The following is a 144179-nucleotide window of genomic DNA, read 5'->3' on the forward strand; positions in this document are numbered from 1 at the left end:
TAACGCTACCCTATGAGACATTTTCGGTAGTGAAAAAAAATGGTAAGTCAAATTTCAATTAATTAATATATTACAAATTAGATTACATCGTTTCAGAATAAACATTTAAATAATCTTCTTTAAATGCTCCATTTTTATATTACACGAGCTAGAGGTTCGGATAGAAAATCCGTAAATATCCGTGGTTCATGGGCACTTTTTCGTTTTCATGTGTCCTTTTTTAATATTGTTCTGATCACTGTTTACATAAGTTTTAATTTCTTTGTTTTTTTCTATTAGTTTTGTAAATAACTATATGTCTTATGTATTTTTGCACCTCTAGCGCTCACCTTATCTATTTTATGTTTCTCACAGTGGTGGCCCGGAAGAGATCGCTCAAAAGCGTCAGGCCGTCATTATGTCAATTGTATTATGTTAATTAATTATATTATGCACGTTGAAGTCTGTCATATACTAAACTATGCACTGTTAAAATCTGATGTAACGACATCAAAGGGACTACTCATATTTGGTCGTAAACAGCGAAATCACGCGTATTGATTGTAAGAGCCTTTAACAATGTTCTTGCATTTTGCATCTTGTTTAAAAGAAATGGGAGCCAATAACATGTATACGCAATCGAAATCGTTTTCGATTATTAATTTGAGAGTAGAAGTAGAAGGCTTGTGTCCGCATACACTATCTACAATATATACCCACTGTCTGAAATATATTAGTCAAACAGCTCTTGGATTCAAACCAAAGCGACAAATGCTCCATAACTATTAACTACCAATTCTAAAGTATTGATTATATTTATTATTTTGAATTTTAATGATGGTATTAATATTAATTAATATGATATTAATTATTTTCTAACATTTTCAGTGGCTCGGTGTGGTTACAGCTCTAGCTCTACTGACTCTAGCACATGGGAATAATCAAAAGGTATTTTATTTATTTAATTTTAATTAACATTAAATTCCACCCGTATCACCTCGACGTCTGTCGTACTGCGGCTGAGAGTTTTTTAAGACAGTTATTGCCGCGCACCACCACTATGTGGAACCAGCTGCCCACTGAACCATTTCTGAGCCAATACGACTTAGGGTCCTTCCAGAAAAGAGCGTACCAATTAAAGGCCGGCAACGCATTTGCGAGCCTTCTGGAAATGTGAGTGTCCACGGGCGGTATCACTTTATATAAAATCGGCCTCCTGCCCGTTTGTGCCCTAATGATAATGAAACAGATACAGAAATCGGAGGCCCAGACCTAAATAGGCTGTAGAACTGATTTATTTTTATTCTTTTGTGAAGTACCAGAAGGCAAGGTAAATCCGACGTAAAATAAAACATAAATATGTATCTAAACCAAGGATGCATACCATTTTTTACTTAACACTGATGCTGCAATGATGCAACATACCTATTATCTAAACAACGCAAAGAAATTAATTGTTCAACAAATTAATGACACGGTTTCTAAATGAAATACTAAATGAACACCATTCTTTTGATGATTGATGTAAGCTATTGTTTAAGAGGCAGGAAATGTAACATGTACGTATTGTGTATAGAATAAGCTATAATATATAAAGATATATATGTAAACCATCGGATCCGACAGACGATGTCCTCTACACATGTCTTACATACAAAAACATTTAAAACTGTAAATCATTCTGGACTCCTCTTGAACAATCCAAAAGATTTCATCAGCCTGTTCAGCCGTTTAGGAGTTTAATAACGAACACATGCACAGAAGATTTATATATGTATATAAGTTGTTTATTTGCTGTAACAATAAATAAACTAGATACCTGCTGCAGCACCATATGCCGGGCTGATTTGTGAATCTAAACCAGGAAGCGTCGGGTGAGATGTGTTCTATAACTACGAGTCGCACAAATATACGAATATTCCATGAATGTATTTTACATTTAAAAATGTAAACGAGTTAATCTGTCTGGTTTTGTCTTCGTGATCGCGCTGTCAGCTTAGCTATCATTGAACACATTCCTATATCGGATATAAATCATCTATTGTTATTGTATAATCCCTTCCGAATTATATAACTTGCAAATAGTCTTTGTTTATAGTTTTATTCATATCTTATTTTTGTATCTTTTTCATGTATTATTTTTCGCATTTACACGCATTTGTCTGACACACATTGACGTTGGGATATGATGACGAAAATGAATTGAAACATACGAGAGTCATAGTCAAGTCACAACTGTAAATCTTTCCCTTAGAAATATCGGTGTTGCTGTCACTGTTAAACGTGGTCACATCCTATTTATTTATTTATTAAAGTGCACTACAATATATATAATGCATAGTCTTCAGTATTTGTTACGATCTATTATCAAATACGTGACAATTATGGTGTAAAATTACAAAAACTAAATAAAATTACACTTCCAATTTTAGGTTTTAATAGTATTTTTACCAGATAGGCGCTTAACAATGGTAACAAAAATATAAGTAAGAAAAGTCACAATAAACATTCCTTTCTAGGACTGAGTCCAGATTGGCCTTTCGCAATCCTTAATGTAAGAACAAAATACTTGAATCATTTAATCATGCTACATACGGATAAAATCATAACCTGCAAATTAATTATTAAAAAGAAACTTAAAACAAATTTAAATAGTAATCCCTATGGCAGTGTACCTTTAAATGTATGTATTGCGATACTTATTCGTTGAGCGAGGAAGGCACCAGCCAACTTAAATCTTTAATAAGCTCCTGTGCTCTTGAACCCCACGGCCCAACAGTTTCTACTCTAAAGATAAACAACAAACTTAAATTTATAAATTAACAGTACAATGCATAAGCTAACACTATGAAATTAATAAAATTTAAAAATTCATAGAACTTATTTAACTTAAGAACTGTGTTAGTATTTTTTAGTAATTTCATGAATTCATTAAATATATGGCATGGAAAATATTTTGTATATTAATTATTGGTAAATAATTTAACGATTTTTTAAATAAAACCCAAATGATTGTTAAGTTATTGTTGATTTTTTATTAGTTAATTCGAGTTTAATTCTTAAACGTATATATATAAATGTCATACAATAGATCTACTTTTACTTTTAATTTATATGACTAGTCCAAACTGGTTTAAGTGGCCCTTAGGAACTGTATAGGTGTATATTATTTATAAACTTCAAAAAATAAACTATATTCTATCAATGTCCCGGAGTTTCTGATCGTCGTGGTATCAATAATTTGAAGATTAGCATTATAATATATTTAGATGTCGTTAGAAAACGGAACGATACAAAAACATCTTTGTTTTATTAAGAATCTAGATTTCTCTCTTCAGTCGATAACTCATGTCTTAGCGTCGTGGTCAGCGAGGAAATTTGAGCGGACTATCTGTTTCCACCAGTTTCTGTTCAGCGCATCCCTTATTACCTCGTACAGTTTTGAGGACATTTCATCAGTCCTTCTGGTTGATGAACGGCCACGTAATCTCTTTAAGAAACTGTCTACATACTTCTATTTTCCATAAAACTCTAGAGATCGCTTGTAACCGATACTATGCTTAATTTTTCATATATCAGCCTTTTGAATTGTTTCCCGTCTTATGGAGAATAGTTATCTGTGATCAAAGAAACTTTACGTGGAATTATGTTTGTGTTTCGTTGTATTTGGTATTTTAAACTATTTAAAAAATATACTACGACGCACTAACATTAACAGAATCTCACGATATAGGTAGTCTTAAAACATATGAGTAGTAATAAGAATTGAATTACAGGAAGTTTAATAAGACAGCTTACATAAAGCTCGGTAAAGCTCAAGTGAAAGTTTCGACGTTTTATGGAGCTGGTACACTTAAATAATAAAGGGCATTTATTTGATTAGATCGTATCTTAAAACAACATCGTTCTTTAGATTAATCAATATAATTTAGATAGTCAAGCGTCCACATTTGTTGATTAAAAAACCTTTTACTTTCGTAGGAAAGTATTATTTAAGGGGAATTGAAATGTGATTTTATTGAAGTCTCATAACAAAAGGCCGTTAACAAATTCTGCCCGAATAGGTTTTAGTTAAATTAATTTATCACATCACATTTATGGACTACGCTCTATTTATTTCAAAAATCCACAACAACATTTTTTTAATTTTATATATAGATGCGATTTTGCATAGAATAGATGTCCATTATATTTATATCGTACTTACGAATATATTATTATTAAGCCTTTATTGGTGACACACAGTATAATAGATATAAAGATATGTTTTATTTACATTTACTAACTTAAAAAACACAGCAGATGTTCCGGTTTCGGCGATCAGCGTATGCTGTAACACATAGGCCTCTTTCAGCTCCTTCCATTATTTCTATTGATAGATAGCTTGTCGAAATCGTGTATCCTATTATTTTTATATAGTCTGCCCATCTCTTGGTCTACGAACATATAGTCATATCTTAATAAATGATTCAGTAGCAACAAATATTGCAGGAAGTTGGCTCTTATACGAACGGAGTCAGTAAAAGTGGTCTAACATTACGAAAGTTACATTCCGCAACTTGTTATTACGTGATTTACTTTTCTTATTCTTAAAAATTCAAGTATTTATAATTATTTTATTTAGAAACAAATTTATATATTTAGGTCTAAAAAGCTGTGAGGCGTGAGGTGCTTGAAAGATGAAGATGAAAATTATTAGTCAACTTTATTTTATAAGTAAAATATTATGCGCGTTATCTATTGAATCTCTCTTAACAGTGACGACTACAGACTATATACCTATTTTTTCAAAATTTATCAAAATTTTAAAACTCTGATTCGCGGATTTTATCAATATTTGCCTAATGTGCATGTTAATAACGCAAATGTATAAAAAAGGGACACAACTGGATACACAAGCATTAACTCAAGGTAAATAACCTAACCTAATAAAATAAAACACTGTTTGCAGCTGTAACAACTGACTTTAATGGTTTAAAACATCAGCTTAAAACTAAGATAACATTACGCGTAGTGAGGTTGCGAAGCTAGATTAACAATAATCTAACTTGACTTATTGAAGAGCTCATAATCTTGTGACACCTATGTTAATGGATATTATAGGAAACGGGAATGTTAAAGTACAATGTATAAGTATGATAAAATTAAAGCGTTCAATATTGGCTTCAGGTAGAATAGAATCATTTCGTTTACGCTTCTAATTATATATTCAATTAAAAAAGAACTACGAGACATAGCTAAAATATATTTGTATTTTTAAAAAGTAGAAACATAGGAATTTTAAGGCTTAAAAATAGTGCTGTCCAAATGACTTCCCTCGGCTGCTTTGCACTCTAGGAACCAAGGTCGCAAGTTTTGGAAAACTTGTTGAATAGTTGTTCTCGGTATTTTGTTACTTTCCCGAATATTTTCCCACTACCGATTTGAGGTAGTCTCATAGAAAATAATCGCATGGAGAGAGATCGGGACTACGTGGTGGCCATTCGATATCCCCCCTTTTCGAAATGAGTATTCCGGGAAACACATTTTTCAGCAGCTATATACCCTTGCCGTATGACATGTGGCCCCATCCTGTTGAAACCACATCCTCGAGGTATTGCCTTGAAGTTCTTGCAAAGCTGGTACCAGAAAGTCATGTTGCAATTATTGTTAGCTCTAACCGTCATCGCTGGCCTTCTTTCGTCCTCAAAAAAGTATGGCCCAATAATAACGACGATATCCCAGCCCTTAGGCTGTAAGGTGAAAATTGGCCTTATCACAAAACATTACGTTGTTGAACCGCTCAAGCATCAAATTGACAAAGTTAAGTCGGTTATTGGCATCATCTGGTTTTAATTCTTGGACTACCTGCATCTTTTAAGCCTTCAAATGCAAATCACGCTTCATAATTCGTCGTAAAGTCGTTCTGTTGATGTCCAAAGACTGGCTTCTCTTCTTCTTCTGACCTGTTGACTGTTGCGGGTTTCGCTGAACTGAAATATGAACTCGCTCCACAACGTCGGCTAATCTTGCAGAAACTGGGCGACCACGAGGCGTAATTGGTAGTGTTGAGCCGGTTGTTTCGAACATTCTGATCGATTTCCGTATCACATTGGCGCTTGGAACTTCACTTAAATCGCGTAAACCGTGTTTAAACGTCGTGCAGTTATCACCGATTTATTGTTTTCGTAATACGCTCGGACGCAAAATGATCGCTGCGCTCCCGTGTACGGCTCCATGGCGACTAAATTTCCAAGAAGCGGCGCAGCTAACAACACTACCCCCAGCCGTCCAGCGCCACGCGTTTCCGAGAAATTGAAGAATTAAATTGCCAACGCTCATATGGCCCACCCTGTATATATGCAACTTATTAGGTTACATAACTGGTGATTTAAGTGAAATATACTAGTACTATAGAACTATACTACTAGTGATTATAGAACGTCATTACTAATCATAATACTCGCGATTGATAAAATATACTCCACTAGAAATGAAAGGCATGGAACCAATTGATGAAATAAAAACATAATTATGGAATGTATTACATGTAACAATTTTGTGGAAGATTAATTGACGTGCTTTCGATGTTGCGTCATGTTAAATGAACTAGATAAAGCTTACATAATGCAGCTATCTAATTGTCTAGTCCACTTATTTGTTTACGAGATGTTTTGAGTTAGAGCTTATTGAATTTAAGACGTACATTTTATTGAGGTGATTCTTGCAACGATAAAGCTCACGTTAACGGGATATTAAGATTAATCCTTATTATTTGTGTAAAACCAAATTTGATGTTTTACACAACATCGCTGCTTATTTAACTACCATTTGAATCGTCAACAATTATTCCATTTCCAAGCGGCTTGATCCCTTGGGGTTGCGTAGATCACTCTGCATTTTCTACCGCTGTTTTTGTTTAGAGGAGTTGTTCGGATTAATACCAGAGTTTCAGCATCGGATGTCGAAGCAGAATACGAAATTCGACCACCACTATATGGAAGCAGCAACCCACTGATTTATATCCGAACCAATTCGACTTAGGGTCTTTCAAGATAAGTTTGCGAATTCAGCAAGACCACTTGCGAGCCCTCTGGTATTGTGTTATTTATGTTGTTATACTGTTATTTATAAGAAATTAATAACCAAGCTTATAGACTGTCGATTAAATTAATTTATTTTTGTAGACTTCAGACCGCAATGGAGTCGCAGAATGGGGCTGGCAAATGCGACAACAAGGCCCGGGTTCTGTTGGACATTACTATGTCAGACTTCCTCAGGTCAGTAAAACCCTTAACTATATCTATTACGAAAATTAGGTTTAATAACGGCATAATAACTAAGATTAAAATCTGAAAATCGGTATATATATTTGTTTTCTTTATAATTTTATTTAAATTTGAATGGGATCACATATCTTGTCACATTTGCAAGCTGTAATGCAATAAACTCAAGTAACAAACATAGAATTTATATTAATCAATTTAAAATAATTCGTTAATAAGTCTAATTAACGGTTTTAATAAAACAATCGATTATCTAAAGAAATATTGTCAGTATTGTATTTTGCCTTTGTAAACACTACTCTATTAATACACGCTGTATTAACAGAGTACCTAGTGTTTGCTTAGTCGTCCCCACGTGCGACTCTTATCCCTGAAGTTGTGGGTTCGATCCCCGATTGTGCTTTCTAGCTATATGTGCAGTTTACCCTTGCTTGTACGGTGACGGAAAACATCGTGAGGAAACCTTATATAGCCGATGGTGTGTGACAGGCAACAAATACAGTAATCTGAGGCCCAGACATAAAATGTAGCACCATTGATAAACATATTAGTGTTAACAGTGTCAGTTTCTGTTTATCGGTTAAATATTGGGAAATATTACTTCCTAAAGTAAAACTTTCAATCACGGAAAATGCATTAAAATTTATATACGCATCGCAACGGATCATTTACCAGAATACATACAATTAATACATACCGCACTGTCTACTTAATATTTACGACATTGGCGATGATTCAAGAACGAATGAAACTATGAAAACTTTTAATAGGATTAGTAATTTCATTTAATATATTTGAAGTTTTAGCAGCTGTAAATTAGTGTAAGTCTAGCGGACTTTATTTTTAAATTGGACAATTTTTTGTGAGCCCTAAAAGTTAATAAAAGAAGTATATATAGAAATGTTCCAACGCATGACGTAATCTCAAACATTATTAGTCACTATAATAAAGATGCCTATTTCAGTCCGAGCAACAAGTCCGCTATATAGCAGATGGAAGTGGTTACCACGGTGCGCTGGCGTTTAGCACGAAAGGCCCACAGCATAGCACTACGTCAAACTTCGCCCTAGGACGTCGAGCACTAGAGCTTGATTCTCAGGTTGGCTTAGCAAATATAGACTTCGAGTGGACGTACAAGTTCTGGCAAAAGCAGTATAATTAACATTTTCTATAATATAGTTCTTATATCTATTTACATTTTCAGATATCTTCTCAAGTGAGTCCCGGAATTCCAAATGAAATTCAAGAAGCAAGTGCCACCGCCGATTTGCGTGCGGTACAAAATCCTCTTGAACTTTTCCTTCTGCAAACTCATTACACGGCACCTCCTAACCAACCGCCACTATTTCATATAATTCCAGATCAAAATATTGTTCAATATAATCCAATACCTAATATATACTTTAACGATTTGCCCAAAGCTGAATATTACAACTACGTTCAACATAAAAACGGTGTTATGCCAGACCAGAACAACTTGATCTTATTGAATAATAATCAAAATGAAGGAACACTTCAATCATATAGTGAAAATGTTAACAAACCAAATGGTCAGATAGAAGTAGTACAAGTATTTAAGGCTTCTAACTGTTCAAACAATGATGAGAAACAGAAAAATAATATCGATAAAGAATCCGCTAAATTAGAGGTGTCAAATGGTTTGACTACAGTAGACGGACACTTCGGTGAAAAAGAAATAAAACCTCTAAATCGAGGTACAGTTAACTTTAAAGTTGAATCACCACGAAGTAATGCTAGAAATGAAAAAAAATACTATTCAAGTTCATCTGGATCCACTACACCTAATTCCGTAACATTTACTGAAGAAGAAGGTATATCACGGCTTGTAGCTTCCACGCAGGACTTAATATCAAATGAAGACTTGTTAAAAATTAATCACGCCGAAGAATCATCCGCCATATATACTCAAAACGATGATCTAATTAAAGCAAAACCAAGATTCAGTGTTAGATCTCAAGGTACCTTTGATTCACAGCGAACTGTCCCTCAAAGTCATGTCTCAGTCTCCACTAAGTATGGAAATATTGTAAATACTAAAACACAACATATAAAGAATGAAAGAAATAATAAACAATTAAATGAACACACATTTAAATCACCAATCATTGTCTCAGATGCAAATGAAAACAATTTTAAACAAAAGGTTGTTAACAATTTGATATCTACAATGGTTCCATACTTGGAAGATGGTTATGAACTGGTAAGAGTAAGAAATAGCTTAGATGAAGTCGGTGAAACTTCTGACGAAGATTTGGTTAACATCACTCCTCGACCCATCAGCCAGAACTATTTAACACCAATCACGGTAGCTCTAAGACTTTTGGAAGCAAATAATACCGATTATCAAGACCACGACATATCTGAAAGTGAAAACATCCCAGATACAGCCATGCCTGAACAGGAAAGAACAATAATAGAAATCCAACATTCAATACCTATTGAAATAACTCATATAAACGATGTTGAATATCATCGCGAGTATATGGATGAGGGTAGAAATTTTAATGGACCTTATAGTTATGGTAATGTCCAGCATAATCAATATATATTCTCAGAAACAAATAATGCTCAACCTAATCAAAATACAGACTATAACGATAGACAAAAGAAGAATTCTAATGATAATGAACAATCAGGCAATGCTTACAGTAAAGTTCATGTAAATCCAAACCAACAACAAGATAATAGAAATTATCATCATGAAATAGTTCAGCCAATTATAATTGAAAAAGAAGTTCCTGTTACCAAATTCGTCGACAGATATATTGAAAAGCAAGTGCCATACCCAGAACGAGTAGAAGTTGTAAAAGAGGTACCAGTAGATAGACCTGTACCTGTTCCTGTGAGATACGATAGAATTGTTGAAAAACCGGTAGAGATCACTCGATACGTCGATAAACCTTACCCTGTAGAGGTAATGAAGCCATACCCGGTTGAAGTGAGGGTTCCATATCCTGTCGAGCATAAAGTATACGTTGATAGGCCAGTTCACGTACCATATGCCGTTGAAAAGAATGTAATACATCCTGTAGCTATACCAACTCCTGTAGCGGTACCTTTTCCTGTAGAGCAAAAGGTGCTCTATCCAGTACCCGTTGAAAAACCAGTACCTGTAGAAAGAATAGTTCATAAAGAGGTTCCGGTGCCTTATCCAGTGGAAAAGAGAGTACCGTATCCCGTCCACCACGAAGTGAAAGTACCTGTGCCTTACCCAGTAGAGAGACGGATACCAGTGACAGTTGAAAAACCAGTTACAAAAATTGTCGAAAAGCACATTAAAGTACCTGTACCGCATCCGGTTCCTTATGAAATTCACGTGCCACAGCCGTATCCAGTTGACAGGATTGTTGAGAAAAAAGTGCCTTATCCAGTACACATTGACAGAATAGTCGAGAAAAAGGTACCAGTTCAGGTACCATACCCAGTAAATACTGTCGTTGAAAAAATTGTTGAAAAGCCTGTCGTAGTAACAAAATATGTTGATAAACCTTATCCTGTGGTAAAAAGGGTACCGTATCCGGTGGACAGAATTGTTGAAAGAAGAGTACCGTATCCGGTTGAAGTTAAGGTACCATACCAGCAAAAGCCAGACACGCCGTACGAATTTGAACAGATTGATCCAATTTACAATGGATATGGAAAGGGATACCAAAATCCAATACAGTACATTCCAAAAGTTTCCACTCTTCAGCAAAACCAACAGCTCCAAAATTATATGCAGATCCAAGCCGAGTCCCAGCGTAATTATCAAGTTCAAAAAGCTAGCGATGAGTATTTGAAAAGTTTGTACAAACAAAATATTCCCATTCATTCGACGCTGTGGGGAAACCAGTACGCCTCAACATACTCTTATATAAATTCCACAGATAAGAACTATTTCCCTTCAAACTATATAGAAAGTGAACAGAAATATTACGGTCCCCCGCCTACCAAAACATATAATTTTACTTGGGAGAAAAATCAGGACTCCGATAAACGAAGAACTGATAGAGCCCCTAAAAATTTAAGAATAGAGTATGGCGGATTCAAACCACCATTAATACCGAGTACGGAAGTCGATTTAGATGGAAATCCAATAAAGATACAGAATTAAGTAGCCCTAGGTTTATAATTTACACCCATTGTACAAAGTATTAGTTATAAAAACATGTCCAGGTTTAAAGCTTCGTAATTATTTTTGAACTTTTTCTGTTAATATTCTTAGAGCTTTAATCCTTTAGTAATAATAATTTTAAGTCTTTAGTAATTATATGTAGGAAATGTTTGTATTGTATTTTGCTTTACGCCGATAATAGTATCTTGCAATTCAAGTTATGTTCCATATTATACAGACATGTATTTTTATTATTGCATATTAATTTATTGTTTCTTTACGCATCGAAACAAATTAGTCTTAAGTGTAAAAGTATTACGTTAGAGACTGTATTGCTCAATTATTGAAAATAAATTGTTACAATATTTTGTGTGTATTTTATTTGGTTACGAGCACCACAATATTTCTGTCTTGACATTAACACTGCGTGAATAATAAGACCTACGGCAATCCCGTATCATATTGATGCCTGACGATACACTGCAACTGTCTCCTTTCCATCAGCTGTCTGCTTCCAGTCTCTTCGTAACCAATACGACTTAGGGTCTTTTAAGTAAACAATATTACGTTTAACGCATGCGCATGAAATCGCCTCGTAATTCAGCGATGGCGTTACCTAAATTTTTTTTTCAACATTCAAACCACGTATAATAACGGATAGGGTTAACAAAAACAATATTATGGAATTAAAAATAAAATTTATTTCCAGTTGAACTTTTCACAAACGCCACAGTCGACTGAGGCGCGGCCGACTCTACACTAAACAATATATAAACCAAAGCTATATAAATATACTACAGTATGTAATCATTATTATATTGTGGTTCCGCTTCGTACATCGCCACTTCATTTCAATTCTGAGCGAAAATCAATAAAAAAGTGTTAACAATTTTTAAAACTAATAAAGATTACCCTGTATTTTAAACATGTTTCAGCAATGGCACAAAACAATAATCTTTCATCAATTTATGGAATATTCGAGATAGTAAAAGATTTATAAAACTCGAAATGGCGATAAACGAAGCGAACAGGTCAGATTTGTGATTTTCATGTAAAAGTATAACACTACGCTTATTTAAGATTATTTAGAAAACGCGATCGCCATACATACATCCTATATTAATTTATGTCTAGTAAGTATGCATTTATCACACACAATATATCGACGAAAATTAACATAAAACAATAAATCCGAAAGCATCACACGATAGAAAAGGCTAAAACCCAGTTTGCGATTAACACAATACAATTATTGCTATATACGTTGTCTTTACCGGTCACAGTTCAAACATTTTAGAGTGAGAAAGGTGACTTTTTCTAATTCAGCCTTACATTAGAAAGAGACAACCGCGATCGCGCATAACCATATTCACACAGATTAACTATTGTAGAATTAAACTTGGCCGACGCTGGATATTCCTTTTATGAAGTTGACAGCTATATCAATTGTTAAATTCAATCGACATTAACAGCTGTCAGTTTCCCTTCTAAAAAACGAACGAAGCGCCAACCAATTGCGATTTACCTATTTAAAATTCGAACGTAAATGACATTGGCCATAGACTGAGCAATATTTGAAGCATAGACGCAGAAAACGCGATGACTGTCATTTACGATTGAATTCGATCTTTGTTTTGGCGTCACATCAGACAAAGTAAAAGTTCAGTATAATAAAATCAAAAAGAACGTAAATAAGGGTCGATAAATGTACTTCATAAATTAAATAGTATTAAAATGTTCTAAAGTGACGTCAAAAAGGAGAGTACATCTCAAGCGATACATAAATTCAGTAGCAAAAGTGTATTATAACATTAACCTAATTTCATCCGACAGCCATTTGCATTTCATTTTTGTATATACTCAATACATTGGAAAAAATTAACACTAAGCTTTAACTTGTATCTTGAGCGCGAACCCACTTTGTACATTATTACATTATTAATATAAGTAAATTAATAATTAAGCGATAGCACAAACCACGGTTCGAACGGCGAATACCAAAACGCAAATTTAGTTTAAACATCACGCGACATCTGAACTAAAATGGCGTCCGTGACATCACAGCTCGTCACTTATCTACATAAAATAATCACGTTTTCACGTTCATGGTATTTTACAACGGCGTTATATATGAGAGCGTATAAATAAACTAGATAAAATCATAAAATCGAATTAAAAAGACACCGGCCTTTGAAAGTCCATCTTGGCACATCGCAAATCACGCCATCATTAATATTAAGATTGAATTCTTGAAAACCTTTAAAAACGCAATTATGTAAAGATGAAATATCACGCGTTGAATATGTACATTTGAAAGTAAAAAAGGAATTATCACCTAGATTACACTTTGTCGATGATTATATTTACCATAGATTAATTAAACATAGAGTACTATAGCTATGGTTCTCTATGTGACATTGACAGTTTGCATCGCTTCTCTCAAGTGTATAACAATATTATTGCTAAAATTCGAAATAAAAACATAACTGTAACAATAATTGAAACATTTTTTGGCGTTCGATTTTTTGAAACACAAATTTCGAATTTGGTTTTTGTTTAACTCTGGTTGTTTCTTGTCTTGTGAGCTTAACTTATCTGTGACTTTTAAAGTCGAACGCCATTGAAACAAGAGAAAAATAAACAATTTTGATAGACTGTACTGCGCAGAATATTTGCATTACCTACTAATGCACGTAACCAGCCCAAGTATGAGATTAGAATAACTTTGGTTTCATAGTTCGTACGTTGTGTCGTATGTATGTCTTCGTACAAAAAGTAATCCAGTGTACATTTCAATTAGACACTTAGACGTGTTACTCAATTCATAAAAAAAAAAATAATTTAAAAAAAGCGTAGGTACAGACAACCATATTTATGATCATAAATTACAAACTAACACATCACACAGACCACAAAACCAAATCTCATACAAAGGATTAAAAAAAACAAATTTGAAATTTCAAAAATCGAACAGCTCCGGCGGCGGAATCGGCTCGGTCGGGAGGCAGTCGCACTCCGGCTCCGGCGGCGAGGGAGTACGGACGCGTCTCAGCGCGTGGGTGCTGGCCGCGTGTCGGATATCACACTCGCGTATCGGCTTGAAGTAGTCGCTCTTAGAAGGGCAGGTGGTAAGATAGTGGGCGAGGGTACCCGAGCTGGTCCGAAGCCCCGCATTGGCGACGAGCACCATGTCCTCGGTGGAGAGGCGCAAACTGTCGGCGCGGGGCGGGGGCTCCGGGGCGAAACGCCTCCGTCTCCGGCGGCCGTGACCGGGCAGTCACAGCTTGAGTTCGTTCGCGATCTTTGACGCAATGTTCTTGAAGCCGATGCTAGTGCCTGAAAGAAGAAAAGTTGATAACCTAAAATAATTGCACAACAGTAATAAAAATCTTCTGCATGGGATGAGTGAAAGATTCACTTACCGGATATCCTCTTAAAGCGGACGCCATTAAGGGACAATCGAGGCAGTTTGCAAACTTCAATCTCCCACTGAACTAACGAATCGGCATTCGGGTCTCCGTGTACGCACAAAAGGAGAAAACGCTCCCTTTGTTCGTAGTCACAATTGTTCGCGTCTAAAACCTAAAAAAATTAAATAAATTACAGATGCAATGTCCTTGTCAAATTAGCAAAACGAATTTGCTACCGATGTTAAGGAAATTCGAGACGAACATTAAAAGAAATACGATACGGTATATAAAGATAAAGTTTTTTCTCACTGAAGATAAAACTAAATTGGAACAGAACAACACAGAACATTTTTATAATACATTTTCTATGGTATACGTTACAAGCTATCTTTTCTAAAATACATGACACTAATGGTGAACATGAATTCTGTTTCCTGAACAATGTGGATTAGGTACCAGATAGGCACTTAACAATGCTTTTATTATTGATCAGCCTAATGTACCTAATTCCTAGGTTAACTTTTACAAACGTAATTCCGCTGATTCTGACCCTTGGGAATTAATAAGGGACAACAATTTTAATGTTCTGTATATGACCATTTTACAATTTGTATTGACGTAATTAATTAACGCTAATAGATTTACGATAAACTTGGCCAGCTCCCACCTAAGGACGCCGGAGAGGATTCAAATAGAGACGACCTGAAAAATTACTAGACACTAAAAGCCAAAGGACAATTTTACTTTGATTGATACATTATTCAATACCTTTCGTATTTCCGACATAATCTCATGTGGATCTCTCGATGACGTCGTCTTCATACTCCAAGTGAATCTCAGTACACGGGGTTTCACTTGTTCTTCGGTACCTTGTCTGTAAATACATAAATGTCTACGTTAATATACAAAGATCACGGAATTATCAATTGTGGGCTGAAATTGGCTGTGAGTTCACAATTTAGACATTCTTAACCGTGTCACTGATGTCCCTTGAAATTAAGGCACGAAAACAAAGAAGTGTCGTGATGAGCCTGCCGGAATATCACCACTAGCTTTTGTATATAAATAATCAGTATCTCTTTGCTATTCGAAACAAAGGATTTACAATGATTTATTTTAATAACGAAAAGCCTCATACTAAAACAAATTCAAACAAAATAGTTTTCGTTAATATGAATGCTAAATGGAATGAATGATTAAGCATATTAGATATTATGCACATTCTTTACGCCAAATACATGGCCGACATCAAGCGAGGTGGTTAGAAAGTTAGGAAACAGTCGCGTCTCTTAATTGTGATTGGTCCTTCCTGTCCCGTACCCTAATATATATAATAATTGCCAATATTCACGTACGACGCCGATGTGTGACTGATGTGATGACTATTATATTTATTAAGAGTACATAAGAGCTTGAAATCATGGACCAATAATTAAGCGACACATTTGTTTTTCAAGTTCTAACATATAGGCGGTTGTAAACGGGCTACGTAGTCGAGTGTTTATAATAATCACATTGACAAAGAGTCTCGGCTTAGAGTTTCAATTGTTATAACTTTCGACATGTTTTAATATCAAAATGGCGCTTCTTAGCCTCATGTTTCTGAATATGGCCTTTGATATCTGTGTCATAAAAGGCGTATAATGCCGATGTTTTCGTTTTCGTTTAAAACATGGACATAAAAAATATTGATTTTCACGATTTCAAGCGATTGTCTCCCTTCTGTAATACCTTAGGACTTAATATTACAGTAAATACAAACACTTCTAGTATATAATTTAGTTTTTAGCCTTTTTTATATTTTGTATTGTATTGTATGTACAATTTAAAATTACAATGATTGTTTTATAGAATTTTAAAAATTGTAGCTCGTTTACAAAGCCTAGTACAATACCCAAGAATACAGTGCATACTCTATTCTAGCTATAGACAATTACAGATTATATCCAAATTTCAAACTTAATAAAAAGTTGGCAACATATTTTACTTACCAATTACCTAAGAAATGATCATAAGCCAATTATTAAAAAAAAAACACGACATCTAAAGAAACATTCGAATTTTGAAATTTTGAAAATAAAACGCCCCCACAAATACTTTTATTAGAATTAACGATTTTGAAGCAATATTTTTCCATCCCAATATATCTATATAACGCTTAATCGGAAAAACACATTATAGGAATTCAAAAAACGAATAATAAAAATGCAGAAAACAAGTAAACTCATTGTGGCCACTATTTAAAAATTCAAAAAATAATTGAACATCGACAACGAATCGTTTTTTAACATACAAGATCTAGTGACGTCACAGTGTTAATGATGAAGCTAACTTGCGAGAAAAATGCTTCAAAAGCGTCAAGTACTTTGTGGGGGCCAATAAATAACATGGTTAATTACCCAAGCACGTTTTGTGGGCTAGCGCCTACCGCATGCTTCGGGGTGGTACCATCCATGGGCCTAAAAACAGAAAAACATAAAACTAACACTAGGGGGCGAGCGACGAGCGATAATGCAAATTTATATTAAGCTTAAATGAAAGCTTGATATAGATTCTATGAAAAATGATTTGCGGACAAGCGATCGGTCACAACATGCCTTACTTACCTGTCACCATGAACTCACAGATGTAACACTTAAATACCTTGTAATAGAATTCAATTCAATAAGTGCTGTGAGCTCATAGCTTCATAAATCCTCGCATAGCAGCTAAAGGATTACAACTTCTAAAGATGCAAGAGACTAACATAGCTTAAACGTTCAGGGCAATATTCAGAGTCGAGATTTCATGCAAAATATGACTCATATGGAGTCATGCTATGGGCGGGTCTCGTATCTGAACTTAACGAGCCAATAAGGGGCCATTCAAGTATTACGTAAGCACTATAGGGAGGGGGCAGAGATTTAATTGGTTGTCTTATTTGGTGATTACGTCGACAATTATTATATGTCTTGAAAACGAAATGCATTTTCAAGGATTCCTACAAAACATTAATACGTTTATACATAGACGTACATAGTACACTATTACTTTTGAGAGCTTTGCTTACAAGATGGGGGGAGGATAAATTGCAGTAAATCTGCTTTCGTAATACTTGGACGGCCCCTAAGCCAATATGTACTTTAGATAGCTATTAAGTTTCATTTTCATTTCATTAATATACAATATATTCTGCGTATATCATAACTTAAGTGTTTCCGGTTTTTTACTCTAAAATTGAATAAGAAAATAGGGTAGGTCATTTTAAAAGATTTCGTTGTTTAGGGCGGTATTTAGATATCTGTTTAAAAGTTAATAGAAAATACCAAAACTGATGAATGAACTTTATTTGGTTCAAATTTAGGAGCTGCTTCCGATGACTATTTTACCCCATATTTTTAATATAATTAGAATTTAGTTAACAATTTAATAAATCTTTGGTTAGAACAACTTTTAATATTAAATTTGGCATTTGTACTAGATTATTGAGTAGAATATTAAACTTAAATTAAGGTAATGTAAAATTGTTAAATTATAAAAATGCATGCAAAAAACATATCTCTTCTTAGACTCTCCCCCGAAAATAACGCACTCAAAAAAACCGAAAAATAATATATTTGTTTTCTAGCCGATATTCATAAACAGCTGAAAACGCTTTAAGATATGAATATAACAATAAAACAAATTTAAATTAATAATAAAAAAAATAGCAATTATATCACTGGTATGGTTACATACGTTGCCGTATTTATCAACTATATAACATACGAATCCCTAAATACAAATAGAGATTGTAAAATCGACTAGAAAACTATCAAATTATGGATTTAACTTATCAATATGCAATTCAATATGGTTCACTTGTGGCCTGTAGTAAAAAAAAACAACTACTTACAAAAATCGCTTGCAAACGTTCTACATTAACATGTTATAGAATTGATGCATTAATTAGTATTTGGGCTGGCAAAAAAAAGCATTATTTAAAAATCAGGTCCATTGTGTTCGCCACAAATGCCCCATACAGGGTTAGACAATATAAAAACTGTTAGAAATAAAAACAAAACACGATTCGCGTGTACCTCCGCTGTATATCCAGAGAGGAAAAAATTCGTGGTTTCTGACGTCCAGTTGAATCTCCCAACACCGACAGACTGGTGATTATATAACTTGTTTAATAGAATTAACAAAATTAATAGGACTTCACGTAACCCGTCAATAGCAGGAAAAGTTTGGAGAGGATACTCGTAAAATAAAACACATTTTATATTAAAAAAAAACTGATTATTCAGAACATTCACTCATATTATATTGCTTAACAAAACATTGATTTCACAGTCACACTAAAATTCAAAATTGTTAAAATTAAAGTCCAAGATGAAGGGTGAGGACTCAAAGTCGAGACCAAGCGCAAAATGACTCCGTACAAAATTTTGACATATGGATGTCATATTCCGCGCTGTCTTTGAATTACCCATAGACTAATCAAGATAAAAGTAGCAGCCACATCTTGAACAATCTATATTCCAGGTGTTAACAGCTCGCAAAAACTTTTGCGTGATTTCAATACAAATTCATATTTTTTTTGTAAACCAAATCAATTACTAAAATGACTTTATATTAAAACCCAATAAACTGTTTTCATTTTGATAAGCGCTGTTTAACACTTACAGGAAAAGGTAGAAAATTATCTCATTAAGTTTAACTTATTTAACAAATATGATTAACACGTATCATTTAGACATCGGTACTGATTCTGATATACTCTAGACAAAAACTAAAACAGTCTCATTACACTGATTTAACTAAAGTCTTTCGTAATGTCAAATTTTGTTTTACGAAAAGTGACTTTAGTTAAAAATATAAAACATATTAACGCCCAGTTTAAATACCAGAATACCCGAGTGTAAGCGGCAAACGATAAATATAAGAGTGTGATTCAGAGTCAAGACTGATAAGTGTGACTCCCAAATGTCAAAAATGTTAGTTGACATTTTGAAATCATACTTAAGACCGAATCAAATAAATTTTCAATCTATTTGAATAAAACAGTTTATCAGAATGAGCACTGTATACGAAATTAAATGCATTAAACCGGAAACAGTGACGCCAAATTGATAATTATAACACCATAATAGCGGACGGATAAAAATAATTTTGTTTAACAAAAAATATATTATTGATAAAACTTTAAGCTATTCATGTTTATGCATTACGTGTTTCATGTATCACAAATTAAAATTATACTGCAACCACAGTTTATATGAAGAAAAAAAACACACGCTATTTTGTTCTTAATTTAAATTAAGTATTTCTATGAATATATACACGAATGATCTTAACATAGATAATACAAAAAAAAATACGGTTCCCGTACATGTATGTACAACGCTCAAATCTCTATGGACTTTAAAGAGTTACTATTTTTAATTATATTCTAGTAAATAATGTCTTTAAAAAATTTCTAGTGATATTGTGATTAGTAAAAATACGACAATTTCGTCTTAATTTTTGATTGATGAATAAAAAAATAATTTATTGATAAACTAAGCCTCCAATATATAAACGTACTAATGATATTGTCAAAACACTTTCACTTAAATCATTACAACACGTTCCATTTTGGTTTAATGATAATTTTAATGAAATGATTCATTGGCCCATTCTAATAAGGAGATACGTATGCGGATATCATTAAGGTAACACCTACTGAGTATTTGTACCAATAACGGGCCGACTCTTAACTTACAACTACATACTATCTCACTCAAAACGTTTAGCTATAATATACATAATCTATTACGTAACAAATAATTTTTATATTGCTGAATTTAAACTGATATCGGAAAGGCATATTAATGATATTTTAATGAGATGTCAATTACACAAGTCAGTCACGAGTTACCCAAAAGGGTAGAAATGATTGTGCTTCTATTGTCAACCTTAACATAACCCTGGAATGTTAAAAATTCGTTATTAAAACTTCGAATCTCTTAAGAGCTACGACGAAATGCGAAACGCGACGGGACTAGTTTTCCGCTACATATTATATCATTAAAATCATTAATGACATTTTGGATGTATACTTTTTGTTACAGAGGATTTTCTAATAATATAAAATATAGGCAGAAATGTTGTCGCGACAAATAAAAATGATAAACGCAACTCTCACGGGTTAATCATACGTGAACTTACATCTAGATATAAAAAATGTTAACACTTTTAAGATTTTAATGATATTTTCGTTCAGCGTATCTTTTCAATCTCACTTTACTGCACTTCAAATTAACAATCACTTATCAGACCTGATGCCAATTCGCGCGCAAAAGACGCTTTTAATTGTCTATAATACTTTTTACAAGTACACATTTTTCTTTGTACCTGAACAGAATTGACACCAATACTATGTCGAGCCTTGTTTATAATTAAAAATCAAATGCTGCCTCATGAAGTGCGAAAGTGAAAAAAAAAACAACACCGTAGTAAAAAATAGTGAATCTCACGCATTGTATAAAAACACGAAACATTTTCCGTTTATTGCTCCAATAAAAGGTACGTTTCTAGTCCTATAACGAAATGAGTAAAAGAGCAATATTCAAAGACATAACTCAAGTCAAGTTTTGAGAGCCGAACACCTCCGAGTCACGTCTTCGAATACAGACGTTAAAATACGCTGAACTACAGTTAACTATTTTAAACTAAAAATAACAATTTCGCAAATATTTCCTCTATGTGAAATCTTCTCTCGCCGTTCGTCGGTCGCGCATCACGGGTTCTGATTCAACCTGCGTAGAACGGAACGGGTGAGCGAAAGGACCGAATCAAATCCAATCGCCGCCCTCTTCGCACTCCGGCTCGTTTCATTCACTCACTTGTCAGTTAAACGTCAAAAATCTCGCGCCGCAAAGATGCACAATACTAACTCCCTCGAGAAGCGCGGTACTGTTAAAGGGTTGTGGAAAACTAAGCTGTCGACTTCATCGCTAGAAGCGTACGGTTAGGATCGGTCGTCGCGAACGGGGATGCACGAGACGGAAATGACGCGACAATCCGTACACCTCCTGTCGAACGGGCCTTAGACTACACTACAACAATCAAAGCGGAGGCATCGGTCTACGTATGCCTTAGCGAATCGCAAAATAAAATTGAAAACAGCATTTCGAACTGGGTTTACGGCAATACAGCATGCTACGCTAACCGCTACTCGGGTCGCCAAGGCTACGATGGTGTCTGCAAGTGGCGTACGCAAACGTAGTGCGCACGTTAAGGGAGAAAATTAGCATCGTGCATCCCCTAATGACGCGAGACCAAATAAAACAGAACAAAAACGGAGCTCGGAATATTTAGAGGGAGACAATTCGAATGAAAATGTTTAAATTAAAAAAAAACACAAATGACGAATGGCAGAGACAAAACGTATGGTTAATCTTTGTGACGGTGACATACAGTGTTACGTTCCGTGTCGTTATTTACATAAGGAAAAGCGAGCTTCTTTGAATAAAGTCAAAGAAGCTCAACTATAAGTCTCTTTCCACAACCCTTTTTAAAACAAATCATAAAGGACATGCCCAACTGGCTTAAATACATAAGGAATTATTTACTTTGTTCGTGTGATACAGTGATAGTGCGAAAGCTTGCTAACATTGATGCCAGGCAATGAAAGGGGCTATTAATCATAAACAGAGCGGCTTTTATTTAAAATTTTCAAACAAATTTTTAACAACATAGCGTCAAATACAAAAGCCACTCTCTTTTAACTGAAGCGATTGTGAAAATTGTGATGAAACTTTCAGAAGAAATTAAAAAATGAAAATTGCATAAAAAATTGTAAGTGTGTCACACTAGTGTTGTCAGTAGCAATATTAGTGAGACAAGTGTGATATTGTATCAAATTTAAAAGATTATAATTATATACATTATTAACGAAAGTATCATAAATAGTAGATTTCTAATATTAAGAATAAGTCTTAAACACACTAAATTTTGTATATAAAAGGTATTGTCAATGGTTAATTGATAAAATTGTTATTCATTTTATTAATAAAGTGTCTGATAGAAGTGACAGAATGATAATATAATATGTACATGTGTGTGTTGATGTGACATTTATAATGGTAAAATGACTTACCGTTTCGAGAATCTCGAGGAGAGTTTCGAGAAAAAGGAAGGTCGAGCTTGGTGAGGGGAACCTCCGTCGCCGTAAGCGCCTCCCGCGCTTCCACCGCGAGATCGGGTTTGACCTGAAGAGTTCAATAAATCATTTATTCTATTTCCGTATGTTTTTAAATCAATTATTTTTTCAACACAAATGTGGTCTCCATTTTAGCATAAAGTTATACTTTTGTATATACAACACACATAAGAAGTGTAACTTCTTTATGACTTTATTTTTCTAAAAATGATCTGTTATATGCAGTTTTACAGAAATTGGTTAAATATGGTAATAGACATGAATACAAATTACAATTCATTTACTTTATTACTACTAAGATTATAACAGAATTTCATCAATTGTAATAGAATTATTACTATTATGTTATCATTATTATATATTTTATTAATGGCTTTGAATCTCTTCGAATCAACCGTGGTAGGGGCAAGAAAAAGATGGCGCGTAACCGAAAAATGTCAAGGTAATTTTTTTTCCAATGCCGATAAAGTTTTACGTCAAAAAAAAATCAATGGCGCTACAACCCTTTTAGGTCTGGGCCTCACATTTCTGTTTCTGTTACACGATCATTTGTCAATCTAATACGCAAGTAGGTGATCACACTCCTGTGCCTAACACAACACCGTCGACTTTTTGGGTCTAAGGCAAGCCTTGCGATATTTTCCTTCACCGTTCGAGCTTATGTTAAATGCGCACATAGACAGTACACTGGTGCCGAGAATCGAACCTTCGATCATTCTAGGTTAGTCATGCTAAATAATTGTATTTCTTTCTTTCTTACCCGAATGAAATGTGGATCTTGAGGGCACATTTCTAGGAAAAACCATTGGGTTAGGAAAATCTCGCCGCGCGCTTGCATTCGCAGCACCACCGGTTGCGCCCACCGTGGTCGTCATTGTAGAATTTATACTGAAATATACGTTATATATCTGTTAATTAGTTACATTATTGTATTTTTTAATCTGTGATTGTATTATAAAATAAATAAACATTAAAATTACGTATATAAGGTAATCATTGTTCTTGTACGTGTATATGAATATAGAAAATAATAGAATAAATATTTAAAAAAAAAAGAAATACGTGTAGTTATACAGTGTACTGAAAACTGTTTGTATAATGTAAAAATTACAGAGAGTTTAGTCGCACAGGGGTACAATTACTTAAATTTAACAAAAGGTCTCGATCCACAATTAACTTCGATAGAATTTCAATAAAAAGAGTAATCAATATGAATGCCGCAGCCAACTAGCTTAATGAGCCGGTATATTAACAGATTAGCGGTTTAACAAACGGCCTGAAATATATTCAAATATAGCGGCCTTTCTAACAACATTAAATAAACTGGCTGGCTAATGCTTAGGCCGTACGATAGTGACCATGTGGCAGAAATAAAAGAGATGATACATATTTCTTTAAAAATATGCTTTAAAAATTGCTTGAGTCAGTCACAGCTAAATTCACACACACACTCACACACATATATATATATATATACATGTCACTATACTTTTTCATTGTGCTTGTTGATTTTCATGAAACTTTGGAAAACACCATCAAAGTTGTGGTTTGCCGACGCCATATTGACCGTAAGTGTTTCGATTCGTGTTCGACAGTGGCAGAAAGTGAAACTAAATTTAAATTAGTCAACAGACTAGGCAAGTAATGAAACGACGATCCAAGTCATCTGCGTAGCTGTTTGATAAACTGGCTGAATATCTTTCAGGCCGCTAGTTCAACGGCTAGGTTGTTAATTGAACGGCTTATTAAGCTAGTTGGCTGAGACATTGATATCACAACTGGGTGATTCTTGCAGTAGCTGTATCCAGTAGTATCGTTGCTAAGATACTAGAATCGGAACATAATTATCTAAACTACACATGCCACACAAAACACAAAAAACTTGTTAAAACACTAAAATACAATTAGTAAAAGTTTTTCTATAAATAAAGATTTTTTACACATTTCACCTCTCGTTACATTTAAAATAATTCATATTTATCTACAAGAAAATACAACGAAATTACAAAATATCAAGCAAAATTTCTGCTTAAATCGGAACATAGAATTATCCATCTTGACAAGATCTTATTAAAAATCTAAGATAGAGATCACTATATCCTAAAACATCGCATTCTATTAAAAAACCATTACCGCTTAATATATTTAACTAACGTCTACAAATATTAACTGCAGCGAAATAGGGTTACAATGTGTGTAGAAAGAAAACCGAAGCGTGTGTGTTTGACACATTTGACAAAATCAAAAAAGCATAGTGCCGTTACAAAAGTGCTTAGAACAAAGCTAAGATATTTTACTAAACATGCACGGAAATATTTATTTGAAGATAATATATCTTCTATTAAGAAAATTGTTAAAATATAAATATTAAATAGCAAAGAAACTTCTCACTCCTCTAGTTCAGTATTTCCCAACTTTTTTTGCAGGAAACCTTAGCCTTTATTAAAATTCTCATGCCATATTCAACATACATAACTTTTATCGTTAAATTTAAGAAACAAATGACTATCATATTACTCCATTTTAGCAAGAAATTACTAGGAAATTGTTAACGATACACAGTAAATAAAACATAATAAAAACCGAAATTCTCTGTACAATTTTTAATAAATTTTTGAATTTCCAACATGTGGGGCGTAGACTGTACGTTGGGAAACACGTACACGCACGTGTAGGTAGTAAATATTTTTTTTTTTAATAAGTATAGAATTTGCTGTAAATTCGTCAAAGACCCATTTAGAGCATAAAATAATTAAGTTTTATTACTTTGCTTTTATTAATTCCGTGCAAGTTTCATAAAAAGTCTATATAAAATCAATCGCTTTCTTTCATCGTCGACAATATTCAAAGTAAAAAATAATAGAGATTTACATTAAAAACATAATTGCAAACAAACTAAAAATCGCGTGCATTTTTTCGCCTCTTTAAAATTAAGCTTGTTGCTCGAATAGAACTTGAATATACCATTTAGAAGTATGAAATACATTTTTACCTCAACAGTAAAATAAATAATTATTATACATAGGGATTATAACGAATGGTACATTCAACTAATATTGAGGGAAATATAATATAAAAGGACTACTCGTATATAATCTAGTCGATTAACTACTATTTATGTATAAATTATCTCTCCTCCGGTGTAATGAATTTTAAAAAAATGTTGGTATTGATAGTCGTCAGCAATTTTCAATCTTATATTGGGATTTGGGCCTACGATTACGGGCAAACGAGCTGGATATGGCTAATGAGATTCGTGAATGTAGTGCCGGCTTTGTTATTATTATATACACAAACTATACATAGTTCTGTCCACGGAACGAATGATAATGTTCACGCCACACAACGAAACAAAAATTGTGAGCTCTAAAGAACATTATAACCATACAATCGAAAAAATATTGACACAAGCAGCCGTGGGTGCGTTCGTATACGTTGACACGCATTAGCATTTCCAACGTTCATATTTTACGTACATTTGCTGCAGTTTACATATAAATAATATTATTTATATTTTATTTTATTTTATTATTATTTAGGTATTGTTGGTACTACACGCGCGGATAAAAATGTCTTGTATATCATACAAAACACCTGTTCGATCTCATCGTGAAATTTGTGAAGAGGCAAATAAAAACATTATAATAAATTTTGCGTGTTATTGAAATATTGTCTTAAAAAATCTGTCATATACGAGCACGTCCTATATATTATATTTCCTAAAGCATTTTCTCCTAATTTTACCTCGGCCTTGGCTGAGCTAAATCCCTGGCTGAGGCGTTTTGCGAGGTGTCAGCCGATAAGGGCGTTGCGCCGGTACTCGAAGATATAGAAGCGCTTTTAACGTGAGTTTTCGTCGCGGTCGTCTGCCCGTTAGTCGCGCCGTGTTTGCCGTCCGTTTGCGTCGCACTGTTTCAATGCATGCTGTTAGTACCTCACCCCCCCTGGCATGCTTTGGGTTACATACTACTTTGTTTAAATAAATATATACAAAATAATATTTTAAACAAAATACAAATTATAAAATACATAGGATAAAGTGTGTAGTGGTATATAATGTGCAAACAAAATGTATAAACAATAAATAAATTGGTTAAACAAATGTCAAAATTATACGGTTGGAAACACAACAGTGCATCAAATTTTCTAACGCTAGAGTTTTTATCATAAATCTTGTCTATTCCTCAAAATCTATCGATTCTATATGCTTATAATACTTTTCTTATTTAAATACAATGATAATCAATAAAATCATCCTACACAATAATATGCCTATACCTACATTAAATATCATTTTAATAAAAAGCTAACCTGGGCGTGTCCTGTGGAGGCGATAACTTGGCGGGCGTGTGCGTATGATCAAACTGCGTACGTCTCGTCTGTCCGGTTAACGTGCGCGAGCGCGCTTCTAACTTCGGCTGAGCAGACGTCGGCCGCGCCGTGTTCTGTACCTGACATTATGTACATTATTCACCGTTGAAAGAAAAACAAATATTTGGTTAAAATTAAGACAGAACAAAACTATCACCCAATCACGCTAAACAAAAATAGGCCTAAACTGATTTTTTGTGGGTCAGACAAAACTGAAGTGACAGTTCCACATGATATAGAAATATAAATATAAACAGTTAACAATAAAGAAAAGTACAAAGAACTTTTTTTATATTTATTATTATTTAAGCTTGTTAGTCAAATGATGTCATTCCAAATAAAAAGGATGAGAAACTCTAAAATACGACATTCAACGAAAGTAAGGCTATGAGAGTATAATGTTATAATAAAGGGCGTATCAAACAGAGTTGTGAAGTTATCTCGACATTGTTCGTTCTTCGAAACATAATTATCAAACTTTCTCTCCTCCTCAAAGAAGGCAGAATTAATAAAATATTTGTCATGAATTAGCAGAAAGTCAATATTACCTGCATCTGAGCTATACGAGCCGTGTTCTCTTTGATTGAAGCCGAGTCAATTGTGTTCTGAAAATTCATAATACTGTTTTAGTTTCTTGAGTAAAATATATCTGTAGGTACATTTACCACCGAAACGGAATTGAAAGGATCTATGCGAATAGAGCAAGAATGACTGGAAGAAAGTGAAAGTTATATAATAAAAATATCGAATACAGGAGAGCAGGAGTATGCCTTTTTAAATCTCAAACATATAATTTTATATCGATAAACTTACCTGTCTTTTGAAATTGGACGTGGTGGTGGTCGCCGTAGACGTAGTGTTGTTTGCTGAACTGGTGGTGGTACCCACTGAAAGCCAAACATTTAAATTACACACTACTCGTGTATATTCCTATAATCAACAAATAAACGATCGTTGCACATAAATTAATTACAAAAATTTCGTCAATTTTTTTTTAAAACTTATATTAATGTCCCTTTTATTGAAGTCATCAACGATCCGTTATTCGCAGTTATGTTATCAAACGCGACTTTTAAAAGCAAGGATACGTGTTAACACGCTATTTGTTCAGATGAGAATTTACATAAGACAAGTGGTCCTAGCCAATGAATACCAAGATTGAATTGCTTAATAATTTATCTATCATTTTAATTGTTATAAATTCTCAGAAAATCTATAATTCGATCCCAATGAACAGGTAGCGCAAAATTGTTAAATCACTAAGCAAATACATAGAATACCCTCTCAAAAGCATTTGTGATGTCTATATCGATTATTTCTATGAATTCCTATTCGCAAGAAGTGAATCCAGTTAGTATGAGTAAATATATCGATGTCTTTATCATCGGGTCCATCCGTCGAAATGTGACATGCTATGGATACTCCAACATGCATTCATGGTGACATTATAAGGTATGCTCAAGAGAGGGTATAGAACTCATGCAACATTTTAACGATACGAATAGGAAAGTGCTTAGTGAAGAAAAACATCTAAAGTGCAATAGTGTATACAGTTTATATTAAACATATTTGTTAATGCATTTTTATAATCTTTAACAATTAAAAGCCTTAATCCACATAGTAATCTAAATAATGTAACCATAGATTGGCAATTGGACAGTAAAAAGGGCGTATTATCCTATGCTTTCCGAAATCCGTAGCAAATTCGGAATATTAATTTTGTAGCTGCATTCATATGAATTATTCTTAAATAAAGAAAATATTTATATTATGTTTTGTAACTAAAATAATGTTTTGACAGTTTTCTTTGTCACGGCTTCGATAGTCGTATATTTCATTCCAATAGCAATGTTATGTAATAATTAAATTACTAACCAAGCATCCACAAATAAATGTCTAGGAAGCACAAGAAAAACGCTCAAAACATAAATGTACCCCACATATACAGACATGCAACGAAAAGCCACATAAACATGCATTATACATAGATAATAAAGGATCATTTGGGAACATGTAGATAATGTATTTGTAAAATGTAAATATATATCTATATATTACATCTATATAATACATACACATCTGTGTATGTATTCACGTAAATGTTTTATATAGTGTGGGCGTCTTAAATATTACATTATTTATAAAAATATCGCTTTTCAAACTATAATTTTTTAAAACTAAAAACGAAACTTTTAACTACTAATTACGTTTCAGTAAAATAACATTAGCTTATAATCATTCAAGTGTTTTATGATATTAGTGTATCTATAGTCAATACTTGTCAATGGGACTTTGGTCCTCAGCCGTGTTTCTCGAAATGGTATGTCAAGTGGCTAGTCGTAAGTAGTTCTAACTACATTAGCTACGGTTAGCGATGGTAAATCGTAAGTTATGGAAAATGGAAATAATGAAAAATACAAAGTGATAAGTGTGAAGTGGAGGGAGGTGGGCATTACCTTGCGCGCGCAAGACCTCCGCGCCGGAAGAGGCGCGGCGCGACGCGGCAGGCCTGGCGCTGGCCGAGATGCTGCGCTGCACCCCGCGGTGGGACGGAGACCCGCACGCCGCGCCTGTACCACACCACACTACAGACCGCGTACACCACAAGCCACGATACTCAACCAACTACAGGACGCCCTCATACAACACCACCGGCTGGACAATACAGCGATCTAACAACGAGTGTCCTAACAGAAGTCACACGTGACTGACTACCAACCCTGACGAGATACCGATAACGACATTCCTAATGCTCCAAAATGAACAAATCAGTCGACGATTAACGAATGACGTCTGGTTCACTTACGGTAACGAACCTATCAAAGACAGAAGGACCAATTCTCCTTAAGGTCTACACTGCAACAAGAATCCCTCTGAAATAGACCTAAAATAGGAAACTTCACATTTGTATTAACACAGGTAAGATATCGTAAACGACACACTACACATTGAGAAAATACTAATGATAAAACATTTCACACCCGTGCACTAAAGGATCAAAGTGAAAAAGGTTCCAAGACCATTCACAAACTCATTTCATATAAAGACACTTGGTAACGTGCGAAATCATAGATTATAAAAAAAATCTAATATTAAATCGATTTCACTAAATTTTGGTAGATAATTTAACGTTCCCATATAAAATCTCGAAATACTTCGTAAATACAGAATAGAAATAAGAACCGTCCCGACGACATTATCCCTAATTCACGATATTAGTTAAAATGGTAAAATCAAAGTTACAACGCACGACACAAGTTCTATGATGGGTGTACAGCACGTTTAAGCACACATAATATACACAGTAAAATAAAAAGCATAGACGCTAACAACCAATTGGATGTAATTAATCCATTTAATTGCTAGCCCAAAATTAACAAATGGACCTCAAATGATATCTAAACGCCTACGTCCAATATTCCATGACGATGACATCTGTCAAATGTCACTCGCATTTGACAGATGTCAGAGCACGTCACGGCATATAGTCAGCCCTGTTAGATAAGCTATAGCCCTGAAATAAAAAGCCCCAATTATTTGTATTTATTAACCCTGAAGCGAGTATACATGGCGCTATTTTGTGAGTATGTTATCTTTAAGGCGATTCTATTCGATAGCAAATAATCCAAATTCTTACAATGTTTCATATCATAAGGCTATCTTATGGTTATTTGTCCTTCCTCAGCTTTTAATTATTATCACGTGAGCAATGCCGCTTATATTGCGGGCTATTGCCATTTTCTTCTGACATTATTAAAAAAAATTGTCATACTAAAGGACATTTGAAGGAGTTTTAAAATTTTAAGTTTTTCACTCCACATTGTTCATTTACGTGTTTTTACCTGCATGTGCGTTCCCCGTTTGTTGTTGAGAGTTGGGCGGGGCTGCCGCATTCCGCAAAGACAAAGACGATCCCGATCGACTCCCATCCGATTCCGGCTGAAAATGAGGAAATACATAAATTATTTCATTTTTTCATAAAACTGTTTGATTCAAGCACGTTATTGATAGACAACCAAATTGTTAACATTTAAAAGTCTATAAAAATTAACTACACAAATAAAAAATGCACCTTAAAATAAATGTATCAATTCAGACAATTCGACAATTAAGGAAATTTCATTTCCTTTCAATAAACTTTCCTGTTTCAGTCACACACATCAAGGTGAAAGTCACGAAAATTATCTACTTTATTATCTTAATTTGAAATCCTAACTTATTTTTAGATAATCTATTAACCACTGATAACTCACATCTGTACTTTTTCTCCCCAAAAGCAGGTACGTAGCGAACACGTCGTCATATTTCGCTTCCGCCAACGAGTACTCGATTTCTTGCCTGTTGTAACCTAGCAACACTAGTGCCTCTGAAATGTATAGAACACAAATTAATTGAATTGAATCAACTTATAGTAACAATGAAATTATACTAATAGTTGAATTTTATGGCAACATTGGGACTAGAGACAGGACACTACTATAGTTCCAGAGGGTTGAATATTTATCTTATTTAAGAATCTATTGTTGCAGATAAATTTCTATTATTCCCTTGATAGGTTCAAGCTGGAACAGCTAAAGGCAAAAATCATGCATCTAATAAGCTAAAAAAATAACATAAAGCGAAAGTGTTTAGGCTAAAATAAAGAAACAACATTAAACTTCTGTCCTGTATCATTATCACTATAACATAAATAACTTTAAAATGAGCGTGTAAAACCTTTTTTTAATAAATGCCACACAATACCGAATCATTTATGCAAATTCTTAAATAAAAAAACAGCTAAAAACACATTATAAGTTATTTAGTTAATAGAAATAGAAGAACAAGACAGAATATCACGACCACGTATTTTATATGGAGATCGTGAACGTACCAACTTGCGCTGTGCCCGTATACGTTGCACGCATGAAATACAAGAAATATCATCAAATACATGTTTATATGCTTGTGTGGGAAATGTTCTAAAAAATCAACAAATCTCTTACAATCGTTCCAACAATTATGATAATGTAAGTATTTTAACTGAAGCTGAAGTGAGAATAAAATATATCGATAACTAGATTATTTTCAGTCAATAAATACAATATTTCACAGTGATTAAATTAAAAAAATAGTTAAGACCAGTTTTTCCCAACTTTTTGTAAGGTGGGGCATGGACCTTAGCCTTTCTAATATTCTTATGCCGCAACGTAATATACCTAAACTTTTAATATTAAAAACTTGAATTTAATTAAAAACCCACTAGGAAATTGTAAACAAAACACAGTAAGCAAATTTTCAAAACGTTGGGAAAACTGGTTTAGACATATGTCAATTTTAAATAACATTTTGCATAATTAGATTATAAAAAGTTTTGGAAATATTCTAAGAGTAATTTTTGGGTATTATTATTTTGAGTTTAGCCGAGCATAAACTACTTTATGTATCTTAGTGTAAAAGCGTTAGTGAAGCTTAAGGTAACGAAAAAGTGTGAATGAAATTAATCTCGCTTTTAGCATAGTATGTGTGTGAGTGAGCATAATTTAATAGATCAGGTGTAAATTACATAAATAATGAATTATTGTAAACTAATTTTATAAACATTGTATATTTATTGAAATGAATTAAACAAGTTGACTCAAATATAAACCTTTCAAACCGAAACCTTGATCGTTGGATAGAGGCAATCTCTTTTGCTAATACCTTCATAATATTTTTAGTAATACTTTCTGTAAAGGACGCAAAGCTCTGGGCAATTTGTTACTTTCAAATATAAAAAAGTGAACAATTTTTTCCATAGATTCTTAGCTTCGAAACCCCCATTAGATTGATAGATAAACATATAGAATATAGAAAATTATTTATGGTCCTGTCGTACAGATATTATAACTTCTTAAAACTTAATCTTTAGTGATTTTTAAATTTCATGTGTTTTTTTAAATAATGGTAAATATGTTTTGTGGTATTATAGAAACTGTAATATTTCTAATAAATAAATGTGATAAAACCATTATCACTGACCTATCCGTTTATGGTCCTTGAAGTCCTGCTGCGGTTCCACATAGGGCCTGAGCTCGTCTTCCTCGTAGCCCGTGTTCATCCACTTGTCCCGCATGATGCTCTCGAGGGAGGCTCGCTTCGCCGGGTTCAGCACGAGGAACTTCTTCAGCAGATTCTCGCAGTCGGTTGACATATAGAACGGTATTCTGGAAATCATTTCGTTTTAAGTCTGCGGCTCGGGACGTACATCTACAATTTCCCTTTAAGCAAAGCTTTCAAAAATGCATAGTAGTGCCTAGTTTCAACGGTTGAATTTTTTTTTATAGACAGACAATTCATCATATATTTATACCTGTCCTGTGATTAACCGAATATAGAAGTCTATATACAGATTAATGTCGATAAATGCCGAAAAAATCTCAGGGATTTCGAAGTAATAATTCATCTCCAATCACTAATACATATATAGCATACCTATATTTCCCTCGAAGCACTCTCTCTCTCAACTCTCTAAGCGTAGATCCGTCGAAGGGAAGAGAACCTGAGACCAGAGTGTACAAAATCACACCCAACGACCACACATCCACTTCCGGACCGTCGTATTTCTTTCCTGAAATATTGAAGAACTTTTATTTATTTAACTTTTAAAAACAATATATGTAATACAATAAATTTGGTAACCGGAGCTTTTCAACAAAACTTTTCGTTTCAGACAGTTTTCGATTAGGTTTAATCTGATTTTTGAATCTGATCTGGTTTAATGATTATGTCGTTTAATTAATAAAATAATAAGTAAAACTGTTTTTGACCCGCTCTTTATTGACTTTAAACAAATACTACGTTTGTACGTACGCAATTAGTTTGTAATAATTTGGACTTTGTAAATAAAGCTATCGATCATTATTGACATTACGTTTGAACGTTAGTCAGCATTCACAGTCATCAAAGTGACTGATAATAATTAGTTATTATGATTATGGCGCCATCTATTTTCGTAAATATTATGCTAGAATTTTTAAAACCTATGTTCTAACTTCTGTTCTTCAATGGTACATACAAGTACAATATCGAGCACAAAACAAACAAATATTAATATTAAGACGATAATAATTCTTTATATTGTCATTCATTTTCATTCTCAAGCTCTGAAATCAGCAAAATTTTCCAAATTCCGTCTGCAAAAAATAAACCCAGGCGTTCAGACACCTCTCTTTCGAATTCTTCGCGATTTTAACGAATTAAACAGTACTTATCCGGAGCTGGATATATTCGGTATTGGGCTGATCGGTTACAATCCCGAACCTAATTCACTGTTTTCCTGATATTTTTTTCTGCTAAACTAACATTTATGTTTATCTAAATTGATATTTAGATAAATGAGTTTGTGAGTTAAAACATATACCGTAGATATAGTATTATGTGGTGAACTTGAATAAATTAAAACATAAATAAACACTAAGTTTTAAAACTATAACATTTGTTAATATATAATATTTGTTTGACAAAACGTGTCAAATGCAATAATCTTATCAGAGTTTTTTTTTAGTTTATAGGCGGCAAACGGGCAGGAGGCCCACTAGATGTTAAGTGATACCGCTGCCCATGGACAGTCGCACTGCCAGAAGACTAGTAAGCGAGATGTCGGCCTTTTAAACATTATTACGCTCATTGGTCGTCAAAGTAGAATTGGTTCGGAAATACTTCAGTGAACAGCTGTTTCGACATAGTGGTGGTTCGCAGCAGAAATTGCCGATAAACTATTTACTAAACGATATAACAATACTCTTTAAAGGTAATTCTTACATATTGAGGACTTTATAAAAAATTGTTTTATTTAAGTGCATCATCTAATAAACAGTTCAAGTATAACACAACACGTTATTAAGTTTTCCCAAATTCAAAGTTTAGTCAGCTGTCCTCTGGGACTTAAAATAAAGTCCACTATAAACTTAAAGTTACAGACGTAGCTTAAAAAGTTTCTTGAGAGTTCAGCCTCGAACCGAAACAGTCGAAAATCTGAACTGAATGAAGGTACTTTATACTTTGTAAGTTTAAGTGGAAAATGAATTATTCTATTTAATGTTAAATACCTTGAAAAAGCTCTGGAGCAGCGTAGGGTGGTGATCCACAAAACGTGTCCAACTTCGCTCCGGGAGTGAACTCGTTCGAGAAACCGAAATCGGCTATTTTTATATTCATCTCGCCGTCTAACAGTAGGTTTTCCGCCTGAAATTCATTTTCATATTCTTTTAATTCTGCAAATTTTCTACCAGTTCAAATAGGTAGACCATTATAACCAAATTATTTTGAAAGAACATAGAGGAATTCATCTTTTCAAATCTTAATATTATATATGTAATTATACTGTACGTGTGTATGTCACTGAATTTTACTTAAGCGTCGGGACCGATTTGAATGAATTTTTTTGTATGCGTTTGGGTGGCGCCCTGGACGGTTTAGATTCACAAATCAGCCCGGCAGATGGCGCTGCAGTCTGTATAATATTCTGCGTGTGTATTCGTTCATGAGTTCGTAAGTAATGTCCTAAACGGCTGGGCAGATTTTGACGAATTTTGTGTGTTCTAATGGAGTCGAGCATGAAATACATTTTATAATGTATATAAAGACGTGTAAACAGGACAACTACTGTATTATATATACATATGTATATTCCAACGAGAGAACGGTCGATATTTTGATGAAATCGGGCTCAATAGTTTTTAATATATCAGCATCCACGCTTTTCTAAACCGGACATGTATAATAAAGATAAATACTACTTGAACTTGATGTCTGTTTAATATTAAACTACTTAAAAAAATACAATACCGTTTCATAAATAAAACGTAAACACTTGTAAATAATATAAAAGTGGAGTTACAACTCTTGGTCGTGGCCCCAGATATCAGTATCATGGGCAAATGGACAAAAGGTCCATTGGTACACAGCTGGATTATTAGAAAATATACCTTGAGATCCCTGTGAATGATCCGTTTCTGATGGCAGTACTGTACCGCGGAGACGATCTGTCTAAACTTAGCGCGAGCCTCCTTCTCCTTCATACGTCCGTGTAAGACTAAATAGTCAAACACCTGAAAAAATACAATAAAAAAAAATTATACATTTATCAATTTTATTATTAGTTTTGTGTCAATGAAAAATTTTACTGAACGGGACGTCTAAATTTAAAAACGTTACAAGTTTCAAATATTTGTTTTGATTAAATTACTATACTATATTAATAATCTAGCTTGTAAAATTCAATGCTCGGCGAGGCGTTAGGTTGTAGTCGAATTTTAAGCTGTAAAGCACGCGAAACGTCGGAAAAAAATTGATTTAAAATTATGTAAAATAATTATAAGTTTATAATAATACAAATAGCTTTAATACGGTTAAAAAAGTGTTTTCTTTCAATGTGTAAAAGCTATGTTAACAAAAGACAATACAACATAGTTCTTTATATCAGAATGAAATGTTTACAAAATAGGCCCTGTACATATATTTATTACTTACTTCACCACCGGATGCATATTCCATAACTAAATATAATGTCTTCTCCGTTTCGATGACTTGGAAAAGTTTCACTATATTTGGATGATCCAACATCTTCATTATCCGCACCTGAAATGTTATGTAACAAGATTAATAATGATAAAAAAAACTTTACAGTGACCGCCATAACACTTTATTAGGATAGGATAAATCGAGATTATTAATCGAAAGATGTGTTTATAATAATACCTCTCTGAATAACTTCTGTAGTGAGCCAGGATTGAGCTGAGTCTTGTCTATGATCTTGATGGCCACCTCTTTACCTGTCGGCACATGCTTCGCCAACTTCACCTTTGCGAAGTTGCCTTTCCCTATCGTCTTCAGGAGTTTGTACTTGCCTGAAAAATATCGAAAACAATTGTATCGTTCGAAAAGCAAAATATAATTTACTACTATAATTTTATTCTTTACGACTTAAACCTAGAACCTTTAGTTCACTGTTACTGAAAAATATAGTCTGGTCGAAAGATATCTATTTAAAACTTCGGACAACGGCGCTGTTTCTGTATTCAAAAGACGACTTGAATATAATATAAATAAGTATAAATTAAGCTCGGAATTTACTAACCGATGTGGGGCTCCTCTGACGTCCTGGACCGTGAAGACACCCGGGCGCTGCCCCCCGACGAGGCACCCCCAGCGCCCGCAGACGTCTCCGAAGCACTCTGTGATAAGTAAATCAATGATACATAATTATACAAAAACAAAAATACTTCAAAATATTATTGTAAAAGACGTCATAATTATCGATTTCAGCTATTAGATTTAAATATCCACGACACAATATAGCCTGTGTTCAAATTTTGAAAGCATTATTTGTGCTTAAAATAGTGTATTAATATTTGATAGGTAACAGTCAAACTCCGATCAATTGCTTTGATTGACTAGTATTGTTATTAGAAAATTGTTCTTTTATAACCTTTTTATTTTTTACACTAATAGTGAGAATCTTTTATATTAACAAATTTCAGTTACCAGGCGGTCATAAGTTCTATGGAGACAGTTCAAGAAACTTTATTACGCAGTTACGCAAGGTCAACGACCCTGAGCTTATCTAAGAAGTTACGGCCCTTTTGCGACAGGATTCTTGTTTTTCCTATTTGTGGAGATTTAGGCTAAGTACCGAAATCCATTGAAAGCTTCAATTTGACAAAATTTACTACGTCTATATGATTTTGTTGCTCGCTTAAGTAAAAGACAGCTGTAAGAGTAAGTTGTGTTTATAGAACAGTGATATAAAAATTTAAAACAGTATTTGGATATGAAAGCCCTGCGTCAAATAGCTGAATGCTTGGTTAGGTTAGGTTAGGTTACTCTAGAATAATAATCTAGAATACAATCAAATAGTTCAGTTTATTGTCCTTTGTTTTATTATATATATTAATAAAAATTATCAAATAGATCAGCTAGTTCACGGACTAAGATAAAAGTAAACAATAATCATAATTAATGTTAGAAGTACTAGTCTAGTTACAAACTTGGTGTGAAAATCGCGTAATTTTATTAATTCAGTTATATATTTATTTTCAAAATCTTTCTAACGCTCGGCACATTGATACATTTGTATGTATGAAAAAATAAATACAAAGCTCAATGTGACGAGCACATAGGATATTATAGGCAAACATAACAAACACGAAGAGAGACAAACAAATGCTTCGATTCTTCGAAAATTTATTTCTAAGTGTGAGCAACTATGGATATCCCTAGCTCGTTTATCATAATGCTCAATCTGGATATTGGTGAGTTTTGGTCAAACTGCGCTTTTCTGAAAGGGACAAGTTAGTTACCTGGGGTAACTAGAGGATACACGAAATTTCGACCTTTTGTACCTTCAAGTCGAAACAACTACAGTTTCTCCATCCAGGATTATACAAAATCAAGCGCTTGACCAAGCTACTCATAGGTTATGTAGGAGTATAGTTGAAATTTTTTTAACTGATGCCTTAACCACGAACTAAAACACGTTTCACGTTATTCAACCGAGCGATACATTCATAGTTCTACAGACAAAACCGTTTACGACGACATCGTTTAGAACTTACCAGTTATATTGACCAAAATCAAAGGTCCCGGCTGAATTCTATAGTATTTAGTATAACAACGTCATCGGCTGTTACGACTATCGATTTTTACGATCAAATATGAGTAGGCCCTACGATGTCGTTATAACAGATTTTAACTGTATTTAGCTCTCAGTAGGCCCACGGAGCTTGTAAATTTTTCCATAAATAAAAATAACTAAGAGCTTCTCTTGCTTTACATGCTACGGTCTCTGTAACTGTGTAATATCATAAACATACCCCATGTAATTTCTCAATGGCTTTCGCTCTGCGACGTCTCCTCCATAGTTTCGACAAGAACACGGGAGCCAACAGGGGTAGGACACGGTTTCTCATCGTTTGGGGATTTATTTTGACTGATTCAAGGCGCACTTAACAGTAATAGCTACCACGGAAGGCAGCAAAGTCGAAAAACTATATTACACTTATTTTCGTATTTCGGTTTGAGACTTTAAAATGTCATCAAGGTTTCAAACACTTCAGACTTTTGAATTTGGAACATACAAGTCGCTCAACACTTGCTATTTTTATAACTCGTCATTCACTACTTATCATTAGTTAAATAAAACTAAGCAAATCCAAATATCACTTCAATCGCGGATGTGTTTTTACTAATCTACTTAATAATTTCCTAAGAAGCTATCATTTAGTTCTGACCTCCTGTCTAAACTAATCTAATTTTACTAACTACTTAAAGTTTACGTCATGCTATTTGTCGGCGATATAGTCTTAATATGCAAAAACAAGGGAAACAAAACTTCACTGTATTCGTTTGCGATTTAATCCGAAAATTATTTCTTTATATATCTAGGAATATATTCTATCCAACCCAGCTTCGGACTAGTTGCTAACCGTGACCCGTATGAGGAAGGTTCATGAATTAAACTATTAAAATACTAATTTCCTATCAAAGGAACCTAACCTCATTAAATCGAATTGCTATTAGCTAAAATAATCCTCCGTCCTTGCACCAGGGCAACAGTAAATACCAATGGACAGCGACAAAACAATATTATAGTTAAAGCTAAAGGAGCGTTCAAGTATTACATAACGCATTTGGGGGGGGGGGGGGGGGGTTCCTTTTGTAAAACGTTACGATGCAGGGCGGGGATTGAAATACGCGTTATTGTTAATATTATTTTCTGATTTCCAGTACTTTACACCACATAATGGTAAGTTGTAGGTTTAAAGAGTCATTGCAGTTGGTCACCAAATGTTTTACTATTGGAAACAGAAACGTTACTCTTAAATGGGGGGGGGGTCAAGAATCTCCAAAAATTGCGTGACGTAATACTTGAACGCTCCCTACGTAACAGAATCCAATAAACCTGATTTAGTTTTAACCAAAACCCTATATTGGCATAATAATTAAGTTCTCATGAAAAAAAAAGTCATTTTGTTAATTTGAGTATAAAACACTAAATCCTTGTCTAACATCGATATTTCTATTACTAAGCAATGACGTCTAATGTATTATCAGAACAATAACACAAACACACTGAACTTTAACACAACACGTTATTATAGTACCGAATGTAAAATAACACTAATTTATTATTTAATTATATTATGTGATAACGCGATTGATTCAGTAAACATTCTGGTATATTTTAATATTAGAGCGCATGTATTATTAATACAGTGGAATCTCTATAACTCGATTGCCAAGGGAAATGTCAAAAAAGTTCGAGTTAACGCGTTTAAGACTTAACAAGAACTTCGAGATACATATGAAGCCCACTGAAGTATTTCCGAACCAATTCGACTTAGAGTCCTTCAAGAAAAGAGCGTACCAATTCTTTAAAGGCCGGCAACGCACTTGCGAGCCTTCTGACAATGTGAGTGTCCATGGGCGGCGGTATCGCTTAACATCAGGTAAGCCTCTTGGCCGTTTGCCTCCTATTACATAAAAAAAATTATTTAACACTTAAAATTTCGACTTACAGAGGTGAAATTTCTAAGTGTATTTTTCGATTTGTAGAGTCGAATTAGAATAACAATTCAACTTAAGCTTCGTTGTATATATTTTTTACATATTATTCTTTGAAATATATCTTTATATTCGGGGAATTCCAAGAAACACGTCATTATATTTACTACGACAACGATATTATATTACCACTGTAATAGACTCTTAATTCAGTGTAATTTGTCTGCGGTTTTTAGAAATCAGCTCTAAGGCTATGAGCGACCCTGTGCTGTGGTGCTGTCATGTGGAGTGGCTCCCATTGGAAGCATCTTCTCATCTGCTGCCTAGAGCTACTGCTGGTCTTCTAGCTCTAGAATATACGATTAAGTCGTCTCACACACTGTTCTATATTGGCGAGCAAGTTCATTCGGGTGACAGATTAACCGCTCTTTGTATTTAGCTGCCAGCCTTCAGATTTCTTCTTTGATAGTTCTCATTTCAAGGTGTTAATGAACTTATTCGTTGGTACTTCTGCAGTCTCTTAGGATCTTATTCTATTGTCGCTGGAGTATATTACTTTAATTTAAAGCTCCTTCTTTTAGGTATTTGTGTGCACTTTATTGGCAAGTCTTCCAAATCCCGCATTCCTGTGCACTGTGCCAAACTCTGAACCAGCTGCTGTTCACGCAATTTGATGTATCCACCTTCTAAGTTGTCCAAATTTCCACATTGTAAGATTGGGTCAAATATGAGCTTAGAAATGGTGTTTTGTGCAACTTCATGGCTTAGTAGGTAATTGCTTACTTGCTCTCTCACTAGGTTACTGGTTCAAATATTCCAGTGAAAGTTTTGTATACATACAAAACAAATGTTCCAAAATAATTTAAGGTGATGATATTTTAATCTATCATGTATCATATACCTCCACATATAAAACTACTCATGACTACGTCAAATACATTTTTGACATACGGGAGCCGTGAGTCTCGACTCCGAATCTCCCTAATTCTTTATAATTTTATTGTTAGACAGATGTTCTAGAATGGGAGTATTTTTCATAAGTATATCAAAAGGGCAATCCATTTTATCAGAAAACCGAAAGGATATAAATTTAATTGAAGATTAATATTCTAGATGTTGAAAGATGTCTCGGTGTCTAGACAGTGTCAGCTTAGTCTACAAAATATCCTCATCTAAAGTCAACACTCGTATAGGATACCTAATTACTATGAGTGTTCAGCGTAAATCATACTCATTTATAAAAGGTATACGTTATTTCCCCATAAAACCAATACGAGAAACATTTTTAAATAAGAAAATAGCCTAGTTCAATGGTTGTGGTCGCTAAAATCGGGTAACCCGACAATTTCGCCATGCAGTGTTCAGAGGAGTTGTTCGGACCAATACCTGCAACTGGGTTTCATTACCGGACGTCAAGGCACAATACAAAATACCATCCGTATCACCTTGACGTCCGTCGTCCCACAATTGAGCGTTTTTTACGGAAGTTTTTTGCCACGCACAACACAGTAGTATTTCCGAACCAATTTTTGTAAGGCCGGCAACGCACTTACGAGCCTTTTGGCAATGTGAGTATTAGTTTAGAAAGTTTAGGCGAGCCTCTAGTCCGTTTCTCTCCTATTACATAAAATAAAAAAACAAAAAGTCAAAGTTTATAATAAATTTCACGAAAAATTAACCTAGAAATGTTATCATACAGGAATTTAAAAAAATCTAATTACCTAAACCGAAATAACTTAATATAATCAGTACAAAAAAAAACTTTGTTTTCATAAAATACTGTAGGTATGAATCATAAACGCGATATTCAATGTTTTTATTATCAAAAACAGCTAAATGGCTAATGTATCATTAAACTCAGTTAACCTGACTGATTTTATTTAATTACATTTTTATTAATAAACCGAATTCCGTCAAATACGAATTCAAAGATATGTATGTGGTTTAAACCCTTACGGACCTTTGTTTAAGGCTGTTCACAACAAAATGTGATATGTATGTTATGTCATAATGATTATTTATATCTATGGTAGAAAACGGTTTTTATTTTTAATTAAGTTTTTAATTCGCCCAAAAATATTAATTTATCTAGTAGCTTTTGTAACAATTATTCTTATTTTAGTTTTTTATTTACTATATACTTTTACACACAAATCTTCCAAGACTTGTTTACTGACACTGTTAACTTTAATATTATTTACATTATATTTTTTTTTGCGTCTGAGGCACAAACACTGCTCCACAGCATAATGCTGAGCCAGGGCCAGTTACAACCACAACACACATTACGCGCTAAAAATGTACCTTATTTTTTTTTATTTTTTTATTAATATTATTTTGTGTGTTTCGTTAGTAATAAATGTTATGTCTATGTCATATGTAAATCATTATTTCTGTATAAAGACATATTTCACAGTATATTCAGGACGACATTGTGACTATATTATGGCCATTAGGATAAGATTTGTTTCCCAAGCTTTAGTGTTAAAGTAAAATTACGTCCTCTTTCGTAAATAATATGACCTTAGTAACGGTTCCTATTTACTTGTTGATGCTGTAACTCTTGAGATAATTCTTGATGAAACCTCTTGTACGAAACGTTGTTTGCGTTGATATAAATTATTTATTTATTACTTATGATCTTATTTATCCTCCTGAATTCATCCAATCTAAAACTGCTGCACAGCAAAATCCCCATCACTCCCACATACCACTTCAAGAGTAAGTGTTTTATAAACTAGCCGTATATAACTACTTTTTACTAAGGAGGCTGTCCTGTTCCTTCCACACACAAGCAGACGAAGGTACGTTTAAGCACCATCATAACAGAAAATGGTACATAGAGATACCTATCTAAAGATCAGCAATACTATGTCATTCTTCTACGTACACAATATATACACAAAACGTTAAGATATATTATTTATAATAATTGTAGACAGTTCACTTCGCTTACGAGCCTACGTAGAAACCTTCGATTCAAAATAGCCTAAATATAATATTCATTCCATTCGAAATCAATACTCCTATAGGTTACTAGTGGTATAAGGCCTGGATCGATTGCTATTTTGTTCGATAAGTATTAATATTAGGTCCTTACATATGAAATTGGCGAATTTCATACTGGCCACTTTAATCACGATGTTCTCCTCTTTGGTAAGGAATTCCAAATTCAAATTTGTACAACTATTTACTCATGTATTTGTGCTTCGATGGCCGTCATTCATTTGTTTTTTTCTGTTTGCGTCACTCATTTTACAAAATGGAAAACTTAAGATTACCATTTTTTTTCGATATTTGGACAACTTCTTGCAAAGGAAAAATTTAACTCTGATGGGGCAGTCCAAATCGCCTTCACAGATTTTATTGATTCCCGTCCGACTGTTTTTTTAAAGTAAAGGGATCAATGAACTACCTATGAGATGGCAAAAGTGCATAGAAAACAATGATTCATACTTTTATTAATTAAATATATTATATTTAAAAATATTCGACTTTTTGTTCCTCCCATACAAAACGCTAATTTCATATGTAAGGATCTAATATTATTTACTATCAAAACCCCCCATATTCATAAACTAAATAAATCTGACTTTACTCTTAACTAAAAGCGTTTCGCCTGTCATATTGATTGAATTGTAAAAAAATATTGGCGTACAAACTTATTTATATTTATGAACAGTTTAATTATAACACGTAAACTTTTGCAATAAATAAAAAAAAATATTTATACGTTCTAAAACAACATGCACGTTTAAAAACATTAATTATATTACAAGGATATTGCAAATAAAGAAAAAACGGAACATAAAATATTGGCAAAACAGCAAAAATAGAAGTTTCTTTACTCTGCGACGAAAAGAGACAGATTCGTACCAGATAAACGGTGCAATTAAACTGATTTAGTTTTCATGAAGTCTATAGGTAGGTATTGATTAAAACATTGACATGGTTTTACGTCATTTGATAGAATACAGATGTTTATGACTACAGAAATCGGCAATTTTTATAGGAAAACCTGCCAAAATTTTTGTTTTGTGTTGAGTAGGTCAGTCTCCTGGCTCACTTGATGTTAGGTGATATGCCCAAGGACACTGTACAAGTTGGACTGCTCGCGAGTGTTTTTCGGCCTTTTTTACGTTTGGCTAACCGATAAAATTGTTCAGGACATCGTATTGTTTTTATTATGAATTTTTTTCCTAATTAATTTCTAATAATTGTTTGTTGTTTCGTGTGTAAAATTCAGTCATTAGTTGTGCATTTTTGACAATTTAGGGTCACTTGTTAGGACCGGATTGTTTCTTATAAACAAATAAAAAAATGTGTATGTTAACGTTTATCGTCAATGATTTAGAAAATCTATTGGACCAAAAGCATAGTAATTAATGTGAAAATATATGATCGCGTCAAAATCGATGTTAAATACAGCTGTCCTCTATTTAGGACACCGGAGGTCAGAACCCAGGGCGAACAGATTCGGCTTTGAAATGTCAGTGACAGCTGTCTTATTGGAATACCGTGGTTGCTTATATATCATTTAGTCAGCTTTAATATTAAATTAATGTTTGATATACACAGATAAAGCATTTAAATTGAAAAATATAATTGCTATCACTTGCGCCTAAACAGATTAAAGAGTTGAATAAATTAAAATATGCGTTTCAAACACTTTACGGCTCTGTTTTACCGCGCGTTTTTTTTTTTTAATTTCAGGACACCCCGTTATAAAAGAGCACCGGCGGCAGACTGACCGACTGGGGTTGCTATTTCAAGCATCCTGTGCATTGGAGCACGAACAAGGCCTGTATACAATAGATATAGGGCGTGAAAAATTATCAACCGTTATAAATTATGCGCTCACATATTCACGCAGATTTTACTAACAATTAAATTAATCAAAAGGTATACTTTAAGGTAAAACCGTGAAAATCTTTAAGGATCTTCGTAAATCAAGCAAATTTTATAAAGAAAATATATTATGTAACCAAAAGAATCGCAGTTGTACGCACCACTCCAGACACAAGGCCAACATTGTTCTTTTACAGGGTACATTGTTAGGGTCGCATAACTTTAATAGTGTGATGTTTCATAACACATAAAATATCCTTATACATATCGAACGAATGACACTCCCATGTCAACACACGTTCAAGTCTAATGAGAAATAAACGACAAGCTACAAGATTACTGCACCTTTATGAGCTTCATATACATTTAACTTTATATTGGAGACATTTGAAAATTGCAAAGCTTTCGACTTAGTATATTACTGCTATACCTTAAATCCACGTTACCCAAATCCTACTGATACTGTCACGAGCTTACCTGAAAAAGACAATACGTATTGTTATTAAAATTACAAATTTACAATAAATATAAACAACAAAATTAATAAAAAAAAATTTACAAATTGCAAAAATACACAATTTTACTTTACGATCTAGCGTAACTCTAAAAAGTAATATCAAACTAATATATTTACTAGAAAGGATATTTAATATAAGAAAGTGTTCAATACCACTATTTATAACTACGCCAATTTAAAAAAAAGAAGTACGAGATTTGTAAAATAAATCATTCAACGAAATAGATCTTTTCCAAGATATTCTCTATAATAGAGAATAAAAACTCCAGCGCATTTTTTCTGTAACATAATACAGAACTCCAGTAATGAAGCATGGAGCGACCCACTCCGATAGTTTCCCGACGGGGACGGATGTCCGGAATCCGGATGGCGGTTCCTATCTCCTGCTACGGACGCAACGAAATTGCAAAGCGCGTGAAAAAGTTCCTAACATAAAAACATCACATCCTTACAATAAAGCAAACTTTACCACCGTCGGTTCTGTACTAACTACTAACTTAAAGGAGATATATATATGTGTATTTGATTGGTCTAAATCTTGACCACAGTATGCCGTAGATCCGCATTATCTTTGACCAATAGAAACATCAGCGTGGAAAAGCGAACAAAATTCTTATTTCGAATGATTTCATTTCTTCAAAATACACTTTTAAGTATTTCTCATCATGTTTACTAAAATAACAAATACCAGGACTCCATTCGGGCGTACCAACTTTTTCTCCAAAAAAATATTATAACTCCTGGTTCAAGCATCACAAAACACAAATATTATGACTTTTTACATAGATATTTCCAATTAAGGCGCGAAATTCTAAACCAAAAAGTATGTTATATCCTTTTTAATTTTACCCTAATGTAATAATACAATTTCCGACCCTACATAAAATTAACGCAGACATTGTACATAACAGTACCTACATACAGCATATACTATTATCGTCCGGGAACACTTCTAGTTTGAAGAGCATTTGGAGAGGAAAACTGGAAAAACGAACGGAACAATTAAAAGAAAAATGAACTGTATTTTTTAAACTATGGAATTTTCGCAAATTAATTTTACTTGAGTCGGTCATAATTACGAAATGCTTGTAAATACAAAAGAGTATGAGGATATTTAAGGTTATTTCTCAACTTTCGTATGTTTTTCATTAAAATTTCTTACCGTTTCCGGTTAATTTGAACCGGTGTTTTAAACTTTGATACTAAGCAACAAGTAGAAAAATAAAGGAACGGGAAAAAACATTAACATAAACAAAATCACTATATCGTTGTAATTAATAATTATCAATGGCACTACAACCTGTTTAGGTCTGGGCCCCAGATTCTGTATCTGTTTCATGATCATTTGTTAATCGAATAGGCAAGTAGGTGATCAACCTTCTGTGCCTGACGCACGCTGTCGACTTTTTGTATCTAAGACAAGCCGGTTTCCTCACGATGTTTTCCTTCACCGTTCGAGCTAATGCTAAATGCGCACATAGAAAGAAAATCCATTGGTGCACAGCCGGGGATCGAACCAACGACCTCAGGGATGAGAGTCGCATGCTGAAGCCACTAGGCCAACACTGCTCTATCTATATATTGTTTTAATTAAAATGTTAAAAAACTTCCATTCGTAAAGCAAATTTTTGAACGTGAAATGAGACGGATAATATAATTATTATACATTGTCATATATCGGGTATATGATATAAATGTTTGGTACGAATTGTAATAACAAATATTTTTTTACAAAATTCTTCTAGTTTTACTCGTAAACTTCACCGAACAATGAGATTTACATCGCCAGATATTATGCTTGACGCTTTTTACTTAACACGCATATCCTTCACAAGTAATTTAAAGACATAGCCCATTTATTCCATCCAATTTTACTGACGACTGCAGCTGTGCTTTATCGTCATAATATGTCTAGTCCCGCAAAACTAATGGGATATATGTTAAGCCCATTACTGTTTGATCCATATGTAAAATTGTTTTTATTTTTCGATAATAAAAACTCGTAAACAAACGCATGCAGAGATATCTCTTATAAGTTTAGTTAAATTTGTCAGAGCACTCCAAACTAATTGGTATGCTCAAAGCGGAACGCCATTAGGACAAACAGTGCTCCACTCTGTTAACAATGCACGAAAACAAGAGCATGTTACAACTAGAAGACTAATGTACTATAATTATTTATATATATATATTGCGTACAATTAATTATTCATATATAACATTGTATAACTTATAATTCATATTTATACCTACTGTACCACCAATGATACCCCAAACCATAGACGTTACACGTGTTAAACGCGGACAGTAGGTCTGTCAAACCAAATCACATTCGAAATTTAAAAATTCGCCCTTCCATCCGTTAACTTGTCGTAAATCCACAGACTAAACCTAGCCAGGAATGCACGTACAAAGGCTATGTTTGTGCTATGCGGGTACTCAGCTTGTAGGTCACCTGTCTCGGTGGCTTGTCTCAATGCTCTTGCGGTTAGCGGGTTTTAGGCCACTCTTTTGCTTGGTTAATTGAAACTGTATTCAGGCTACTCTACATCTATTTCCATAGTAGAAAGGCCAGTTTAAAACATCTGGGTTTACAGCCTTTCGCCGAGATCGTGTTGAAGTTACATTCATCCACAATCAGAGTCGTTCCTTAAAAGTTAAACATTATTTAAGCCAGTCAAGATTTTTTCAAGACCTCCCGATAGAATCATCGATCAATACTTCACGATAGAAAGCTTTAAAAAGTTATCTTAATTATCGTTATTAGGAATGAAATTTCACAGCAAACTTACAGTTTTGATATGAATATTTAATTTGAATATATAACTGCTGTTTACATAACAATGCCCAAACAGATTAATATTTCGTCCATTAATTCCGTAATTTTGATACTAAGTCTATGGTATCAAAGCCAACATAAATAAAACAAACAAATAACAATTCATAAAAAGGCACAGTAAAATGTTACGTATCAGATTGCGTGATATCTGCGAATTAATATTCCTCCGAGTAACCCAAGTACGTTTTCAACATTTCCATTTCGAATTTTTATTAAATTTATATTCACATTTATATGAAATGTTTGATGCTATGATAATGAAACAAAGTTTTGTAAAATTGAATATTCCGCGTATCGTATTATTCAAACGACTTCTTTTGTCCATGTATTTATGATATTTTCTGATTATATGTCTAAAATCTAAAAAGATTTGGAGTTTTTTGTCTTCTGATCGTGATCCGATGACGAAATCCTAGATTCTTAAATCAAATTACGTAGACACACTTGAATAATAAAATTAATATCATTAACAAACCTACAAGCTTGTTTTAAGTGCATTTGCGCAGAACTCTTAAGTCAAATAGCAACCTTGGCTCTTTGTTTTGACTTGTCGATACAAATACAACATCGCTATTGAACGAACTATATAAAAGCAGCATACGACAGCTATTTAGAGTGTTACAGAGTACCACCGCAGTAAGCGGGCTAAAGAGTAGTCGAGCTATTTGTATTGTGTTATATTTAATACACAACTATTACAGAAAATCATTATATTCTTTTGAATTCATGCATCTATTCCTGCAAGCATTTAATTATTGATACATTATATAAAAACTACAAAAAGTCATGCGTAAGTAGTTTTATCAACCGAATGAATGAATTAAGCTTAATACTGACTTTCGCAAATGTATGCAAGTTTTTCTAAATTTATTTATCAGAAACCCAAAGCTATTCAACAACGAACAGTCCAAGTTTTATCAAAATTGATTCAATAGTTTTAATATATCACCGAATTTCTGGACCAGACATGTAAAATATAGATATGTTGAAGCCCGTTTAATTTCACTACGACATTAGTTAACACTACTCCATGCAATCTACAAATGACTAGATTACCAGATATTTTCCCTTGACGCCCATAGTCACTAGTTCCACATACAAACACACGCACTACGCCATTAAAAAGTCGTTCCTTTCACAAACATTACAGTCTAGTACTCATTTCCAAGCCTGTGCAATTCTCCGTATTTAAAAGTTTTTAAGGTTTGGGGTCGATATAAATGATATTATAAAGAAAAAAATACCAAAATATATTTTTTTGATACAAGTGCTACAGGATTGCATTCTGTATGTTTTTGTTAATATTCACACTGAAATAAAAAAAAAAATATTTATAAAATAACCGGGACAGGCCAGCGGCCGGTAAATAATAAACGTCGAAATTGTAAATTATAATTAAAAGCTTTTAACAGTTTTGCCGTTGCCAATAAATAAAATACAAAATATTCTATAACAATTGTAGAATATATATTCTACCTATATTAAATAAAAAATTATAACGTTTTAATACACTTTTGTTTCCTGCGCCTTCTATATTTTTTCACTTCTCTTAGTTCTCTTCTAACACGGGTTGGAAGATCGCTCATAAGGGACATTAACGTTTAGATATTTCTCTCTCTGTTTTATTGTTGAAAGAACAAATAAGTCTACGTAAATATAATTTGACAATAATCAAATTCATCTCTCACACATCCACATACGAAGCTTCGTCTTTGTAGTTTGAGATAGACCAAGGCAGTCTTAAACTACCTTTTGACACTTCACCTTGACCATACGTCATCACGATAGAATCGATAACTTTGCTTACGTATCTTCTATTTCAAGTTGGTCAGCATTATTTTATCAAGTTATCAGTATAATCTTTGTACCCCGTGATTTATGTGTGCGTCCATTTGACGGGCTGATGCTAACCGAATACCTACTGCTTACTTATTCGTTGTAATCATGGTAAGTACGCTCTCGTTGTAACAGAGCAGCGGAAAGTGCTTATTACTGTCTTTTTTCCTAAGAGGAAGGGGACCACGAATCTCCTCTTGCTACGGTCCAGACATAGCTCTCTCGCTTTACCACTTTCAAGACATTCACAATGCACGTTGGTTGTGGTGACTTTTAACTTATCCCTTCTCTAGTACCTCCTGGATTTGGTCCAGGTATTTACAACAAGATCTACCCAACCCGACTTCACGATTGTCTTGTATATCCTACTTGTTATTCCCTTCTAATAAATCAGTTCTCAATGACCGAAGAGCCTAAGCATTTGCTTTCATGTCCTTATCATTGCTTCCTTTTTACCATACAGTGCCAGTCACTATTACTTATCCTATCACGCAATAACCACACACTCTTAAAGCTCTCATTTCCACTGTGTTCATTCTTTCTCTGCCACACCCAACATTCACTAGCACATGTTAACGGCGAGAGAAACACACAGACAGTATGTACGGTCAACTTTTGATAATAAAATTGTATTTTAGATAGTAAGCAAAATTTCTACATATATAGAAAGGTGTTGGCCTAGTGGCTTCAGCGTGCGACTCTCATCCCTGAGGTCGTAGGTTCGATCCCCGGCTGCACCAATGTATTTTCTTTCTATGTGCGCATTTAACATTAGCTCGGACGGTGAAGGAAAACATCATGAGGAAACCGGTTTGCCTCAAATCCAAAAAGTCAACAGCGTTCGTCAGGCACAGAAGGCTGATCACCTACTTGCCACCTACTTAACAAATGATCATGATCATGAAACAGATACAGAAATCTGAGGCCAAGACCTAAAAAGGTTGTAGCGCCATTGATTTATTTTATTGTTTTATCAAAATTTATACATTGTTTTTTTACATTATACGGCCAAGCTGTGCAGACAACCGCGCTGCACTATCGATCGCCACTGACTTACTGACCCACTAGAAGCTCCAACGGCATCAATATTTTGATAGATTTAACAAATTTCGAAACGCGAATATAAAATTCTGCATATGATATGCAATCGACTATAGTGTTAAAAATTCATTACAGTATGGAATGAACCAAACACTATAAGTGGATATATCTTTGGAAATGAGGTAAATTTCCAATACTTTACATTTTTAAACAATTATACGCCGAAAAACAAGGATTTCCACGCACTGGGCGGCAACAAAATGTATTTAGTTTCATTAAATAGGATAAAAGACAGTTCACGAAAAGAGGAAATAGGACGGATGAAGATTGCTTGGTGATCGACAGATTTTCGGAGCCTTTACAAAACCAACAATAGAATACTGGAAGCATTTCGTATGGAACAATAGGAAAAAATGATAGTTAAAAAACAAATAGGGTTAACTTCATGTTACATCAGCAAAGGCGATTATACGAAATGTAGATCGCGTTGTAACTTTCGTGTTTAAGACATTAGTACTGTACTTAAAACAACAAAAACTAGGTCAAAAGGTAGCCTCATTGCACTTCACTATAATGCACTACGAACATCAATTCACGCACACATTCATACAGAAGAAAAATAAATAATGGACATATTTTAGTGCTAATTTCGATTACTTTGGTATAAACCTACATATATCAAATTAGCCCGATTAATGACTTTAATAAAAAAAATTGTGAACCTATAGAATAACCGCAGTCCGAATTAAAAATTAAAATAATAGGGAAACCGTCTAGACATTACTATCCCGCTGCAGTGTAAAAACGCTTGCAAAAATTCAAGAGAGGTTTTTTGAACTCTGCTCAGAATATTATCAAAAAGTTTTTTAATTTAACTCGCGAACGAAAATTAATAAAAAGAAACTTTAAACAGAAATCAAATACGATTAAGATGGTTTAATAATAAAATATACGCATATGAGTTTGTCATATATATCAAAATATTTAAAATGTTCGAGTCGCACTGAATATACACTAGCAAAGTCCAGCCAAATTGGCTTACCCGTTTCTTAGCCATCACTACTCCATTATCACAAATCAAAAGACGTGCACTCCCCTTAAGCGCCAAAACGATACTGCGGAAGCAAGGGGGTTAAAACTTGCTGTGGAGGTTAAAACAGCTTTAGTACAAACACAAATATGTGAAAATACACTGCGATAGCAGATCGTAGAGTCGATTTTCATTTGATGTGAGACGGATTAAAAATCTCTTTCCATTGTTGGGAAAAAAGCTTGCAAAACGAAAATATACCGAACTTTTAGAAGCTTAGGGTTGACAATCCTTTGGATGACAGAGTTCATTGTAGTTGATAAGCCTCGCTGTATTTAATGCTGTATAGATTTTCAGTGCGCCAGACGTAAAATCTCTTACATGTGACGTATGCAAATTTTGATTTAGCAGATCAGTGACCTTTGATGATGTTGACATTTATGTTAAATTTATGGAGGGTGATTTTATCGACGTAATAATTTATCTCAAAAATTACATAATTATAAGTCAAATTTCCGGATACAATATTATATGATTTAAAGCATGGTTTATGTCTGTAAATTAATTAGAAAACTTGCACAAATTTTCCTTTTACACGCATATATAACGTGAGAATTTTGAATACACTAACATTTCAAGTGAGTAATTTCAATTTATCGGTTCCCTATATATCGTAACCACGATATCGAGAATAGTTATCAAAATTAGGTCGAATATAAGCATAAGTTAATCTTTTTAATTTTTCAATTATAAGTTTTTCTAAGTTGCAGCAAAGGCGTAGGCTTTCTCAAGATCAAAGCTATCACTAATAAGTAATAACTAAAAATTGCAACTTAAACAAGTTAAAGGGAGAAGCAAGAAATGTCAATATTTTAACAGGTTTACAGTTGGTACTCTCATGGGTACCATGAATACTATAATTATCAAAAATAACTTTCAATAGTGTTATTCAAACTTTTTTTCTATTATAATTACTATTCCTATAAAAAAGTTTACATATTAAAACGATACATACAGTTTGACCAGATTATATAATAATTGACCTTACATAAAAACTAGCAATTTTAATGTGTCAACCAAAAAACTAACACACAAATTCTATCAATGTCCATGACACACATTCACAACCTTACACAGTGTTTTGTGATTAAAACCCTGTTAAAAACAAAGTCTCACTTGTCAGACAAGCCATGACCATGCAAACTATCTGGTGCCATAGCCTAAAGGCTTACCAGACACGCACACGGGCAATTATTGCGCATGCGCGATATAAAAATGGCGGCTACCTGTTGCTGAAGTGTAAAAATCTGTAAAACAGGTTTACACAGGCAACTCATGGTCCTTGCACAGAAAAACACAACCTCCCATCACTTAACACTTGTCCGAGTAATATTTTCGCTTCGAGCCGAGTTATGTCTTCGTACATAATGCAATATCGGTGTAAAAGTTGTGACGCAAGAGAAGCCGTAGGGGAAACCAGCCAAGTTCAGATGTAAGGGTGTTGTTCGAGGCGTAATACCGCGTTGGTGATTACGATAATCTATTCATTGGTTTAAGTAATTGGTAGGATTACGTTTTTATTTACTATCATTGTAATGACAAGCTGTAGTACGCCGTATGCGGCATAAAGTGAACTTGTCATAAATATTTCTTAGTCTTAAATCATTATTATTTACATAGACAAGGAGATCAGACCTCTGTACCTGAGACATGTTGATTTTTGGGTCTAAGAAAGATCCTTTGATGCAAAGCCGTTATTCGAAAACACGACCTCGCGGTTGAGTGTCACACAACAACAGTAGACTACCGTTAAGCAAAATAAGTCATATGAATTAAGTTCAGTAAATGTCAACATATCGCATATCCAGTATTAAAGGTCAACGTTTAACTAAATATATAAAAATGTACTTGAGTCTGTGCGGAAGGCAAACCGTCGTGATTTCAGATCGCAATACAAAATCACTTTTTTGTTCTTGACAACGCTCTTACAAAGAATGAAGATGTATCAGCATGATTAATTATAATAACAATTAATCATCCTGATACATAATTCTTTCACACACCCTTACATATATGCACACACCTACAACCACTCATAGTATATAGTCATGTCATCGTATATTTTCTATTCGCGGTGGAAGCCTTCCACCAGAAGAAAAGAACGTGACCACAGGAACGCTATTCATATATATGGTCATATCATTACCACCAGGCTTACCATCACCCCGTAAACACTAAAAACCTTATTATTATGATGTGAAAATAATTTAATTTAATTTTTTTGTAAATAAATGTAAACGCGTAGCAAAGTAAGAATCACATTATCTCTCTTAGCTACCACGGCGATCTCTTTTTACAGTCTGTAATAACTAATTCAGTAAAAACGTTTAGTTTATATTACAGTTAAATCCGGTTATAAGTATTTATTTTTAGTAATTTATATTAAATCATTAGGCCAAATATACTATATTAAAAATACATATAAACCAAAGACCCAAGATGAAGGTAGCACATCTGAGCCGTCCCAGTGGTCGGACTGGGTACCATTGCCTCGACAGAGTGTAGAAAATCAGCAATTGGCGGGAGGTGGCAGGAAAGGCAGCGCTGATAATGTCTCGTTTCAGAGGCTATGACTCTTTTTGCAGAGCCAGCGGATCGAGTGTGTAAAAAAAACTTACTTTAATCGTTGTATCGTTGCAAGAGGCTTAAAGCTAATATTGCTTACCTGTGAAAGAAAAAATATATTAAAATCATTATACAAATAATTAAACATACTTGAGTAGTGTATTTACTTCTAGACTCGTGTTAACTAATTGTGAAATTACGATAATCTACTACGAGGTTTATGTAATTTGATAAATCGAACCGAAAAAAATGATCAATTTTTTTTTTATAATAGATAAATACATACTATTATTCTGTTAAAAGAATCTTCGACAAATAAAATTGTATATCTAGTAACAGTCAATTGTTTTATGATAAACGATGTAATTCTATTCTAGTTCTACGAGTAGAACTCGTAGATTTTTGAACCATTTTGTGTTTTTGGTACCCCATTCTTACGGGTCTTCATGTATCTTTGGCTTAATGAATTTCAAAATTAATATTAATCCTGCAATTTCAACATACAAGAGGGATAGAGATATTAAAAAGAAGATTACGTTTTCTCCATATTCGGAAATCTGATTTTTTAAAGCATTTGTAAGACGCGATATTTTACGGACACGATATAGAAGATATCTGTTTATTTGTTTTAGCGATTGAATACTGCCCGTATAACCTGATCAGCCGTCTTCGCTAATAATTATTAACCGCTAAGACACTGAGGCGGTTTAAAATTATGTAAGAAAAACTACAGATAAACTTATTGTTAGACAAAATAAAAATCTATTAAGAGCACAATCATTAAGACTCTCAGTTTATTTTATTACAAAAAAGAGACAAGCACGAAAGGAATCAATTAAAAATCTTCACAGCCACTAATGGGCGAATGGAAACACTTAAATCTATCAACGTGTCGGAAATCAAATCTTATGGGTTCTCACCCAATTAATTACATTTATTGCTGCAGGCTATCACGAACGACGGATAGCGATAGTTGCATTGCGATCGCTGGTCGCAGCTCTACCTCGACGACGGGAATACCAGAACGAATTACATATATTCACTTTGTAATAAAGAGCTGGGAACACTGACAGTGAGATGACAACTCTTCATACATTGTGTATATCTACTTATAATTAATAAACACATTTTTATTTATTTAATTCGGATTGATCCTTTCATACGTGTACGACATATTCTTATCAAAGACGCTAAATTTTATGAAAAAAAAAAATTTATACTGATCTATATGACTATAACTTTTTAATTAGTTTATGGGATTATGTTTTCTTTATCTGTTGTATGCTCATTTGTCAATCTAATCAAGTAGGTGAACAGTCACCTATGCCTGACACACGCCGTCGACTTTTTGGTTCTAAGGCAAGCCGGTGTCCACGCGGTGTTTTCCTTTACCGTTTGAGCGAATGTTAAATGCGCACATAGACAGAGAGTCCATTGGTGCACAGCCGGGAATCGAAGCCAATAAAGCTTTAAACTATAATTGTTTACAACAAAAATGTCAAAATGTTTATCGCTTTAACAATAATTGTACAATTGCGACTGCTAGTTATTGGAAATACTCCTTCGGAGCACTCCGTCGGTGCAATTGATCTGAGAGGGAATTTATCTCGTACTATTGATTCACTGGAGCGCACCAATAAAGTATCGAACATATTTATCAAACACCTTCACAGAGATATTGTGTGATGATATATTAAATTAAATTTATCATAATTGGATAGGTCCTTGACATAACACTTTTTGTGTTTTTAGTACTTTTAGTTATAATTTATTAAGCAATCATTAAAGTACATAAATTCCTTTTCAAAATACAGAACAGTTTAAAATTTATTTATTTTTATTTATTAACACTGCGTTGCATTCATAAGTATAATATTTATCCATGTACAAAAGAATTAAATATCCGATTTATGTAAGTTGGCTATATTCAGAATATATTGAACTATGTATACTGTTCTAGATTATAGTAGCGATTCTACGCATGCCTGTATAGGTCCCATAGCGGAAATACCGAAACTGAGCGACTCATTGAGCACATCCAAATGGCTACAGATTCCCTGCTCGAAGGGGTTCCTACCGCTGAAATCGTGATACTTGGCGATTTTAACGCTCACCATGCCGATTGGCTCGGTTCGGAAACCACCGATCACGCGGGAAGATCCTTTCACGACTTTGCTTTAGCTTACGACCTGTCACAAATGGTCCCTGCGATTACGCGAATACCAGATGTGGATGGTCATAAACCCTCTTTGTTGGACCTTCTGCTGACCTCACATCCGGAGACCTATCAAGTCTCTGTTGACCCGCCATTGGGTTCATCGGATCATTGTGTGGTCCGGAGTACTGTGCCTACTACGCGCCCTCCTCGGCCCCGTTTTTCGGGTTGTCGTCGTATTTGGCACTATCGGTCAGCAGATTGGGATGGGATGCGGTCTTTCTTTGCGTCCTACCCTTGGGGGCCTATGTGCTTTTCGTCGGAAGCTCCAGATTCCGTCGCTGCCTCTGTCGCCGAAGTGGTTCTGCAGGGCATGGAACTTTTTATTCCATTCTCTGCGGTGCCGATCGGTGGCAGGTCACAGCCCTGGTTTAAGCGTTCTTGCAAGGCGGCATCGCGTCGAAAGCGAGAATGCTTTAATGCATGGGTGGAAGCGGCGATATCTCGTGATGCCAATACCAGCGAACATAAAAAAGCATATAACTCAGCCTCCAGGTCCTTCAAACGGGAAATCGCTAAGGCAAAGTCAGAGCACATCGCCAGATTTGGCGAGAGATTGGCCCAACTCCCTTCTGGGACCCGAGCCTTCTGGTCTCTCGCCAAAGCTGTACAAGGGAATTTTTGTCAGCCATCGATACCACCGCTGCACAGAGAGGATGACTCGCTCGCCCACACTGCGAAGGAGAAGGCCGACCTCTTGGGCTGTCTCTTTGCGTCCAACTCGACTTTGGATGACCGGGGGAGATCACCACCGGCGATTTCGCGGTGTGATAACTCAATGCCGGAAATCACATTCCAGCAACGTGCTGTTCGCAGAGCACTATCTTCCTTGGACATTCATAAGTCGAGCGGGCCGGATGGTATCCCTCCAATTGTGCTGCGTACATGTGCTCCTGAGTTGGCTCCGGTCCTGACGCGCCTTTTCCGGTACCTGTACTCGCTCGGCACTGTCCCGAAGTGCTGGAAGACCGCTTCGATACATCCGATCCCTAAAAAAGGCGATCGCACTGATCCATCCAACTATCGCCCAATCGCAATAACCTCCTTGTTCTCCAAAATAATGGAATCCATTATTAATGGCCAGCTCTTGAGTTATCTAGAGGGCCACCAGCTGATTAGCGATTATCAGTACGGCTTTCGTCGTGGTCGTTCAGCTGGTGACCTTCTAGTATACCTTACTCATAGATGGGCAGAGGCAATTGAGTCCAAGGGGGAGGCACTAGCGGTTAGTTTGGACATAGCGAAAGCCTTCGATCGGGTGTGGCACAAAGCACTGCTCTCGAAGCTACCAGCCTACGGGCTTCCTGAGAAATTATGCGACTGGATCTCCAGCTTTCTAGCCGATCGGAGCATCAAGGTCGTCGTCGACGGAGCATGTTCCGACCTTAAACCCGTGAATGCTGGGGTCCCACAAGGCTGTGTTCTGTCCCCGACCCTGTTTCTTCTGCATATCAATGACATGTTGCAACTTAGCAACATTCATGGCTATGCGGACGACAGCACTGGGGATACTCTTTACACTGGCCGGGCAGGTATTTCTCGGGCAGTTGTCGATGAGTACCGGAACAAACTTGTGTCTGAAGTCGAAACTCTTTTACGTGGAGTCTCGGACTGGGGTAGACTAAACCTAGTCCAATTTAACCCCAAGAAGACACAAGTTTGCGCGTTTTCCGCGAAAAAAATACCCTTTGTCGCTACTCCTCTTTTCGAAAACACTCTTCTTGAAGCCACAGCCAGCATCGGAATACTTGGCGTTGACATATCGAACGACGTTCAGTTTCGCGGTCATTTGGAGGGAAAGGCTAAATTAGCCTCCAAAAAGCTTGGTGTGCTCAGCAAGGCGAGACGGTACTTCACTCCGGGCCACCGCTTGCAACTCTATAAAGCGCAAATACGGCCCCACATGGAATACTGTTCTCACCTCTGGGCGGGGGCTCCCCAGTACCAGCTCCTTCCACTTGACCGTATCCAACGAAGAGCGGTTCGAATCGTCGATGACCAATCCCTCTCCGAGCGGCTCGATCCTTTGGCGTTGCGTAGAGATGTGGGGTCACTCTGCATCTTCTACCGCATTTACCATGGAGAGTGTTCAGAGGAGTTGTTCGGATTAATACCTGCAGCTGAGTTTCAGCATCGGACGTCGAGGCAAAATACAAAATTCCACCCGTATCACCTCGACGTCCGACGTTCCACGACTGAGCGTTTCTCAAGGCAATTTTTGCCGCGCACCACCGCTATGTGGAACCAGCTGCCCACTGAAGTATTTCCGAACCAATTCGACTTAGGGTCCTTCAAGAAAAGAGCGTACAAATTCTTAAAAGGCCGGCAACGCACTCGCGAGCCCTCTGGCATTGAAAGTGTCCATGGGCGGCGGTATCACTTAACATCAGGTGAGCCTCCTGCCCGTTTGCCCCCTATTTTATAAAAAAAAAAAAAAAAAAAGATATTATATATACTATATTTTAATAACGACACACTAACTTAAAAATTTCTAAAGTATTTATTTTATGAAAAGCATAGTTTCAAAAAGGGATTCATATTCGTAGTAACATAAGATGGACAGACCAATTGCCTCCAGTAAAACATTCTTAATTATTAAAGGTACTGATATTTTTTAATAACTCAGAAAGTACCTACATCATGAAACAAGGAAACCGACTGCATAACAATAACATCAAACTTGACCTTGTAACTTATCACGATGACGCAAGAACATGATCTCGTAGTTATACAAATCCTCTAGTTCTTCTCAATGCAGGCCTGCTGTCATATAACATTCCTTCAGGATGTTTTCTATTAATTTTGAAATGTGAAAAATTCTACTGTAATAAAATTATTTTACGCACGAATATTGTATGTACTTTGCTTGAATTTTTGTTTTGTTGATAACCAGAAAATACGTAAATTTAATTTGGTAATGCAAGTCTGAATTATTTACTTAAAACAAATTCGTAATGAAAATTTATTTTTAGACACTGTGTCACTTTCTAATTAGAAATCTTAAATAATTTTTAATTCAGTGTAGTCTAATCAAATGACGCACAGTAAAATAAAGTGATAAGCATTTCGTTCAATATTACAAATTAGTAACAGCAAGGTTGTTTAGTATCCTCTGTTATCATTGGTTACTTTTTTATCAATTATCAATAACCTGTTACTAATTTCAACCAATGTCCGACTAAAACAGAGATACGTGGCATACACTGTGCGATGATTATTAACTTTCATTTTAGTGATTTCTACATGAAATATGTGTGCAAAATTATACTTATATTACTTAAAACAAATTCGTACGTAAAATTTAATTTACTACATATTTGCAGCGATTATTTCAAACGATACGTCAAATCTTAATATAAACATACGAGACGCTCACAAAATTACCTGCACAGAAGCACGTTGAGAGGCAGGAGACGTTGGTGTTTTGGCAGCGTTCGGCTCAGCTTTATGTTCAGCCAGTACTCTGTGCTCGTGTTTGGTGCCTACCACTGACCGTTTCACTTGTTCCATTCTCGCTTGAATAGCTTTCCTCGACATCACTTTAGTCTTTTCATCCTTTGTACCACCATCAGCCAGTTTCCTCATCAGGCGGGCTGTAGCAGCGACAGAATGCTGCTGCGTATCTGAATTTGTTCTGGCCAGACGGGTGGCCGGTCGCGGGGCAGGCGCAGTTGCTCCGGTACTACTACGTGTCGTCTCATTTCTGTTGAAGGGGACAACATCATGTTCCGTGTCGGACTCGGCTGCGAGATAGCCCCCACCGCCGACAGAAGACACTCCAGTGCGGAGTAGATTCTCGTGTTCCGCATAACGTACTCTTTCATCAACTTCAACTGTACCGTTCTGAGCTCTTTCCAAGCCTCGCTCCATTTCGCCGATCTGTCTTTCTAATTTACGCAAAACATCATCTGATGGTGGCGTTGGTCCATTATCCTCAGGCGATTCAGAGGCTTGGAATGACTTTAGATGTATCGGATGCGCTCTATTAAGTTCTAGGCGTTTTGGAGCGATGCCAGTTGAAGTAACTTCATATTTAGCTCTTTGAGGCTGTGGAGTCTTTTCTAGCATTGCTAATGACACCGGCGATGGGGGAGGTGCGCCATTCTGAGTTGTGATTTGATCAGGGGCAGGAGACACCCTCGGAGCCCGAAAGCTCTTTCGCATGAAGTCCTCGCGAGTCAACTTCCGCTCCATGATCACTAGATTACCATTATACTTTTAACACGAAAGTCTAACACAAGTTTTCATCACAAATCTATTAGTTTCCCATACTAATACCTAAATAAACACATTTCGAAGTAATAAAAAAGATAAGAGATACCCATATCAAAACGTGAGCAATTGATGAATTGGCACCGATCGATACAAGAAACAACTCACAACTCATTTATAAAACAGAGGATAGATAACCATTGACATATCGACCATTGGAACCTTGACTAGGTGAGTGCTGTCACAAAATCCAACACATTGAGAATTCTGATGACGCACAGACCCATTGTAATCGATACGTAGTCGATGGTGGTTTATAAATAAATTAACAGCGTCAAATATGGAGAAATCGAGCAATTATTCTAACCTAATGCAGAAGGTGAAGACTTTATCAAGTAAACTAAGAAATGGGTCACCTATCGGTAACGACAAATAATTAGATAAGCATCTACTGTCGGATTTATGGAGACGAGTCTACAATACAACACTATCGATATAAAGATGACAGAAATGACAGAAGTATGGTTTGATAGTAATAAAAAGTTAATAATCTTTGAATCAATAATTCAGTACGAATACAAAACTTCAAATAGACAAGAATAAACCCTAATTACCTATATGATGTCGCGTCCTTGGCATTAGTCGTTCAACAAAACATCAATACGACATTGTAAAAATGTGAAGATACTAGCGAACATACAAGCTTGAATAGGGTTACCAGATGTTTCACTAAAAGGTTGTGTTTAACAATGTATACATGTTCACCTTCAACTATTTGTATTGAAATAACATGACAAACTTGTTACAACTTAAAACTACGATAATCAAAATTTAAAACATTGCTTAAATCCAATAACCATTACTTAAACAAATCACTGATCTTGGACATGCATTCAATATGTCCTCATTTACATTTTCTAACCACCAAGAAATAAATGTCACGTTAAAATGAACTCTAGTAACCCTAAACACGAAATAAGAGTTCCAGCGACGAGCCAAAGCGAGAGAGCCTCATCCGGACATCTGGAAAGAGAGAGATAAGAGATAGTTAGTAAAGAAGTTTCGCCCAATCACCGAGTACCCAAACAGATGCCGCACACAAAGCTCCAACCTGTAAGAGACGCACAGACACCACCTAAGTCAATAGGACGCACATGTAACACTAAGCCGGACAAAACATTATCAGAAGCCCAATTTATGATAGATAAGACACTTATATACGCCAATACATAAATATTACGCTTGGTAGATACATGAAACAACGTGGACTTGATCACTAACGACAGATGGCGAGCGAGTGAGTCATGATGCAAGTGATTTGTAAACCCCTATAAACTTAGTAACTTTAAAGACACCTTTTCATAAAGGTATGCCGTCAGTTATATAACGCTCAGTAGTTCGTGTGAAAAAATATTATTAGGTTCTGAAATAAAACTCACGTGAGATTATTTTTAGGGTTATTTACATATTTTATTAATTAAGTTTCTATAAGGTATGAGCGAAAAGCGAGTTCTAATGAGCGAAATCAAAAGGTGTTACTTAAAACCGGACTATATGCCTCAATTACAGCCTTTTTTTTAAATACTTTAAGTAAATATAAGACAAACGTTTTGACATGTTTCCTTAGATGTTTAAAATGCGAGAATGACTAAACATTTCTTTTATGTCAGGTAAGTGTATAAACAAATATACAGTAAAATAGTAGAAATGAAACACTTTGATACAAATCGCTGTTCGCCTTTATAGCGAATGTAACATCGCCCAAACGTTTAGTTAGTTTCGCGTGACTGCTACGGATACCGTCGAATAATAACCGATTTCTATTTAAAATGAAGGTTATTAGGCCGCTTGATTGTTCATTTACATATTTTTTACATTTAATTGGTCACTGCCAAGGTTTCTTAAAGAAAATTGTAATAATAATATTCATATTCATTATAACAATAAATTCTTCGGATCAAATTCTCAACACAAACTATGTCTAACATCAAACATATTTCCAAGTCATTGTTTCACTAACAAAAGATTCCGATTAAAAAGACTTCGCCTTATTTTCATCTCATATTCCATTTAAAGTAGCCGTCGGTAATTCAAGCCGTCCCTTACCGTAGGAAATCATGCAACTGGCTGACCGCGATTATGCAGCGTATTTCACAATATCAGAACTCATTTTCCAATGCATTATATTACATACCACAATACCACCGCGATACCGGTGTCTTTTTGCATGAAATTGCAAAGAGAAAAATCACCATCGATCAAGAAAATCAAGATAATGACCTAAATATAGTAGACATAGCACATGCTTTTGCTTAAATAGTGAAAAGAATTAACACATTCTATGTACAAAGCCTCAAAGTTGGTGAGAAATAAATATTGACATATAAAACCGTTAAACAGATTTGAACAGTTGAAATGAATTATTACTGTTGCAAGGTAAGCCACTTTCAAATCTAAAATAGCGGTACAAAGCGCTTACGTAGAAATTACAGTAAGACCCAAAGCCGTTTATAGAAACTTAAATCCCAATTTTATAATTCAAATAACTCCTTGATAATTTAACGATTGAAATATGTACAATAGAATGTTAGTACATACTAAAACTTGTCTTTGAATTGTAAGATTTTAAAGGAAGCATGAATTATTTCATTAAAGAATCAGTAAATGAACAAAATAGCAGACCATGCACACCAGATGCAAGGCGTGATTCTTGTCGATATTTAATAAACGAGTGTAAGGTGATATAAATATGGTAAGCTTTACAAAATTTAAGCCAGCCAAGCATTTTAATCAAATTTGTCACAATGTGTGGGCAGTTCGACGCAATTATTGTAACTATCACAAGAGCAAATAGGCAAACCATATATGAATCAAGCATTATGTATAGTCCTACGCAAATTATGCCAAAAATGGTTCATTTAAATGCTATATTGTACATTCAAATTGTGCCCGTAAGTTGAACGGCAGCATTTTTTGTACGGCCAAACCAGTTTCGTTCGGAGACGTTTTTCAATTCGCATCTCCAGTCATCAGACATTGTTGTAAGCAGAGAAAGAATATTTAAAATCATGTAGTACAGTCAAATGAAATGATAATATAAGTGAAAGTATAAGGTTATTAAAAAAAATCCTTTCTTTTCCTTGGACGACAAATAAACATGTTCGTTATATAAGACTAAAACATTCCTTTAAAAGTATCAGAAAATAAATTTACCTAAACAGCTATATACTACAATTTAATAAATAATAATTAAAACCACGCCCACGGATTGCCAATAAAGCAGGTGGACAATTATGTATTCCTATTCATAAATCGACTCAAAAACGGAAGTAAACTACTTTATACTACTTATTCATAGAAACAATTATTATAATTTGAAGAATACGAATTACTATTGTTTTAATATATTTATTTTGTGACTATTGTGTTCGCCAAAACGATTTCACAATTTTAAATTAAAGACTCCTTTTCAATTATAAGACACCAAAATTGTTTACAGACAAAAGTCGGACATTTCATATCAGAAATTTGAAATTTCGATAATTATATCGAAGATGAGAGACAATGGAGGAGAAAGAGAAAATAATTTGGCGGAGGCCTTTACGCCGTCGGAGGGCATGTACATACTAATATCAAAACATAAACAGGATTAATAAAGTTTTTATAAGGGACAGAATTACACAAACGGGATTACATAAACTTAATGTAATCCTGATTGTGTAATACTCAATAAAGGCTATTTTTTTTAAATATTATTTTAATTATACATATAATTTTAGTACTTTTAAAAATAAAATCGTTTCTATTTTAACTAAAACCTTATAAAGTAAAACAAATGTATAAAACTGATGTACTAGTACTACACATAAGCGTTTAATACTAATATAATTATAATGATAATACGGCAGAATTCTCATTCATCAAATCATTGATATTGGCAAGTTCGCAATGCGATATCGTCAACTCGTCTGGCCGGCTTCGTAAGGTGCAAACTTCGCGACATAGGTAGCAAATCGCTAGGGCTGGTATCATTTTTTAATCTATAGTCAATTTAGCATACAAAATATATTATATTATACGTTTACAGACTGTTCAATTACATGCCTTGTGAAGAAAACGTATAAGAGATTTTTAATACAACTTTTTGATAGTTCTCTTAATAGTTTGGCGCTTCATCACTTGAATCTCTCGATAATTTGAACAGCATTCCGGTCTCTTTAAAAATACTCAAAATGTTAATTGGTCTCTCGGTAATTTGAAGGCATAGATAGTATTTACTTACCACTACTATCAATACTTTAAAGACTTGCCATTTGTATACATGTACCGACCTATCAATGGGTTTTCTTAAATCCTTTTAACAGTGTTAGTCCGAAGCCGCTAACTCAAAAAATATTACGGACTTCTTCTCGAAATAAATATTTGTGAATATGTAATTGTATTATTGTGTTTAATTATTAATTACTAATAATAGTATAGAAATCATAAATTACGATTTTATATCATACTCTTATGTATTTAAGAAAAGTCTACGACTATACACTTTTAACATACCGGAGTCGTTCTAAGCACTAAATCAAATACATATATCAAACTTCACGTTGACAACCCTACGTGTGACATAAGTAACAAACTCGTTAAATGAGTCAGACACAAGTTGTGCTTAACACAAGGATCTATGTCACGTCTTTGACAAATTACTAACTGAAAATATAATCTTTGCTGCAATTAACGTAACTAATGGCTTGTTAAAAATATACTTGCTATCTCACGCCCTAAAGCCACTTTAGCCATATAATCGTTCCTTATTTATAACGACCCTAAATAAGATTACAATCAGCGAGACTTGTGACCCCTCCGGACCCGTGTGACGCTCAGTACGTGTCTCCAGTTAGGACACAAACAGTAATTAATAAAAAAAACAACTGACAGAAAACAATTCCCGAAAACTAATTTTAAATTTCCATAGTTCTAGCGACGCACTAGCAAATAAATATTTCGTCAATGTCCCATACAAACCGGGCCCCTTTTTAATGCAAACAAAAAGGCTGCGCAAGCGCCGGTGCATGACTCACAAGCGCTCTAATCATTTGTCTCTCTCTTTACGCATCTTTCTCTTTCATCCAGTTTCCATGCTATACTAGTTTTGCGCTCACAATAGGATGTAACATTTTGTTAGGTTAGTCAAATATAGATAGGTCAAAGGTACGTTATTATTTCAATTTAACTTATAACTAACATCAAAGACACAAATATGAGGAGGAAATTAAAAGATTTCGTAGCGTTATCTTAAAATTTCAAATCAAAAGATAATTAATATATACATGTAGAAACTGTAAATTAAACATAAGTAATAAATATTAATATTGCTGTTTCGATTCATAAATCGAGTTAAGGACCATTAAGAGATTTCACAGCTAGTCATATAGTTCAATTAAAATCAAACATAATCTCATTATAATTGTTATATATAAATAAATCAGTGGCGCTACAACCCTTTTAGATCTGGGTCTCAGATTTTTGTAGCTGTTTCATGATCATTAGTCTATCTAATAGGCAAGTAGCCTCTTGTACATGACACCAGCAATCTCCTTTTGGTATCTAAGGCAAGCCAGTTTCCATACGATGTTTTCCTTCACCGTTCGAACGAATGTTAAATGCACACATTGAAAGAAATTTCATTGTACGAACCTTAGGGATGAGCCACTGGGCCAATACTGTCATTTCAACATGTATTTAAAAACCTAAACAATATTGTTAGTGTTCATGGGCGGTGGTAACACTTACTATCAGTCAAGCTGCCAATCATATATTAAAAAAAAATGAAAATTGAAATTGATAATCTATAAAATTCTTTGCAAGTTAGCTTAAAGAATGTTTATCAAGATTTTAATTACGATCACAAAGTGTCTCGCGAAAGTAGTCAACCAAGATTAATTTATTAGAAATTGTATACCATTAATAACATGAAAAGGAATTGATTAATTTAGAAAGTATCCATTTATTTTTATTGCAAGTAAGGATATTAGAAACGATAACGAAATACAAGTTTGCCTTCCGGTAAACAATGCGGTAATATTTATTATACTAGCTGCTTCAAATACAAGAACAGAGTGTTTTCCCTGTAATAGGGACTGTAAGTAGTGTTATTGGACACTTTTTTATGTTAAATTGCCTTATTAGTAAATTAGGTTACATATAAATTACTTTTTAGTCTTATGTTACACTAGATCGTAATGTTTCATGCAAAGACACATGTATTTTTAACAAATACTAGCTGCCACCACGAGCTTCGTTTCGCCTCAAATAATGTTACTTATCTTACAAAACAGAAAACTGTTTTTTAGGTTTAAGCCTGAAATATTTCCAAAATTTTCTCGCCATAAAAACCTTTCACAGATTATAAGGAATAAATAATACTCCACATACACACCTCCACACACTCTTGCACGGTATGTACTCGCTTCCACACCACACAGCACAGCCAAATAAGGTGTTGTGGTGTGTGTACGTGTTAAATAATTTTTATTGAACCTTTCCTTTCGTATATATTTGAATCTCATTGTTTATATTATGTATTCCATCTTTGGCTATATGTTTTTTGTTGTATATAATTTAGGTTAGTTAAAAGAAAATGAAATAAAAAATTACTCGAATTAGTCCAGTCGCTTTCAAGCTTTGAGCTTACCAATATATTTTACGATAATTTTTATTAATATATATACAATACAATAGTTTAGCTCAACTTCGCTACTCATCATCATTACCTTTATAACAAAAGCGAAATGCTAATTCATAACAATTACAGTAAAACAGGAAATTTCATACATTTAGCGCGTAATTGCAGCATTTACCCTACATTGTCAGCGTTTGACCTGAACAGAACCATTCAACAACATTCAATTCTTCACGTTTTAATAACTTTAACCGAAATACGACTAATGCCTTAAACACTTTAGTTACCAAATTTTCAGAAGCTGTACCGAAAATAATCCATAAAATCTGAATATTAAAAAACTGAAAGAACTCTTCGTTCAATTTTGTTATCCCATAATTCTGCTTAGTCACGTGACAAGTACTTCGTAAACACTGACAGTCTCATTAAGAGAATGAAAAATGATATAACGAATTAAGCCTCGCATTAAAACGGCTTAAATACTCGTCGCCAAATAACATAAGTATATGTGGGAGACCGCCTACAATCTGTAGAAAGTTGGACATTGTTTCAAGAGCCTGTGTTATGAACTCAAGCAATCTTTAGACCCACACGGCCTTGTGGAAAGGCTTTATGAAAGAACTTGCTTAGAAATCTCCACTCCCAAGTTTCACACGACTAGCCGCTTTCTTTGACTGCAAACTTGTGTCACGGCCAACCTCAGTCAAAATTTTACTGGGACTTTGTTCTCAAATTGCGTGCTTAGTTACGAGTACCTTTATATATTGCGTAAAGCGTCTCGAAAATCGACATATCTTAATTATTTGTTTTAAAAAAAATGAAAAAATCTGTAGTTGCAGTATTTGTGAATATCTTATCTACATAATAATATAGTTACATGCTGCATTGTTTTTTATAACACCAACCGCCTATTTTATTTTAGTATTGTAGTTTTTCTTCTAGGTACATATAGTTATCAAATCAATGTATACAAAATATTGTAAACTATTTTAAAACAGTAGGTAGTAATGAAACTACCTTTTGGATTGGTGATAATTTAAAAAAAAAACTCAAAAGTGCCTTTTTGATTGAACTAACTATAATAAATGATTTGGGTTTTATAGCGTAAAAGAGCGATTTTACGTCAGACGTCATGTACCAGAAAAAAATTATACATGCAATATGTAATGAAAAATGGCACACTTTTTCTTCAAAAGAAAAAATCGTAAGTGGCCGAAACCCTATCTAAAATAAGCCAATAGCTTCAACAGATCACTCCGTAAGCTCGACGCCGTCGTGAACTTTTCTCCACCCAAGTGTTACAGCATTTGTGGTCATAATGGCATCTCAACAATGGTAGCCTCGGCTCGTTAGCAATCCCAGTAATTTCTTCCCATTTTCGAGATTGCGCTCGCCTCATTACTTTAATTACTATCCAGATGGAGCAGTTAATGCGAAACGAGGATATAGACGTTGTACTTGCATAAATTTACTAAATTAATGAAGACGCCAGAGGCATTTATAAATGGAATGTCTCTTCAAAAGTTTTTGTTTTTAGTAATAATAACGATGATAATAAATAGTTGATTTGCAGAGAACAATTAAATAAACAATAAGCCATATCAAAATAGGCACGCAACTGTCATATCAAGATGTCATAACAATAATGACAATTAATAAAAAAAAATGTCAAAACTTTTGATTTAAAGTCCCCCTTAAATGCATTACTCGGCAGTGATCTATAGCTTATGGAAGGTGATTATATAGTTTGACAGCCATGGCGTAACTCTAGTTTTTTTTATTTAATTATAATAACTTTTTATTATTTAAAATTAAATATCCTAGTCTAAGTAAGATATATATATATATATAAAGATTAATACAAAAACATAAATGAATAACAATAATCCTCATTCATCATTATCAAACCAAAACAATATGATAACATGTATTTTACTCAAACGAATAATACATTAGCATATACAAGAATAAACGCTATGTAAATGAAACGTACGATTACCAAATACGGACAAATATATTGAGGCCACAAATGAATATGTAAAAACGCCTATAATTTACTTGATGACTGAATCACAGTTTTTTTTAAAGATCAATTAAACGTGTTTCCGACTAAAAGCATAGGAAAATGGGAATGAATATAGAATTTTGCCCGACTAAACCAAGGCTTAATAGGCTGCTTTTAAATAACAGTTGTCAAACAGGTAGGAGGCCCACCTGATGTTAAGTGACACTCAACCTTCCAGAAGCCTCGCAATTGGCGGCCTTTTATGAGTTGGTAGCTTGAGAAAGCAGACTTTTGTGCAGTAATATGAAAATCTTAAACCAAGACAATTGTAGATCCCAAGAATCTACCTCTAAAACTGTGTTTTTTTAACAAAGTTGGTAACAAAATTATTGGTCATCGACCACAGTCGAATTAGGTAATGTTTAGTCCAATAGTTTTGTCTATAGCCAGAATTTTAATAAGTAAATCAAAACTTTTACATATACAGGCTGCAATGCGGCAGGAGGCCTGATGTTAAGTGACCCCGCCCGCCCATGGACACTCACATTGCCAGAAGGCTAGTGTATTACCGGACTTTTAACCCACACTCTTTACGTGAAGGACCCTAAGTCGAATTGGTTTGGAAAGACTTGAGTGGGCAGCTAGTTTCATATAGTCGTCTTACGCGGAAAAAAATACCAAAATTTAGACATAAATTAGTCCTATCTTCGACCACTTTACCGATGATTCAAACTCAATGTACGTTTAACCAGAGTTTTGAATTTATTCAGTGATAATTCTGTAAATTCGCTTGAGAGTTTGTTGTTAAAACGAATACAATTTCCATATAAGGAGTGGTTTATCTTCTGGAGCCTGGTTGTGTGTGTGCTTATATTTGTTCTGTTTCGAGTATTATACTGGTGAAAGTCACCATTTTAAAATCGTTTATATTTTTTGTACATACAACAAAGCTTCAAGAATATAATTTCGCCCTCATACATTATTCCCTATAACCAATACTTATTTCGATTTGGAAACAAATAGTGAGCGAGAACATTGCCACATCGTCATAGGAATTCCAGATTGAAAACCTTTCGAGACACGCTCCAATCACTTGTACGTATAACATAAAAACACATAGAAACTGGGGGATATGCCGTATTACCATAAAGAAATAGAAAGCTGATAAAGACCGGTTAGTGTTAATAGCGCTATATAGACGTTTGTCAATTGCATGACATAAGAAAACAAGGTTTGCTTGTAAAATTACGCTCAGAAGTCAACTGCTAATGCATATATAGTTTGTAACTCCTGTTTTTTTTACTAAAGTATATACATAAATTGTGTTTACGATATCTAATTTATGTAACAGAATAACATGAGAAAAGGTTTCTTGTTTCTATTATTTTAGAAGCTTTGGAGCTTTAAGCGTTATTATAAACATTGGTACACCTTAAAACGGAGTTAGGTTTTAGTCCGTGATTTCTTAATCTTTTTTTTATAGAACAGGGGCCAATCAGGCAAGAGAACCTGTCAAATGATGTCCATGTACACTGTCAGAAGGCTCGCAAGTTAACAACCGTTTAAGAATTGGTACGCCAAACCATTTCCTTATTACAGCTAATCAAAAATCAGCATATATTCATGAAAGAAATGATAACACCCTCATCTGTCAAATGACCATTCTACTTTGACAGGAGAGTTGGCGCCGAGTCTATAAGCATACCATATAATATTGTATCATGCAGCCACGTCAATGTATGGCTGGCCATGTGGAACCAATGTAAAGGTTACATTATCAACATTAAAATTCAAGACATGTTGACAATTTACTCTTCCACGCTCAATGGCCAGCGTTTATGGTTAATTATTTATATATACCACTATGGTATATTAGAAAACGTTTTTTTTTAATAAACATGTTATTAAAATCATATTTATGGATGGTATTCCCAAAAAAAGTTTATCCTTTATGTCTGTCAATTGAATAGGCAAGTAGGTAGGCAAGCCGGTTTCCTCACGATGTTTTCCTTCACCGTTCAAATGTTAAATGCGCACATAGAAAGAAAGTCCATTGGTGCACAGCCGGGGATCGAACCTACGACCTGAAGGATGGGAGTCGCACGCTAAAGCCATTAGACCAACACTGCTCTTTATTTAAAATACAAATATTTAAAAAGGTTTGCATGGGGTAGGATTCTTAGTCAATAAATAAATATAACATTTACAGGATTATCAGAGAGGCTTTAATTTGAAATTGAATTACAAACCACACCCAATAATACAAGCTTGTGCAAAACCGAAAGCTCTTCTCAAGGGGAAATTAATAAATTAAGACTTATTATCAGAATATATTATCTCTTACAATGCATAAATTGGAATGCCAAAGGAGATTTCGTTCAGTTACAAATAAAAGATTATGGAAAGCCTCCTGCCCGTTTACCTCCCCCCACCCCCCCCTCCTCGCGTCACTATTAAAAGTTGCCTCGGCGCTTTTACCCGTATAATCAGAAATACAACATTTTTATTATTTAAAACTTACTGTTTAATGTCTTGTGTCGTATATTGTATTTTTATATTATTTATTATTATTGAAAAAAAAGTACCATAAATAACACAACGATCACCTGCATTCCTTAAAACCAAAAACCAAGATAATCTTGTAAGAAAAACTGACTCAATTTCTTGTACATTAATTTCGCGAACGTGAAAGGCAAGTGTTACACTTAACGGCATTATTCGTGCCAAATAAATTGTAACATCAAAACAGTGAAATCTAAATGAATTAAAAATTTCATCGATAATGTCTTCTACGCGGGTCTTGTATCGGAACGTCAAATTTGGCATTCCTAGGTATGTATTGAATACTATTCATTAACCGCAATGTAAATTGAGATCGAATAACAGATATAGGGTTAATATTGTTACAAATAGAATAAAACCACATTCCGTTAACATTTACTATGTAAATTGTTCTCCAAATAAAATTCAATAACTGGAAGAGCTGTACTAACTGCCACATAAACCTCCGTCCCGAGCAGTCGCGCCGCGGGAAGATTGCATTCTGAATTTGGTTCAAATAAATCAGTGGAACTACATTTTTAGATCTGGACCTCAGTAGATACGAGATCTAAAAATAAGTATCATGATCATTTGACAATCTAATAGGCAAGTAGATGATCAGCCTCCTGTGCCTGACAAATGCTTCTTTGCTGTCTAAGGCAAGCCGGTTTCCTCACTATGTTTTCTTTCACTATTTTAAAGCGAATGTCAAATGCGTACATAGAAAGTTAATTGGTGCACAGCCGGGGAGCCTACGATCTCATGTATAAGAGTCGCACGCTGAAGCCACTGCTTTTTTATTGGCTTAGGCTTCGATTTTTTTTAATATACATACCTACATATATTCCTAAGCTTTTCCCCGAATATGTTGTCGTCGGAAGTATTAAGTAACTTATGTATAGATATTATAATTAGCCAAATAGAATTTGTAATTATGATCATTCATACTCATAACAATTTTTTGTATAATATTTATGGCAAATTTTAGACAGTTATCTCTAAGGCTTTTCAACACTTGGTTTGCATTTTCCGGCTTAAAAAAATATTAGTAGCTTAACTAAGGTATTATATCTGTCGATACGACTAAAAAATATAAAAATGAAACAAATAAAACGCATAAATGGAACTGGCTATCAATATAATATAAATAAATCAAATTAATGGAGACCTCAAGACTTTGTAGCGTAACCATCTTGGATTTAAAATATCGCGAGTTTATTATAGATAAAAAATAGCCTTTATTCTGACCAGTAACTTATCTTCAAACAAAATAAATTTATTCAATTTTGCCTCGTAATCGAGGAAATCGAAGGAAAATTTTCTCGCTTTGTAACTAAAAATTAGAAAGGGACAAAATAGATCTGCCAAGAGCGGAAAGCATAAAATTTCATGATTACTACAATCATTGGTGAAAGTTATATTCTTTCCGACATCGACATTTATTGGCACGTTTGAGAGGCCCGTTGCTATATTTACCGACGGATAACGAATCGTTTGAGGTTTCCACTACGTTATCTATATTACTTATAATGAAGAGATTTTTCATATACCTATTAATATTTTAAATATATTCATAAAGCAATATATATACTTTTTTATCCAATAAGTCATGAACACAAAAAAAAATTGCCAACACGAAAGCATTTATTTTAATTAAGAATTCAGACTAAGAAGTGAATTATATATGTACTTTGTATATTTGTTACTTTTAATCTTGGATATAAATAAATAGAATGTTAAATAACATATTATTGAAATAAAGATAATAAATAGTAGAATCTTAAAGTTGTCTTACATTCAGAACAAAGGCGAATCACGAATATTCTAAAAGTGTATAATAGAATAACAGTCCCATATCAGGGCCACAGTGCACTCTTATCTGATAACACGATAACGGCAATAAACATCCACCTTGCGATTACTGTCCACACCGGATTATATCTTGTAAATTTCCTTTTGTATGTTCTATTTATACTACATAATTTATTTCTATGTTTACGCAATATGTATGACTCTGTTACAGTATCGATATAGAAAAATGCTTAACTTACCTCAGATTCAATACATTTTAAGGTAGCTATTGTCTAAATAGCATTTGATATGATTATTTAAAATACGTTGAGTCTTTGAGAGCGGTAAAACTATTATAGCGGACATATAATTTTATAGAGGAGTTTGAAATAGTAAGTGCCTTAACTGAAAAGAAAACGCCCAATAGAACGCTGTTTTAGAAATGTTAGACATTAATAATGCAGTGGAGCTACAAACTCAGCATCAGTTTCCTTATTATTTTTTATAAACATGTAAGTGATCAGCCTTCTTGTGTCTGACATATGTCATCGATTTTAGCATCTAAGGCATTCCAGACGTCACACATTTGCCCTTCCGTATATATGTTAATTGCATTAAATCGAAAGAAAATGCATCTGTGCACACCCGCGATTCGAACATAGGACGACCGAGTTTAACGTCGTTTGGCGTACAACACTGCAATGTTAGACTAGACTCATAGGATCATGACAACATGTCAATTTCCGAATACTGCCAGCGTATTGCCAATTCCCAATATGCAGCTGTTCCATCTAAATTAAAACTTGAATGGGCCAGTTTAGCCATTCAATCGCAACAAACATTCTACAAGGTTGTCGTCGGCGCAAATATTCCATAATAATTGTTTGAAAAGTCTGATTCCTTATTCACGAAGGTATATTAAGACTTGCTATAGAAATCCATTGAGAGCTAATCAAATCATTATTTTTATCTCATAAATAAATTGTATGTTTTTCGTTTGTGACATTTTAAATAAACATTATTTTGTCATACCATATATATGCCATAATTTGTATTAAAATTTTTATATTTATTAAGCGCAACTACCAAAAAATCGGTTAAGTCACACATTATATTTGAGTTAACAATCTTTTTGATATAATTAACACTATTTACACCGCTGACGCCCTGAGACAAGCAGAGACTATAGCAATGCGGAGGCAGTAAGTTGATGTATCGGTTAAGGCTTTTCAAGACAGCCACGACCTATAGTAATGAAGACTATGAAAAATAATTTAAACACGATCCCAAAAAATAAATATACGATTTACGATAATAGCTCCACCACATTTAAATTCACGTCTCGTTTCTCATGATTATATAACTACGTGCTAAACTAGCGTTCAACAAAGACAAAGTGTTTTGTAATATTTTGTTTGCAAATAATAATATTGTTTCGTACACGTGATGATAACGAATGCCAAAGTAGTAAAAACAAGTGACCTTGAAAGTAACTTATCAACGAAAGAAACTTACATTGGTTATATATCCATATCAATAAGTATGGAAACTATTAATCTCAATTCAAGTATTAAAGTAAAAATACGCTGTAACCTCTTTCGTATAACATAAATTTATTTGTTGATATTGTTATTCTTGCGAAAACTCAAGTAGAAACGTCTTGAACTAAATATTGTGCTATTATAAATTATTTCTTTATTGCTTATCATCTTATTTTTTCTTCTCAATCCCTCAAATCTACAACTCTCCTACTGTACGACGACGAAGTATATATACAGGCGAAACGCTCTACGTAAGTACTGTTTGTAGAACAGTTTCGTCGTTATTTCGACCCCTCGTGACTTGGGTTTAGATACCAGACTTATTAAATCTGTATTTAGGCGTATGTCACATAAGGTGAGATTTAATTTTTGACAGTGCCATAGTCTCTTAGCTTAACATTTAACACGAATGGTCAGAGATTTAGCCTAAAAGTAGGTAAAAATTTAATTTTTAAAATTTCACTTTCATCTACAGAATACACGAGGAAATGTCTCTGATAAGAGCGTTGCTAAAACGATTTTCCGAGACAAATTTCGAGAAAAGTGCACACGAAATGCGATAAAATCATGCAAGCACATATTTAATGAAGTTACCTGTTTTTTGCGCTGGACTCGTCATCGCTATCTGATATTTCTTAGAATTTGTGATTTCATTAATTTAAATATTTTTGTATAAAAGTCAAAACTTTTGTTTCGTACTTCTACTTAAATATTTATTAAGTAAACAGTATTATATCGTACAAATTATCGGTGCTAAGGTCAAGTTGACCTCAGAGCAAGGGCGTTTGGGACCGTTTAATCACTTTCAACTACAATCATCAACTAATGTCTCTATTTCCCAATGCGATGCAAGAGCTAAGCTGCAATAAGTGCTAACAACATTTCCTTTTTGATAATACGAAAAACAATTCTAATGAAAACAGTTGTACGGTAAAGTGCGTTGCGTTCTATGTTAGGTGAAATTCTTACAAATCCCTACATTCCACAAGAGGTTGGCCTGCCTTCTAGGACGTCAAGAGCTTATCTATTTCCTGTGTAATAATTGACAGCGCTCAAGACTAATAAGAATATTGACAGCAATCTTAAATATTCGCTGACTACACTGATAAATTTAAGTATTATTATTCTCAAATCCAAAACTTTTTACAAAGTAAAATTAATTTTGACATGACATCACCGCGCCAAGCCTTTATCGCTGTATATCAGTTGGTATCACTTTGAAGACTGATAAATCGTTTAACAGAATGATAACTGATAAGAAAGGTGGTTACTTTTACGTTAAAGCCATTGTGAACTATAATTTTAAATATACATTGTTAATTCACTTCTGAGTAACAAAATATTATTAGTAACGATCCGTCTCGCCGTCATGAATGCGATATACATATATATTAACGATTTAAAAAATATTTTTACATATAAATCTAATATATATATGAATGTCTTAATACTAAAAGGGCACATGTCACATTTTAATCCCAATTTTTTTTTTATGCTTTAATCACTAGTCAACACATATCTACACCGTTTTCTATCGAAACAGCACTTGTCCGCCCTTTACACGAACAGTAAGCTACTTGTCTATTTTAACTAAATACTAAAACGGCACTTGTCCAGAAGAATACCTGCCATTTTGGAATAGCATTTATAATTGGCCTGTAGAATAATAAGAATAAAACTAGAATAAGAAGAATTATACTAGAATAAAACTAAAAGGTGATAACTATAGATGGTTAACGAATACATTATAACTTTTTTGATTAACTTTGTGTTTGATTTTATTTAAATATTACTTAGATTGATTACTATTTAAGTGGTAAAAAAGCACATGTCCATGGTAATACATACCTAATTACTAAAAGGTAACTTGTCCATGATATTTTTATGGCTATTTTTAAGCATTCACAGAGAAATATGCAACTTTTTAATATGGATTATGTTGTCATGTACATTCTCAATAGCATACATAAAAACCAAGTTTGTATCTTCATTCTTTCAAAAACTATACAGTTATTTCTATCTCCTGTAAATTTTCATTCAGAAATAAATAGGGGATAAGTGCCCTTTTAGTATTTAGACATTCATTATGAAAACTTCATGAAAATCTATGTCCTATTAAAGTTATTACAGAGCCACCATCATGCATTTAAACGCTCGTTAATACGAATGAATGTAAAACATATTGTAAATTATTAAAAGATTCTTCTTTCATTATTAGTTCCGTATAGTTTTTCCAACCAATTTTCCGTCATAATAGCATGATTCATGAAGGCTAAACCGGGCGATCATTCTACAATTATATATTTGAAACATAAGAACTCAGAAACGCTTCCTGGTCAAATTAAATCCAATACATTTTTGGCATACGGAAGTCAGACTAAGCATAAAAACCTCAGATAAAATTCTTAACTTTAAATTTCAGACAATAGCCACTATTACGGTCAGCGCAGTTGATCCGCTACGGGCTATCTGGGTCAAAGAGACTAGCAGTTTTCACTTTAACAACTTGACAGCTGAAGCCTCATCTACTTGTCGCATTAGGTAAAGTTGACCTACAATAGACCTATACAAACGTTTTGTTACCTAAATCAATATGTATTCCATCTTATTAAGACAATTTAGTCTAGTTTTTTTAGACATGGGAAATTACTATTATTATTAATCAGCAAGAGCTAATTCTAATTCCCGGCAACGCATTGCGAGCGTTCTAAAAATGTGAGTGGCCAAGGGCGTTATCATTTAACATCAGATAAGCCTCCTGCCCATTAGCCGCATGTTATATAAAAAAAATTGATTAACATGGTCGGACATATTAGGAGACTCATTTTTTAAACTAATTATATGACCAATGAAAGTGTTAGATTTTAATTAAAAGATAGCGTTCTTTTATCGTTAAGCAAGGCTGTTACCAAGGAAAGCCTAGTGACCTATAAATACGTAGATTATTTTCGCGTTAGGTGTATTCGTTTAGTTACTACTGGTAGTAGTAACTTCTACTTAGTTACTGGTTTTATTATAACCAGTTATACCAGAGTTTAACTTTATATTAAACTATTCGAATTGAATGCAAGAGTGCATTTTACCTGCATGGGTCATGCAACATAAAACCTTTAGTTTTAATGTATGACATTCGAAACTTATTGTTTAGTTTACACACTGCCAAGCTTTGTGCTAGAATTTAAAAAAAAACTAGTATTGAAATGCACTGCATATTAATCGAGCGACTTTATCCCACAGCATTGTGGCTGTTGTAATTCCGGATATCAAGGTCCAATTACTGCCGTTTCACTCGGCCGAAACAAAGCCTTACACCGAACTCAATTCTCTCAAGCGTAAAACAAAAACTCCAACAAGATGATCGATCGTGACTCACCCGCCATTTAATCAATTCGCCAATAACTGTTCATTTGCGAAGAGAAAGAGCAACCTGGAAGCGACAGATTTCTACATCCTAAAATCCTTAATCAACCAATCCATCAATTGCATCCAAGGTAAGTGACCTTTTCACGGTATTAAATCTTAGTCAGCGTAGATCCAAGCTATTAGCTGAACCGTCGGAGCGAAACGCAACGGTACATAGGAGAAAATATTAAGAAAGAAAAAATTCACACGCGTACAACTGAAATCCTTAGCAAATCACCTAGTCACAAACACGTACACAGCACTTTTGGGGTAAATGAAAAAGTTTAAGCCGGTGTCAGACGTGCGCTCCGCAGCACGCTTGGGGGGAGACTGGTGGCAATGCGCCCGCGCCGCCTCGCGAGCCAGTTATCAGCCTTCGGAGGGACGAAGTGAGGGGTAGAGAAAAGTCTACGTGTGACGTGGGAGATAAGGCGAAATTACTTGCTGAGAACCAGCTGAACGCTGGAATTTTACATTGTTAGACAATTAACGTGTTTTAGGAGCGCTTTGTAGAATGCCTTTTGTACAGAAGATTAAATGGACTCTTAGATGAACAGGTACATTTGGGCCATGAATTCCATAAGCTTTCTATAATGAGAAGCAATTGTTATTCCAGAAACCAAATTTCTGGTTTTTTCGGGTATGGTGGGCTTGGTCCGAATAAAGAACCAAAGAAGGCAATTAAAATTGACTTTGGAATAGATTTGTCTAGATTTACACAAAGTCAACTTATAGCAGTTACCCGAGGTGACATAAAATATATTATAATTTACATTGCGTCCATGTTGTCCATTATGTTTAAGATAAGTCACGACCTGCGACGGAGGAAAGGCTTCCTCCAACATCTTCCACTTGTCTCTCATCCGTGCCATCATTTCCTCCAATCCATCCCCGCTATCACTTTTTCCAGTAAGGTAGTTTTCGACCCACCTGTCATCACAACCGCGGGCAGATGACGGGCCCATTTCTACATTATCTTTTTTGAATGTGTTACGACGTGTTACATATATAACAATAACAGCCTTTATTGCTGTCAAATACCTACTTATCCTTGTACATAAAAATGTTAAGTACTATAAACACTAATAACTAATCGGCAAGCCGGTTAATTTCTATTTTACAGCTTGAGACATAGGTCTCCTCTAAGAGCTTCCACTCTTCTCGGTGTCTAGATTTACGTAGCCACACAGGGAAAGCTGCTCTACTTATATCACCTTCCCATATTTTTATTTATCTTCTTCGTTTTATTTCTGATACATAAATATTACTAAATAACAAAAGGCAAGTGTAAACGTTATGTAGGAATGCTATAATGGGAATCATTCTCCCTGTATTATTATGTTGATGCATTAATTTCACAAAGAGTACACTCAATTGTTTAAAACAATTTTCACACATATTAATTACGACAGTGTGTACCTTCTGTTTGTCTATCGTAAAATAAAATAAAAAAATATAGTAATTGTATTTTTATAAACCATCAGTGTAATTTGTATAATCAATTTTACGCACACATACTTTCAAGTACATTAGGCCATTTTGTCTTGTTTTGACAGGCTGCCACCGCCTCATACGCTAAGCTTAAGGCTAAATACGCTAATTCAAAACAACTCTCAACTTGGCTAAAAACTCTTATTAGGATATCTTATTTATCTTTTGATTCCTCTCCATTATTGGAGGTTGCCCGTCAGTCTCATAAAGCGTGTCTTGTCCCGTGCCTGATGCAGCTGACGCAACTCTTCCCATGTCACAATATCCTTTTACTCCCTAACTTTATTAGGAGTTAGCAAGTGTCAGATAAATATATTGGTGCCTAACAGTATCAAGATGTTGATTTTATCAAATAGACTTATGTTTAATAATTAAGTATAGAATACTTTAACCTGTATTTTACCTTTAGTAGGATACAAATGCTAATTGAATATAAAAAAAATCCTTTAAACCCAAACATAAAATTCATGTAAACTCAGTACTGGACTCTTTGAGCTAAAGTATTCAGTTGTCTCTTTCCACCAAATAATATTTACGATATGATGAAAAGGGATAATGTTTGAATGACTGGGTCACCGTGTAATGATTGAATAATATTTCGAATTCTATATATTAAACACTATAACAGTCTTATACATTCAGTATGTCAAAAACGTATTAAATTTAGTTATGACTAGTTCGTGAATTATCGCCATTCTTTTATCGACATATAGCGTTAACAAACATAATTAAAATGCACTATTAATACAAAACCCGTTTCCTTATTATACAGTCGTTAACGTTTTTATTTAAATGTGTTGAAGGATAAAAAACTACTTTACATCTATGTACTACAAAAACACTTAAGGAAAAAATTCACAGATAAATATACAACAATATTTTATAACATCTAAGGCCAAAACTGCAAGACTTTTGCGTTCTTTTTTTTTAAATATATTTATACACTACTCTCTGTTACTCTAGCTCCCACAGATAAAGCCACCCATTGCACACAACTTGAAATAATGTTTATGTTTGTTTACATGTGTGCAGTTAAGTGTAAATAAATAAATTTAGCATAAAGCTAAACCAAAAATTGGTTGGTTTTTTCGCTTGCTATAGACAATAATATATTAATTTAACCTTGGTTTAATTAATTGCCTTTAATAAGAGAATGTACATTTAACAATACTGAAACAGGTCCAAACTCTTTGTGAACATCTAGGTTAGATTAGGCGTAGAACCACGTGACCATGAATGAAGTATTCCCATTCGATAACACGACACGATTTTTCCTTATTAAAGCCTTTTTAAATGTACACTGTAAGGTATTCGATAACAAGTATTTTTAAATAATAATTAGCTCAATAATCAAACATTTTCATCACAAATTTTAATTAAATTTTAAACTAAGCTGAAGAAATATTTAATTGAGAAGCGAACCTTGTCTCCACAAAATGGTTTTATACGATTTAAGGTTTGTTGTTTAATCGTGTAATAACTACACAGTTTCAATAACAACTTTTGCAATCACAAAAAATAGGCCACTCATTCAAGAAATGTATGGAACACAACGCCATCTTTTGTTAGTTTTAAGCAACAGATCTGTTTCTTAACTCTAACCAAAGCGCGGTCCTACGCCGTCTCGTCACCGTATCGTGTTTTTTTATAGAAACAGGGAGGAGGCTTACCAGATGTTTAGTAATAACGCCGCCCATAAACAACCTCAATGCCAGAGAGCTAGCGAGTACATTGCCGGCCTTTTAGGAATCGATACGCTCTTAACTTAAAGAACCGTAACTCGAATTGATTCGAAAATATTTCAGTAGGCCGCTGGTTCCACATAGTGGTCGTGAGCAGCAAGAACTGTCTTAAAATAACGCTCAGTTATAGAATGACGGACGTCGAGCTGATACGGATGGAATTTCGTATTATGCCTCGACGTACGAACATGTGTATCAATGGAAACATTCACCTTATGAGTCACCGGCCGCGAGTAACACTATACCGGTTCTGCAACGCTGTACCACGTTCACGTAATTTGCGGTGTCTGCTCTACGTTCTCTTAAATTATAAACGAACACAAAAATGCCATGGACTTGAAACATGATATGACAGTATTTTCGAATCATTGTAACTTAAACAGTGAATTTAACAATTACATATATAGAATTAAAATTGCTGCCAACGTGAAGAAAAAAACAGTGGCTCGGCAACCCCTTAGGTCTGGGCCAATGATTTATGCATATCATTCCTGATCTTTTGTTTATTATAAAAGGCAAGGTAGGTAATACAGACTTCTGTGCCAGTATTACCTAGAGACACGCCGACGATTTTTGGGTCTAAGGCATGCCGGTTTAGAAGAAAGTCTATTGGTGCACAGCTGGTGTTCGAACTTACGACCTCTGTAATGGAGTGGAGATTTCGATGAGGTTCGATACTAAGCAAAATCGTATGTGTCCAAAAGTTGGGAGTCAGTACAGTAAATAGAGAACACCATCTTAAGTGTAATTAAAGTTCATTGGCCTTTAAAATTGGTGTTACAAAAGGAAGTTCGCAAAAACTAGATCCCAAAACTCGTTATGTCAAATACATAAGTGATTGTAACAATCGAGCGATGCCGTCATTATTAAAAAAACACATGACTGACAGACAAGCCTCGGGCTAGGTGGGTTAAATAGATTCGCCACTGACATTCTGATAAAAAACGTTAATATAAGTTTGTATGGAAATTTGGAGCCACGCTAATGGCTAAAACGCAAAGTTTTGAACTTTTGAAATTCGAACATCATTCACGTGTTTTATCGCGCTTATTACGATAGCTTCGAAAAGTATTTCGTATGAAAACGATAGTTTAATTTATTAACATCCAAACTTATCGATTTATAATACAATTTGTACACTCATTTGGCAATCCAATGTTCGGGTTCCTCTTAGTTCTAAATACGCCCACGGACTCCTTCGAAATTTCTACAAAATCATTTCTATTCCACTACGATAGTTATTGTAATTTCGTATTGTGCTTAGTGTGACCATATACTTGACAATGCATATTTTTTCTCCTACGTAGGCCTATATATGGTCATCATAATCAATCACTGTAATTAAGTTATCCCTTTCGGAAAACAAAGGACATCGCAACATACTAAAACCCAGACCTTTTAACCAAACTTAAGTTACTGAGAACACTGATTTTTAATGAACCTGTACTTCTGTTGTCCCGTCTATTTTATTGATACTTCAGTTAACCTGTGATATTCAACCAAGGATCCGAGTGCAATCAGCAAGTATTTGGTCCAAAACACAAATTAGTAATAACAACATAACATTTAAAATATTAAATTATTCAACAAACAAACAGTCAAAGTTTGAAACTGATGTTTAAAAGAAAATAAAAGGCATATAGCCCAAATATGACCTAAATTATATGAACGTGTTTTATAACAGTATTAAAGTTCACACTAAATCTGCTGACACCATCAGAGCCATCTATCGGCATTCGTTAGAACTATCTTTCAGTAAAATACCAAAAGTTGTAATAGACGATTCATATTTTATTATTGTATACTTTAAACAGGTTTTAAAACTTCTAAAGTAATTATAAAAGCTGCTAGCGCTGTTTAGTTCTTCTATTGGCCACTAGATGGCGTGAGTGGCGCTCAGGTTAGATACTCACGTTATTTACAGCCAAAGGTCTATGTATGTTTACCGTTAAATGTACTTTATATTAGAGGCTAGCGTAATAGTAATAACATAACTTATTAAAAAACTCATTGTCTGTGCACCAGTTAAGATAACATAACAAATACAAACTATATTACCACAATTATAAGACTCATTTCTCTGTCTGTCAGCGGCTTTCTAAAGAATCATTTCACATTTACGAGACACGATAACGCTCTAAAACTACGAATGTGACACAAACAAAAACACGACGTAACGAATCGAAACAAAACACGATTGCCATTTATTTTATTATAACTTTCTAGTTTGTCTAGATATATTAGGTACATAAATATCACGCAAATGTTTACACACGATATAATGTTCATAATACATCCTAATCAGCCTAGACATAAAGATCACTATAAAATCAATTTCTTGGACAATTAATTTATGGAATCCAGTTTTAAGGAACTGCTTGAACAGTGGTGAACTTCTTATAGTAGGTACTTAATGGAATTAGCTGCCATTCCAGGTGTTTCTGGACTGGTACGACTTAGAGAGAAGCGTAACATCACCTTAAAGGCAGGCAACGTACTTGCAAACCTATTGGTGTCGCACGTGTCCAATTGGCGGCGGAAAAGATTTAATTTAAAGGTTAAGGCCGGCTCGTCTAATGATAAAAACTGAGAATAGAGAGTGAGAGTTTCAGGCTGTCAAATAATATATACTTCAAGACAAATAACGCCACAACATTTAATTAAAACAATAAACAGCCCGTTAACCTAACAAATATATCACTTTAGTGCTAAATATATCCACACGACGAAAACGCTGCGTACCATCTATTTTAATCCGTAAATTACGTAACAACTTGCACTTGCGAGTCTTCATACTAATTATTACATTAATATTAAAAGAATATCGGTGTTAAGGTTGGTGGTGGTTTTTGTATGGAAACACTATGTTTGAAACTGGGTAACAATTAGCGTTAATTGTTTAAAACATGAGCTTATAACAATGTAAAATTAGGGGTAGTAACAAAAATCTAACTTGACTTATTAATTCGTAAATATAAGTGACATACGTGTTATTGGACATTATCGAAATCGACAATGTTAAATTACAAATTAAAGTTATAAGTAAATAAATGTTAAAGTAAAAACTAAACGGCTCATAAGGCTTCAAGTATGCGATGATTGTTAACGCATTTAAATATTAACTTAAATATTATATAACTAATTTTAGGTTACATAACTCTGGGTAAGTTTTAAATTTTAATTTGTTAAAGTATCGCAATCGCCCATTTGGTACTTCTGCCCTTCATTTCAATTCATTCCCTTCAATTCATATTAATTTATTTTTCCTCTTATTATAATTAATGTAATGATGATTCATAATTGAACAAGATTTTTTATTGATAACACTTAAACATTAATTGAGTTTCGTTTACTATTATTCAAATAACAACATATTCACATAACCAACAAAAGATCGTACCAATTCTTAAAAGGCCCACAACGAACTTGTGAGCCTTCTGCCAATATAAATGTCCATACGCGGCGGTATTACTTAACACCAGGTGAGTCTCCTGCTCACCTGGTGTTAAGTAGCAAGTTTGCCTAATATTACATTAAAAAAACCTTATTTATTTATTTATTTATTAACACTTCGTTACATTACAATATAAAAAAATTAACATAATTAAATCAAAAGGAGGGCAACGGAGCCTTATCGCTTTCGAGCGATCTCTTCCAGGCAACCACTATTATGACCTTATTTATAACTAAAACACAAACTTGGTCAAGCTTCATTAATTCAAAAATATTACCAGATAATAACCAGTTAAAAATAATAATAATAAAGCCCGTTTAATTTCCAATCGCGACAAAAATATAAAATTTAGATTTTTACATTATATACATTATTTTATTTATGTAGTTAACCTATATATCCTATATCTTAGCTAAATTCGAGTCGATCGGAACCCCTTCGTGGGTAAAAGCCTCCTCCAGCTTTTTCCAACTGATTCTGTCCATGGCTTTCTTTCTCCTCCTCCTTAATATATCCTTAATCTCCTTTTTAGAATTCAGGTAGATTATTTAGTTACTAAAATGAAAAATACATGAAGTCCGTTCTTTGTCTGCAAAGAAATGATTCACTATTAGTAAATCAACAATTAATCCTTTAAATAGAAACGGTTCAAACAAACGTTCCTCTTCCTCTGATCCAATTCGGCACGTGCGGTTATATTTAGCAGCATCCTGTACACGTTTCTATCGGACTATAATTTCTTTACAAACTTACTGGTAACATCTGATTATCTTCTAAAAAGTATTAGAACTAGTACAGTAGACCTAGATATTTTTTTATTATTGTCGGTTAAGAATATTGTCAATACTGAATGATGTAAATAAATTAATATAAAGACATCCTAAAACAATTGCAACTATTCCAATCTCAATCGATCCTGTGGATGTTGTTCCAATAGAACGTCCTGCTCACAAGAGGATCACAGACAATAGATATTAACCGTTAAAACTTAAGAACCTTGAGGGTATAACAGGAGCGGGATAAAGCAACGAATAATTTGGCACCTTATAGTCAGGTGAAACGTATAAAAAAAATCATTTATATACGCATGTTTTCAGTATAACAGGTCATTTCTCTCAATGTAATATCGTAACTAACGTAATCGTTATAAATCCTTTGTAATCTGTCCTTTGGTGGAATTGGGCTTCGCCTAAAAATTGAGTTGTGAAGACTTGAGTTTGTATAATCTTTCCGATTAATTCTTTGATCTAAAGTGTTTGTTTTGCACAGTACTTTAACTTAATTTTCTTTTGTTTCTATAAGTTATACTCTATGTTTTAAAATTACTCTTTGTTTTAAGGATTGCGAGTGTCATATAAAATGTTACGTCATCGTTACACAATTGATATTCAGACATAAAGTATAAAATTATTTTTACATTGTCTACCTTACTACTTACGTGCTAGAATTACGTACTTCATAATTGAAATGAAAACTAGCACGAACAATTCTTAATTTATTATATTATTTACGGCGCTTTGCGTTGTGCACTGCAATGAGTACGTCACGTTTAAAATTCATAAAAGAGTATCTTGAAACGCTAATAGACAATATTTATAATATTAAAAGACAAGTGATACTAGGAGAATACTTGTAAGCTGTATGCGAGATAATGTTTATCTGTAATCTAACACGGCGATGCGGTTTTGTGAACAATGAGCCGGTGACACATAAAGACACGATTAGGACGTGAGCTGTTTGATGTGATAATAATGTAAAGGTCAAAGTACAGTTCTATAATCTAACATTGGTATGACATTGATTGTAAAGTAAACATACAATGGTACGAAAAACCCTCTTGAAACTATTATCAATATTTATTAAATCTATAATTTTACAACGTAATAATAATATAAAAATGTTAACTACCCAGTAGTATAATTTTAACAGAATTTCCGATGCATTGAAATAACCATAATCGACAAGAAAAACCTCACAAAGTGAATAAAAAAACACTCGAAATGAGTCCAATTAACAGAAACTCATTCATTGAATTGAAAGAGGTAAATTTAAAAGCGCCTGCAGTCCCAATGCTTCCTCAATAATCCGAATTAAGCGGCAATTGGGTGTCAGGGCTGTGAAATAAATATTAACAGTAAAGGTCATTTGGATTAAGATTAGCGCATCGCAATTAATCATATTATAATTTATTCTATTAAATTATTACTTTTAACTTTCTTCAACTAATTATAAGAGGTAAAATCCAGGGTAAACGGCGTGTTGGTAAAAGAAAAAAAAATGCTACTCTGGAAGAGTTACTGCTTCAGGCACAGGAAAAGACAAGCTTCACGTTACTGACCGCCAACATCTGGAGGTTGGTAAGGTAATGGAAAGGCACCAAAAGAATAAATTCACTGCCATTTGTCAAATCAAGGACCCAGAGCAGACGAGACTGGCAAAAGACTTTCCATCACTCTTTTAGGTCCGTAATCCAACAGGTCAAGTCTCAGTCATCTCCGCTAGAGCACAGTCATGTCAAAGTTCATATAAAATAAAATATTTAACAGCCTTTGAAAGCAGATTGAAGCTCTCTAGAACACGGGCCTTAGATCTCCAAGTTTTGTTACAAAATGTTATAACATATATTCTTAAGGACAATTCCACCCTTATAAATTCATGTATGTAAATTTTCACACAATGTACAACTACTGTAAAGGGCAAGTGTCCAGGGAGGTGAAAAAAATAAATTATTTATTTTCTATATGAAAGAAAGAAGAAGCGTTATTTTACCTAATAAAATGGACATTTAGTTAAAAATAAAGTGCGCTGCTAGCGCTCACACTAGGATTCCGTGTAGTCGGCAGCTAGTCTCTTCCATCTAACACGTTAATGGTAGATATCAAATATATAATCAAACTATTTTTGGACTATAAGAATATATTCAGTTTCAGCATAGGGCAGATTCAGAAGATAATGTTTAAGATTGTTATTGAATGGATAAAGTTTTGAATCGTTACTAAAAAAATTGGTTTTAAGAAAGAGGTTAAAGTTAAATATTTATATTTATAAATTTAATAAATATCACGACAACCCTATAAAACGTCCAATTAGTCACACTATCACTTTTGACCAAAACGAATTTAGTTATTCACTGCGGCAATGTCGCGAATTTGCTCTCAATATTTTTCAACTTTAACCAAAGAACGTAATTTTAAATGCGCACATAGAAAGTCCATTGGTTCGATCCCAATCTACGTTCTCAGGGATAAGCTGACCAATGATCTAATACGTTAAATAGTTAAGACTGAGAATGAAAAAATTACATACACAACTCGATAATTTATTATTTGATTGTTTCATATTATTTACTATATTTGAACAAAGCTAAGTATTTTGAAATTGTATTACTGTATTGTACATGTATCAATAACAACTACGATAATAATACACCACGAAATAATTATTTCTGGTGAGTTAAAATTGTAACGACAATTATTAAGGCGAGTTATTGCTTCGCTTCAAACCAAACAAACATTCCGAAATAAATAATATGGCTTTGGTAAACACATAAAAATACACTCTTTCAAACGTTCAACATGTTCACGGATTGACACCGTGTGTCCGAAATACACAACTTTAGTTTCATAAATTTTTCACATTTTTTTATTGACCTACTGCTTTGTTTTACTCGTTGTTTTATTACCTGTAATTATATTTGTTTAAAATTACGTCCTCAATATAATTTTGTAGTGAGTGTTTTGTAATTACTGTAAGGCAAGGTATCTCTCTTATTGTTTCCAAACTATTATTATTTTAGTATAAAATTGTATATCCCTGTTTTCTTGGCAAATTGATAAATAATTAATAAACCTTTTTGGAGTTGGGTAGGCAAAATAATCCATGAACTTATCTTTAAAAACCTATTGTGATGTTGCGATAACACTTATAAAAACTATTTCTTATATTAAATAAGCATCAACACAACATCAATATTTGTAGAAAGCGACCGGTTTGCTAATATAGCCATTAATTTATCGCTTTACAAACATTCATTATTAATATATAATCACCATTTGTATCTTGTTTTCATAATTTTTATGTCTCTCATTATATAATTTGATTAGAAAGCTACACAAATAGAAAGTACATGTTGATTTTTTTTTAAATTAATAAGATTTTTTTATTTGAAAGATGCAAGTGTCGCCTATGTGTTCTATTCGCCAGATGATACAAGGGAATGTTGAACTGACTCATGAACCTACTATACCCATTATAAATATATCACCTGGACAATTGCTGTGACGTTTAATAGATGTACTACGACTACTACTTACTTAGAGGAAGAAATATCCATCAGGCAGTTAAGTCAGCGGTCTCAATTTTATTTTTATACCTAAGGTCCTGTCCTAGACTTTGATAAAAAAGTGACAGTATCATGAGCGAAATCGATTAAGTACAGTTCAAAGAAGACATTGTAAAAATAATTAATTTCATGTCAAGAAGCCATGGTTTCAGTGTTGCGGATAAATCGTTCCATCAAAACCTAAACATTAAGACAATGTAACACGACACTAAACAAAGTTGATTATACACGTAATACTGTATAACAGCGATTGTATATAAGGTACTAAAAGTAGAATAATGACTAAATATATATATATCATTCTACTTGTCTACATAGTGTCTATATAACCATTTAAAATTACATCTCTAATAATATAAAAAATACATTTCTCTACATAACGTTATCACCTAAATACAATTCAATATAAAATGTCCGCGTTTCTTCACGCGGAAACATAAAAGAATAACTATCGCATCGATTCCTTTCGAAATACAACTCGCAACTTTCACCTTCTTGGAGCTAACGACAGTGCACTTTGATATCTAAATACAGCATAAGTTGTGTACACAAATCTAATATAGCAACACAGTTGATTGCTACAAGGAAATCGTTGCGCAAATCAAATCACGTTTCAAATAAACAAACATACATTCTAATTTCAAACGCGTATCTTGACATACGACATCTTTGTATTGTACACGGTCCTCTGTAGATAAGGCCAAACAAAATGTCTTACAATAGATAAAAAAAACTCACCTTATCTCTATGTGAATGTCTGTGGTGCGTCACAGGTGGCGGATGATGGGGCGGAGGTGGATTCTGTCCAGTGACCACAACTGGCAGGCCATCAACAATCGTCACCATCACTCTCTTGTCGCCGCTGCGTCGGCGTTCCGAGGAATTCCTCCGACGCCTTTGCTCATCAGACACCGGCTTCGAGAACACCGTTCTGCGATCGAAAGTACGTGGGTCTACTTGGTTCTCTGCCGCCCTGGTAGCTGGAGTGTGGCTCTTAGATCGCTTCAAAAGTCTCATGACGTGAGACTTGATCGCGTCCGGTTTGCTGACCGGGGCCGGTTCGGGTTTGTGTTTGTAGGACTGAGAGTGCGCATGGTGGCGCTGAACGGACACTGCGTGCCCCATACCCGGGGGTATTACGTTGGACAAGCTCTTGACTGCGTAAGCCGCGTCTACTTTGTTACCGGCCACGCACGATACCTCGTACATCCCGCAATTCTTTAATTGTTCGCCTGGTCGCTCACTATTAAAATCATACACCCATTGTCACATCCATTCACTATGTCACTGCAATCCTGTATTGCGTAAACGTATAAAATCTTGCCGGACCGGTTACGGAAAAAAACTATTAAAACATCATCAATGTTTACTAAATATGGTAAAAATAAGGGTTAAGATTGTTAATTACGATTAATTTATAGGTCAAGGAGGGCACGTCCGTCCGCCGCGAGAGCCGTCGACATACTAACATATTCAGCGCGATATTATGAAGAACAGAATCTCAATGATGTTTGAATGATAAGGATGCCTTTAGCCGGTGGGCGAGTTACCACAAAAGGTCAATGTTTCGGTGAAGTCATCGCATTGAGATGATAATACACTCGCGAATTGACGTCCGAGCAATTAATCACTTGAAGATACTTAACACAAATTTGCGTATTAATAGAATGACAATCGCGTGTACGGATGTTTTTTTCCACTTTCAATACCGGATTTTTTATATTATGTCAACATTTTACTTGTAAACAATATTTGCGCTGACAAAAGCTTCATATATTTTACAGTAATCTAGCCAAACAGCTAAAACGGCCGAATTTAACCCATAAAAGGACTAAATTACATCGACATTTCAGAAAAACAATGTGAAACACCCAATGAAGGCACGCATTCATCACAAACGGTTGAGCAAAGAATTTTAAACGAATACCGCTTTGCGAATACCAAACCAGGGCCCTTTGATAACACGATTTTCTAAACAAGATTTGGGGACACGAAATTTTAATAATTCAACCTAAAAATCTTTTGTCTTCCACAACAATGTTATGGGATTAACAAGACTGTTTGTACAACTTTGCTGTTTTTATTTTAATTAATACAAATTTAGAGAATCTTTAAACACAAAAGTTTGGCTTGGATTTCAGGTCTCAAACGGCTAAAATAAATACAGAAAAAAATATCTTAGTAGATAGACAGATATCCTATTAGATATTATATATTTTATTTTATATTGGCCTAGACTATATATAAACAATGAGAAACCGGTAGAATTTTTTCATATAATCTGTTAAGGAAAAAAATTCTTTGTGTATTGTATGAATCAATCTTCTAAGAATCCTACACCACTGTAGTGAAGTACTGTTATTATTACGTTAGGGATCAAAGGTAAGCGATAAATAAACCTTTGTACAAATCCGACCGATTGTTAATATAATAGACAGAAGCCAAAACTGAAATTTGTCCTTACATAGCAATATTTTTTTTTGTAACTCAAGTTTAAACTGTGATTTATTCTACTTCCAAATTAAACTAATTTATGAAGAACAGAACATATAAAAAGCGGATATTCACAGTCACACACAGACATTTGGGTCACTTTTGCCTGCGCGAGCGCTCATAATTACCATATATCTGCTAATGATAGTGGGCAATTAAGTATCGTTTAGTGAGAAAATGTTAATGCTTTTACTCTCAGTACTTTCGGCACAGTACCTTTTTCTGTCTTTATGGTGCAATTACGAACGAACTAAGCTCGTTACAGACGTTTACTTGAAACATTTTGCCTTATTCCAAATGATTATTTAGGTTAGTAATATAACATACTGTAAACATTTTGGTTCGAATTTAAAAAAAAACTTGATAGCCACGACGCCTGACACGCGCTCTTTACGATTCGAAGGCTTGACGATTTCCTCGCGATGTCTTGGTTTAGGCCAATGTATATTCAATGATGATGTTTATACACTATCACTATCACTATCAATATCCCAAGATACCATTATTATAAAATTGGGGAATCGCTTGTCCTAGATTTAATTAAATTTAATTTTTACGAATTGGCAAATCTATTTTCATTACTAAAATTTGACAACTATTCTTTATATATAAATATTGACTAGATTGATATTATATATTTTGTATCTTCCTATATGGACCAGAAGTCTTACCACAACAAAAGCAAATGATGCTTCTAAAATGTGGTGTTGCAAGCGGATGTTAAGAATATCGTGGACTGTTGAACACACCAATGCATCGATCCTTACCAGCTCCATATTAAAACTATTTTTTCAAGCATATGCCAACAACGCATCATTTCGCACTTTGGTCACTCAATGCGTTGGGGCGACCTAGAGAAGCTCATTGTGATTGGCAACACCGACTGTAAACGATCGCGTGGACGTTCTCCAACGAGATGGACTAATCAAGTCAAAGAATTGCAAAACAAGCGTAGGACCGAAATTGGTGGAGGAGAACTTATTCACGTCACTAAAACTAGAGCCTAGTATACCAAAGAAGCTTCACCAGTAGTCCTCAATGAACTTGTGCCAGAAGTTATGAATCAACCATTGATTTCAATACTCAGAAACAACATCTAGTTTCTGTTAACGCAATACCGTTTTACACCTTTAAGCAATGACTAATGCATAGATTTCGAAGTAAAAACACTTAGAAATCTATGCTAAATGCATTTATACAGCTTGTAAGAAATTATATATCTTCAATAAATAATCTCTCTACTGTGACCGTTTTAGTCATTAAATTGAGTAAAGCTGTTATTGAAAATGACAAAGTATTTTTATCTAAAAATTGTACTAAATTATTGAATATGAATTATTCGTAACTATGACGTATATATATCGCAGTAAAGTAGTTAAATCAGTCACTTAATTGAATATCTAGACAGTTAATTAAATGTCGATATTCAATGAAGTAGCATGCATTTTGATTTAAATAAAGCAGCGTCGAAAACGTTTAACTATCCGTCTGACCGAAAGCCAGCGTGTTGATTAACAATGTAAAACAAGACTCCGCCATGATTATTTCATTTGTTATTGTTATTGTTCGGTGTGATCGTGAAGCTTGGATATTCCGTGTTTTGCTTTATTGTAAATGGTTAGATTAGGTTAGTCTTGTTGCCAAGGAACGTTTAGGAAACTCGTCATTTTTTTTTTCGTTCACTCACTTGTCTCACGGAACTATAGCGACTTGATTGAATAATTAACTATCTAGATATTCAATTAACTCTCTGATTTAACTTCTCTACTGCGACATATACACAATACGTTAAAATAATCGACCTCAATCAAGCTCACAAAAGGTTGCTCTACATACACTAATTTAGATCACAGTTATAATTCAGTGCAGCCGCAGTGCGCCGGCGGCTATTGATTAGTGTGTCACCGCGCAGGCATCTACTTTCACTTAGATAATATTATCGTTTAGGACTCGGTAATTAATCAATTCGACTTGCGATCCTTCAAGAAAAGAGCGTAACAATTCTTAAAATGCCGCCAACGCACTTGCGAGCCTTTTGGCATTGCTTAACATCAAGTGAGCCTCCTGCCCTGTTATATAAAAAAATGTATATGTACCGGCGAACCCAGAGTATATTAAAAGCGGATAAGATTTTGTCTACATTCCCTTTTGAGTTAGAAAAATGGAAGTTGTATCATTTGCCACATCAAGTTGACAATCAACAATTCCATATTATACTGACATGTCGACACATTGGCGCAAAGTATATGGTATGATATGCTAGTATTTGCATAATTACAAAAAAATCTTTTCTATTTATATTCATTAAAAGGTTTTATTTAATCATTACCAAATGACCGTTAAACGTGTAGAGGAAAAGTTGTTAACAAGTTAAAAAAAAAACATTGATACGCAAACATTTTGAAAGCTTAACAATACTTCATCTATACATAGCAATTTCCTGTTGGTTTTTCACTTTGATTGTGAAAACGGTTTTCATTTTAACCGCACAATACTCACGATATCGCATTGTATGCCTCGTTTAATGACACCTTCTACTGGCATCGTCATATATTACCACCTGTCTTTGAATTATAATTTATGAAAATTTAGATTTTTCCAACCAATTTTAATATCTATATAAAAAAACTAATTAAAAACGACCGCTTTACATTTCATATACATTCCCCGCAAATATTTTGTACAGTATATTTTATATTATATCATCTTAATTAGAACTCATACAAATAAAATCTGTTTCGAAACTAGAAAATATTCTTTTAAAACAATTTAATAACTATAATGTATAGGAACATATTAAGGATATTATAGAAAACTAAACATATCACGGATATTAAATCTTTAGAAACCACTAAACTATTCAGGCATACACTACATAATCGATACGTAAGAGTAACAGGTTATAATTATAGTCACAAGATATCAGATGTCGTAGAAAAATGATACATAACAATCATTGCATAATTTCTTGTTTATATTGATGTCAATCACTTAGCGTTTAATTTGATTAGATGAGTAGTATCACATATACTAATGCATCAATGTCATGTATGTGTCATGTCAGTCATGCATTAATGATCAAAATAAACAATTGGCTTTTGCTGATTTGTGTCGAGAGTTAAGGACCGACTTCGATCGATCTATATCTATACAGAATATCACCAAACTCTTAAGTAATAGAAAAAGTTATGACGACTTTAATTAGTTAAAATAATTCATAAAAAAGTTGACAAATCAAGCCTCTGTATTTTGTTAATAACTCATGTAGAGTCTAGTCGAGAATAGTAGGGCTGATTCCAGAGACATGCTAGTTGCTGTCGCCGGTGAACTAAGCACATACTCCTGAACACTTCAAGGTCCATGCCAGTTAAGATAACGTCTACCTACTGTGTTTCCGGACCCTACCTTCGGAAAGTTGATAAGGCATACCCACCCATGTCATTTATAACTGAAAATTCGACTATTGTCCGATAAAATATATACTTTAAACATTGCAAGAGTTATTTTCTTTGGCTTCTGTATATAAACTTAGCCACAAAATGATGAATTGTTGCATAATAAATAAAAAAAATGCAAGTTAAGCATTAACTGTAGGGTAGACAAAAACCAAAATCATTATTCAGAGAATTTCCTACTCTCTTCTGCAATTATTTGAGTAATATTAATTGGGGATTTTAGGGGTCGCTTCAGTTTAGATAAAGGCTTTTACGAAATTTCCTAAAACTTTAAACATTTGAAATTCAATTCACCTAAGCAAACAACAAAGACCAACTGAAGCTTTATTCTGTAAATTTCAGTAAGCTAACGTTTTAACTAATTAATTATTACCCTAATTTACATGTATTCTCATCAAACTACGTATTTATTTATTAGTTATCATACATCTAACATAGATATAGTGAAACAAGACTTATATGGTAGCGCTCATATATTATTTTGCGGGGCGGGGATTGAATTACGCGTTATTGATAATATTATTTTCGACTTTTGAGTACTTTACATCACATAATAAGTTATAGGTATAAAGAGTCACTGGGGGTGGTAACGAAACGTTTTACTTTTTATATTTCCTCAAATCCTCTTAAGTGAGATGGGAAATATCAATATCAAAATCTTACGAGAAGAACCTGGTGAATCTATATTTTGTCCAAATCGGCTTCGATGACTTCCACGACAGTACTCTGTAACTCCCAATAGTGATTCATAGTCAGTCATAGGCAGTCCGACTTCATAGTCAAATTTACCGCGCAATTCCTCGACATCAGCGCTATAGATACATCAAAACTGTATACATAAACGAGGGTCGATCTGTATCGCTATCGCCGTTGGATGTTGCTAAGTACCAACGAAGGCATGCTGAGCAAACATCGAATAACAAGCCCCATTTTGTTCTAATTAACTTTCGTTAAACTGAAATAGTAAATAATTTACTACGCGAATAATTCTTGACAAAACTAACGTATAATAATTCCGATAAACTCCAACCCACGCATCTAAAACCAATATTTGTTTATGTAATGACCAAAACCCAATGTTGAACCCCTCTTAAACTCTCTCGAATATGCAAAATTTATGGGGGTCTCACTTTCATAGCTGATGGATGTATTACTTATATGTAAGTCCTGTTTATATTATTGTGCTTCATAATTCTGGGCCCTTGATAAAGCGTATATTAAATACAACTGCAGTACTATAAAGTTGTATTCCAACTACTGTATGTACTGTATGTAATTTGACAAACCCATAATCCTTTTAAAGACCTTTTGTGTCCACGTTTTGTATTTTTTATTATTGCTTAAATATTATAAATAAATTAACTAAACGTACGAACTACACCAGAGTTCAAATTCCTTTTAAACTGATCAATTAAAATAACGGAATACCTTTAAAACACTTGGCGTAAAAAAAATTATAGTCATTTTAATGTCATAGTTAAAATAGTAGAGTATTTTTCTTCGAGTTCGTTTGTCGTCAAAAATTTAATTTGTTAACATACCCACCCTCAAACTCCACAACTACAATACAGGCTTACAAAAACACAACCATAAAACTGAAAAATACGAAAAGATTTATATTGAAATACGAGTTAAATCGCAGCCGGTAATGCTGACGATGCAAAAAGCATAGGACGTTTGAGAAAACTAATGAGGTATTCAGTCGCTAACCCTACAATACCTTTTTTAATTTTTACGTGAAAAGATTTAGTTTAGGTTTTGCTTTCAATATATCGATTTAAACAAAACAATAATTAATATATGTAAAAACACAATTACAAAAAACACAAATATGCGTCTTTTTATATAACTTCATCTACCCGATTTTTGAGAATTAAGTGCTGATACCTACCTGATACAATACTCAGATTTATTAAACGATGAAAAAATTTTTGTCTGCAATAATAAATATATCTGTTAAACGCCATTATGTCTATCTAGGCCAATTTTAAACAATTTTTAAGTAAACCAAACGAATCCGTCGACAAAAACTCACTGCAGTAAACAACTATACATTATTCTTTGCTTACGTTTCTTTTAAGTATCCCCTCACCAACAGACCTGGCTGGAGGCAGTTCTATAAATACCGTCTGCATGTAGCCAACCCGTATTGTGTAGGTAAATGAAAATCATTTTCAAACACTAGTGCAAAAAGTAAACTAGCAAGCTTAAGAAGACGACTGGTTTTATTTTTTACAAAACATAAGTGCGTATATTTGTTAAGGTGTATAAATTCCACATGCCTTATATAAGATTACTACAACGATACTAAAATAAAATATATAAAGGATAAGGGATCAAATATAGTCCCAAATTTTTAAGATATATAATTCTTCAACTAAAGTATGTTGTGTCGTATGTAATTTTGAATAAAACAGAAATAAATTACTGACTGAAATGAATATTACGAGTGTAACAATTGTTTAGGAATATTATTTTCTTCGTGAATTCACCCCAAAATAGAAAATAAAAATATATAACAAACCTGAGCCATACAGACAGACAGCCATAGAGCGATTTTAAAAGAGCTATGCGTTTCAAAGTGATTATCTTCTAACAATAGAAACGTTAGGTCTCCCATCGTTAAGCCGCACACTTCCGCGGCTTTAAAACCCAAATTTAAAATTTAACGACGTTTTTACTTAGTGACCTCAATTCCGTAGCACGCAATTTTATTATAAAGACATATAAACATAGACTAGTATGTAACAAATCGGAGCAGTGTTGCCTAGTTGCTACAGCGTGCGACTCTCATCCCTGAGGTCGTAGGTTCGATCCCCGGCTGTTCACCAATGGATTTTCTTTCTATGTGCGCATTTAACATCGCATTTAGCTCGAACGGTGAAGGGAAACATCGTGAGGAAACCGGCTTGCCTTAGACCCAAAAAGACGACGGCGTGCGTCAAGCACGGTAGGGTTAATCACCTACTTGCCTATTTGATTAAGAAATGATCATGAAACAGATACAGAAATCTGAGGCCCAGACTTTAAAAAGGTCGTAGCGCCATTGATATTTTTTTTATTTAACAAATCGAATTAACGCTGTGGTGTAATCTATAACCGACACGATGTCGTTTAATTTGACCCAGGTCACAATTTTCATAGACTTGAATAACTTAAATACTGCAACACCTCCTGCTAACCACCGGGCGTGGCAGGAAGCAGCTTCATTCAAAATGACCCGGTCGGAAATGAAGGAGCTGCAACTAATACACCATGCTACACGTGACATCTTAAGTAATAAATTAAAATAAATTAAAAACAAAGATTTGTCTCACATTGTCAAAGATATCAGCAGGAGGCATGGTGAAATAGGAGCATGCACTTATCAATCAATAAAGAATAAAACTGGACGAACTGAGTATGATAACATTTATTGATACACGGCCCAAAAGGGTATGATCGTAAATTTATAATTGCAATTGCAGTGACTAGTGTCCGCCGTAGTACCAAGTTAAAACAAATACTAAACGGGGATTCCTTGTGTATATCAGACAATTTAAAATCGTAATTGAACAATGCTACATCACGTGGAAAACCTAACGACTCCATACGTTACGAGTTACTTCGTGTTAAAAATGATTAAACGTAATCATTATTTATCACCCGTTGCATCATGTAGGTAGAATATAAATGATTTGTGGATACTTGTACACCTGAGCTGCTCTTCCTTCTATTACTTATATTACATCAGCCTTTATTCAGTCGTAGTATGCAAAATTCAAAGAGACGGGCTGGTGGAAGAAGTCGTCGGAACGTACTCGAGTGGACGGGGAACACATCCGCCAAGGAGAAATTTAGATAAGCTTAAAACCCGGAAATGTTTATTGATAACAGCCAACGTTTAGTAATAAAGCTTTTCCCGATAAATACAAAAATCCGAGATTTTTCTTATTCAACTTGTTCTTTCCGAGATGTTAATCATATGTTGATTATGAATAAGTAAATCCAAAAATAACACCTCAAAGCTTTTAAATTCTAAAGCTTTCTTTTTTTAATTTATACATTTTTACATAAATTCTTACTAGGTCTATTGAACTATGTACGCTCGTAGGTAATCAAATGAACAGTTTACGCTTCGTTTGGCAAGTGTGCCGAACTGCCCGGGGGTGGTAAACATTGTTTAAACTCCGATCGTTAGGTTTTAAATTCACTGCGATATATGGGACATAGATTTAGAAGCGGCAGTAAATTTAAAAAAAAATATAGAGAATAGAGCTCTTACAAAATATGATTGTATTAGAGAAGTATCTTTATTATTTTTTAATTTTAGTATTTTGTGATAAAACAATGTAGAAACAGTGTATTTTTATAGAACAGGGGGCAAACGGGCAGGAGGCTGATGTAAAGTGCCCCTGGACATGCTCGATTCCAGAGGGCTCGCGAATGTGTTGCCAGCCTTTTAAGAATCGGTCCTTTTTCTTGAAGAACCTAAGTCGAATTGGTTCGGAAATACTTCAGCGGGCACTTGGTTCCACATAGCAGTAGTGTAACGCGGTAACGTTTTAAAAAACGCTCAGTTGTGGAACAACGGACGACGAGGTGTTACAGGTGGAATTTCGCAGGTTTAATCCGAACTACTTCTCTGCAAAATCTCCGTGGTAAATGCTGTAGAGACGTGGGTTCTCTACAGAACGCCAAGGGTTCAAGCCGCTCGGAAAATGACAGGTCGTCGATAATTCCAATGGCTTTGCGTTGAAAACGGTCAAGTGGAAGGAGCTGGTACCGGGGAGCCCACCCACAACTGAGAACAGTAATCCATGTGTACTTTTTCTACTTCAGCGAAGGTATTTAATTGATCACAAACAAAGAAAAAAACCATTGGACCCGCGATTCGAACGTACGACCACTTTGTTATGTACGATTAGGTCACTAGGCTCTGCAAAACTTATTTTTATGGAAAGGGTAAGTTATTATGTAAATTGCGGAAGCCAGTTAATACTCTATGGCCATGTTTTTAGTATCTAAAATATACAGTTACAAAGGAAACGTGCCAACCTCCAATCAGAGGACGCAATTCGAGCGTGAACGACTTCACAAAAAGTTTAAATGCTCTAACAGTTAATGTAACCTCACATCGTACCTTTAAAAAGAACAGAAAAGAGTCTTTCTATTGTAATAGAACAGTCGGCAGAAGCTAATAAGCATTATCTTCTAATAATTATTTATGTATTTCCACTTCGTTGCAAAAATATAATACAATTGGCATTGTTAAATCAAAAGTACTGGTGGCCTTATCGCTTTCGACCGATGTCTTCAAGGAAACCACTGTTAGAAAAAAATTAATTACATAAAATAAGCAAGAAATACAAAATACTTATACTTAAGACATATATGCAAACATAGCAATTAAAACTTATGTATACAATATTTAGTAATACATATATCCAGACACATAACTTTATTATTTAGTCTCAAAATATATGTAACGGATACAACAATATAAGCTATGGATAGTTACATACTTCTACATTATATAGACATAAGAACATTTCTGAGATTCTTCATTGAAGTAGCAATATTTTATGAACACTGCATTTTTTCAACACTTAAACTTCTACATTATCTTCATTAATTATGCGAGATATATTCAGTTAATATAGTTTGGACTTTAGCCTTGTTTTCTGCTATCATTTAAGAAAATAGCTTACTCATATTTCAACAGCATTTATTCAATTAGTAGTAGATATGCAAAATTCAAGGCAAGAGACGGACTAGTGGAAAAAATAAGTCGTAGTAGCACATTCAGTACGGGAGTGGACCGGAAAACATTTGAGGAGCTTTTTAGACTAGAGCTAGATAACAGACAACCTTTAGTAACAAAGTGGCACCTGAAGAAGTAGGTATGTAGCCTCCCGATACATGGACAACACAGAGACTTTAATTCGATCCAGTACTTTCTGAGATTAGAATCAAATATTGATTATGAAAAAGTAACTCCAAAACATATCAGGCATCAGCTAGCAAGAATTTTTGTTATTTATATTCGGCTAGTCAGTATACATTTAGCTCCTGGCATATATTAATTTGTAATCACAAAGGAACGACAGAAATCTCAAGATCTGTGAAAACGAATTTCCATCTTTGTGTATTGAACAAACATTTCATTGTAATTGTGATTTCTTCGATGTCTTTGAAAAACGAGCCTTTAGGGTTAGCGAAAATATTATTATATTATCAGACCATTGTTTCCTTCCTACTCAAATAACCCTTTTCTCTTTAGGGACGACATCTATGATTTTTAAACCCTTTCTAATTGTTAGGGATTCTAGTCTCCAATTTTTCAATCTATCTCACCTGGCGGTGTTGTTTCACACGGCTCACTGTCGAATCAATCACAGCCTGGAGTCGCTCAAGCCACAACATGGCATTGCTACCTTTATTAAAGTGGGTGATAAGTCAATACAAAGAAAATACTCGGGGTTCTAGCAGACGTTGGCTCATTGTCTCTTCCCAAAATAGGTATGGTATTAGCACAGTAAGCATCCGAAATAAAATTTCGGAGTAGATGCAATTTATCCCTTCTGATAATGTATGGAAGCGTTCAAGTATTACGTAACGAATCTTGGGAAAGGGGGTCCATTCTAAACCGTTACGATGCAGGGGCGGGGATTGAATTACGCGTTATTGTTAATATTATTTTCAACTTTCCAGTACTTTCTACCACATAATGGTAAGTTTTAGGTTTAAAGAGTCACTGGAGTTGGTCACGAAACGTTTTACTATTGGATACAGAAACGTTACGGCGCGTTTCATAAGGGTTTCAAGAATCTCCAAAAATTGCGTGACGTAATACTTGAACGCTCCCTAACACAGTTTCTTGTTAGTACAGCAGAGAGGTTATATTTACTAACGTATATCGATATTATTATTTAGTGGACCGAAAATATTTTCACTAATCTTCAGAAATAGTGCCTCCCACGCATCATCACAAGTAGAACTGTAAAAACACCAAATGTTTGAACATTATATAAATATAAGCATCCTTGATATTTTAGATTAGTTAGAAATAAATTACATTAAAAATACAATTAGAGCATAATTTTTCACATTTTATTCTGACATTTCACATTTGAAATACACACGGAACCGGTCGAACGGCGTTTCATTCAAGTTTCGTACGTGTTTATTATTCAGCTGTGTGTAAAATTAACATCGGTCCACGTGATACGGAATACATTATTTAGATTGGATTCTTTTTGTGATACACATCTTTTTATCTTGTCTCTGACCCATTTCGATTTAACGTAAGTAGTTCCTTTCATTCTGTTGTGTTTATTAATTTGATAAAATTTTCGACAGCAACGAAGTCTTTAATTATACACATTCCCTATTCAGACAAAGAAAGGATATTTGGATAAAAGAACATGGTTAGTTTGTATTATATTCGCTACAAAACTGAAACATAAGCGTCTACATTTAATAGGTTCTGGTCGAAAGGCTTCAACGTGCGCCGCTTATCTCTGAGGTCGTAGGTTCGATCAACGGCTGGACACCAATGGACTTTTTTTTTATTTTTCCGCATTTAAAATTCACTCGAATAGCGTAGGAAAACATCGTGAGGAAACCGGCTTGGCTTAGACCCAAAAAGTCGATGGCGTGAGTCAGGCACAGGAGGCCTATTTGCCTATTACAACAAATGATGGTGAAACAGCTCATGATTGATGTTTTTTTTTTATTATTTAACTAAATAAAACCTCAACCTCCGTCATCAAGACAGATCGAGAGCAGCCGCTTGTCAATTGTCAAGGCACAATGCAATTCTAAAAGGCGAAATGGCAACAATGGCGCATTCTATTCTCAGATGAGATAACGCAGTCCTCAATAGCACCTACTCATCATTCAATACCCTGTTTGACCTATGCACTATCAGATCCTTGAAAAACTTCATTAACCTTGTACTCTCTTAAGCAATATAAAAAACCGTAGATTTTTTTTTGTTATTAACATTTTGTTAAAAATGTAACGAAATCTTCTATTATCATTTGATTAAACACGAGACTCGGTCGTATGTTTTGTTTTACGCTACTAATTAAAAGCTCAAATAACTTCTTTTTTAAGTTTTACATTTGTCAGGTTATGTTAAATATTGTTTGTTACAATGTTAGGGATTTTTGTCTGTACGAACAAACAAACAATCCTCTGCTATATAAAAATGCTAATAATTTGTAAGATAGATCATTTTAAGAACCCCAGAATTCCTAATGTATATTTTAATGTTAGAATTTCATCATCGAATACCAAATCTATTCCCGGGAGTCAATCCACCACTATGTGAAACCAGCTGCAAACTGAAGTATTTTCCTTTTAGCCTTTATTTAGGCTCCTTCAAGAAAAGAGCATACCATTTCTTAAACGGCCGGCAATGCACTCGCAAGCCAGGCACGAGGTATCACTTACCACGAGGTGATCCTCGTGTCTGTTTGGGGTTCTATAAATAATAAAAAATCTCTACGCAGTCTTTTTTTACAACCATTCATCTTTGCCTCAGATTTCTGTGTCTGTTGTTACATTATTAATTCATAGGAACAAATGCTTGACACACGCCCTTTTTTGGTCTGACTTCCGCAACATTTTTTCTCATACTGTATACTGGTAACATATAGCAGCGGTATTTATGATTTGGTACATTTCTCCTGACCCAGCAAATCAACATTGGACTTTAAACAGTCGAGTTGAGTCTATAAATACTGCACTCCTTACAGTCACGTGACGGTGAAAATTACGATAATTCGAGGGTGACGTCATTGTGTCCGTGGGGGAGCAAAACCGGATGTGGCGAACTTGCTAAATGTAAATTTATGTGTTCGTCACATATTGAGATAATAATTTTATTAATAGAGGACAATTGCCAATTTACAGAGGATTTCGACGATTTCAAGTATTATCATGTGATTTAAGAGAAAATAATAAAGATATATGTGCGTATGGACCTGGTTTGTTATGGGTAGTTTATTCAATAAATTAAAGAGCTTTACAATGTTTAAAGAACTTGACGTGAAGTAAAAATATAATTATAAGGTTTTTCATTATCAAAATATAGACTGACGACCGTGCTCAGAGTTGTCAATGTAAATTTATTTATTCATCATTCGCAGCATAACTTAAGTTCAGTGCATCACAACTACGAAACGCAATAGAGTAATTTGTTAATGACTTAAGGAAGAATAAGGCATTGCCAGGATATAACCGTATAGTATCCAACTGTTAATGATTGATGGATGATAGGAGTGATGACAGGAGAATTCAGGGTCTACCTCCTCTTTAAAACCAAATAAAGACGATTGTGAGTCTCAGTGGCCTAAGCAAGCCGCTCATTATGGAGGCTACAAGTCAATGTTTTCTTTATGTATTAGAAGGCATACGTTCAGGAGACTCATCTGATGTTAAGCAATACCGCATGGACATTACCAGAAGGCTCGCAAGTGCGTTGCTGGCCTTTTATGACTTGGTACGTATCTTTTCTTGAAGGACCCTAAATCGAATTGTATCAGTTAGAGCGGTGTTTCTTAAGGTTTTTGTCCCATGCACCAACTTTATAAAATTCTTAACTAACATACATAATTTTTTTAATATTACCTTAAATTAAAGGTTTGAGGAAGAAATTACTAGATAGAAAATTGTTAACGAAACATTGAAAATTTTCAAACATAATGAAAAACTGAAATCAATTTTCGAATAGCCCCCCTTAACAATGAAATTGCCCCCCCCCTGTGGGGCGAGGGCCCCACGCTGGGAAACACTGAGTTAGAGCATTTTAAACCAGGCACCACCTTTAGCAATAAAATTGAATGAGCAGTGAAAGACATAATGTTCCAAATCTATTAAAATATTTACGAAATTATAAGTCCGTCCAATCTATTAAACCAAGGATACTTTATCAATTTTGTTTTATAACCAAACATATAATATCCCAATGCAGTTTGGCATATAGTATACAACCTCTGTGGATACACTTTATGGCCAGACGGTTAGTTTATTGCGAGCGGAAACTAAAATACGGAAGGAGATACCTGAACATAACTCTGAACTCCACATTTTATATTATTATTTATAGTCCTATTTTGGAAGACTTAATATAAAAGCTTCTTATACTTATATTTTTTGTTTTCTTAAAAAATTGGCGCTACATACTTTTTAAGTCTGGGCCTCGAATTTCTGTATGTGTCTGATCATGTCAATCTAATAGGCAGGTAGATGTGTCTGATGCACGCCGTCGACTTTTTGGTTCTAAGGCAAGCCGGTTCCCTCACGATGTATTCCTTCACCGTTCGAGCTAATGTTAAATGCGCACATAGAAAATCCATTGGTGCACAGCCGGGGATCGAACTTAGGATGAGATCAGAGATGAGAGTCGCACGCTGAAGCCTACACGGCTTTTGTTTTCTTTACCTTAATATATATTTATTTGTTAAATTCCATCCTCTTACTAACGACTTGCGATTTTTGTTTGTCATACCTAGCTTAGTCTTTATACTACAACGCGGTAGTATCTGCGAATACAAGTACAACGTACTTCATACGAATATATGACGGTGAAGTTCTCAATCTCTTTAGTATGCACATACCTTTTGAATATATTCCTAAACAAGAATGTCAATTCCAAGTTAGTTTCAAATTGTTAATTTCGCTATTAGTATTTTTTTTGTCTTAATCACTGTGTCAATTTAAAAACGTAAAGCATTTTAAAACACTATGAAAGACAAAGTTTAAATATTTGTTTACTGCACATGCTGCAAAATCATTATTTCGTCCGAGAGTGATTCCACAAGGTCACAAACCTGTTTTTCAACATAGCAACGGCCTTTATTTATTTTTTATTCGACATCATAATAGAGAACCACCAACCAGTGCTTTAAATCGAATGATATTTGTTCTGGAATTTTCCATAATTGTATGTATATTACCAGGAGAGCATAAACTAAAACATACCGCAAATTCCTACATAATAATAATAATAAAGCCGATTGCCAATCTCTACAAATGTTGAATTAAGTAAAGATTTGTTATACACACTTTTTTTCTTAAAATCCTAATGTCTCTATCCATGGCTTTCTTCAATCGCATCTTTACATACAAACACATACATTACACGTACATTATCAAGTACATTCCATATTACGTCGAATTAAAACATACTTTCTAAATACTTAGCTTTCATCCAGAATTGTCACGGTTAACGCTCATCAAACAATTGTTTTACATTAATAAATCCATTGATACATAAAACCCATACATAACAGAATAATTACATAAAATACCCAACCCATTTACCGCAATCATCTTCGTTTGTTTACATATTTTCATGTCTCTCATAATACAGTTTATTACCTCATAAGTAACGCATTACCGCCGATAAGGCGATAGTGGAAAATTTTCTAAATAATTGTTTGTTTCGTGTTTTGTATAAAAAAATAAGCATTAACTAAAACTGTCCCGTTACGCTGCTAATTTATTTTGATCGTTTTACCGAAAATTATGTAATTCTTAAACTAAAATCTCTATGGCTTTTTTGAAACTTCACTTATAGTAACTTTTTCGATTAAGCACAAACATTTTCTATTCACGATATAGGGTTAAAATTGTAAGGTTTTTCAACCACAATCGCGGCTATCTAAACGATTATAACTTTCGAAAGAAGATGTTTTTAAAGAACAAGAAGGCTCACAATACGGTATATAGTTTATACGCCGCGCAAACCCATTGAACAGTCGCTCGTACGGTGAAGAAAAATATCGTGAAACTGCTGGTAGACCCACAAAATTTGCGGCGTGTATCTGGCACCTGATTGCCAATTAGAAAAAAACAAATGATCACGCAACATACAGAAATCGGAGGCCTAGACCTGAAAGTTCACTGGTTTTGTGTAGCAGCAACAGCGCTACAAAGTCTGTATCGGTATCATCACTGGAAGTTAGTACGGACGCAGGTATTACTAAAACCGCACCGCCACCCATAATCTAGCTACATTCGTCATATTATTCAGTTGATTTATTTAATTATTAAGATGAGACAGTACAATTGAATGGTTTTACATTCCAATATAGAAATATCAGAATTGGTATAAGTATTATCTAAGTGACATGGATAGGTATACGAAATTCTAATACTACAATACTACATTTCGATAAGTTCAATTCCCGTTTTTTTACAGTCGACGCGACACACGACATTATAATAAATTCGCTATTCGTAAAGTCTTATTTGAAATATATTTACGTAAAAAACCTCGCTCGCGGTAATGGCTTTTCATCTATAGCCATGTCGAGAGGTCCTGTTCGCCACACTCTAGACCGCATAGCCCAAAGCCAAAACTAGTCACAAAGTAGATCGCAATACATCAAAGAATCTTGTTGAATATGTAAGGGCGAAATGGTGATTAGTTTCTTAAGTTCGAAGCCGTAATAGTAACAGAAGTAATACTTGTTGTTTTGTATTGGTAAACAATTACTTATTTACTGTCATTTCCGCTTGTCAAAATTCAATACGTTTTGACACCAGGGAGTCATACTAGTGTTCCTTAAGTAAGGTTTAGAGTCATAAGAATCATATCAAACTAATCAAGGTCTATCACAAAGCTGTTTAATTTGTGTTTACTCCAATACAAATGATAGATTTAATCAAAATACTATGTACAGAATCCATTTTTATGAATATCATATTTTCATAAGTTCTATGTAAAATTCTCACGAAATTATATATTTTATTCGTAATTTTAATTCTTATTTAGACTAATTAAATTTATACTAGATAAAAAACGCCCCCTTTCAAAACAAAATTAAATCCGGGTTCACTGCACTAGCCGTGAAACATAGACATACAGGCACATACTAACAAGCTCGGTACGTTTCCGACTTAAACGAGAAAATGAATGGCATAATTGAGTTAATGCCGCTTTAATATTCATTTACGCGGCATGAATATGGGTCACGTTATAACGTTTAATATAAGAAAATATGGCATTGTTAGTAAAATAAACTCAAAATATTCAGTGTATACAGTTTTTAGTATACGCCAGAATCATTCTTATCTACAGAATTATATTTTTTAAACAACCAATGTATCTAATATATCCCTCCGTTATCTAACAAGAGGCTAGTTATTTATATTGTTTAATAAAACCACACCCTATATTTTAAAAAATCCTAATTCCTAATTAGGTTTATATATAGAATCTCATACTTATTCTACCTAAAAATAGCATTTTACACTACCGACTTTTTATTACTGTCAGTTCAGTATTTACATGCTCATAACAACTTCACCGCTATTAGTCACAACGCTACAAACTAGTGGCAAATGTTTATTTTTTACATCTATTTTCGTCTGGGACAAGGAAGGTTACGCGAAAACATTGAACAAACGATTATTATATTCTAGATATATATAATTACCTATATAATAAATTATATTGGCTATCGAGAAGATATTACATTAAAATAATTTATTACATTCACAATTCGTAGAATTGACAATGTTATGTTTTTCTCAATTTACGCAAAATACAAAATATCACGATTTTGTCGATAATATTATAAGAACTTCTTGTAATCGTATATCAAAAACTGTTATGTTAATTTTTGTCCAAAGTAAATCCCTCGTTCTCGTCTGTAATAGATAGATTCCTGAGGAATATTCAGGTATTGTATGTATGTAGTGTCGACTCAGTTTTTGCTATTATTGCGTATGTGTCAAACATACGCCGATTTGGCCCGTTCTGAGGTTGAGTACTGGCTAAATAAGCCAGCCTAGACTCTTCCAGAAATCTCCTGGGCACTTCTAGAGCGGCCTCAGTGTTCCGAGCATTTCTACTCGTTAGAAAGCCTCTGCACTGTCTGTCGCGCCAAAGACAAGGAGATGTTTATTAAGGAAGGCCTGTAATTGTCTCTATAGGTTAAGATATTAAGTCATTATGGTTTTATGTAATAACAATTGTTGAAGACGCATATTTTTTTTTGTTGTCAGAATGCAAGAAATCCTAGCGTAACGTTCGACGGAATAGTTTATTTAAACATAACAAAAGCATTGAATTTATTATTTTATGTAAATCAAAGCAATAATGATATACTTTACATATAAACGCATATATAATTACCTTATAAATTATACATAAATACCTTACATCCACAGTTAGTTAATGTTAGTGGAAATGTACTTTAAAGCTGCGGAATTATTCAGTGTATACGTTTCATTAAGCTGTTTTCAATTGAAAGTTCCATCCACGCCCGAGGATATAATAATTAATAATTGAATTGTGTTCATACCGGACAATTAAACAAATAAGGATCATATTTCATTAAAACTTCACATACTTTATGTTACTTAACTTCGCATACGTCTGCTGTTTTGTTTAGATAACGGCTGGTAAAAATTACGATGTTATTTTACTTTTTAACTCCTTAGTTCACCAGGTTTTTACCATCTAATTCGCATAAATGACGCAATCGTTCCAGAAACCGATTTGGAAACTTAAACAATACAAACGCATTGTTAGCGCATTTCATTCGAACTTGTGTTTTGCGGATCGGTTGCGGGAAATTTTAAAGTTAAACAAAATGAAGCCGAGTGCGCTTCAGAAATGAGTTCCTATTTTTAGTTTATTTCTCTTTTTCTGTAGTCATTAAAATACTGAGCGTTTTTAAGTTTTTAATGAAAAACTAATATTTTATAATCTAATGTGAAATTGAATCAAGCCTCTAAATAGAATGTGTGTGTAAATTACATTTATATGTTAACACTATAAACGTCCAGTATTTAGTATTGTCCTTTACACATTAAGAAAACACTGTTTAAACGGATTGAAGCTATGTATTATTATTATAAACTTATAATTATTTACTATGTATTTTTAGTCACCTTGCCCACGCACACAAACTTCGGAATTTTTTAAATTAAAATTATGGAAATAATTATAAGTTTATAATAATAATACATAGCTTGAATCCGTTTAAAAAGTGTTTTCTTAACGTCCAGTATTTCCACGACATACATTAAAATAGAATAAATATTTACTGCTTTAATTAGGCTAGGGTTTTTTTTAAAATTATTTACTGTTATAACCCCTAATCAGCTTGTCTCTAGGCAAACGTTTCCAAATAGACATATCGATCTGTCCTTCGCTATTCCGTACCCTTCCCACTCCCCTAAGGAGGGTTCCCTATATCGTCCTCATAACGCCACACCTCATTATTAATATAGATTTAAATAATGAAGCATTTGTCACATTGAATTGAGTAAAAAGCACAAGCATACACCAATACATTATTCATACTTTCAGGTAAATAACATAATTACTCTTTTTAAAATCTTAAATATATAAGTGTTGCATAGCATCAATTTTATATAGATTAACTACAATCGTACAATCCGTAAACTGTTTAATATCTTCATAAATATTTTATAACTGGATAGAATGGCCTGAATCCCAAATGAAATTATAAATCAAGAACTCATCTGTCAGATTAACAAGTTTCCGTGTTGAAACTTTAGCGAATTATGCTCAACTGTTCACTCTAAGGATAAGTCAGGGGATTAATAAGAGTTTATCCTTTGTTTCATAGCGCATATCTTTTCTAGATTCTTAAACCGTCGAGAGGAAATATAAATATCAATAGATTTTTGTGGACAATATTTATCCTTATTGCTTTTTATTCTATGTAGCATTTATTACATGCTCGTAGAGGTGAACATGGACATCGTGTGTCAGGCAGACAAGGATCCCCTACTTCACGACTGACAATAAATGACGCGCCACTGAGGCGGAAAGATGGTGAACTGTTCCTCCAATCTAAAGTATCCTCGACCAGCCTAACCTCCTCTGACTGGCCGGACCGAAAGCCCCAGCTGTAGTCGAGAAGTTATCCTTGGCGACAAGAATAACTTGGTTAACCGTTTCAGGGTATAACGTCATCATAGTGTAGGCATAGATTGTAGGCGTCTTAATTAAACTATTATAATAGAAACTAAAATATCAATTGAGCTGAATGAATATCAAATCTCGCATCGTTTCACTGCCCAAATGAAGACAGCATATGTCAGCATAAACCCTACGCGAGAAGAAAATAAGTTATAAGTTAGCACATTGTGGAGCTAGCACATGGCTCTAGATTTGTCAGCGTTTCTAAATCGTATACAAATTAAACCTATCTTGTCAAGCCTTATCGATTAAATAACAGTTACTTTTTTATGGCACATGAGGCAAATGAGCACTTTGAATAAAGTGAAAATCGCCCACTATTTACTGTAACGTCAGGTGTGTAAACCTTTGAGGGAATGATACGCTTACTTGAAGGCTGTTAAGTCGTGTCGTCGTTTCCACAGAGGCGGTGCGGAAAGTACCTAATAAACCCTGTATTGTTGAACGCCAGGCCTCGAGATGGAGAGAATGGAATTTTGCATTCAAAACTAGAAGACAAAATCGTATGTTTGATTATAGATAAGACAGATGACATATCACGTGTCAACGCGTACTTAATTACGATATTGACCAATCATAGCTAGATTTGCCATCTTTCGTTTTAACATCCTCACACAAAGTACGCAATCAAAAAGCACCTTTCCGCAAATTATAGTTACATACACCCAAGGGCGACTATTAAAATACAAAACAAGAAACCTACACTTAGACACCAATAGCATAACACACTTGTGCTGAATCTCAATGTAGTGACGTAATCATATAGGACGCAATTATATCTGACGACCTTAGCTTGTACTATTGTATTGTTTATTATTATTTGCATAAAATTGTATCTGATTATAACGCGTCAAACATTTACGCATCTCTGAACATAACAAAAGAATTGACTTTTTTAATAATTTATAAACTTAAAAATACTTTATTATTTCACCGTTACCGGTTTAGTACACCTCGTTACAAATCATACAAAAATTACAATAAAAATAACAAAAAAATTATAAATTATTACAACAAAACTAATATACCTCAAATAAAATAGCTTTACTTTGAAAATAATTCAAACGAGCTTACGATTACAAATCTGGTACAAAGCCGGGCCACACCCCTTTTCCTTTAGTTTAATTGCTTCTACTGTAAATATTACATGCTATATTCGTAGCTTATGTTATAAATTTTATCGTTCTGTGTACTGCGTAATGAACAATTACAAGATGTTTAATAGTGGGTTTTATTGTGTACAATATACGCAATAAACAAATGAGCGTAGATATAATTTTTACAAGGAAAAAATATCCATAAGCAGCACAGATTTAACATCACTCACTGACGACATCTCGCACCTGCTCAGAGTCTTCGTCAACCGCTGTCTTCGCCTCATTCTGGGTATTGACCAGCCCGAGAAGATCTCTAACAGATCAAGCTACGCAAGTGGAAATGGACTCTAAAAAGATTCCAAGCTTGATTGGAAGCCGCAAGGGAAAGCGGAAGCGTGACCGTCCCAAGCAAACCAGGCGTATGGACGCCAATGAGGCAAAAAAAGCCGGAATGATTTGAAATACGAGGCTCAAGAGTCAAGCCCGAACGCGATAAACACTCGCTGTGGACGCCCTGTACAACATATAGGGGTTATAATAGTATATAAAGTCAAGGACAAATAACAAAATGCACAATGCCTTAGTGCCTACAGGATCGTAGTTTGTAGGTACTGTTGGTAATTGCTACGAATTTCTATGTTTACACAAAAATGCTGACAAAAGATTGAAACAAAAACAACTACAACGGCAACCATTAAATATGTAAAGAGTATCTTGTCACTCACAACAAAGGGGCAACATGGGGACTAGCTTCTGTACGAATAGCTAGTATATTGCTAGTTTATTAATAGTTTTTGTGTTTACAAAAAAATATTATTTCCGATTTTTGTCTTGACTCTTGATGTGAAGCAGCTAATTTACATTTCTCTAATATATAAAATATTTGTAATGTTTTCTTAAATAAAATTAAAAAAATATCACATCCCAAGCAAATACTTTTAAAACCCGGGCGTTTTGGATGTTTGCAGGTAGGCTTGACATCTGTCAAAGCCATGGAGGCATAAAGTACTAAACTATGGCGAAGGTCTCATAATGGAAACAAAAAAAAAGCATTTTCTGTTTCAGAATATGCATTTACTACAATGTAGTATTTCCGAACCAATTTAACTTAGGGGGTTTCAAGAAAAGAGCGTACAAATTCTTAAAAGGCCGGCAACGCACTCGCGAGCCCTCTAGCACTGAATGTGGGAGCGGTGTCACTTAGCATCAGATGAACCTCCAGCCTGTTTGCCTCCTGTTATATAAAATAATAATAAAAATCCAGAGACGCTACAACCCCGCTACAATTTACGCCCATAGACATTGCCAGAGTACTTGAAAGAGCGTTGCCGGCCTTTGAATCTATTGTTAGTATACTGACGTACAATATAGTTTTAAAAAATACAGCTTTAAATAAAATCCTATTTTATATAACAATATTAAAAGGAATCCTTTGAGACATACGCCACAAAATCATAGATCAGACACTCACCGTATTGGCATTCAAAATGGCCGTCGCGAGGATATCGCTCAGCATACGTAATCCACCTTCAGGTGTTTATGGCATACGACCATACACACAGAATGCATATCACAGAGATATTCGATCCTTATACAATCGATATTCCTTAGTATTCATAAAGGTTTATTCAATAAGTTATAATTATTTTTATCCGTTATGAATTTATATTAAGGTCGCGCCGTGACAAGATTTTTGTGACTGAGGATTAATAACAAAATATTTACATCAGTACGAAATACGGACTAAACTCGTTCTCTAGTACCTCCTCATAAATTAAACTGAGTACGTAAGAAGTATTTTTTTATGTTTAGGCATCGGTAATTTCTAGTACGTGTTATGACGATGATAAAAAGTCTTTATTAAGAAACAAATTATCTATTATAAGTAATAATATGTAGAGTGTATAGATAATAACAAAAAACTGGTCGTGTACCTTCTTAATTTTTATTAGTCTGGAAATACTGAAAACCAAACGAGATTTTTTTAAAGCATGTTGTTTAGTACAATGAGGTTGTACAATTATTTAATGAATTACCGTCTAAAATTCGAAATATTAGAGTGTTTCATACACATCAGAATGAGCCTATAAGACTAAAATTAGGGCGGCTCTCTGATGTCGACGTGCGAGATGCACGTGTTCGTATTATAATATTAAGTATCTCATGTAAAAAAAGTATAATTTTACGTTACAATTATTGTAATGAGAAATAAAGTTCTTAAAACATAAAACAAAAGACTGTTGAAATAAAAACTGTTAACCAATAAGAAGCAAACGAAATGCGTCAATTCGTTTTAAAATCTCACTCTTAATACTTATCTAACGTAGGCTTGAACATAGTCAAAAGTACTCAATTTCATAGACCAAATATGTTAATTGTTAACCAATTTTTGGTTCACATATCACGAATCTAATGTAGTAATTAATAACGTTTATGGGTACTAGATAGGTTTAAATTCCCCTCGGATCCCAATCCCTCGAGTATGACGAAAACATCCTTGAAACTTTCATCCCTTCAAAGTCGCCGCAATTTCATTTGACTCTTTCTTTGAATTTATCTTACCTTTGAGAGTTTTTATACCTAAATCGATTTGTATAAAAACTCTCAAAGGTAAGAGAAAAGACAGTGTTAAAAGTAGGCTCAAATGTCGTACACTTATTAACGTCAACAGAAAAGATGTTAAATTGATTCCAAATTTACATTTACTACCAATTCGCAAGTCAAGAACTGGAGCCAATCAATACCAAAGATTAAGATAATTTAAATAATCGTCAAATTTATTAAACGTTTTATTGATTAATTTACGTTTAACGAGAGATTTATTTAGTGATAATATTCTCATTTCGCTTGGAAGTTTGTTGTAAAAACGAATACAATTGTGATATAAGGAGTGGTTTATCTTCTTGAGCCTGGTTGGTCGTACGCTTATTAGTTCTGCTTCGTGTATTATATTGCTAAATGTCATTATTTGTTTTAAAATCGTGTAATTTTTTTTTGTAAACTCTTATTAAAAATAAATATTTAATTATCCACGTATATTGCGACAGAACTTTGAGGTATTTGCTACCGCGGCTAACAAACGGACTACCTAGTCAGTTACTAAATAGCCAACGTTAACCACAGAAGAAAACGAAAAACTAATTTTATATGCTTTTGTCGCGTTCCTAAATAAGAATGCTACAGTTAAATTTATACAGACCACAGCGGTTTTCTAATGTACATATTATATTATTCTGTAAAATAAATAAATATATTTATGTATATTGAAGCTGATAGTATTTCAACTACTAATCCGATACAGAAATGAGCAAATGTTCAATGATTTCATCAACATGTTGTACACGTTTTCCGAGTAATAAGAAAAATCCTATCATACCAAGTAACTATCTCCTATATATATAAAGATATGTTAGATAAGTTCTATGAATAGGTAAATGTTAGTCATAAATTACTCGTGTACTTAGGAATTACTTAACTGCACTAATTGGTTAAATGCACGTACGGCTGTACGTGGCCGGCCTCGATGCTGTTAGCAAATAGAAGCCGATCGCAATGCGTTGATTGAAAAAACAGTATTCCACGTTTGCTCACAATATAACACAAGTATGAAAAGTATGAAAATCGATGTTACATATATATTCACGCTCTAATAGTTAATAAAATTTTGATGATAAGATACTTTTTTTTCTATTTATTTAGACATATAACCTATTATTTGCAATCATTATGGTTTAATAAAGTTTTGATATACTAGTCTGACAATTAGCGGAGGACGGAGATCACCCCGACCTCCGGTTTGATTTCTGTTCCAGGACTTATCTACTGATTTCGTATTGGGCAGTAACTAAATGGTATGAAGATTCTACCCCTTTAATTTCACCGATAAAAAAAAACAATGACCGAATCAATTTTGTGGCTATACACATAATTAATATACGATATATCTATTTATTTAATAACTTTAGCGATTATCTAAGTTAACTTTAAACTATGTAATGTTTGAGAACTAGGAAAAACCCTACCAGCACACAAATAGTATTGATTCAAGATCAAAATATTACCTCCAGCGTTATCAGTACATGGCATAGACAAATATTTGTCTACATTTAAACGAGATATATACATTACGTATTTGATAAGATTTTGTCGGCAAATAGAGAGCAAACGTCGTTTAATACTAATGTAACGTTTAAAAAAAATACACTTAAAAAGTCTTATTTTAATATTCAAGAATCGTTATTCGTATATATCTTTATCATAAGTGTAACATAATTCATTTTAATTATGTATATATAATATAATGAGTTGCATTCCAACTCAGAGACATCCCATATTCAACCATTTATCAATTTACAATAATAAATAATCAAGAGTATCGCAGCTGTGTACTAAACTTAAAAACGATTTCACTTTCAATCAATCATCACGAAATTATAAATATTCCGATCCGGCAAGATACCAACCGCTGCACTATCACAGTCCACTGAACCACTATCAAAGACCAGTCTTCGTAAAAGACCGATTGATACACGTGTCGGCCTGTACCAGCGGGTGAGCGGCGTGCGTTTAGCCAACGATTTAGCCGTGGACTGACGTACTGGGCGCACGGAAACTACGGCCAGATTCAACGGCAACATTCAATGCCACGCCCGACACCATTCCTGAGATAACTCTAACTTATTGGGTGTATGTTAGTCTTATTTGATTCAAATAAATCTTAACAATGCAAAGGTTATGAGTCAGTTTACGTAAATAACATATTGTCATATATATTGTTTATATTTCTACTTGCTACACAACACGGCCTGCATTACTTTCACACCACATACAAACGACGGTTTAAATGTTAGAATTTCAACTGCTCGACTACTGTTGTATCATCCATGCCAGACTTCCAAGAGATGAACACATTACGATGTTAATCATCGATCTTCTTCAGTCGCTCTTCCTTTCCGAAGGTAGTGTTAGTGCGCCGCACAAGCTCCTCTACTCACTCTACCTTCGGCAAGCCTCCGCGCCTAGGTGATGGTGAGACTTGTCAGGCCTTTTACTTTATCGGTCCAACTAGGAGGGCCCGCGAGATCTGATGCCCTCCACTCTCTCAGTCACTGTAAGTTTTTCTTAACTCTCTGGATAGCAGAAATCCATGTTTCATGTCCAAAAAGACTCAGAATGCATTGGCAACAAAGTGTCCAAAGACGATTTTTTAAACATGGATAATGTAACATAAATTATGAATTGCTTAGTAGGTACATTGTTTACTACATTTGCATACTCTGTGATCTCACATATAACCAACCCCTCGTAGGGTGTCAAACCAGATAACATAACTTTCTATAACGTTTCCACATGTTTGCGCATGTCTTAATTGTATACAGAATTTTAAAATGAACTCTTAAATCTTTCCTCATTTACCCAACCTTACATAACACATCTATCTATTTCAGTCGATCACAGACACGGTCGATGGACGATAGCCGTATCTTTTGTTTGTTTACATATCACCGACTTGAGATTACCTACTGGTATTATGCATCAAGCTTATAAACTTCATATTCGTAATTATCTTTGACAAAGACTTCAATATGGAGGATCTTCATAGGACATAAAGAGACAATAATCAATATGCTGAAGTTCCTTTAGATAATGAAACACTATCTAAAATACGTTTTTTTAATACGAGAAAAATTCCATTGCCGTTATCATTTTATCCTGGGGAAATAAGAACAGCATATATAGCTGTTTAATTATCTCGCTAATACTCGAGAATGGCTGGACCGATTTGGCTAATTTTCAACTTGAATTAGTTGTGGAAGTTCAGGTAGGGTTTAATGTTAGAAACGTGTATATGTAATAATAATAAAACATAAGCATACATCACTTAATTTTACAATACATTTCGTTCCTAGTTTCTAAACACTTCATGTCTTTTGTTTGTTTTAGAAACAACTATGGGTTGACCAGATTTTTCAGAAATATATGTATGTTATATCAGATCATCTAGTATTATAAACAGAATTCGTAATGTAATAGCAGTAAAAAGTTTCCAACTGTCATGGTCACACTCACTTAAAACGTAAATGTTTTATTTTTATTAGATCCCCTATCTAAAACAGCAACGGCAAACGACCCTACGAGTCGCCCAAAGATGGCAGTGATCGCAGTTCATGGATACCCATTTTAGTGCGGAAGTAGTATAGTATCTTTTCTTAAACAATTTTAGGTCGTATCTCTTAGTATCTCCCACAAGGAGTCGACTTCCAGCTATAATAGTGATGTTTTTAATGTATATAATACAATTAAGCCCGTTATTAAGAAGATGTAAGTACAAATACAAATTTAAGTCAAAATTGTTTACGATTCCTCTCCATACACACAAGTATAACAAATGTAAATTGGATCAACGTCACAAAACGTCGTCAATTAAGGCGGTTTGCGCCGAGTGAATTATGGCTTCGGCGATACGATTATGTACCGAATGGTGGAATGCTTCGTCAAATATTCACAAGGCTACATGACTATGGTATATCGTTTATCTATTCGAAACGCGAAAACACAATAAAACTGGTCCCATCACAATAGCAAATACGTTTCACGTAACACAAGGTAATAAATCTATCAGAAATTACTTAAATCGGAAAGATTAGATATGTTTAAATTTAAAGGTTATATCTGTTTCATGATCATTTGTAAATCGAATAGGCAAGTAGGTGATCAGCATTCTGTGCCTGACGCACGCCGTCGACTTTTTTGGGTCTAAGGCAAGCCGGTTTCCTCACGATGTTTTCCTTCACCGTTCGAGCTAAAGGGGTACATAGAAAGAAAATCCATTGGTGCACAGTCGGGGATCGAACCTACGACTTCAGAGATGGAAGTCGCACGCTGAAGCCACTAAGCCAACACTAGTATGATTACTGCCATTAAATCTATTATAGAAGATTAATTTAGATATATTGTCCAGATGGATATGAAATATATCTAAAGTGGTGACGCTAATGTCCAATAACGGACAGATAATAAATAAAGAAAGCAGTTTCAAGCATTTTTATTGTTATCTTTGATGAAATTATTTAAAATTTTCTAAGTCTTAACGAATGAGTAACTTTCAATACACGACTTCGGCTGTTATTACTGAGATAACAAACAGCGATTAGTTATCTGTGATTGCAACAAAAACCGATAGGTATATGCTTTTATAAACCTCACATTTCGTAAAAAATCAATTGTTAGCCTTTAGCCTCACATGTTGAACGATTGATCACGCAAATATATCGGAAGTCACGATCATTGTGCGCACGCGTCGGCTTACTTTCTTTTTCAGTCAAAACGTTACAATCATGGATTAACCTAAATTTTAACAACTAGATTTAGAAATCTTGTAAAAAGGTTTAGAAGAAATTTGTAAAAACATTAAATTTCTAAAGACAATTTTACGAATAATCTTATCGTGGTCGAAACACAAATATAATAACGGTTTATGATGAGTATGCTATAGACATCATGACTTCATTTTGTATTTATTAGATATATAATGATAAAAAAGGGATTTTCACTACATTATTTTAAAAATGATTTTAAGTAACATGCAAATGTAACCGTGTATTTTCAAATCGGCCTTGACGTAAATACCCGGATAAAATCCAGGGAGTGGCAGGGAAGGGACAAGTTGTATATATGTATATATTATATAATTACCCATAAGCGACGCGCATGCATGGCGAATGTTACAAAAGTGTAGGAGAGCTATGTCCGGACACTTGCTCCGTGGCCTGCCCCTTCAAGAAAAAGACGTCATAATATAAATGAATAAATGTTTTTAATGACTTTATAAGAGGTATCCAATGTATACAAAGAGTCTATCTTTACAATAACACCCAACATCTAAAAGATCCAAAGCCGATGGACAAATGAACTGCGCAACACTTTAATTAACAGCATTAATTAAAAAGCCCTCAAGAGGATAATGAAACATCAACAACGAGGACAGTTTTTTGCTGATCACAAAGGTAAAGTCCGCAACTTTTAATTTTCAGCATAATGGATGATTTCTGTACAGCACCATGCATTCTGTGCTATTAACTTCGTCTACATTTCGCCAGTCTTTGATTCTTGAAATACAAGCTATTTATCAATCATCATCTTAAGCTATAAAACAATGGAGGGGGGGGGGGAGATACAAACAAGCTGAAACGAGCAAAGTTACTGCGAAACCAACACTAAACAAACATCGCAAGTGCTGCTGGGCTGTCCAGTGTATGGCCAGGTACGAGAACAGTTGCCCCAGTTACACACATCCCAAAGAATATACCTGGAGGATTCATGCGATCGGCGACACCAGGTGGTACGGCATTCCATACTTAGGAATTTTAACCAATGTAATTGTAGATATGGTCTTGACGTGTATTATGACTCACTTCCTAGTTTTAAGAAAAAAATTCAGTCATCTCAGCCATAAGTCATGTAATATTTTCCACGTTTCAATTTATTTATGTTTAAAGATACAAATACTTAAGTAACCTCTGTCCGCTATCATTTATTAGAGTCAATGTTGTGTACACCTATTATTAGATTGCATGCTAGAATAAAACCCAATATTGTTAAGATGTTAACATGTAATCTGTTGGTGTTCCTTAATAAATAAATAAATTCCATAAAACATATTCCCAGCAATTTAAAGTACCAACATATCTATAAAAAAGTCCATGTTAGTGAAGTTGGTACATATAAAACAAAACAAACCAAACGCCTTAAAACCATAACAGAATCTGGGGCAGCCAAAAAGACCAAAGATGTTTTCGGTGCGTTTGAACGCGAAGCAATGATTTCGTATAGAATACATTGCATTAATCAAAACATAGGAGTCAGGGTGTCTGATGGTTACCTGGTTAGGAGATCTGATTCGACCGCCGTTTCCCGTACCGTCAACGAATATAACCTCTCGAAAAGGGCACATTACACAATGTAGCAGGAGGTTTACTGTCAGTTTTGTTATTTTTATGACCATGGGCTGTAAATAAATAAAATAAATGTATCAATGAATTGCTTATTTTGAGGACGACGAGTCTTCGGTCCATCTGGTTGGTGAACGGCCACGCGATTTGCCTTCTATGTTAACAAACACGATCAGTATCCCCAAGTTCTCATTCCCTCTGACCATTGTATGGCTGAAATATGATATTGAGTGATAAGCTATATAAAAATCCCGATAGTATTTAATTAATAAAACGCAGATGAATTTAGAAGTAATTTCAAAGGCTTTTGTTGCTTCTGGCATGTGCCCAAATTGTTTTCGGATCATATTCGAAACGGTACGTGCCAAAAGTGTCATTGTATCGGAGTGATATCGGCAGATTTTTAAAGAGTTGAAAATATTTCGACCAAACGTTAGCCTGTATATAATTTCGTTACACTTAGATAAAATTTATTCGAGTTATGTAAATAATAAAGTAAATAACCGTTTAACATTTGTTATGTTTATGTTTAATTTATTCACGTTTAAGTTTTATTCAAAAATTAAGATCTCTTAAATTGTTTCATGTTCAGCTTAAATTCCTGACAGATTTTTAGGGTATTTATTTCTTATTTCTTGTTTTATTAACCAAAGTATACAATATATAATTCGTATCTTTCTGTCCAATTGTGTCTACAACATACTTCTACATAGATTTTATGAATAAGAATTACTTTATAAGCCTTATTAATTGGTTTAAGATTATCTATGTAAAAAAGGAACATGTTTATGTATATGAAATTATATATAACATCATATATACTTTACCTTTAATAAAATTAAGCATGGCGATTTAGGTGTTGTAAAAAAACCCATAAACTTTTAAAAAGTACGTTTAGAAAGGAACAAGAAACGAAAATGATAAATCAAAAGGTTTGAAATCATTTGAAAACTCTACCTGACGTCGCCAGAGAGAATTATTTAAACTGAGATAAGTCTGTTCCAGTATTCTTACCACGTAGCGAGCGGGTGAAGACAAATGTTAGTCTCAAATCTAGTTTAAGTATAGATTGAGGAAAATTGCAACATAAATTTAATAGAATTTTCGTAAGTGATGGTCTTTTGTGAATGTGAATGAATTCTTCTAGACAGTCTTCAATTGTATCTAATATTATTCAATATTATATGCAATTGATGTAATAAAAAAGGTAGCGGAAAGATTCAGCAAGACGAAGTGATAATCGGAGACTCTTCGAGTACATCTTCAATCCAATTTGACTTAGGGGCCGTCAAGAAAAGAACATACCAATGCTTAACACTAACGCACTCGCGAGCCCTCTGGCATTGTAACAAACACCTTCTTTCGTCGTCGTCGTCGTCGTTACCATATATACGTAGTAGAACGTATTGGATCGTATATATTGCACGTAATATAAATTGTGCAAATTGTAAGCAATCGGCACCCTGTCACGTGGCGGTTCAGTGGATAATTGGAGCCATCCTGATTCTTGCCTTCGCATTGTTTGAATTGATACCACATATACATGTACATATATTATATAAATACCATTAAAACCCTTTGGTTCAAAGATACATTATTTCTCAAAGAATTACATTAACTTAGCGAGAAAATTAGAAATTACTTTTGAAATTATCAACTCAATTCTACTGTCTCAAAGTTAAATTCATTAATTAATTTAGGTAAACGTATGAACGTCAATAAAGAAAGACATATTAAATGCTTCTAATTTTACATTTACTGCCAATTCTCAAATTTAGGGCGTAGAACGGAAGAGAATTACTGGCAATAACCGGAGAGTTTTCCGCCACTCTAAAGAGTGTTTAAAAAATTAAAAAATCGCCAAGTCTTTTGTTTAACAAAATGCTTGTAAGGAGCTGCAAAGATTACGATGTTTGAGTCAAGTCTATATGTAGGGAATAGTTTTGACCAGTTATTCCCGTAGTTGCGTATTGAGGCGTATAAAGGAGTTTCTACTATTTCTCTGTATAATCGGATATTTAGAATGATCGATCAAATAACTTATTCATAATAACTATTAACACTTCGTTACCTAGAGCATACATATAAAAAAACAAGTTACATACGTTATCAACGGGCGGCAAGTGATTTCTTCCAGGTATAGCTAGTATAGAAAAAAATCAAAAAGAAACACGTACTGATGTTAAAGTACACGTGCGTAAATGATGCTGATGAAATAACCTGTGACAGAGGTTATTTCACCAGTGCAGTCAGTCGACCCCCTTCCTAGTGGGAGTGCCATGCTGTTGCTTTCGGGCTTCAGCCAATTGGGCAGGCACGACCGGGGCAGTACCACTGTCTCACAGAAAACCGGCGTGAAGTGATGCAATAGGTTCATCTTATTGTACTCGCGTTTCGTGCGGTGAGTGAGACTCCCGGAGCCCATCAATTCCCCCCCCCCCCAGAATATGAAGATGCAGTTTAAACAGAGATTACCCCAGGGGGGTACCACACGTTTCCGCTGTGGAGAATCCGCCTCTGAGCGTCCATCATCGGAACAATCAGTATTCGGTGGTGGATGCACAGGCTGCCCTTCTTATTCTGGGGTGGGCAAAAACTGCGCTAAAAACTATAGGTTTCGATCTCGGGGCAAACGGAAGAATTTACCGAAGGCATCCTCTTCCACGCTCTCAGTGGACTTTACCAATGTTAGGGGGCTCAACTCTAATCTTAACGCGGTTCACTTTCACCTCGAAACTGCGAAGCCGGCCTTATTCTTCCTTACTGAGACTCAGATATCCTCCCCGGCTGATACTTCCTACCTCTCCTACCCGGGGTACAAATTGGAACATTCATTTGTGCCGCGGGCGGGAGTTTGCGTGTACGTCAGAGAGGATATCTGTTCTCGTCGCCTCGGGTCGCTTGAAGGAAGGGACCTATCTAGCCTCTGGCTGCGCGTAGGCAGCGATGGCCATCCGCGATTCTACGCATGCCTGTATAGGTCCCATAGCGGAAATACCGAAACTGAGCGACTCATTGAGCACATCCAAATGGCTACAGATTCCCTGCTCGAAGGGGTTCCTACCGCTGAAATCGTGATACTTGGCGATTTTAACGCTCACCATGCCGATTGGCTCGGTTCGGAAACCACCGATCACGCGGGAAGATCCTTTCACGACTTTGCTTTAGCTTACGACCTGTCACAAATGGTCCCTGCGATTACGCGAATACCAGATGTGGATGGTCATAAACATTCTTTGTTGGACCTTCTGCTGACCTCACATCCGGAGACCTATCAAGTCTCTGTTGACCCGCCATTGGGTTCATCGGATCATTGTGTGGTCCGGAGTACTGTGCCTACTACGCGCCCTCCTCGGCCCCGTTTTTCGGGTTGTCGTCGTATTTGGCACTATCGGTCAGCAGATTGGGATGGGATGCGGTCTTTGTTTGCGTCCTACCCTTGGGGGCCTATGTGCTTTTCGTCGGAAGCTCCAGATTCCGTCGCTGCCTCTGTCGCCGAAGTGGTTCTACAGGGCATGGAACTTTTTATTCCATTCTCTGCGGTGCCGATCGGTGGCAAGTCACAGCCCTGGTTTAAGCGTTCTTGCAAGGCGGCATCGCGTCGAAAGCGAGAATGCTTTAATGCATGGGCGGAAGCGGCGATAACTCGTGATGCCAATACCAGCGAACATAAAAAAGCATATAACTCAGCCTCCAGGTCCTTCAAACGGGAAATCGCTAAGGCAAAGTCAGAGCACATCGCCAGATTTAGCGAGAGATTGGCCCAACTCCCTTCTGGGACCCGAGCCTTCTGGTCTCTCGCCAAAGCTGTACAAGGGAATTTTTGTCAGCCATCGATACCACCGCTGCACAGAGAGGATGACTCGCTCGCCCACACTGCGAAGGAGAAGGCCGACCTCTTGGGCTGTCTCTTCGCGTCCAACTCGACTTTGGATGACCGGGGGAGATCACCACCGGCGATTTCGCGGTGTGATAACTCAATGCCGGAAATCACATTCCGGCAACGTGCTGTTCGCAGAGTACTATCTTCCTTGGACATTCATAAGTCGAGCGGGCCGGATGGTATCCCTCCAATTGTGCTGCGTACTTGTGCTCCTGAGTTGGCTCCGGTCCTGACGCGCCTTTTCCGGTACCTGTACTCGCTCGGCACTGTCCCGAAGTGCTGGAAGACCGCTTCGATACATCCGATCCCTAAAAAAGGCGATCGCTCTGATCCATCCAATTATCGCCCAATCGCAATAACCTCCTTGTTCTCCAAAATAATGGAATCCATTATTAATGGCCAGCTCTTGAGTTATCTAGAGGGCCACCAGCTGATTAGCGATTATCAGTACGGCTTTCGTCGTGGTCGTTCGGCTGGTGACCTTCTAGTATACCTTACTCATAGATGGGCAGAGGCAATTGAGTCCAAGGGGGAGGCACTAGCGGTTAGTTTGGACATAGCGAAAGCCTTCGATCGGGTGTGGCACAAAGCACTGCTCTCGAAGCTTCCAGCCTACGGGCTTCCTGAGAAATTATGCGACTGGATCTCCAGCTTTCTAGCCGATCGGAGCATCAAGGTCGTCGTCGACGGAGCATGTTCCGACCTTAAACCCGTAAATGCTGGGGTCCCACAAGGCTGTGTTCTGTCCCCGACCCTGTTTCTTCTGCATATCAATGACATGTTGCAACTTAGCAACATTCATTGCTATGCGGACGACAGCACTGGGGATACTCTTTACACTGGCCGGGCAGGTATTTCTCGGGCAGTTGTCGATGAGTACCGGAACAAACTTGTGTCTGAAGTCGAAACTCTTTTACGTGGAGTCTCGGACTGGGGTAGACTAAACCTAGTCCAATTTAACCCCAAGAAGACACAAGTTTGCGTCAAATAACGCCCAACTTATATACGATATAAATTATCGGTATACAGATAAATCACATACTTGAATCATGATTAAATATACTATGCAATAAATGCACTCCTCGAAATATACTTTGAAATTTCACCTGCATTAATTCGCTAGTAGCTTGATAAGGCTTCCTCCATAAATGGACAATAAATTTGTTCCCGTATCAACCCAGCGGGTTTAACAAAACTCTATACGTATAGATTTCTCCAATCAGACTTCATCTGAAGGATTACCGTCACGAATCATTCAATCGTATATTCGATTAAAAAAACACATCAAAGGGGTGTAATAACTTGTGAGGGGGAAATTATGCTTGTCATTCGATTACTGTTAGCTCAATAGTCCAGACTGGAATTATCGATTCATTCACGTTGCTAGGGATTTCTGTAATAAGCAGAATACGAAATGCCACCTGACGACGACTTCACAACCTTGACGTCCGTCATTCTACAACTGAGCGTTTAAAGGCAAATTTGGCCTTAATATTTACGCACCAATACAACTTCGATGAAAAGAGCGTAACAATCCCTATCGCAGCACGAATTTCTGTGTCAGTGTCTCAGGGTGGACTGCGGTACGCAATGGAGAGCTGGAGCGCTGAGGCGCGCCGGCCCGTAATAACAATTGTTAATGTAAAACATTAAATTAATATAATTTTGTCAATTTTTTTTCTGATTTGGATTACTTGACTTGCGATAAAATATCGTGTAAATTTCAAAATCATGTTCTGTATACATTATCGTCATAAAATGTATTCAAAGTGACAAAAATGGCTATGTTTGGATTTCTTTTCTATCGAGCGAAGTTATTTAAATCGTGTATCGATCTTTCATAATGGATACATAAAGTGAGTGTCAATGTGCAGTCATTTAACATCAGGTGTATCAAAAAAATATCACAAGCCAACGTTAACTAATCAAATAAGTGATAACATTTTAAGCACCATTATACCTTGTTCGTACGATGGAGAGAAAACACACCACACACATCTGAAGAACACTCATCAAAAAGTTGCTAAATATATTTTAGGTTAAATAAATCTTATTAACTACAAATACGTAATACAAATAATTACACAATGAGTGTAAATAAATGATTTGGTACGATTACCTACTTAAATCATATTTTACGATGTAAATATTTTGTGTTCTAGTTTTGTCACACTGAAACCGCATTTCTCGTTGACCTCAACCGCGCTACTATACAAAATGAGACTTTTGAAAACCGGCTACAAAAGAGGTACCGTCAAATATATTTTACAACCTTTGATACATACGTTATATCGGCGAATTTTATCAAATTGTTTCGAATTTTTTAACCAACATCACACTCCACCACAAAATCCCTCGTATCTTAAAGATGAATTCAAATTCTTAGGTCCTTATAACAATATGTTACGTTCCTCCAATTCGCTTAGCATCTCCGCCATTGAGTTGTGCAATAGGCTGCCTGACTATACACGATTGGCTACCTCCCTAACATCTATTAAAACTATTCTACATAAACTTTTCTTAACCATATCCTATCCTGTGCAATCGTGATCTTTTGTAATTCTTGTATTTCTTTTTCTTATGTATTGCATTGCAATTCATGAATCCGTGAGATTAGCATTTTAGAGTTAATTTATTAAAAAATTAGATTAAGGTTCTATATTTTTTTATAAGATTTGTTTGTGCACTTCTAGCACTTTACCCATCAATATTTTTTTTAGTTTTTCCCCTTACTATGGGTTGCCTGGAAGAGATTACTTGTATCCCTTATAACTTTTATGTAACGAAGTGTAAGTAAATAAAAGTCTTGGTCTCAGAATGTTTCTTGTCAACATTTATTTATTTACAAGAAAATAAGTTTCATATGTCACCTGTGCCTAACAATGCGTCAATTTTTGTCTTTCATTTGCACACATTTTTCTTCAACGCACGAATTATTAAAGGGTTCGAACTGTTATACCCAGAAGATGTAAACCTTAATGCTAACACAATACTAAAGACAGTCATGTCATCATAAGTAAAAGGAGATAGATATGATTAGTTTGGTAGCAGTCAGTCTGCTTAGAGATCTTATCCAGATCGGTTGTTTTATTCAATCCTAATTACGAGTTTTAAATCTTGTATTTGTATTAATCATTTCAAGTTATTAAATATAGATAATTAAAATAAGTTTTTTTTTTTTAAACTTGAATCCACCTCGTATAACAGAACGCACTTAAAAACTAGCGTAACTACAGCTGTTTAAGATCGTTAGAATCTGTTTTCCCTACCTTTTACTTGAAAATGGCATAAAGTTAAAACTATTGCCATAAAATATTCCCATATATACTATGTCTATCTATATTACAGGTTATTAAGTTTTCTTCAGCTTTAGCCTATATTCAGTAAATTAAGAGATTATTGAAAAATTAAAACGGGCCCCAAAAGGATTATCAAGTCGTCCCCGTATTCAGCGTACATCACATTAAAGCCCGCTTCAGTCTGTCTGATCGTGATAACCCAGAAGCTAACTAAAGGAAACAGAACTAACATCAATATTTCATATTATTCTATTTCTAATTTGAAGGGCTTTTTTTAAACTAAAAGAATATGGACAAATAATCTTTTCGAAAACTTATTAATCTTTATATAACTTATCTTTCCTTCTTCTTCTTACGAGTGAGAGTACTCTCTCATTTTAACTATTAATTCTTGATAGTCACATTATAACTATCCTTAAAAGCGACAGTCTTAGATTAGGGTAGAAAGAGACGATTCAAAACAGAGGGCAGTTCTATGGTGGGGAAGGATGATCCAGGATGGTCAAGATCCCCTAAACCTGAACATTTAAATTACCACCTTCTTTGGTCATTGTATTTTCATACATTACAAACGATAAAGTAGGGTTGTTGGGACAGCCAGGGACTTGATGTGTTCCCCCCTCTCCTTTCCAGCACGAACGCTAGATCCGCTCTTGGCAAATGAGATCTTTTTTAAGATAAATAAAATCTTTGTACCACTGACACGTATGTCCACATTCTAAAATCAAGACCAAATTTCGACTCGAGCGGTGTCAAATATGTCAAAGTGCATACAGAAAAATTTTGATTGACTTTCTAGAATACGGGCCTTAGACTTCAGAACCTCTAAACCTCAACACCGTATATTAAAACTTGTCAAAGGTAACAAAACATCCCAACCTTGACATGAGTCGGCCTCTCCGCACAATCATCCACTTGCCGAGAAAACCGGACATTATGGCCGTTGATAGTTTAAATTAGTAAATAGGGCTGATCGTCTATTAACTGATTTATAAGCTGTACAAAATTAATATTTAACTCGGAATCGCTTATGAAAGTTACAGAGTACCACTGTTTTGAAAACTCTATTTCAGGCATTCTGGCAGGCAACTTAATCCTATAATTACTATAAAATAAATTTTAAAATGTCTACTGGTGGCAACCCTATGGACGTCACAATTGTAATAGCCGTACAATAATTTGATGCTTTTTGTAACGTCAAGGTAACGTCGTTCATAAGATGCACCCACTTGTGTAATAAGCACATTTATGCACTTTGCAATTGCACAAAACATTACAAGTTTATACAATACTTATTTATATATTAGGTCCTTACATATGAAATTGGCGTTTTGCCGTACTGGCCACTTTGACCTAAAATACCTCCTCTTTGGTTAGGAATTTCAAATTCAAATTTGTACAGCTATTTACATGAGTCACATATACATGAGAGAGCACAAATACATGAGTATTTGTGCGTCGATGACCGTCATTCATTTGTATTTTTCTTCTGTTTTATTTCTGTTTGCGTCTGCGGTGTTAGTGATAAAACTGTTTTAATTCACTTGAAGTAAATTGGGAAGATTAAAAAGCTTGAAAGGTGGGTACCTCACGAATTGACTGAAGCAATCCGGCAAACGCGGGTCGACTGCTGCGTTATATTACTAAACCGGCACAATAATCAAGGTATTTTAAACCGAATCATTACCTGTGATGAAAAATGGATTCTTTACGATAATCGGAAGCGCTCAGTGCAATGGTTGTATCCTGGCCAGCCAGCCAAATACTGCACCAAGCCGAAAATTAACCCCAAAAAAGTTGCTTGTAAGCGTTTGGCGGCCTAGTGCCGGTATTGTTCATTGCAGTTTGCTCAAATCTGGCCAGACTATTACGGCTGATGTCTATTGTCAGCAATTGCAAACCATGATGGAAAAGCTAGCGGCTAAACAACCTAGGCTGGTCAATCGTTCCACGCCATTGCTACTTCACGACAACGCTAGACCACACACACTGAACAACAGACGGCTACCAAATTAGAAGAGCTTCAATTGGAATGTCTAAGACATCCTCCGTACTCCCCGGACCTTGCTCCAACAGATTACCATTTTTTTCGAAATTTGGACAACTTCTTGCAAGAAAAAATTTAACTCTTATGGGTCAATCCAAATCGCCTTCTTAGATTTTATTGATTCCCGTCCGACTGTTTTTTTTAGTAAAGGGATCAAAGAACTACACACAAAACGCTAATTTCATATGTAAGGACCTAATATATATATATATATATATATATGGTGCGACGTTGTTAAATAAAAATGTTATTCAGCGGTTAGCATATATGACCCAGTGAAGTTGGTTAGATTCCAGGTGAAAGAACATTCATATAGACTTAGGCTTGTAACACCTTGACTTGCAAAACTGTCTGCCCTGTGTATACAACCTACACAACCTGTATCTGTTTCATGATCACAGGCAAGTAGGTGATCAGCATCCTTTATTACAGCATAATAAATTAATAACAATCACTAAACAAAGAATAAACCCTTCACGCTAAACTAGCGCCGTCTCGTGTCAAATAGCCGAACCAAAAACTATTATAACACTGATTCTAATGAGAACCGTTATCAGAAGCAACACTAATTACATAACAAACATATTTGTCTCGCACGTTATCTAAAATTATAATAATTCAGTGTAGATACTAAAATAATTAGCTCTAGTCACACCGCTTATTATATATACATTTAAACAAATAAAATGATATTTAAGACGTCAGTGTGAGATAAAGACAAATAAATATCTATCTCATTGTATAAGAAAACTTCTCATTAGATTAGATGCGAACAGCGCCATCTGTTATGCGATAGCGGAATTACAACAAGCAATATGGTTCACAATTGAGTTTTGATTCCTGACCACACTAATGGTTTTACATACGCCCTATTGAGAACTACGGCTCCAGTACGTTTAAATCGAATATGTTTTTGACATATGTAAGTCCGGATTTAAAACTAATCCGATGCATGTTTTAATAGAATTAATTTAGTACACAAAATTCTACAAGTTGTATGAAAAATCGCTGTCAAACACTAATGACGTATACTTTCAGGGACCTCTCTACTTCTTGCGGTACTTAGTTTAAAGCATCTCTAATTCGAATTCTTCGCAAATATAATAGAAAGAACCCTACTTATCCTGTGAGCTTGATTTATTCGGCAGGGGGCTGATCAATAAAAAAAAATAGTGAAACGCATATCCGCATTGTTCGGCAAAAAATTCATATGTGTAATATTTTTATTGTATTTCATATTGTATATGTAGTCAGTTTTTTTTTGTGAAATATGTAATCACCATACTTGTCATTTATTTTAGAATAGATAGCTTGTAACAAGAGAACTGTAGAAAATGCATTTTATATGACGTGTTGTATATACTTGAAATTGTCATAGTTCGTACTAAGGGAGCTCGTCACAAGAAATCTAGTGCGTCACCAGAGGAATCCATTTTTAGAAGCCTCGAAAATAAGGATCAGTATTATTCCTAAATGATAAGTTACAAATAGATAACCTATGAATACAATCATTTATTTTGGCTTCCATACATTTTCTAAACTTCGCAAGTGTTTGTCCACAAATATATCATACATATCGAAAAGTACTCTTTGATGCGGTCTACCCGATGTGGTTTTATTGAGTAGAGCTTATACTTTGAGTAGCTAGGCGTTTAGAGTGGGTCGAGTCCCACAAAACCCTGTCACTCTTGATGCGGTAGATGCGTAAACGCATTTCCACTTCGTGTAAAAGAATGCTATAATCTAAGTTTCATCAACATCGCATCGAGCTGTGGCTACGCATCTCTGGATTTGCATAAAATATGTATCAAGATGACAGGTATTTAATCGGTCAGATTTTTCTATATAACTGATTCCTTATAACCGGGTACCTAAGACCCTGATTAGAGGTGAATGACAGACGCGGATGACGCGCGCCGCCGTAACAGTGTTTATCGCAGCGATCGCGCGCATGTTTTGCATTCAACTATGAAATGCGATACAGTACGCCCACAGTATAGGCCACTACAGTCATGCAAAACGATAAAAATGCGTGTTAGCAACAGAGTTAATCGGTAAAAAAGTAGTTTTTTTTTTAAACAGACATTTTAAATTTTACTAGGTAAAGTGAAACTAGCTCTCGTTTCGAGTATATATATTGTGTGGTTGCAGTCGACAAAACCACGAAATAAAAAGGATTTTTATACACAAAATAATATTTTTCAAATTAAAATTAAATACTTTACGCCGATTTTTATCAATACTACATACGAAGTATTCTCTATACTGTCAATGTAAATGTTAATTAAATTGCCTATTAGTAACTTATTAGGTAAAGCATTTTAAGATTCTTCGTAAATCTTTTTAATTACAGTCACATTATGGTCTTCTTCCGTTACCAATGTTGAACGTATACGTATCGAAACTAAAAATTATTTTAAAAACTTATCCAATCAAGGATTTATTCAGTTTAAAACTCTAACCAAAATCGGTCAACCGTTTTTCTGTGAATCAACTGAAGGTGTTTACGAGACAAGCCTTTGTGCCTCCTAAACAAAAATATATTACATACTATCGTTGTTTTTAATCAAACACCGCACTCTGTATATTTTGACATATTCGCACTTTTTCTGCAATCGAATTAATAAGTGTTTTTATAATAATTTGATTACCTAGCATTTAACTCCAACGAAAATAGATTGAATACGCAAATATTGAATAAAAGACAGAATCAATTCTTTTGCTAATAATGTACAACAAGTGCTTTGAATAAGAACAAAACTGACAGAAATTAATACATTTGGAAACGATATCTAACAAAAACATGATACAGTCACATTTTAGGGTGCAGAACCTGCCAGCTATGTAAGTGTATATGAGGATTCTTCCTGTATGGATGGGAGAGTCGCTCTATAACTTCACGAACACGGAGCGTAAGCTGCCGGTTCTGCGTTGGCGGATAAAATAAACTTAATAAACGTAATATATAATTATAATATAATACAGTATAATTGAACCTCTTATCATCAGCTATAGGAGCTATGCAATGAGGAGCTCTACACGTCTATAACACGCTAAAAGTGGGTGGGCCATAACGCTCCGGAGCGATCCAAGTCACATTGCAAGCCTCGACTGGAATCCTCAAGGCAAAAGAAAACGTGGCCGCCCAAAACAGACCTGGCCACAAAGCATCATAGCAGAGACGAATGAAGCCGGAACTGCCCAGGACCGAACAGGCTAATTTTCTATGCTGGATGTCCTCTGCTCCACTTGGTGGACATAGGAATTTAAGTCAAGTATGTCATAATACTTGTAACTTACTCGTAATATTTTTTTCGTATTGCAACAATGCCTGCGCATTCTCAGCGTCATGTCTTTCATCCACATCGCGTCGGCATGATTGATTCACCCATTTCCCGTTACCTTTTATCATTTTACTCAGGGGTTCGGTGAATTGCCGTGTCCCTAATGAGGTATATTGGCAGGTAGTTTTATAAATACAAAGCCGTGTTTATTTGTTATAGTTTTATTATAACTACCGCTGTAATAGTAAGAATAGTTGCAATTCGCTGGAAATTCTTACAAAGTTTCTGACGTTGTAAAGACGAATAATAAAATGAGATATCATTGTTCAAGGAAGGAGCTTCTAAGTTAAGCTTTGCTTCTATGGCTCACTATTATATTCTAAATATGAATACCTCATTAAGCATAAACACTTTCGTTCACTCTCCGGAATAAAAAATACCTCAAAACTTAACTAGAACTTCTATGTCTGAAGTGTGACTTGGTGTCTTCTTGCACCTAAACATGTGAATTGAACCATTACTAAAAATCTCCAAAGAAAATTCAGCCGAATCGGACAATAGACAGGTTAGTCACCCCGGTGCGATCGCTTCCGTGGTGACGTCACCACACGGCGCCCGCGCATCCAAAGCGACGGCATTCCTGTGCACAGTTGATTTTGAATCCAAATATTGTCACTAAGTTTTTAGTAGCATTCGATCTCTGTGTCAAGCTTCTACTGTTAAGTAATTAAATTTATAAAGTAAATCAGTAGCGCTACAACCTTTTGGAATCTCGGCCTTAGATTTCTGTATCTGTTATATGATCATTTGTCAATCTAGTAGGCAATTACGGCAAGACGATTAGCCTCATGCGCCTGACACACGCCGTCGACTTTTTGTGTCTAAGGCGAGCGGTTTCCTCGCGATGTATTCCTTCGCCGTTCGAGCGAACGTGAAATGCGAAAATAGAAAGTCCTCTGGTGTGTACACCAGATCGAACCTACCGGATGAGAGTCACACGCTGAAGCCACTAGGACAACGCTGCTCTAAATTAAATTAATGTTATATAATCATTGAACATGTGTACATAATGCCATAAGGATAGAATAACAGTTACCCTTACATATGCTCTTCAACTAAAAATCAGCTAAACTTTCGTTCTATCTCATACTGAGTCACCATAATGAACTTATATTACATGTTATCAAACAAACGCGTATATTAGCGTAACACAAAAAAAAACAAGTGACGCAAAATACAGCCATCTCCCTCTACAGGTGCAACTAAAGATGTTGGTAGTGGGCAAATTTGGCGATGCGCCAGCAATCTCAACTACAACTGTTTTAGAATATACCAGGTTTGGTTAATTTAATATGTTCTTCGGTTAATACAAGACACCAACTACAGTTGAGTAACATATTTAAACTTTAATACAATCATAAAATTATATCTTAATCTAGTATAATATACATAATATTATACAGTAAATATTCCGCATTAAAAAAAATATCGAAATATGTGTATATATATATATATACATATTTCGAGATTCGAATGAAAATCATTTTAATCATGTCTACGAAACGAATATTCGTTAATATTAACCACAATATTATAGTCAAACTAACAGCACTTGCGACACATATCTAAATATATAACGCAAAAGATAAGTACCTATTATACCTCTAGTTTAAAACATTTTTTTAAAGACGGGAGCAGGCAGATCATGTTGCTTTTTTTGGTAACATGGGGCAAATGAACAGGAGGCTCACAGGATGTAGTGTAACATTGACTTAACTTTTAAGAATAAGTCAAATTGGTGCTGAAATACCTCGCTAGACAGGTGGTTCCAAAAATTGACAAAAATTGCCTTAAAAACGCTCAATTGTGAAACGACGGACGTCGTCAAGGTGATACAGATGGAATTTCGTATTTTGTCTCGACTTCCTCAGCTGCTAATGTTTTTGCTCGTGGTAACCGTCCATGGACACCTGCAAAGCCTGAGGCTTGCATGTGTTTTTTTAGAAATGGTACGCTCTACGAAAAACCTCCACTAACAGTATCACTAAACTCTACGTATTTGAGAGATCATTTACCACAAAAAACAATTAATGAATAAAATTATTTCTTGTAAAGCCATAATCAGTTAACATTTACGCAACTTGCCGTTTTATGTAACCACTGCCTTTTGCGGTCACATCGACTTTTATTTACTTCGCAATTAGTACTGCGTTACAGTTTTACGACATCCATCACCATTGTTATGAAGAAGCCAAGATAAACAATTCATTTTAGAATCTCGGATATAACTGTTAATAAATTAGTAGTTTAGAATTAGAGTTTCTGTTTAAAATACTTTATAGTTAATTAAATAAATAAATAATATATACAAAAGCGTAATCGTTGATTCCGAGTCTTGTATAATAATGCTGAAAGCTTTCGAGCTGGTGTTACGTGGTTTCTGACAAGGCCTCGAGAACTCTGGACCTATCTTCTGTATGAGACTATACTCCGCTATTCAGTTTCTGTAGTTTTCAAGCATTTCTTATTACATCAAATATTGTAAAATATAATTACCTGTTTACAAATATCTAAAGATCTTCGACGAAATTATGCAATTAGCAAACTAATTAATAATTATATATATTAGCTACGATATAGATAATCAGTATAAATGAATTGCTTGCCGTTTGTTTCGATAAAACTCCAGAAAGGCTGGACCGATTTGGCTTATTTCGATCTTGGAATATTTGTGGAAGTTCAGGGAAGGTTTAAACGGTGGGAAACATCAACAATAATCAAAGAAAATATACTAAAAACGACAATCGATTATTGAATCAAAACAACATTTACAGTTACAGTACTAGGAGCACCTAGCTGCAAAATTATGTTTTTTTTTACGTTTTTTAAAGAAAAAAGGCTGTTTTTAAAATCTTGTATTAAGTATTGACACAAATACATGTAGGTGATGAGGTTCACCCGGTCATCTATAAACAATACTATCCTATAAATTTAAACTGAACAAAACAATTTCGAAACTCTAAGTGCTAATCTCGATCTCGCTAATTTTCACTCACTTTAAGCTGTCAAGTTAATTTTAGGGGAAAATTTTGTATTTTAGTCGAAGATAGAAATGAAATTTGTTAAGGTAATTGTTATTCAGAGATAGATGAACGCTGAATGATTAATGGCATCGCCTAGTCTGTGAATACGAAACTTTTCACTAGTGTTAAGTATTTGCCTGTTGGAAATTTAAAGGTTTAGACTTCATTATCACTTAGTTCTCTCTTTGTTGTCTCTATCTTCCTATTTATGTTGCTTTGGGTTTTGTATTGTAAATGTAATGTATTTGTATTATAAAATAATATTTTTGGTGGTGTGTTGGGTCTACCGTAACACAGTTCTTTTAAAGACAGGAACGGAGGGAAGACCATCTTTTAAATATAAGTAAATATTTTTATTATAATAAAACAGTCAAGGTTGCTAGAGCAGTGATGGCCAAGTGGCTTCATCGTGCGACTCTCATCTCAGGGTCGTAGGCTCGATCCCCGGCTGTGCACCAGCGGACTTTGTCGATGGGCCATTTAACATTCGCCCTAAAGGAAAACTAGGCTGATCACCTACTTGCCTTAGCAGTTACAAGCTTACCTAATGCAGTTTTAAGTATTTAGGCGTTTGAGATTGAATACTAATTTCAGGCTTCACCAAACAAATAATACTATTTTTACTTTTTTATTACTATTTTTAATGTATTATTATTATTGTAAATAATCAGATCCACAGGAGGTGGTGGTTCTTACAATACAATAAATTAATCGTTAAATCTTTAATTACCGACAATCAACATTAGTATGCATCTAACCAAACACAAACTATGCGTTTAGATATTAACAATAATAAAAATTATTATTAAACAACACATAAATAATTATCGCAATAAATAACTCTACCAAAAACTTCACGCAAACAGTCACTGCAATTAATCACATACCTTATATAACGAGCAAATATTAAACCTTTCCTTATGTGAAAACGCGTAAAAATATCACCATAAACACGCTATTTACCTTTAAGTTATCTAAATGAATATTCTTATCTCTAACGCCCACAGTGAAACCGAACTTGACCGTATGACTAACACCGATAACGATTTCGCTGGAAACGGGACAACCCTTTCATACTTAGATAAAGATTACCATTTAGGGCTTCGATTCAGTGCTGTACTGATACAACCTCCAGTAATGGAGAGGTACCACATCGTTTATCGCAAATAATATAGAGAAACAGGTCCATTTAAATACTAAAGCTTTTCGATGTTAACTGTACCCGGAGGACCAACTTACAATCGATAAAGCAAACTCCAATCTAACCATTCACGTCCCAAAGGGATTAGTTAAACACGAATCATGTCTAACAATTTCCTGCGCCTAATGTTAACCAGTATATCGTGTTATTTAATTTGTCATGTACACTGATGGGCTCTCGTATTTATAGAGAGAAATAGACAATATATAAATGCCATAATCTAGAGCGTTCTGTGTACATTCAAATGGTATATATTCTGTATCTACATATTATTACTAATGCAAAGAGTTATTAGATTATATTGTCTTGAAGTCACATTACTTCCAAATACGACAAAACACATGTTAGCCTGTTTTATAAAGTATAAAGTGTCTACTAAGCCAAAACAAATTTTATTCTCCGAAAAATCGTCAGATATAAAATAAATGTATCAAAATACATCAAAACCTTTTACCATTAGGCCTTTAGCGCGATAAAACAGTCTCCAATATCGACAGCAATAATTCCATGGACGCAGGTGTGCCATTTTAATGAGATGTCAAATCGTACATTAGAATAAACCGAAATTATTATACCTACGTAAAATTTGATGTTCGCAATTGCTATTAGGGTAAATTATTAATATTAAACAACCGAAATTAAACCAATTTGAATACTTGTTTGTTTCAATAATTTCAAATTCTTCTAGTGTACATACTTGATTATTGCGTCCTTACTGATAAAAACTAAGTGTTAACACAAATGTACTGTTTTGTCGAATTCATTTAAATGTAATTAATAAAATACGCTGTGGTAAAAAGGCACAGGGTACTACGAATTGATTAGAGAAACCAACGTAATAACGTGATGTATCATGTCGCGTCTGAACAGCGTCCTATACTGAAGATGCACCAACCAATAACAATAAACGCACAATCATTTCGTTCATTGAACGATATCAGCAGTTTCAGTAGCGTCAATTTGAAATCCGGATAACACAAAAATGCGCATCGTAGAAGTTCATACAAGCTTTTATTCCGAAGTTATATCCTTAGATATTCATTGAGCGATTCAATCATCGAAGAACTTCTAGAAAGGAACATTTCCCTCATATATTTTTGCTTCAAACAGCTCAAGCAACGGAAGCTTTATAACTTCGAACCAATCATTTATGTAAACGCGTTCAACTAAAATTTTCAGCTTTCTAGTATTATTTTATTTCTAGGATTTGCGTCTCTGCACAGACTTTCCTAGACTCGTGTCATAGACAAAAACCGCCAATATCAATAAATCAATTACATTATAGAAAGTGTCACACACATTTTTACCGTGAAACAGAGACAGACACGCCGGTCATACGGCTTTCCACGCCCTTACATGGCGACAACAGGTTTTGCGAATACAATACTTTTTGCAAGATAACCCAGATCTTTAGCTGAGGTCTTATGAGTCAAACATAGATTTATTACCGACGATTTGCACCTAGTCTTGGCAGACTAGGGGATAGCAACAAAATACCTCAATGGTAGGGACCTGCCAATTTCATATAATTATATTTATATAGTCAGAACAAATGTCGTATATTCTGTAGGCGTTAGAAATTATATAATTATAAACTATACATATTAATAATTTTGAACATTACGGCTTAGTTATGTTGTAAGGGTTATAAATTCGTATAAAATTAAATGTCTTAAAAGCTTTATACAGAGCGAGACTATTTGTCAATTGATAATAAAACAAACAGAATTAGTTCTGATTTCCATACATAAAATAGTTCCTTTTATAGTTAATTACAAAGATAAGGTCAAAAGATAGTGCCTCGGTCGCATCTTAATCGGTATTAATACATGGAGGAAATTATTTTCATGATAAGAAATTTTACTTCCGTTCTGAGCAAATAAGTCCATATAGGCTTTGCTTTCTAAAGAACTTATTACTTAATATTCATTCAAGTGAATTAAAGCTAAAAGCATAGAAGCAAGGAAACAGCTGAAAATGCCATTAAAAAACTTATCGACATTGAACACGGGCCTAAAATCGGATTATTTAAGATGCATTAAGTATAAACAATAAAAATAGGTTAAGCGCACTTATTCAATACAACAATTGAGAAACGGAAAAGGCATTAACTACCTGCTTTTGCCGTGGAAGACTAATAACACGAAATTCCCAGAAAATAATATAGCAATTATGCGGCTTAAAAATATTAAACAATGAAAACGGGTCCAAAAAAAAGGTTATTTAAGATGCATTAGTTATGAACAATAAAGAGATTAACAATAGCCGACGCTCGTAAAGAACAATTATTCAACACAATAATAGATATAGATTACATTAACTACCTGGGTTTTCCGTGGAAGACTGATAACACGAAATTTCTCAATATGGAATTATAATTAAAAACAACGGAAGATGTATGAGTTTAAAAAATAAATAACCTGTCGAAAAGGGATTACCTTCGGCCCATTAAAATACCAGATGAGCAAACAAAACGTAAATAGGAACCTGTAATATGAGTACTGGCGTGTTAACTGCAATCGAGGAAAAGCATGTCATGGTGAAAAGGCTACACACGTTTCACAGGAGCCTTCTAGAAGGTTTTGCTGGTGTTGCAGATGTTGTTCCGGGAAACGGACAGCGGGTGGGCAGGTAGCGGAAGGATCAGCGAGTCCCGTTACCATTGTCTAGTTTTAGGCTTTTGTTTAAGTTATTAATTCTATACCTTATTATTGTTCGTTTATTATTATAAATTCACCTTGTAAGTTTGTAACTACCGCTAACGACCGAAAAAAAAGCATGAATAACTCCGAGTTTTGTTTGGCAAATACGCTCGTGGTTCAAATCGAGCATAATTATAGCAAATACATAATTAATATATTAGAGCATTCGATATTGTTCCAAACACAAAACTACTGTTGGAAGCCACATCGAAATCCATTGCGTAATTTAAAATGTAACGGCTAGAAACTAATGTTTTTAATAAGATATTCAAAGCCCCTTTACGATACGAAGCAGCTTTACGATAAAAACGATCCAGTTAACGTCCAACATCGAAGCGATCAAAACAAATGTAAAAAGTATATAAACATCGCATTATTTATATCTATGAGTCGCTGTTCGCTACACTTGCCCGACTCCTGTTTATCTATTTATTCTTAAATGCATATTTATGTTGCTTTCACGCAAACTTTTCTTTGTTTTCATACAAAAGCTTGCCCTTCGATTACCACCAAAACACTGGAACTTATTTTAATATCACCAATGGGCTATTTGACCAGATTAAACCAATTTCATTAGATTAAATTGTTATATGTAGTTCTGTAAAGTATTTTATATACAAATTCAAATTAAACCCGCCACCTCCAGACAAGATGGCGTCGCATCACCATAAGGCGTGCCAGTAAACACGTAAACAAACTTCAAGTTTTTTACTTGTCAATTATCATTCTAAAAATACACATATATTTTATTTCAATCTTAATGTGTATTAAAGTCTGCATTAGGATGAGATAGACCAAGACAAGTAATTCACAAACTAGCTACGACATAATCGGTTCGAGGAATCTGTTTAATTATTGTTAAGTATGGAGATTTAGATATATTAATGATTATTTACTAGTTGTTTATTACAAAACGCTTTTTTATACGTTTTACTCTCAATAACACTTTATTTCTCATACTGTCAAATAGCCTATTTTAGGGTTTTATTCGTGAATACGTAATCAACAAGAAAACAAGCAGAAAACTTATTAATTTGTCGGCATTTATTTAGCAGTAGGATTCATATTTCAGTGTACTCTATGGATAATTTGAAATTTACAACAAATTAGCTATAATACTTTTACATTGAAGTTAGCATTATATCAATCACTTATAACACTCTCAACCTAAATTAATATAGGGGATAGTTATAAATAACAAAGCATACTATCTCAATGAAATACTATATATTCAAGTAAAAAGTAGTTAGTTTTAATGTCGAAATATCCAAAAGACGAAAACTAACTAATCACTATAATTCCTTATCATGTTATCGCCAAGCTTTATTTTATTCGACAAACGTATTTCTCGATGCTCATACATCAAATAAATGCTCTGAATAGATAGATACGTCAATACGTGAAATCATTCATGCGTGACAACGGCCGGTTGATTCGCGAAGAATTGCATCTTAAATATTTCATTCCAAAGTGGACTAAACATTGTATGTTAAGCAAGCTACTATACCTACTTAGCGACTGTGTGTTACATTAAAAGTTGTCATATAATAGAATCGTAGATCCTTCAAGGCCGTAACAATAAGGTAACTTGCTTGGTGCCTCTTGTACGTTGTACGATAAGGTATTCAACGCGTACGTGCTTTTCACAAACACATGGGATTTTTTAAAATACATGACACAACATTTTTCCGTATTTTTTTATACAGCATCAAACTATTCAAAAACTCGAAGGAAAAGCTTAAAATTATATG

At 34.5% G+C, this 144179-nt stretch overlaps 2 protein-coding genes across 18 annotated transcripts; one reads left to right on the plus strand and one right to left on the minus strand.

Moving 5' to 3' along the window:
* The first annotated feature begins 920 nt into the window (after window positions 1-920).
* Window positions 921-11358, plus strand: LOC123720243. Its single transcript, XM_045676782.1, has 5 exons — window positions 921-927; window positions 7146-7238; window positions 8209-8343; window positions 8449-8460; window positions 8800-11358. Exons 2-5 carry the CDS (start codon window positions 7185-7187, stop codon window positions 11356-11358), a joined length of 2760 nt encoding a protein of 919 aa, XP_045532738.1. The 5' UTR covers window positions 921-927; window positions 7146-7184.
* A 3143-nt stretch (window positions 11359-14501) lies between these two features.
* Window positions 14502-118561, minus strand: LOC123717730 (MAP/microtubule affinity-regulating kinase 3-like). Of its 17 annotated transcripts, none has more exons than XM_045673984.1 (24): window positions 118442-118561; window positions 91717-92273; window positions 37406-37502; window positions 37027-37175; window positions 36799-36906; window positions 36255-36377; window positions 35376-35511; window positions 33760-33895; window positions 33307-33491; window positions 32180-32188; window positions 31560-31672; window positions 31149-31245; window positions 29763-29876; window positions 28120-28193; window positions 27855-27911; window positions 27247-27386; window positions 26680-26844; window positions 23696-23823; window positions 22873-22984; window positions 18827-18898; window positions 17168-17227; window positions 15537-15642; window positions 14781-14940; window positions 14502-14694 (listed from the first exon to the last, which is right to left on the minus strand). In XM_045673984.1, the coding sequence occupies exons 2-24, from the start codon at window positions 92185-92187 to the stop codon at window positions 14636-14638; spliced, it is 2871 nt and encodes a 956-aa protein (XP_045529940.1). In that variant the 5' UTR covers window positions 92188-92273; window positions 118442-118561; the 3' UTR covers window positions 14502-14635. The 17 variants fall into 17 exon arrangements, with proteins under 17 accessions (XP_045529940.1, XP_045529934.1, XP_045529848.1 ...); XM_045673978.1 differs by having other exon boundaries at window positions 118377-118555; XM_045673892.1 differs by lacking the exons at window positions 91717-92273; window positions 118442-118561 and adding exons at window positions 61166-62059; window positions 80188-80275.
* Window positions 118562-144179: the final 25618 nt, after the last annotated feature.

The sequence above is a fragment of the Pieris brassicae genome, chromosome 2, assembly GCF_905147105.1.
Source record: "Pieris brassicae chromosome 2, ilPieBrab1.1, whole genome shotgun sequence".
NCBI lineage: Eukaryota > Metazoa > Arthropoda > Insecta > Lepidoptera > Pieridae > Pieris > Pieris brassicae.

What these genes read in the sequence shown, in the direction of transcription:
- LOC123720243 (XM_045676782.1), top strand. Translation starts at nt 7,185, where the DNA reads ATGCGACAACAAGGCCCGGGTTCTGTTGGACATTACTATGTCAGACTT. An exon ending in ACTATGTCAGACTTCCTCAG is followed by an intron (nt 7,239 to 8,208) that starts GTCAGTAAAACC and finishes TGCCTATTTCAG; the next exon opens with TCCGAGCAACAAGTCCGCTA.
- LOC123717730 (XM_045673892.1), bottom strand. Translation starts at nt 61,975, where the DNA reads ATGGAGCGGAAGTTGACTCGCGAGGACTTCATGCGAAAGAGCTTTCGG. An exon ending in CTCAACGTGCTTCTGTGCAG is followed by an intron (nt 37,503 to 61,165) that starts GTAATTTTGTGA and finishes TACTTATCACAG; the next exon opens with AGTGCTTCGGAGACGTCTGC. An exon ending in CCTCCACAGGACACGCCCAG is followed by an intron (nt 26,845 to 27,246) that starts GTTAGCTTTTTA and finishes GCATTGAAACAG; the next exon opens with TGCGACGCAAACGGACGGCA.